General features: G+C 35.9%; 1 protein-coding gene across 5 annotated transcripts; it reads right to left on the bottom strand.

The window, feature by feature from the left end:
- Nucleotides 1–7168: 7168 nt before the first annotated feature.
- On the bottom strand, nt 7169–106058 carry LOC131073788 (uncharacterized). 5 transcript variants are annotated; one of them, XM_058010292.2, is made up of 12 exons: nt 105586–106058; nt 62125–62235; nt 46917–47006; nt 27835–27888; nt 27535–27680; nt 27205–27358; nt 26958–27095; nt 21505–21576; nt 21275–21348; nt 21025–21166; nt 7951–7983; nt 7169–7682 (listed from the first exon to the last, which is right to left on the bottom strand). In XM_058010292.2, the coding sequence occupies exons 1-12, from the start codon at nt 105733–105735 to the stop codon at nt 7599–7601; spliced, it is 1248 nt and encodes a 415-aa protein (XP_057866275.2). In that variant the 5' UTR covers nt 105736–106058; the 3' UTR covers nt 7169–7598. The 5 variants fall into 5 exon arrangements, with proteins under 5 accessions (XP_057866275.2, XP_059073075.1, XP_057866273.2 ...); XM_059217092.1 differs by having other exon boundaries at nt 7169–7713; XM_058010290.2 differs by having other exon boundaries at nt 7905–7983; nt 105586–106057.
- Between the last annotated feature and the right edge of the window lie 38121 nt (nt 106059–144179).

Raw genomic sequence — 144179 nt, forward strand, 5'->3', positions numbered from 1 at the left:
GCCAAAACGATTCATAACATTGCATATTTGTGGCATTTTTAATAAAGAACAACGTGGTTTTTTGGCAAAAATGTGTTTGTTGTTATAAAGCTAAAAACCAGCAATCTTAACCTCCATGTGGCGTGAAAGGTGTTTGAAAATGCATAAAAATAGGGAGAAATCCAAAACGCCTTCTATCTCCCAAAAATTCTCCACAAAAATTTGCTAAAAATCCTCAAAAAAAAAAAACATTTTTCCTTGCAATTCGGGTTTTTTGGAACAAATAGCAAGTTTAAAATGCATGAAACAATGAAAAACGGGTTTTTTAGAAGATATAACAAGTTTAAAATTCACTTTTTCACTTACTAAGCCAAAATCAGGATTTTTTAGACAAATGACAAGTTTAAAATTGTCAAAAATGCACTTACAAGGCAAAATCGGGTTTTTTAGAGAGGAATACAAGTTTTAATTACTTGTAAAAGGGGAAATAAAACCCCTACAGCAAGTTATAACTTACTTGCACATATGTAATAGGGGTTTAAAATCCCTATTACATGTGAAAACCATTAAAGTAGGGGTTTTTAGACCAAATTGCAAGTTTACTTGTAATTGAGCCAAAAAATCCCTATTTTAACTAAACAAGACTAAAAAAACAATAAAAAAGATAAAAACAACAAAGGGGAAATTTAAAACAAATTACAAGTAACATCTTTTAAATAAAAGTGCACATGTAATAAGTCAAAAATTCCCCTACAAAGACCAAAACTATGAATATCATTAAAACTTGCAGTTTGAAGAAAATTCTCCACCTGCAGTCGGGATTTTAAAACCCGAAATTGAAAGAAAGACATAGCAAACGAACCCAGAATTTGACAAAATTCGAAACGTAGTTCGAAGATGGACTGAGGATTAAGCCAGTCCAAGGATTAGTCAAAATTTTGCCTCGATAAGCGTGCCATAGAGAAATTTTTCATTTTTTCACAAAAATTTCATGTAATGGTCCTTCATTTTTTAAAACAAAAATGAGGACAACAATTCACTTTGTTGTGTTTTAGCACTCCACTCAAATTTCTATCATTTAAGGTATCTAATGCAGTAACATCTCAAGGGTCATGCAATCTTGCATTACCCAAAAATATTTCTTTAACTTTTGTTTGTATTTTGAAAACATGATTTATTGCTATCATTGTTCACACAAAGCTACAGTAGTTATTACCATACGTGGTAATAAATATTATTGTTGAAACCTCCAAATTGAAATTGGACCATTGTAATGGGGCTTTAAACATGACAATAGATCCTAGTTTGTATTTTGTAAGCTCTAGTGTGTTCTTATGTAAAATGGGTGCCTATTTTTTACCATGTGTCAAGGTAATTTGAATTCCATGCCAAAATTTAAGGTTCTAACTTTGTTTATTAGTGTCCTTGGGAGCAACATTGGTCATATTAGCACATTTGTATTCAATGCCAATTTATTACATTGAAGTACCCCATAAAATGATATATTAATTGGTGTAAGGGTGCAAAAAATAAGACTGAAGATCAAGTGTTAAAAAGGGGAATGAATCTTAGCATGTACTTGTGAACAAATATATTGTAAATACAATTTTTATAACTTGTGTAATATGTATATACATGTAACTTGATATTCTATACAATCTTGTGGTCTAATTGTTTCTTAAATTAAGCTCATGTTTTATACTCTTACATTAGGCTTCCAATTGATGTAATTGTGGTGCATAAATACATTATTTCTCGTTATATGACATCAATTACACAATACCTCACAAAATTATATAGTATTATGCAACAATATGAAACGTTACAAACTAAAAAAGTATTGTCAATACACTACAATATTATGCATATCTATGCAACTCATTTTAGCCTTGCAATATGTTAACCATTGTTAAACAAAGTTGTGAACTAGTATATAGTGTTGGACAACCCCAACCACATTACATGGTAGTACATAACACCTCAAAATTCAATGTAGTGTTTCATAAAGATATGTAATGCTAGAAACTATAAAGTAGTGTTATGCAATGTATCATAGCATTACACAAGGCTATGCAACACCACACAACCTTACAAAGTGTTAAACAATGCTATATAATGCTAAAAATTACAAAACAATGTTAGTCAATGCGCCACAAGATTATGTAGGGATACAAAATTCCTCATGACCTTGCGAAGTGTTGCCCAATGTTATGAATTATGTAGTTGTAGCATGCAATTCTCTATCACATTAACCAATGTTATGCAATGTCTTGTGGCCTTGTGAAATGTTAAACATTAGTAACGTGCTACAAATTATGAAGTTGTAGCATGCAACACATAATGACATCACACAAGGCTACACAACACCTCATTACCTTGCAAATTGGTGCATGGTGACATAAAATGCTACATACTATAAACCAATGTCACAAAACAAATCACAACTTATATATTATAACATAGCATAAGACAATGGCTCACAATGTTTTTGGTTAGGGGGAAAATAGGTTTTGAAGGGACCAGAAACCCTTTACAACCAAAAAAAGATAGGAACTGTAATCCTCAATAAGAAAGTTGTCTGAATAAAAGGAACAGGAAAGCACTAGACAACCATGGGTAAAAAGGACACCCATAACCAGAAACAACAAAGTTGCAGAAAGAACAACCTGCAACCAACCAAAAACCATCACCTACCCAAGAACTATCAAGGTTTACATTTAGAATTGCTCTTATGGGATCGAAGAGTCATATCAAAAGAAAGCTTAAAAGACTTAGCTTTTTTGACTTTAACAGAAATCCATCCCTCTTCCACTTGTGTTGCCCTGACATGCCAATCCAGTGCACCAAAATCCTGAGATTGAGAGCCAACGGCCGTTGTCTCAACCTCACCAGAACCAACGGACAACAAAGGCAAAACCCCAGCATCACCAATCTACCTCAGTCTGACAGACACAGCCTCACTAGAACCAGCAGATGGCAAGACCCCAACATCAACAGGCAAGACAACAGATTTGGTAAAACAAGAGTACTAGCCAAATCATTATCACCGGAAGAAGCCTCGTGAGTCTCCTTCACACAAGAGACATCAGGAGACACATGCATAGTTTCAGCAACCCCACCAAGAGAGACAACCGGAGGGGATGCCTCAAGATCCTGTGGTTCCAAAGCAACCACCTCAGAAAAACTCCTAGGTTGATCGGTTAACATCAACACTGTATAATGTTGTACCGATGCGCCTTTCCACCATGTAGCCTTAGTTGCCTTATTCTCAAACCCACAATGCTTAGCAACATGCCCAGTTTTAAAACATCTTCTGCAACGAAAAGGAATCCCTTCATAGTCCAAAGATTGGACCCAAGAACCCTTTGAAGAATTAAGTAAAATTTCAACAGGCAACCCATTTGAGGTACCCAGGTCAACAAGTATGCGGATGTGGAGTGGAAAACATCAGAGGATTCAGCATCCACCATCAGAAAATCACCAAAGGTGTCTCCCACTTCCTCTAAAAGAGAATCATTCCATAAATGAAGTAGGAGATTAGGAAGCCGAACCCAAATCGAAATCTTATTAAACATTTCAGTAGAAGGGTTAAAATCAAAGTGCCAAGGCTTAATCATCAACAAAAATTTATCCTCCCAGCTCAAAAAGTGATCACATAAAGTTTTGTCTCTGTCCTGGGCATTATCAAACTTTGCAATGAAAAACCCCTTAGCCATGGGAAAAATATGAACTTTACCTGTGATAAGAGGCTCCCAGTGTTCAAATATCCAAGCATGCAATTGAGGAAGAGAAGGCCTAAACCGCCTACATCGGTAGATCGCACCATGTAAAGAGAGGATAGAAGCATTATAAACAATTTCCTCTAACGTATCATCTTTCAAATTAACAAATATGGCCTTAGTAACCGGAACGAACCCACCAAATGGTCTAGGTCATGGCTTCCGAGTCACACCAGACCGCACACCAGCAGCACTGGGATGGGAGGACACCGGGGAGAAACCCATCACACCCAAAACCCCAATAGGAGCATCCAAGGGCCGAGAGGCATCAGACTCCCCCTGGACATGAGGATCCACACTAGGCGTCATCCGAGCATCGCCCTGCACAACCAACGCAGTAGCAAAGGAGACGAGAGCAGAGGAGGAAGAGTTTGAATTTTTTTGGGTGGGAGACATCACAAACCGTGATGGGGCACTTAGTTTCCCTATACAATACCTCACAATGTTAACTAGTGATGCATAGTTGAGATGCGACCAAATGTCACCTCAATTTTTATTTTGGTGACAAATTTTGACAATTAAAGGTAAAAGCATTGGTGAGATACAGAGCCTAATCACACAAATATTCATATCTAAATAAACAATTAAGTATAACTGAACTGTGAAACTTGCCAATAATTCAAGATTAAAGTCGATCTTGCATTTTGTATTGAGCTTTTCAAATGTTTAAGATTATATTCAATAAAATATAATTAATGTTGAGTCTACCAAAACCCAAAGATATTGTGAAAATGCCTCTATAATTATCAAAAAAACTACTAATTACCAAACTTGTTATGAAAAAACAAATCACGTGCAAATTCACAAAATATGAAATGAATTATTTATAAACTATCTAAGGCCTCTATTTCTAACAAATTCCAACTATACTTAAAGATTTTTAATAAAATGTCTATACTAACATCCTTAGAAGTGACTCGAATAAATAGGACCAGATTTATACAATGATTCTAACAAAGAATTCATACTTGAGTCTTTTAATTGGGACAATTACACCACAATTTTATTGAATTGTTTGTATTTGTAGGGACAATTGCACCACATTTTTCCTAAATTGTTAATAAATGTAAGCATATAGAAGAAAAAATAATCTAAAATGGCAATGTTCAAATCAAAAAATTAGAAAATTTTGCGGGGCTGCTGTAACGGTACTTTCTTCTTACCGCTCTGCCGCAAGGAGCTTGGCAGTCTTTTTCATAGACTTGCGGGACTGCGGTAGCATTTTCCTTTTACCGTTGTACCGCAGATGACTTAGTCATAGCGGTGTTCTGTTTTGTGGGGCTGCAGTAACATTTTCTACTTATCGTTGTACCGCAGGTAGGTTGACCGTGGCGGTGACCCGACTTGCAGGGTTGTGGTAACCACTCCTTCCCGCAGTACCGCAAAAGACTTGGCAACGATAACTTTCCAGCTTGCGGGGCTGCGGTAACCATATTCCACTTACCGCCCTACCACAGGGAACTTGTATAAAGAGAATGGAGTTGGATTCAAAATTGACCCAATAATATGAAGGTAGTTGAACCCAAAAGCATCATTACAATTCAAGACCAATTAAAATATCTCTTGTAGGGAAAATGTATACCAAAGACACTAAAACTCTTAACAAATTTGAATGAAAGGGTCCATGACGAAATTTGTACAATTTACCAGTTTCAAAGAGCCAAAATGTAAAAACTTCCCAAATGACGTGAATGCTAACAATTTTATCACTTATTTTCAATAACACTTTCATTTACATTGCAGTATCATTTACTTACGACGATCAGTTTCCTCAATCGAAATCTCCTTTTTATCAGACTTCTTCAATTTAATTTATTGCCCACAAGTTGCTAGATTGAAACTAAATATTCGCTTTTTTCCACTAAACTCCATCATACACTATCGTCCCAAATTTGGTAACCAAACCAAGATTGGTTAAAATTTAATAATAGATTCAAATGTGAGGGGATGATACTTCAGTCTTGGATTAACTCGTTTAAAATTTAAATGGAAACGTAAAATTGCCAAAACCAGAAACTTAAAATGACATTAAAGAGCTAATACCTTTTATGACCCTCTTTTACTAAATGCCAATAAATAAGTTAGTATCAAATGAAAACTAGAAAAAAAGAAATTAAATAGAAATTCCCACGTTTAGTGCAGCTGAAGATGAGAAATTGAAGTGGGTAGTTTGATACCACTAAAGACGGCTGCCTTCTTTTGAAGTGTCAACTTGTTTCAACAATGTCACTTTACAACACTCTAATCATCTCGTAGGGTTACTCGTCTTTTACAATTTTTCAAAGAATTCTCTCATTTTCTAATTTTAAACCTCGTACTTCCTATTCACAAATAACTTTATAAGAATTACAACAAAATTTAAAAATTAGGTTGGTAGCTTCACATCTCATAGAAAATTACATTTTTTCAATCAAACTTCCATTTACATTGCAGTGCCATTTATTTATTTAAGAGGTTGCAATTAAATTCATGAAACAAAATTAAGAGCTAATTGGCGACCTTAAAAACATGACAATTCAGAGTTTTACAAATGTCGATCTTTTGTATTTAACATGTATGGCTGTCTGACTTCAGAATTCTACAAATGTTCATCCTTCGGATTTACATTCATGGCCGTCTTGTATAAATTTAGTTCTTTACCCCAGTAAATAAATTATCATTTTTAGGAAATCAATAATGTTGTTTTCGAAGCTCCAACCCACTAATATATTGTTTTCTAGTTTCAAGGTTTTTAAAAAACATTGAATTTGCAATTTAGTTGAATTTGGATCAGTTCTAAATATCAGAAATCTATATTACCGATAGAAAAAACAAGATGGTGACCATGGTAATCCCCAGTAAATGGCAAGCCAACAAAACATTTTTAGATACATCTGAGTTCCTACGATGGAAACATTTATAACTAATCGAGAAAAGCCACCAAATTATATGGAATAGTGATCAACAAGGTCCATGGACCTTCTAGGAACCACTCTTTGCCAACAGCTTATTATAGAAGAAAAATATTAGACAACGCATGTCTTGTTAGAGAATATAACCAGGATCGACCAAACTAGTAATAAACCACACTTTGTTCATGCACCGACCTTGCTCATTGCCATAACTGGAAGGACGAAAGTAAAATATTTGTCTTGTTATCAAAAGCAATATGTGATCCTAAATAGTTGTAAATTCTGGAGAGAGCTTTACATAAATCTCAAATTAATACATTTCATTGGGAATTAATTTTCTGCATGTGAGTTTCTTATTAGTATTACTTCTAACTTCAAGATGTAGAACTACAGATTCTCCCTGTAGAACTACTACAAGATGTTTATGATTCCATTTTCATTTAAAAGCAGACACTAATAATGGTGTAAACATCTCTACGAGATCAAAAACTGACAATATTAAAAATATGCTGGCTCAGATTCGGAAAAATGCAGTATTTATACATCAACAATGAATTCGGCATACATCATTTGCTGCAATAACAATAACATCAGATATGTACAAAAAGTACTTTGGACTATTACAGTAATTTGCGTGTCACCTGGATATAAGAGTTGAGCACACATAAAAAACAGAAGGAAGATCTCAACAACCAATCGAACTCTAAATAATACAAGCGTATCATGCTGCTTTGATTAAAGTCTTAAAGTTTATACATGTTGGATGCCCAATGCAGATGTGCGGATTATTTATTTCAGACCTTGCAAATTTTGGTCTTTTGCCTTGAACGGCACAAGACACGTGTAAAGGAAAATGATTCTGTGTGAGGCTCATTTTGAGCTGTAATCAAAACTCACCTAATTTGACTTGCCAATAACTGCTATCCAGAAAATAGTTATTCCAAAGTCTTCAGCAGCCTGAATAACCCTGCTGCTTCTCTGATGCGAGAAAACTCAATACAGAAGGCTTGCACTTCAATAAAAAGATCTTGAACTGCAAAATAATGAAGGTAATAATGATCTCTCTGCCATGTGAAGAAAAAGAAATGATAGCCTTAATATTGATATTCACACAAAGCAAGTAAGCACGCATACCATTAATAAAAAGATCTTGAACTGCAAAATAATGAAGGCAATAATTGTTTCTATGCCATGTGATGAAAGGAAAATGATGCCTTAATATTGATATTCTCAGAAAGCAAGTAAGCATGCATACCATTAATAATTTTATTCCTAATAAGAGACTGCAAGAAGACACATACTAGTCTGACGAGCCTGTTCTGCATATATTTGTCCTGTAAACAAGAAAAGAAAAGATGAGCGAGCTAATTTTACAAATCTATTAAATTCAAATTTAGCATTCAGCACATGATCCTCAAAGAGGAACTATTAGTGTGGAAGAGAGACTATTTGCACTTCAGGGGCTTTTTAATGAGAGCTAGAGTTGAAGAAAGGAAGTGGTGACCCATCGAAGCTAGCTGTGTGCAACTAAGGTAGCTGCATGCAAGCTTAGTAAGTTTTAGTCACTAGTGGAATATTATGCTACTCCTTTATGGGTATGCAGTATAATTGAGATCAATCTGCAAAAGAAAGTGTGATAGAAGAAACGATGAATGGACAAAGGAGAGATGAAAAATAACAGTCAAAAGAAAAAAATTATATTAATGTCCACAAATGGCCAAAGTAAGTCAATGTAGCTCAAAAGGTCAATGAGTTATAGGAGACAAGAACTAAGTAGACCTCTTAGGAAGTCTCAATGCTTGCCCCTGTGAGCATCACCTAGATGCAACTAATGCTAAGTGGACCATTCATGCTCATGAGAGATTGGTTCTTGTGAACCACGTCTCAGATAATATGGGTCGAGGAAATTGACTCAAAAACTACATAGTTGGACCCAAATAAAATATCACATAATTTGACACACTACAAAAAACACTTACTGGATAACAAATGAGTTCAGTAGCTCTATAATGAATAAATCAAAGACATGGCACTAGTTGAAGGTTTTGCAAATGGAATAGTAAGCTACATAGGCTTTATCTTGGGGGAAACTTCATTGTTAAGAGCATAGATGGACTACTCGCCGAAAACTCGCAGAGTTTTTGAGCCTGGCGAGTAGTTACCACTTCTACTCGCCAGAAAACTCGGCGAGTTTTTGGCAAAAACTCTACGAGTCCATGAAAAAAACTCGGCCGCCTGGGTCTTTTACCAGAAAACGTTAAAAAAGTAATGCATTTTTTGTTTTTTGATTGTGCTTTGGGCTGAGAAGGGGGAAGTGGACTTGTAGTGAGTTGCAAAGTGATTTGGAGTGCTTTTTGAGTGATTCCAAGTGGATTTGAAGGGGATTTGAAGGGAAAATCAGATTCCCAGGTAAGTTTTTGCATTTTTTTTCTATGCTTTTTTAAAACAATTTGTTTATTTTTTGTTGCATTTAGATGGATTAGAAATGATTCCTAGGTAATCTAAATCATTTCTAAGTTATTTGCACAAGATTTAACACTAAATTTGACAAGTTTTGTTGAATTTTCACAATTTTTTTGAAGAATCTAGTTTTCAAAAAAAAATTCAAACCCTACTTTTTTTGAAAAAAAACTTTGAATGATGTCTAAATTTATTTAAACTAATGTAGATACTAGATAGTTTGCTAAATTCTTTAACTAAAATGTTAATTTTTTTTTTCACTTTGTATGTGTAAGTTAAGTAAGCATTAATCATGGCAAGGGAGCAATGGTCACTAGATCCATGCCCATCTGGATATATAGGCACCCGTCCTAGAGGTGCTAGAGATGGGGCATGGAGGTATGCCTATGAGGAACCCGATCCTGGGTCAGTTATATGCATAAAATGTGAGAAAATACTTCATGGGGGCATCAATCGCCTCAAATACCACCTTGCAGGAATAGATAGGCATGATGCTAGAGCATGCCCTGCAACCAATGAAGAAATAAAAAGACAAATGAATGCCCTACTTGCAGCTGGGGAAGAAAAAAAATTGCAAAGGGAGAGGGCAAAGCTAGCCATGAGATCAACCATAGCTGAATCTCAAGGTGTTCCTGTTGACCTTGAAGAGGAACAAGAATCACTTGAGGGCATAGTGGGCTCTCGACGTGGCCCACGTATCTGCAAACCCACCATCAGCTCCTGCTCGCCCATTGCTTCTGCTTCCTCTAGTAGAGTACCTGGCACTGCTCCAGTTCCATCACCACGAGCAGGGTCCATAGGTGATTATTTTGTGCCCAGAAACACACCTGGAGCACAACCATCATTAGAGGCCACTGGATGGAATAAGGAGCTACATGAGAAAACTGACATTGCAGTTGCTGATTTTTGGTAGTTCAACAACATTGCATTCAATGTGGTGGAGAATGCTTATTGGCTGAATTTGGTGACTGCTATGACAGTTTCAGGAAAGGGGTACAAGGCCCCTTCTCGCAAGGATTTGAGTGGGAGGTTAGTAAATTACTACATAGTCCACTTGATTTCATTTTTAATTATGTTTTAGATTTCTTGTTTATTAAATCAAAATTGTGTACTAAGACCTAATATCACTTTGCACTTACAGGTTGCTCACAATGGCAGTTGGTAGGGCAAGAGAAGTGATGGAGGATCAAAAAATTGATTGGGCAAATTATGGCTGCACCATTCTTTCTGATGGGTGGACAGATGGCAAGAACCGCACCATCATCAATTTTTTGGTTGCTTGCAAGGACAATGTAGTGTTCTTGAAATCTGTTGATGCCTCCAACAAGGTGAAAAATGCAGAAACATTGGCTGGAATGTTGGAGCATGTCATCATGGAGGTGGGGGTAGAGAATGTGGTGCAAATCATCACAGATAATGCAGCAGCATATGTGTCAGCAGGTAGAATCCTTTTGAATTATCACCTTTAGGCATTAGCAATATTCTCATTTGTTGTGGGCTTTGTTTTACTTGGTTGCATATTTCTTAAGAATAAATTCTTCTTTTGCAGGAAGAATCCTCCAAGAGAGGCACCCCACTCTTTTTTGGACACCTTGTGCAGCACATGTCCTTGACCTTCTTTTGGAGGACATAGGAAAACTTGAGTGGGTGACTCCAGTTGTGGAAGATGCAAGGAGGATCACCAAATATATCTACAATCACCCTTGGGTCCTAAATTTGATGAGACAACACACGCAAGGGAAAGATTTGGTGAGAGCTGGTGTCACAAGGTTTGCAACGATTTTCTTGATGTTGCAAAGCGTTCTTGCTGCATTGACTTCTTTGAAACAAATGTTTGTGAGTGGAGAATGGCTTAACTCACCTTATTCAAAGAAGCCTGAAGGAGAGGCTGGCGCATGCATAGTCTTCGACAACCAATTTGCACAAAGGGCTGCAGAGATTGTGAAGGTTGTTACTTCAAAACTTAAATTTTTAAATTTTAGTTATTCTTGATTCAAGTCTCTCATTACTAATTTGTAACTTCATTATTTAAATTTTGATCTTTTTGTAATTTGTATTTTTCAATTGTAGGTGTCAGAGCCCTTGGTTCGAGTTCTTCGCTTGGTGGATGGAGATAAAACCTCAATGGGATATCTTTATGAGGCCATGGATAGGGCCAAGGAGTCTATCAAAAATTACTACAAGGGGGATAGGCTCAAATTTGATCCCATTTGGGAAATTGTTGATAGGAGGAGGAACAATCAACTCCACCAACCCATTCATGCAGCAGGGTACTTCCTCAACTCTCGTTTTAGGTTTGGGGGTTCTTACTCAGATTCGAATGGAGAAGTCATGGAGGGCCTCAGTACATGCATTGAGAGGATGGTACCTGATGTTGAGGAGAGAGACCTCATTGTGAGTGAGCTTCAAAATTATGAGGGAGGAAGGGGTAACCTATTCTCTTCAGAGCTGGCAAGGAGAGGAAGAACCACTCAAACCCCAGGGATAACATTTGCCATTTGGATTTTGGGATCTAAAGACTAAAATGATTGATAAATTATGTTTTCTCTTTTCTCTTTGCTTTCTAACTTTTCCATTTTATTTATTTTGCAGATGCTTGGTGGCAAAATTGGGGTGGAAACACCCCACATCTCAAAAAATTTGCCCTTAGAGTCTTATGTCAGCCTTGCAGTTCATCCAATTGTGAGCGCAATTGGAGCTTGTTTGAAGCAATCCACATGAAGAAGAGGAGCAAGTTAGCGCAGAAACGGCTCAATGACCTTGTCTACGTGCAATATAATCTTCGATTGCGCGTAAAGAAGGTACAGGAACTAGAAGGTGGTCCAATTGACTTGGATGATATAGATCCTTACAATGATTGGACATCACAGGAGCAGCCTCCATTGTTTTCCGACACTGACATCACTGATTTGGAGAGGTAGGCTATGGAGGAGGGGGGTGGATTTGGTTTCAGGCTGGATGACATTGAGGAGGATGAGGATGAGGATGAGGATTCATTGCCAGTGCCAGAGGCAAGTGGAGACATAGCTTCATCCAGGATGCAGGATGAGTCTCAATCAACCATACCGAGCGAGGAGGCACAGTCACGCCCAGTCCCATAGCAGACTTATACGACTAGACAGTCTAGACCCTCTAGTTCTACCTCTCCCCATGTTTTTGCTAGAGCTGGGAAGAGGAAGTTGTAATTGTAATTTGTAATGATGTATTTACTTTTGTTTTTACAAAAACTATTTAGTAAACTGTAATTTACTATTTTGCTTCAGACTTCCAGCCCTCAGCATTCCTCATGAGGATGCGATTTTGTAGACACTTCGCATTTAAATATATCTAGAATCAGCTTGTTCCTTTTGTGTTATCATTTATTGACTCATTGGATGCATCTTCTCATTAAAAATTGCAAAAAAAAGCATTTTTTACTAAGTTTAAGCGTGTTTTTAAGTTGCCGAGTTTTTCGTTGAGTTTTTCCGAGTTTTTCCTGAGTTTTCGCCGAGTTTTTTTCCTAGGGGCTTGGCGAGTCGAGCCGAGTCGCGAGTAGTTCAACTATGGTTAAGAGTAATTGAGTCAAATTAATACTGAAATGGGTGACCTCTTGGACAGTCCTAATGCACAACACTTGATTAAGGTTTTACAAATGGAGTAGCAAGCTAAGTGGGCTTGATCTTGTGGAAAATCTATGGTTTCCGAGTCAAAGCAGTATTTGGAGGGGTGGCCTCTCTAAAAGTCTCAAATCTTCACCCCTACAAGTAACATAGATGCAATGGGTGCTAAGTGAGCCATTCATGCTCATAAGAGGTGGGTACTTGTGAGCCACTACTCATGTAATATGGGTATATGACTTGAAAAGTACACAATTGAATGCTCATAAAATGTCGCATTATTTGACATGCTATGCAAAACACCACACATTTGATAATGAATGAGTTAAGGAGCTGTATAATGAATGGTTCATAAGGCACAAAACTTGTTGAAGGTTTAGTAAAAGAGGTAGCAAGCTAAATGGGCTTGATCTTGGAGCAAACTCCATGTTAAGCGCAACTAAGTTTAAGTAGTACTGAGATGGCTGAACTCCTAGAAAGTGTCGATGCTCCTCTATGAGAATCAAGTAGATACAATGAGTGCTAAGTGGAGCATTCATGCTCATGAGAGATGGGTTCTTGTGAACCACTACTCAAGTAATATGGGTTAATGGGATTGACTTAAAAACTAAGCAATTGAATCTCGATAAAATATCAAATAATTTGGCATGCTACACAAAACACCACTTGCTTGATAAAGACAACTCTAGGCTATAAAAGTAATTAAACCCAAAAAACTGACAGTAAAAATAAAGAAATAAAGATAGTGCAAGAAGGAACCAACTCAATGAATCATAGAGCCAAGGAAGATCAAAATATGTGACCAAATGATACAACTTTGTCACATGTCTGCAAGAAAGATTGGAACAAAACCAGCACCATCATCATCAACCACTAGGAAATCACCAATGCAAGACCTGTTAATGTCAATCACAAGGTGACCTGGGGCAGTGATCCCATCTAGACAATCCTACGAAGAGTAAGATGCTCCTAACATCCAAGACTGAGGATACCTGGTGGCAAAGAAAAAGCAAAGAGAACTTGGTTGGTATGCAGCCTTCAGAACTTTTAGAGCTTAGTGAACAGAGGGCGATAGAAGGGATCCTGAATGATGTTGAAAGAATATCCTCTAATGCTCAAACCATCAAGGGGAAATGAATGCTAATGTAGAAGCCAACTTGATAAATGAAATTCCGGACAACAAGCTCTGGTAATATGTAGGGAATCTGGCAATCAATATAAAAATCCAAGTCTTACAGAAAACTAGTATTGTAGACCTACAATCAATATAAAAATCCAATCAACCAACCTGAATAAATTTATTTCCTTCTTCTAAGTCTCAGAAAACTAGTATTGTAGACCTACATTTATCTAGTTGTACATTTTACATTATATATCTACATTACCGGATCCACCAAGTTTCATCCACATCCAGTTCAAACCCAGTTCACAGTCCAATTTTGTGTCTCGGCAAATTCTCACAAGGTGCAAGATTTGGAGGGCAAGTTCGTTCTGGGCAGAACGAAGGAGAACCCAGGTGGCATTGTGTCAACCCATCATTTCCAAGCATTGTTTTAATTTCCAAGCATTGTTTTAATTTCTTTTACTTTTTTAAAAAGTTTGACCTTTGACTTGACTAGGACATGCTAAAATTAATTGCTAACCCTAAAAGTGCTTATTGCAACATTTTAAACACCAAAAGTATCTTATTTTAGCTCATTTTGATTGCCAAAAACAAAAATCATTTCAAAAGGCTCAACTTATTCTTGTTTATCATTCAACAAATGGAGTTGAAAATTGATCACTAATAGTTCCAAATCGATTGCATAGTTATTCCTACACATTTAAATGCGTTGATTTGCTGCCAAGAAAGTCATAGAAGACTATTTTTTTTTAAAAGAGAAGTTTTATTTATTATATTTTTATTTTCTCATTTTTCATTTTTGTTTTACAAACTCATTTGCTTTGAGTTCAATTTGTTTTCCTTTCATTTTCTTAGTTTCTATAAATGCTTAAAATACTGAACCACTTAGACTTTATAATTGTTTTGCATTCATTTTCTCCTCTTCTTTTGAAGTATGTGGGTATGATACAACCAGTTCCAAGTGGTGAAGGATAACAAATTATCATGAAAATCAGATTTAGAACTCCTAATCATATCCTTTCTACTATTGACTAACAAGTTTGGCATTCACCTTAAAAAATGGTAACAAAAAATTGATCACCTATTTGCTTATAGTATACACAATTATCTAGTTTATCTCTAACAAATACCAACTCCAAAACATATGCATCAAACTTTGGATACCAAATCCAAAGAGATTGTTTCAAATCATAAAGAGACTCCTTCAACCTGTAAACCAAATCCATAAGGTAAAATGCCAAAAAGTTATCTTAATGCCATGTATTCAACCTTGAGGTCAAATGCCACAGCAAAAACATAATAAAAATATAATGGAAGGTCAATTTTGCAACAAACAAGAAAATTACACTAAAATATATTCCCTCAACCTAGGAATATTCCTTAGAGATCAATCTTATCATCAAATTGAATTTCTTCATGAATCCCAATTTGCATTCAAGAAGTTTCCTACCCTTACTTAAGTAAATCAAGTCCCAAGTTTTGTTTTTCTCTAAAGCTACCTTCTTCCATTCATCGCATTCTTCCCAGACCTCTTATCCTTTGACTCAACTGCCTCCCTCACAATTCTAGGCTTATTATTATTGGTAGAAAAAACAAAGTGCATTCTTCTTCCTCCTCTTAACTCTCATCTAGTTCACCTTCATCTGCAAGTGCCTCCTGAATCTCTAGTTCATCTTCAGATGTAGCTTCCCTAGTTTTTTACACTGATTGCGCATCTTTTTTCTCTTCATTTCTAGGTTACTCAAAAGAAGAAGATTTGATCTCTTTGAAGATCACATTTTAATTGCACACTTTCTTCTCTATCTCAAGATTCCATAGCTTGTACATCATTATAACTAATGACAATACACTTCTCTGTGTTGAAACCCAACTTAGACCTCTTCTCATAGGGTACACTCAAAAACATGCATACAACTAAAAACAGAGAGATGCCAAATAGAGGACTTCTTGCCTTTCCAAATATCCTTAAGGATTTTATCAAAAAAGCGATGACATAGAAGATCTTTGTTAAGGTAGCAAGCAGTGCTAACTGTTTTTATCTAATCATTCTAATCTAAGCCTACACCATTGAGCATATTCCTCACTTTCTCTATTAATGTCTTATTCATTCTTTCTACAACTTCTCTAGCTCTAAAAAAAATTCTTCACCATAGTTCATTCTCAAAAACTTTTTCTTCTCCATTTGAATCTCCACCAAAGCCACTCTCAACATCTTGCAGACTTCAAATTTTTGTTTAAGTAACACCCTTGATTTTCTAGAGAAATCGTTTTTAAATGACACATAATAAAAGGATTTCCTTAGTAATCATCAGATGAACATATATGACTCAACATATGAACTGAAGCAAAAACAAAAAGCTCTTTTTCACCTCACTGCGAAAAAAACTCTGCTTCAAGAAACTCCTTTTCTCAGTGCATATTACAGTTAGCAAAAAGCATACAGAGGATGAATCAGACACCCCGCATTAACCACACTGCCAGCTCGAATATGTCTTCACACACTTTTTAAAAAGACTCACTTAAGCTTATCGCACAGCTCAATTCCCATTTTCATATGCCTCTAGTTCAAACACAAAAACTATGCTCTACCCTTAAGTTTCAGTGCTTGCCCACCAAAAACGATCCCCAAACCTTTTTTCATTTTTCAAACATATCCTTTTTTTTCATCAACACACACTTGTCCATCTCTGATGAAGGAATTGTATTACATATGTTCAATACTGCCTTTCAACTAAAAAAATGAAAATTTCTTGTAATACTTCTGCTAAACTTCCCGTCCTTTGTAGCACCGCTGCTTTTTACAGTGTAAGGAGAAAAAAAATTCGCCTGATTTTGGACCATAAGACGACAACATCACTTCAAAAGAAAAATAGCTCAACTCCAACAGCCGACAAAAACAGACAGAATACGCTTCTTCAGGAAAACTTCCACCAGCTACATAAAAAAAATCTTCTATGTGAAGCGGCAGAAAACAAAGAGTCGACAAGCTATCAAACATATTACTCGCTCTTGATACCCAGTATTTGTAAGAAAAACGATAAGATAAACTCACGAATCTTGTGAATCTGGGCAATAGTAGCAACTGTTTCCTTAAATATACGAGCTCAAAAAAAAACATCTCCTGCAACAACAAGGTTCTGCCATATCTGTTCCTACAAACTTCCATTCAACCAATAACATGCACATATATAAAACATTTTCGAACTTCCATATACGATTATGTGTTCAGAACACACATCTCATCAAATTCATGACATAACTTGAACACAGATGTGTGCCAGCTGTTTGTAAAGAACAGGTTTTGTAAACACAGAAAATCCTTCCAACGTAGCATCTAAAAATATGAACACCACAGAAATGAGCTAAAGTCAAATGATGGAGTGTCAAGCTGATTTGGCCAAACAAGTCAGCAAGCAAGTAGACAGCCAAGTCAAGCAGACAACCAGATAGCTCAACTAGACAGGCAGGAAGCTCAACCAAGCAGGCAAGAAGCTCAAACAAATAGGTAAGCAGCTCAAGCTCACAAATAGGAAGCTCAACACTTAGACATCAATGACAAAACATCCAACACTCTTGTGCCAGTATTGAGTTATTGACTATAATACTTGGGACTCAATGCAAAGGCAAGGAGACACAATGGAGCAATCCTTTTGTTCCATCACTCCACAACGATTTGCTATAGTTCTTTGACGAATGTTTCTTCGAGATATTGCTCTTTTTCATTTATGATGGCATTCATCTTCCCAATCATTGAATCAATGCCATCATATACCTCACATAAACAAGGCATGTCCATGTCAGTATAAAATCATGTTCACTATAGGCTCAGTGAAACTCAAAAGGTACTTAGCACAATCCCACTAAGTGTCACCTAGTATCATTCTCTTAATGTTTGCTGCCTATTTCAATCCTTGATGGGCTTCAACGAGTCCTCTACATGTTTCACCTCTCTGTCCAATAAGGAAGTACACACCTTATTATAACCAAGGCCCTTGAACCTCTTTGGAGCCTAATTAATTGATCTCACCATTTTTTGCCGATAAGGTGAGTGAACAACATTAAATGCCAATACATTACCATAGATACATCTAGATATGTCTTGCTCAGCAATCTCTCTACCCTCATTGTGAAATATTGTTTCCAACGATCCCTTTGCTCTCTTATGTGTCACAGGTTGTTCTTAAGGTACAGACAAGAATGGATGGCCCTCTATAGGTTCAATATTGGAAGATGATGGAGAGGCATTCGATCCTTTCTTAGTCTTTGCCAAAGGATGAGCAACTGTAGATTGTTTCCCTACTGCTTCATCTGCTTTTTCTTGCTCTTAAATATATGCCAATACGTGTGCCTCTACCAAAAGGCCTTTACCTTTTGGCATGCCTAGACAAAATTTGATGCCTTGCAAGGGGTAAAGCACAAATGTACTTTCACTCAACTGTATGAGCTCTTATATCGTGCTTTGCAATGAGAACAAATCCAAACAAAACCTCCTCCACCTAGAAGTTCTTCTACTTCTACCATTTCCACATATTTCCAAAGTGAAGAGTGTGGGTCTGTTTTAAAGTGAGGTTGGCTCACAAAGCTAGCACTTGCCATTTTAATGCCTAACACAAGTAATTATATAAACGGCGTGGATAGGCACAAAGCCACAAACCAAAATGGAAAAATAAAACAAAATTGAAGAGTTCATTTCAATTTGTAAACAAATACAAGGAAAAACTTAAAAAGCAACAAAAAGTTAAAAACCTACCTCTTTTGTTGAAATCTTCCTCTTCAATGTCTTTGAGAACAAATCAAAACTTGCAACCGCATAGGAATGGCACAAGAACCAGCTTCAAGTATACAAAAATCAATCTTCAACTTTCTTTGAGCAACCGCAAGCAAAAAAAAAAGTTCAGCAATGGAGGAAAATGGTTTTGTTTTTCATTCTATTGAGCATAATGAAATACGTTTTACCTTTGATGTTTTTGGTGGTCAAATTAGGGTTGGTGGGTCGAATTGGTTTTTGGCAAAAAAGAAAAAAATAAATTAAAAAATGGCTAAATTCAGCCCAGGTTGGGCCGTACAAGTGTTTGCGGGTGAAAATTCTGTCTAGGTCTGTCCGGGTTCTGCAAATTCAAAGCCCCAGATTGTGGAGTGGACCCTACCTGAACCCGCATCATACTGAAACTGAACCCGTACCCATTTCAAACCAGACCAGGACCCAGTAACATAGCTCTAGTACTAATACTAAATGAAAGGAAATAAATCTAATCTAAAACAAAAGAGTTAAACAAGAGAGTTGCAAAATCTAAAACAATTTTAACAAAATAACAATAGATTTACACAAGATATAGTCTAGACAACCGTTTCAAGAAAGCCCCAACAAACAATAGCACCATTCTATTTATATTCATAGTAAAAGGATTACAATTACATTACAAATGTAGTTTCTATTAAAGAGATCTTCAATTTTGTCTATAGCGGATCCGATAGCATGTGCTTGTCAAAAAAAAAACCATGTTGTACTCCATCCCAAACATCCAACATATGAGTAAAGGAAAACTAGGAAACCACAGATGATTTCCCAAAACCATGGGGTCAAAACCAAGAGCCAATCCATAATCAAATTAGTCCAAGTTGGACCCGTGCTCCTGCCCCATCCACCCCAATGAATTTATCCTCACAACATAGAATGTAACACTCCTAATGGAGAAACTTCACCCCTACAATCAAGGGGATCAACCAATCAACCCAAGCACTCCATGTTGAACCGATAAAACCTCTTATATACATTTTATAAGATGCCTTGCACAACTAAAAATAGTAAGTCAGAGATGCACCACCTAGACTAACCGCAACCCCCAACTTCAATGCTCTCTTAAATCCATCTTAAGATGTATTCCAAGAGGCAAGATGTGCCATAGATGGAATATCATGGAATCCTCGAAGGGTGGTAACCCATTCCATCTTATTACTTGCAATCACTTGGTCAAAACTTGAAAATATCTGTAATTGTCTTGCAATGATTGACAAGTATAGTTACTGTTATAAGACACTTGTAAAGTGGCTTTGGTTACAGTATGTTTAGATGATTTTCTCAAGCTACCATCTTTCCCCACTATGTCTTAGTGGAAAATCTTCTTGAAGCTATTCAATACGGTCTATTCCAAAAGCTGTAAAGAAAGGCATCAAAAAGAGGCTTTATATATATTGAAAGTGTTCACTCATTCGGTTTACTTTTGGGAGAATAATATAACTCTATTGAGATCTCATTTTGACCCCAACAGTACCTATGACAGTCTCAATGTAATTGGCAATTAGAAATAAATCAGAAAAACGTTAAAGTTCATCAGTACATTTTCTTGAGAATGGCAGATTCCCCAATGATAAAGCTGTATGTTTCTAGTAATAGATTTACATGTTCTCTCTTGTAGTGGATATGAGCCTCAACATTGTAAGTAGATCCAGGAAATTGTCCATTCATATTCCAGTCTACCTAGAACATTCAAGTGTCAATAATTGTTCTCACTCTTGAAGAGCAAGAAAAGCCGTTTCACATTGAAGTTGTAGGGTATTCTTGACTTCCAGAACTAACTTTTTACACTACGGATTGCATCACTTTTTTCATCTTGCTTTCAGCATGTAAATATATGTCTCATTGTCTAAAATTTACCAGTTATGAATATCGGTAGATTTTATATATCCAGAACTAACATACACATCACAACTAGAGAAAAGAAATGGCCTATTCAATTGTCCTTTCACTTTGGACCAGACAAGAAAAGAAAGAGAAGCTCTATATGCATAGTAGCAGAAATGGCCTAACTGTTATTCCTTACACTTCTACTAACATAAAATCTTTAAAAAAGTATACCTGTGCAGCATATGTGAAATTGAAGGGAACTTTGGAACACAAATTTATAGGACCCTGTAATTTTAACTGCATATGGACTCATGCTTCTACCAATAAACATACAGAAAACAATCACATGATAATCAAAATTTGCTCAATATAAATATTAAAATCAAGAGAACATAGACAGTGCATAAGCATACATACTCCAGTATTACTAAAATGGCAGATATTTCTCTTAAGGAATCAGAAAAATAGAAGTAACCCTATATTTATACCTTAAATGCCAAAAGGGCATGAACAAAAAAACTGAATAACAGAAAAACTGAAGCATGGAGGTAACCACAAAAAAGGGTCTGACCTTAATGTTTTGACATGATGATATGCAGTTTGAGATATATGTGTGGATAAACTGTGTAGGGAGGTCAACTGCAGTTGTGAGCCTATTAACAACCTCCATCGAATGCAGGCTCATGTCCATATTGACAAGCACTTTGAAATAGCTGATAACAAAATTTTGCATATAAGATAACCTATAAAAATGCATTATTTTCTTGACGGGTATGATATTAGAAACCTTCAAACAATGTAATGTGAAGTATAAAGCATACTCTGCTATTTGAACAGAATTCATTAGCTTCAGAAGTACTTCAACAGCAATTATAGGATTGTTCTCGACCAACTCCTGAAACAGTAAGTACAAAACAGAATTCCAACTTTATTTATAACATAGAACAACAGTTGTCGAGTTAGTTATATGCATCTCTAGTGAATTATAAAAGCATTCAGAATTCATTGCTTGAATTTAACAATTTGACAAAAAAAAAATGTAATTGCTTACCGGAAGACGACGAGGAGATAACCCACAGTGATAAACAAGTTTTGGATCAGCTTCAAGCTCCAAAAGGACTTCCTGTAAAGAAGCATCACAAGTTGGGAAAACTTGGTAAGTATTTTATATTCAAGAAAAATAATTTATGGGTCCATTTACTTGACGTGAATACTACATCCTCCTCTCTACACATCAAGATATAAAAACAAGAAGCATGCTATCAAAGTGTTTAAGATAAATGCATTTTGGGGAATAGACAAAATTTTGTTCATGGATACTGTGAAACAAAAACTGATTGACAATAGGTTACTTGATAATCAAACTCCCCAGAGATATCCAAGGTAGAACACTCTAGATGTGTTGCATGCAGAAGCAATTTTTATAATGATCTAAAACAACAAATAACATTTAGATAATGATGCATAGGACAGATAAAAAGAACTAGAACAGAATAATTTTATTAATCTGTAACTTTAGTACATAAAATGCTCAAGTGGGATGTGTTTGATTGTCTGTCTTCCACTAGCTGTGTCTATCTTCTCATAATTTATGGTATGTTGGCTATCTAGATATTTGTGCATGATACTACAAATCTGCAAATGCTCAAGAACATTTATGAAAGATGAAACAGTTGCTATTACATGTGTGACCCCTCACTCCATGTCAGTTAAGATGAGTCACAACAAAATGGACTGGTCAAACATATCCTACAGGGTACTGCCCCACACTACATGGGGTGCTGTCCCTTGGGTCATATGACAAACACCAACCCTGTAAGGATGAAGGCAGCAACACTGTTGGCACTTTTCTGTACCACACGTTGTGAAGTCACCTTAGCAGTTTGATCTTAAGGTGTCCAAAACCCTGCCAAAGCCAATAATGAAGATTATGTAAGGCTTGGAATACAATTGGATTATGCTACATCTTATTTGCCCATGGTCACCCTGCACTAGTAGAAATGTATGTGCAATATTTGGTAACCTTTGAAGCATAGTTGAAAAACTTGTATTCAACAATAACTTGGCTGACCCAAAAAGATTCAAAAACTCTGATTCAAGCAATAACTCGACAAATTTTCAAAAAAATTAACACATAAATTTGTAAAAAAACCCTTCAAAAACATGCATACAGCTGAATTTCAAGAATATCTTACTAATTTTCTTCATATATAAATCAAAACTAGAGTTCAACAGTAAATACAAATCATAGACCAAAAAACAAATTCAATAAATATCAAGTTTCATAGTTAATTATCTATCAATTTCTTCAACATATAATGCTCAAAAAAGTTTGTCAGTGTGTAGGTGTCCTCAAACGAGATGGTCCTATTGTAGCTTCTTATTGAAGAACAATATCAACCTCAACAAAAGCATGTTGTGAATGCAATAAACCTCCACTGATGTCTCACCTTTTCCCTCCTCACATATTACTATTTGAAATTTCAACTTGCCATGCTACCACATCCCTCTTCCAAATCAGCCATATCATTCTCAGTTATCAACAGTTCCATATTATCAACAATCCACTCAAACTATGGATCAAAGTCATCAAATTCAAACACTTCATGTGTCTCCTAGCCTTGTACCTACTTTGAATGCAACCGAAGGTTGAGATGCACATGAACAGTCATTCAGGCACTGTCGATTCAATTCATTGCACTTTTTAGTATGAATAGTCATGAAAACACTCCAATTGTGCTCACAACTAAAAACACTACAAGGCTGAGACAAAATGCAGATGGCAAGACTTTGAAGATTAAATGTTGTTGCAAGAAAAAGTACAACTTTGAAAGGATTTTAATTTTAGAAAAAGTATAATTTAAGGTAAACAATAAACAGTCATCTTTTTTTACCTGGCTGCAAAGTGGCTGCATCAAGGTGAAGCAAACAAACTCCCCTTCACCCCCTTATAAATTTGTGAGTCATCATGTATGATGTCTCTAAGATTCTTGTCAAGGACCAAGCTCTCCATACACATGTTGAGACCATACATAACCTCCTTGTTTGCTATGAATGAACCAAAGGAGAAAAAATTGGGGTTCAAAGAATAAGCAGTGACATGACTATGTTGATTGAGTTGTGTGTTCCACCTCCAATCAATAATGTATCAAATGGGTCCATATGTGTTTCTACTGGACCCATAAAAATGTTGAATCACCTATTTGGCCCTGTCCCTAGCCTCACATAGATATCCCATGTATATTTTATCCCCATCAACCAACTGTAGAACCCTAACCAATGATTTTGATACCTAAAACAAAAGAGCATATAAAAATGAAAATCAGAAAATTAAACTAAATGAGAAGTTTTTTTTAAAATAAAATCAGTAAATTAAAATATCAGAAATTTACAAAATTAACAAATTGTAACATTATAAAATTTATTAAAAAAGAAATACGATATTTTTATCAAAATCTTAAGTATCCCTACACATATTTGGCATAGATATAATCAAAAATGGTCTTCACAAATCTTTCAACTTCTATATTCCCAAAATAAGGACTCTACAACCACCTTTCACTCAAAAACATGCGCTTGAGGTTGAGCAATACAGTTGGAATAATCATGTGACTCTTAAACATGCAAAGCTCCTTGCCATCAATGTGGTCCCTCGTGAGATTCAAGGCCCATGCATGGTTGTAACTTTGTAAGTGTATTTATCAACATACCTCACATCTTCCACCACTTTCTTCACCCAACTAAGTTTCTCAATATCCTCAAGAAGAAAACAAATGCAGGATGTCTCTTCTTTAGAAGTTTACCAACACATGTAGTTGGATTGTCTGTCTCTATCTAGACAACATTCTCCACTTCCAACTCCTTCACCACCTCATCCAACAAATTGCACAAGGTCTTGATATGCTTTACTCCACTTAAGGCATCAACCAACTTCAAGAAAACTAATAGTCCCCTAAAGCCACAAGGAACTTGATTAAGGTGCCGTTGCAGCCCTTCATTTTCCAATTATTCTTATTCATCTACTAGTAGATTTGTGTTATTGACCACATCCAACAATAATGGCCCACTCAACTCATAATGGCTCAATGCCTTGAACACTTTCTCAACCATAGTCAATGCAATGAGCAATGACCAACTACTCATAATAAGGAATCATCACAACATCAAAAATAGTGTTGTTATAGTACCAAAATTTAGTACATTCCAACTTCACCTCATGCTACAATTCCCTATTCCATGCAATACCTTCAAGGAAAGGTTGCATATTAGGAGTGTTACAAAGGGCAAAAAAAATAGAACTACAACTGCCATTAGAACCTAATCCCCATATTTATGGCCCAATGGAAGAAGTATGAAAAACAACTCGTATACGTGGCCCAATGGGATTTATTATCATACTTATAGATGCCAGTTTCTTTTCAAAAAAGTTAAAAACAAATTCAAGAAGAACAGAAAAAAATTAACCAAACGCTAGAAGCTAACAAAAAACATTTGGAATGAAGGCAAAACAAAAAACTCAAAATGTGTTAAAACCACTTCTACTAAATAGTTTTCAACAAGCTTTTCCAATGTTTCTCATTATTTTTTTGCAATAACTGACCATAGTGTTATTCTGTAAGTTGAGAGCCATTTCAACACACAAGTGGCATGAGTTTTCCACGAGAGCCTGTGAGGGAAGCAAGTTTTGCATCTATATTTGGAAGCCACAAAACTCTAGAAATGGTTTGGGAATACCACAAACAGTAAAAAAGGAATCAGCATTACTGCAGTCCATGAGAATGGGCTTGCTAGTATCACTGGAGTTGTAATTAGAAAATCCACATGGATCATTTGAGATTCTATATTTCTGTATCTTTCACTTACCAAGATGGCTTAATTGTAGCATATCAAATTAAAATCAGACTGAATTTAGAGCTCTCAATTCTTTTGAATTTGGTGTTGAAGATTTGAAAACCTTCCTATATTTAGAATTTAAAAACAAAACAAAAGGAAGAAAAGGGGAACTGGTGTTCAGCATTTATTGGATGGGTTAAAAAGAAAGTCAACTAGGGCTTCCTCTCGTATCAAAGATCAAGGGAATAACAAACTAAGCTATAGTTTACCTAATGCCAGGTGTCATCTTAGTCTAGGTTAGGCTTTTGGTTATGTTACCATGCTTTGTCTGAGGTCTAGATTATTTTCAGGATCATCAAAACCATATCTATCTATATAGATAGGTCCTGTTTGTCTATTGTATGATGTAAGTAATATAATGAAAACAAGCAGGACTACAGGGCAATCTGCTTTCCTTCGTATTTGCCCATTTTTCTATAAAAAAAAATTTGGGGCAATATAATTACCCTTTTCAGGACCCATCGACTAAAAATGATCTAACTTATCAATATATAAGAAAAAAACGTTGCCCATTTTTTTCTGATATATTGATGGTATTTTATATCATGCACCAGAACTGGCATATTCTATTTACAACAAACTGATAATATGACATTCCATTAGAAATTTGATACATTTTTATTTTGCTAATTACTGTATGGCAATACTTGAAAGATATATCCCATACTGGGAGGTAGGTGCACTTGCCCAAATAATGGATGACTTATTGTAAGTGTAAATAAGCTGTTAATCTTTGTAGAAACCTTACATTGAGCACTTCCTTTTCAATGGAAAATAGAATGCTAGACTATGTTGCTTTGTGAAAAATATTTAAAACAATGGTGAAAGCGGAGTACTGTTTGATATTTGAAGCCTGTTCACAATGAAAATGAGGAAAGCAAATAGAAGAGATGTCTATTATCATCAAACAGGTCAAAAATCTGAGTGGAAATTCTTTTTGTTAACAATATTCAATCTTTGATCAGCCAACAGCTTACAGATACGAATGGAAAAAGTTGATACATGAAACCTCCTTGCTTTACAAAGATACTACATACGAAGCAGACACCTATGACTTTCAGAAATACATGCTGAGATGCAAATTTCTTCAACTAGAACTTCCTGACAAAAGACTTGCTATATCTTTAGGGTGCCAGGCTGCAGCATTCAGTATCTAATTTTTGCCTTGTTCGTTCCACAATCCATTAAAGTACATGCCCATATTTTAGTATAAAGTATTAGCATGGAAGGTCCAACTTAGCATGGAAGGTCCATGAATGGCCAGATAAAAGACCAACACTGTATTTCTCATTCCATATATAGCATGCAGACCGTCTCAGCTGTAAGAATGGGATGCCAAAGAACATCAATAATCAATCAAAAAACTGTAGGCCAACTACACTATGCAACTTGAATCAAATAATATTGATTTAAACAGAAATGAGAAAATATAAATTGCAGGAAGATACTGTTGCAATCTCACATTTCTACTTTCTAGTGCCATGGAAATAAACTAAAAATATTCAATCCCCAATTCCAACTTGAATGTAAACTTGCAGCCACTATATTATCTGACTCAAGTAAAACAGTCGTGATGTTCTACAACCTTTAATGAAGCATAAATGCTTCTACCTCTTGCTGTGCAGGTGCAAGTGCTCCCTTTAATGCTCTGATTATCAAATCCCTAACAGCAGCTCCACGACTAGTGTCAGCACACATGCTATAATCCCAGAGCAGTTCGTGGTTGTTCTCAGGTGTCAACCACACTAACTGTATAAAATGATAACCACATAGAAAAGGATCAATCACCTTCCAGGAAAAAGCAAACACCAAGCATTCATTAATCAATTAAAGCTATCAAGTGAATCCAAATTCCTGCCTCTCCATCTTGTTCTGGAAGTATAGGTGGGACTGGTCTGATCCATGGCGGTTCAAATCCTTGAATTGATACATTCTGAACCAGACCAGCTGCAGCTGCATCTCTGTTTCCACCACCTATTCGATGTTCACTTAATGGAGTGGGATCATCAAGCCTGTTAAGTAAGGAGAATTCATTAAATTAAAATTTTCGGACATTGAATTGTGTCAGTCTCTTTATAATAGGAAACATAATCCTAAAGAAAAAATTTAGTCTGCTGATGAACTTGGCTCACACAGAGGAATTTCCTTCAACAAAATATTGTAGTAAGATGTGATAAGAAAAGCATACTCAGGTGCATCAGCATCACAGCCATTTGGTACATCTGGATCTCGGATTACATTTTTGGTGGCTGCACTCTTAAAGTAACTTTTATATGGTTCTCCTGGTAGCTTATCAGAAAAATGTCTAAGCAGTTGTTCATGAGACAAGAATGTCTGCATTAATCAGATAACAATTTAATCACAATTTGAAATATCATTGTCACATATCCTTAAATGCAACAATGTCAACAAACAAGACATGATAACATATTGCACATAACACTTATTCTCCAGATAAAATCATGAGTGATTAGCAAAGCATCTTTACCTGTGAATTTGGATCACAAGTCTTGATGTACTCAGCTGCAGTTTGACTGGAAATCTGTGCACGCAAAGTGTGAAAGTTCAAATATATGACAGATATTGGAACTTTGACTGTTGACAGCAGGTAGTGAAACCTAACTACAAAAAAACATTAAAAAATTGAACCATAGTGGCTACAATGTGATATTTTAATTGAATGTAATGTATATACAAATATGCCCTACTGCTGCAAAAATTTACATCTTTTAAGTTTGTTTTCAAGAATTAAATAGTTCAGTTAGAAAAGAAAACCATTTATGTGCAACTGATCTTTTAGCATGGGATGTGCCCCATTAACTACTGAAAAAGTAGTCATGAAAATAAAACAGTGGTTACCTTTTGAATTATCTAACTCAATCAAATGACAGAATATGAATACATAGACCGGCATGAATCAAAATCAAATTCAACTTAAACCCCAAACACAAACCATGGTTCTTTCAGATGGTGGTGTTTTGGGGCCACATTACAAATGAAAGATTATCAAACATTTTCATCTTTGATGACCAAGACTTCCATACTCGGGTCAAAATTGTGCTGGGGGACGAATACATTAAGGCCGAATTCCAATGCCGCATAAATGCGGATATTGTCTATATGTTCCTTGCTTGGTGCCTCAAGCTGGAGTTGAGGAGCATTGTTAACTGGGTGAACCCACAATAGTGGGTTACACTTTTTTGGACGAAGAAATTGCACTCGTTTGTCCAAAACATAATTTTTACCACTTTTGATTGAATGCCATGTTCGATCAGACCAAAAAAATGATTCGAGCGAACGTATTATTTTAAATACATTCGATCGAATATAAAATTATTAAAAAAGGGGGTTCGATCGAACATAGAACATGGGTTCGATCAAACCCCATGGGATTCAATAGAACATATGTTCTATCGAACCCGCTTGCTAGAGATCTCCCCCCAAACTCTCGTGGTTTCTGCAAATTTTTGGCCTTCGAAGCTCAAATTGGGGGCTCAAATGGATGAATTTTGACAAACCCAAATGCATGATAGTAGTACTCGAAACAAGCTTTCCAATGATTATTATTTTAATACATACTGAGTTTATTAAGATTTATTTTTTTTGGTTAACTAAACATAGGTTTCACACCAAACATCAACTTCTGAGTTCAACACTTATGGAAAAATAGTAAACAAGTGAAAAAAAAATCTGAAAAATATTTACGCACTAGGTATTGAAGTCCTCTTTCCAACCAAAAAAAAAATGATTTTCATTACATATACAACAAGTTATGTGCGACCAAATGGACATATGTCAAAATTACAGTTAACTCAGCTTCAAAACTTAATAAGATATGAAACATTGAAGATAATGTTACAAAACCAATCGCAAACACTAGATGTGGATGTTAAAAAACTAAATTCGAAAGAATCACGTTCATATCTATTATAGAAAAAAAGTTATGCTTGACCAAGTGAGTATCACTCTTTAAAAATGTTGTTTTTTGTTAAAAACTAGTTTTCGAGGGAGATAGAAAAATGGAAGCAAATTGATTCCAAAAATTATCAAAAAAAATATTTTTAGAATCTACACACAAAATGACACAAATCACTAGTTCATATCATCTACAAACTACAGTTTAGCAGTAATAGGTGTCTGAATCTGAAGTTTTTTTCTGAAAATGAATATTGCAGTGTCAAAGTTGGCAAAAAAGTGTAACCCACTATTGTGGGTTCACCCAACTGGATAATCAAGAGTTGTGTAAGAAAAGAATGGTTGCAGGGGCTGGAAAGATTTTTAGGAATGGCATGAGATAAGGAAGGGTTTGTATGTCCAAGAGGAGATTGGATACATGTAAGTGAATTTGCCCCACCCCTAAGGCCGTTTTTACTCTGAAGTGAAAACTACAATAAGGAGGTTCGAAGGGCCTCTACGCAGATTGGTTTGCATGGGGTGAAGGCTTACATCAAATCCTGGAAGGCACAAGAAATCCGGGCTGAACTTGCCAAATGGGTACTGTTGTGACCATTTCACACATCGCCCCATTGCAAATGGGGACCCTTGCTTTTTTTTGCTTTTTAGGGTTTGTTTTTTGGTCTTTTAGGGTTTTGTTAGTTAGCCTTTGCATTTTGAGTGTTGTCGGGGAGATCAATAGGATAGCAGGTCCTGAAAATTTGGCTAAGTCTGAAAGTCCTGATCTTGAAATTTGGCTAAGTCTGGAATGTCCTGAAAATTTGGCTAAGTCTGAAAGTCCTGATCCTGAAATTTGGCTAAGTCTGGAATGTCCTGATCCTGAAATTTGACTAAGTCTGGAAACTGAAAAACCTCAAAAAACTAGATTTTGCTATATAACTCCTGGAGATCTGAAACCACTCTCAAACATCCTGAAAGTATATATGGAATACACTTATACTTAAATGTTATATTCCATTAAAATTGTCCTGATAGAGAGTTCGAAAAGTCAAATTTCGCTCCTGTCCTTCACTGACGATCCAGAGCGAATTTCGCTCCTGTCCCTCTCCAAGGGTCCAAGGCGAATCGCTCATGTCCCTCACCAAGGGTCCAGAGCGAAAAAGCTTAGTGGAGTCATTCCTAACCTTGTTTGGACAAATTGAGACATCAAAGGCATGATGGAGGACAAAATGAATGTGATAGAGCATCCAGACTTGATTAAGGACGATGAAATGATGAAGTATTTGTCTAGAAAGGTAAATTCGCTCCTGTCCCTCACCAAGGGACCAGAGTGATTTTATTCATATACACATTTTTAGACCTTGTTTGGACTCGAACTTTTATTCATGGCGTGTAAAGAGATGATATTTTCCTCAGCGAAGGAAATTTGAAGTGAAAAGTAAAAAGATTTGGCCCTGAGAGCAAAAATCGCTCCTGTCCCTCACTGAAGGACCGGAGCTTGAATTCCAATTTCGCATTATCCTTGCAAGATTTAAGTGGTTTCGCGATTTGAGGAGGTCAAGGGAAGTATGTTTTGCCCGTTGAATATAACTTAAGTACGCCACAATGAAGAAAATCGGCCTAAGTAACAAGTTCGCCCCTGTCCCTCTCCAAGGGACCAAGGTGACTGGCTAGGGCGCTCCTGTCCCTCTCCAAGGGACCAGAGCGATTTTCCCTCAAGACAAGATTCGGGCAAGAGAAAAACAAGTTTTACGTTTGAGGTGGGTGAAGGAAGACGCAATCGATCCATTGAAGATAATTTTCGAAGCTAGCAAAGGACGGATAAGCTTGGATTTGCAAAATAGCTCCTGTCCCTCACCAAGGGACCAAGGCGAAAATGCTTTAAAGTGCACTCATTTCAAAGATCGAATAAATTGAACTCGAAATTCTAAGTAAAAATGCCATCTTGGACGTCAAAAATGAGGTCTTGGACGTAAAAAACAAGAAGTGTGAGGTCTAGAATGAGATCGCTCCTGTCCCTCACCAAGGGACCAGAGCGATCTTGTTAATAGCCATTATTTTTCATGATTGGGCGCCAAATATCCTTCAAATTACATTAAATGCCAGATTCGATAAAAACTTGAAATATTTAATTAAGATGGCATTTAATAATAACGTATGGGCATTTAATAATTAATTTAGGCCTTTAAAAAATCGAAGTTTTTAATTACAAAGGCATTTAATTAATTATTATTAAATTAAATTTAAGAAAGGGAGCGCTTGGGTATTATTTTAATGTTTTTTGTAAGGTCGGCCCCCTCTTCTATTAAATTTTATTTATTTTTTTGGGCCTATTTTCCAAGTCGGCCTAGGGGCAACTATCAAGATGAGCGCCTATATAAGAGAGGTGTGTTGAGCGATTTTAATCCATCATTCACTCATCATTTCAAATGCGATTTGGAAGGGCAAAGAAGAAGTGCGAAATCTAGCTGGAGTGGAGCAAGTTTCTACAAAATGTGGAGACTAAGGAAGGCGAAATTCATCTTGAAGGCCATTAGAGAGGCATATTTCTTGCTAGTTTGGAGGATAATTTCCAAATTTTGAAGACATTTGAAGGCGAATTTCCAGATCTTGAAGAGGCTAGTGGAAGATGGAGTTCTTTTCCAAGCTAAAGGGGGGGCGCATTTTGCTAAAGGGAGTCTTGATCTACATTTTGCCTAGCAAATTCTCCTATTTTTGCATCATTTTTTAGATTTAATTCTCAAGTGGAGGTATGGCGTAATCACCTTGGCACCATTTTTGAAGATTTAAATTTTGCTTTGAAAATCCTAAATTAGGAAATGATAACTCAAGATTTATCATGAAGTTTCCTAACTAAAATCTTGAATCTTCCTTTTAAAGTTTAATTTTTAGATTTCAAGATATATTACTAATTTTGAAATGTTGTGTAGGTATCAAGATGGCGACTCCAAAGCCCGGAGGATCTACAAGTCGGCAGGATCTCATCAAGGACGATCAAGCACGGACAAGGACGACCTTCTTCGATCCAACCTAGCATAGACAAGGACGGCCTTCTTTGGACTAACGTCATCAAGGACGACCTTCTTCAATCCAGCCTAGCATAGACAAGGACGGCCTTCTTTGGACTAACGTCATCAAGGGCGACCTCTTCCAATCCAGCATTCCAAGGCGAGGTACATCATCATCCTGCAAATCAAGGACACAAGAAGTCAAAGCAAAGGGTTACTTGAAGAAGTAGATAGTTCCAGATGAATTAATTAAAGCTAGCTTCTCAACAACATCAATTTGAATATCTACCAAGTTACAAGTGTCAGACGAGGTGGCATCCTAGTCATCACTTCTCCAGTCAGTGTGGTCCACCTCAGCATGTCCAGATTCAATGTACCTAACTCATGGAAGGTGGCGCAAACTCCGATGTACCTACCCCAGCTATTCGTTGGTCGAATTTTCTAGAGAGGACATGTGTCCAGGCAATACAATTTTATCATTGGTCAAGCATTAAATGTTATGTAATGGTTGTAACAAACCCTAATTAGGGTTTTCATTGTAAAATCTTGGCCATTGATCTCGAATTGATCTAAGTCATCGAATTGTATTGAGGGCACTATATAAGCCCTGGCATTTCATTTTGTAAAGGGGATAGTTAGAGTTAGAATATAGTTAGAAGCAGTTGGAAGTATTAGAATAGCAATTAGAGTAGAGTAGAGAGAGAAGGCAAAGATTGTTGCCAAGATGTTGTTGTAAAAGACTTGTAACTTCATTGGAGAAATGGTGAAATTTATGGGTCGATTCAACAATTTGCATGGTCTTTATACTTCTCATGTTTGATTTTATGATTAGATGAGTGGAAGAAATGTGCTTGATTGATGGTGAAATTCGTATATCCATACTACTAGCAGTTTGTTGATTGCAGACTTGCCTTGCGTAGTCAACTGGAATCATTCAGCTTAAGCTTAACTTCAGTTGTCGCTTCTTGATCGATATGCATCAACCTGATGGTGTCTATGCCTGCAGTGATGATTTGAATATCATAAAGCTTTCCTTCAAAGATCGCACTAACCTTGTGGAGATGTTCCTATGATGTCAAAACAAGACTTAGTTAGAATTTCATCAAAGATCATTCATTGCTCTTACATTCTTAGTGTTAGGATTAGATCCTTTCCTCCCCCTCATCTTTTTTCCTTTTTTCAAATCTAAGCTAGTGAAAATCCTGTGTTCCAGCAATATTCAAAGCAAATCAGAAGTTCAGGCATCAAATGTAAGTCCCCTTGTGATTCCAGCAAATCACATCATACCACAGAGAGCTTATCCACACGTAGAGACCCTACATACAAGAACCTTGGAGTCATCTTGATTGATCCTTTTTCGCGATATCTTCAGCAATCAGAGGCTTTATTCAAGAGAGGATAAGCTACCCTTCGGTATTTTATTCTGTGTTTGATAGTGTACAAAATACACGTCAACAGGTACCACGCAGTATATTTCCGGCTATAAAGACGATTGAATCTCCCCCAAAACGCAAGCAGGGTCATGTTGACGTGTATTTTGTACACAGCCTAACACAGAATAAAATACCCAAGGGTACCTTATCCTCTCTTGAATAAAGTTTCCGAATGCTGAAGATATCGCGAAAAGGATCAATCGGAGAAACTTCAAGGTTCTTGTATGTAGGGTCTCTACGTGTGGATAAGCTCCAGTGGTATGATGTGATTTGCTGGAATCACAAGGGGACTTACATTTGATGCCTGAACTTCTGATTTGCTTTGAATATTGCTGGAACACAGGCTCTTGCTAGCTTAGATTTGGAAAAAATGGAAAAAGGATGAGGGCGAAGAGAGGATCTAATCCTAATACTAAGAATGTAGGAGCAATGATTGATCTTTGATGAAACTCTAACTAGGTCTTGTTTTGACATCGCAGGACCATCTCCACAAGGCTAGTGCGATCTTCGAAGGGAAGCTTTATGATGTTCAAATCATCACTGCAGGCATAGACACCATCAGGTTGATGCATATCAATGAAGAAGCGACAATTGAAGTTACGCTTAAGCTGAATGATTCCAATTGACTACACAAGGCAAGTCTGCAATCAACAAACTGCTAGTAGTATGGATATGCGAATTTCACCATCAATCAAGCATATTTCTTCCACTCATCTAATAACATGAAATCAAATATGAGAAGTATAAAGACCATGCAAATTGTCGAATCGACCCATAAATTTCACCATTTCTTCAATGAAGTTACAAGTCTTTTACAACAACATCTTGGCAACAATCTTTGCCTTCTCCCTCTACTCTACTCTAATTGCTATTCTATTTCTATCTTCTAACTATTTTCAACTCTCTAACTATTATCTAACTATTGCTAATTACCTTTACAAAATGAAATGCCAGGGCTTATATAGTGCCCTCAATACAATTCGATGGCTTAGATCAATTCGAGATCAATGGCCAAGATTCAACAATGAAAACCCTAATTAGGGTTTGTTACAACCATTACATAACATTTAATGCTTTGACCAATGATAAAATTGTATTGCTTGGACACATGTCCTCTCTAGAAAATTCGACCAATGAATAGCCGGGGTAGGTACATCGGAGTTTGTGCCACCTTCCGTGAGTTAGGTACATTGAATCTGGACATGCTGAGGTGGACCACACTGACTGGAGAAGTGATGACTAGGATGCCACCTCGTCTGACACTTGTAACTTGGTAAATATTCAACTTGGTGTTGTTGAGAAGCTAGCTTTAATTAATTCATCTGGAACTATCTGCTTCTTCAACGAACCCTTGTTCTAACTTCTTGTGTCCTTGATGTGCAGGACGACTGTTGTACCTTGCCTTGAAACGCTGGATTGGAGGAGGCCGCCCTTGTCCTTGCTTGATCGTCCTTGATCTGGCTTGATTTTCCTTGAGGAGAACCTTCCGACTTGTAAATCCTTTGAGCTTGGGAGTCGCCATCTTGATACCTACACAACATTTCAAAATTAGTAACATGTTTTGCAACGTGGAAATATAAACTAGAAAGACGATTTAAGTTTTAAATTAGGAAACCTCATGATAAATCTTTGAATTATCATTTCCTAAATTTAACTAAATCACTTGAGATTGAAAATTCAAAATTCAAAATTGAGACTAGGAGAATCTCGCCATACCTCCACTTGGGAATTAACTCTAAGAAAAGATGCAAAATTAAGCAAGTTTGCTAGGCAAAATGTGGATCGAAGTCTTCAAAATGTGCTTCTTCTATCAACTTCACCACTTCTAGCCTTCAACGTCTTGAGGAAAATTCGCTCCACCTCTAGCCTTCAACTCGCACTCCTTCTTGGACCAGATTTCGCACTCCTTTATTGCTCCTTCAAAATCGCACTTGGACAAATGATTGAAAGATGGATTAACATGCTCAACACACCCCTCCTATATAGGCGCTCATCTTGATAATTGCCCCTAGGCCAACTTGGAAAATAGGCCCAAAAAAACAAATAAAATTTAATAAAAGAGGGGGCCGACCTTGCAAAACAATACCCCAAGCGCTCCCCTTTTTTTTTTAAATTTAATTTAATAATTAATTAATTTAAATGCCTTTGTAGTTAATAATTTCGATTTTTAAAAGGCTAAATAAATTAATTAAATACCTTATGCGCTATTTTTAAATGCCAATTTAATTTTTTAAAATATCTCAAGGTTTCATCGAAATTGGCATTTAATGTGTCATAGATGATATTGGCGCCTAGGCATGGCAAGATAATGGACATCAACAAAATCGCTCTGGTCCCTGGGAGAGGGACAGGAGCGCCCTTCATTTTGGCCTTGTTTTTCTTGTTTTTCACGTTCAGAGTCATGTCTTAGACGTCCAAAATAGCATTTTAATTGGGAATCTTGAGCTTAATTCGTCCCTTTTGTGGAAGGAGTGCGCTTTAAAGTACTTTCGCCTTGGTCCCTTGGTGAGGGACAGGAGCGAACTTGCCCTTTTCCTTGGGTCTTTGTCTCTTTAATCACCAATTTATATCGCAAGGCAGGTAACAATGTTATCTATTCATTCCATGCATACTTTACTCGTCCTTTACAATGCAAATTTGATATTTGAGTGAATATCGCCCTGGTCCCTTGGTGAGGGACAGGAGCGAATCTTTGTTCCTTGTGCTCATCCTTGTTTATATCAACTTGCAACTGTCTTCACGGTGTAAAATGATGTTCCTTACTCCCTTTTGAACACTTGAAATGTGAGCGGCAACTTAAACTTGGACACACTTGAACATTTCGCTCTGGTCCCTTTGTGAGGGACAGGAGCGAATTTGGGCATTTCCATCACCTTTGCGGTCTTTGATACTTTACTTTCTCTCCGAGGCGTTCCAAACATCATTGCCCCTTTTGTGTCTTAGCTTGGAGTGATTTAAGCTTGGAGGGAATATTAAATAACCTTGAGTTCGCCCTGGTCCCTGGCTGAGGGACAGGAGCGAACTTTCACTTGTAGGCTCAATCATGCTTTGCTAACTTTTAAAACCATCTTCAATGGATCCGCTATGCTTCCCTTCACTCATCCTTGACATGTAATTTGCTTCATCTTGGCGAGAGATTTGTCTAAGGAAGAAATCGCTCTGGTCCCTGGGAGAGGGACAGGAGCGCCTAGGACAATATGGGCTTCACTTGGCGTTTTTGCAATCTTCAAATTATCTTCAACGGACTCGTTACGCCTCCTTCGCTTGCCTCAAACTTAACACTTACTCGATCTTCGCCCAAAACTTGTCTTATAGGGAAAATCGCTCTGGTCCCTGAGAGAGGGACGGGAGCTATCACTTAAATTCGCCCTGGTCCCTGGCAGAGGGACAGGAGCGATTTTGCTTCTAGGGTCGATTTTCCTCATGATTGCGCTTTCAAGTTATATTCAACTGATAAAATGTATCTCCTTTGATCTTCTCAATTCGCGAAATCGTTCAAATCTTTCAAGGACAAGGCAATTTTGGATTTCAAGCTCCGGTCCTTTAGTGAGGGACAGGAGCGATTTTTGTCCTCCAGGCCCAAATGCTTCACTTTTCACCATGAAATGTCTTTGCTAGGGAAGATATCATCCTGCTTCATGCTATGAATAAAAGTTAATGTCCAAACAAGGTCTAAAAATGTGCATATGAATAAAATCGCTCTGGTCCTTCAGTGAGGGACAGGAGCGAATTTGACCTTCTAGGCAAAAACTTCATCATTTCATTGCTTTTGATCAAGTCTGGATGCTCCATCATGCCCATTTTGCCCTTCACCATGCCTTTGATGTCTCAATTCGTCCAAACAAGGTCAGGAATGGCTCAAATAAGTATTATCGCCATGGTCCCTTGGTGAGGGACAGGAGCGCTTTGCCTTGGTCCTCCTGGGAGGGACAGGAGCGAAATTCGCTCTGGATCCTCAGTGAAGGACAGGAGCGAAATTTGACTTTTCGAACTCTCTATCAGGATAACTTTTATGGAATATAACATTTAAGTATAAGAAAGAAGAAACATAGAAGGAAATGTCACTTTAAGTTATATTCCATATATACTTTCAGGATGTTTGAGAGTGGTTTCAGACCTCCAGGAGTTATATTGCAAAATCTAGTTTTTGGAGGTTTTTTCAGTTTCCAGACTTAGTCAAATTCAGGATCAGGACATTCCAGACTTAGCCAAAATTCAGGATCAGGACTTTCAGACTTAGCCAAATTTCAGGATCAGGACGTTCAGACTTAGCCAAATTTTCAGGACATTCCAGACTTAGCCAAATTTCAGGATCAAGACATCACTCAAGCCGGACTTGCTATCCATGTGATCCCCTGGGCGACACTCAAAATGCAAAGGCTAACTAACAAAACCCTAAAAACCTAAAAAAACAAACCCTAAAAAACAAACAACAAAAAAAAAGCAAGGGTCCCCATTTGCAATGGGGCGATGTGTGAAAACGTCACAACAGGTCATCCAATGGGATCGAGTAAAACAAGACGAGTAAGACATTTGTTGCAGGGTGAATCATCTGGGAGAAGGAATGAACCAGAGATCATGAGTTGGGATACTGCACAAGCCGAGGTGATTGAGGGAAAGGGGAAGGCGATAATGGAGGCAAGTTAGGAAGGGTGTTGCCTTTTGCTCTGTTTTGAATTTTGATTTGATCAAATCAATGTTGTATGTAAAGGATAGATAGAATATGATTAGGAACTATGTTTGATAGATAGTCTAGGATAGACTGGTATTTCTGCATATTTCTACATACAGCTGACGAATTTTGGATGTAATTCTCTTTTAATATTAATACATAAAATACAATTTACCAATCAAAAAAAAAAAACATTGTTCTTTTCAACTCCAGCATCCCATTCAAGTAAGAGTCAATTTTACACTTTTGGGCTTAAATACCAACTCAACTGGCTTTGAGGAGTCATAATTGGAAATAGAATATATATAATAGAATGTCTATTCTATCTTTAGCAAGTCTAGGGAAGCAGTGTTTCTTCCTTATTGTCTTCCAGAGAACGGAAGTGCCAATATGGGATGCATTGCTGAACATGCGTACCATTTGCAATTTGGTAAAAAATGAATAAAGAATTGCACTAAAGAGCTGTTTTTGCATATTGTTATGTAGCTTGAATGATTTAACAAAATAATATATGTTGTTGACTTGGTGGTCAGCACCTCCTTCGGGGTTCGCGACATGGCTTAACCGCCTCCCGTGGATCTAGTTAAGTCTAGCGTTCGTAGCGGGCATTGACAACTCGAGCTTTTGGCACTGTGGCAAACATACCTACAATTGGTATCAAAGCAAGTACCTTCTATTAAGGCTTAAAATCTTGAGGGTTGATCTTGTTGGTGTTTGAAGATGAATGCTCTAGAAGGTCTCGCCACGAACATAGCTCCCTTATTCGATGGATCAAACTATGCTTTTTGGTGTGTCAAGATGAAAGCATATCTGATGTCTCTTGGATTTGACGTATGGAACAACATTGTATCAGGCTACACACCTCGGAATCCTCCATCTATTGCTGATTAAAAGAGAACCTTTGAAAGCAATGCAAAGGCTATAAATATTTCTTGTGTGGATTGTCAGAATCTAAGTTTGTGAAAGTTATGCATTGTAGCAATGCTCAAGCTATGTGAGATAAGCTTAAAAATGCCTATGAAGGGGATGAAAAAGTGAAAAAGGCCAAGCTTCAGACTCATAGAACGCAGTTCGAAAGTCTTAAAATGAAAGAAAATGAGAATGTTGCAGTATACTTTCTAAGGGTTGATGAAGTGGTCAATTCACTCAAAGGTTTAGGAGAATCAATTGATGATAAAGTTGTTATACAGAAAATTTTAAGGTCTCTACCTCTAAGGTTTGATGCAAAGATTTCTGCAGTTGAAAAGATGGTTGATCTTGATCAAATGACCACTGAGAACCTCCATGGTATATTGACCGCATATGAGATGAGAACAAATCTTGAACCTTCAAAAAGAGAGACCACCTTCAGAGCTTCGAAGAAAGGGAAACAAGTGGAACAAGCCTCAAGTGATAGTTTGGAGGATGATGTTGATTCAGAAGAAACGTCTGTCATGAGAAAGTCAAGGAAGAACAAGAAGAAGATACCTCTCAAGTGTTTTAACTGTGGAAAAGCTAGACATTTTGCAGCTAAATGTCCATATGAGAATAATGAAGATAGCAGTTATGAAAAGAAGCCTAAGTTTAACAAAAAGAAATACAAAAGAAAAGATAAGAAGATATGGAAATTCAAAAAGAGTCTATATTCAAAAGAAGATAGTGATTTATATAAAGAAAGTGATGAAGAATCTCAAGGGTGATGAGATTTTGTTCATGGCTATGGAAGAAATTCACACAAAAAATCAGGAAGATGAAAGTGATCTTGGAGAAGAAGATGGTGAAGTGGATTTGGAGCAAGAATTGATTAGTGCTCTCAATTAGATCAAATGTCCTAAGAAGAAAAATCTGAATTTGAAGCTGCTGCTCAAAGAAGAAGGTGAAGAAAAATGAAGATATCACAAGCTTTTGAAGATGTAGAGAATCAAATAAACAATCTAAGAATTTAGATTCTTGAGGCTAAGAAACTTGAAGAGGAATTGAGAAATCAGATTAAGGTAAAGGGTGAAAGTTGTGCGAAACTTGAAGCAAAGATTGCTTCTTTTAGGAGGATAGAGATATCATATATGATGTTGAATCAAAAAGAGATAAATTAAAAAAAGTCACTTTCGCTGGACAACTTGTTAGCTTCCCAAAAACAGTCCTCAGACAAGGGTGGTGTTGGCCTTGAAGAAGGTCAAAGCTCAAAGGTAGAACAACAGACTTCTAATGGAGAAAGCTCAAAGAATTCATCATCAAAAGTCAGCAATTATGCTTTCAAGAGGCCTCCTATCTCAAGGCAAGGACATATGAACAGATTCAATAATTCCTTTTTTCATGGTTATTGTTTATCTTGCAACTATTTTGGACACAAAGCCATCAATTGTAAAAGGTTTACAAGAAATGATTTCAGTTTCAGGAGTTGGAATTCTTTTATTTCTCCAAGCAAAAACAATATAGTATGCTATAGATGTAATAATCTTGGTCACAATGCAAAAGTTTGTAAAAATGAAATGGCAGATTTTTCTAAACAGAGCAATAAGGATGAGATTGTGGAAAAGGCAAAGGCGGTTGCTAAGGTTTGGAAGAAGAAAGAGACGGAAGTGCCAGTGGAATCTCTGATTGTGCAAACAGCCCCTCTTGCACCAGATGAAAAAGATATTTGGTACATGGATAGTGGTTGCTCCAAACACATGACTAGAGATGAAAGTAAGCTTTTGACTCTCAAGAAGTTTAATGTAAGCAAGGTAAGGTTTGGAGGTGATTTTTCTGCAAAGGTAGCAAGTAAAGATACACTTTAATTGAATGATGGCAAAATAGAGGTTGAGAATGTGTTATTTGTAAAGGGTCCGAAACAAAATTTGTTGAGTGTCAGTCAGCTATGTGATCAAGGTTATGGTTTAATTTTCAATCTGGAATGTTGTAAGATCAGTAAGGATGGTATACACATTGCAAATGCTAATAGGGCAGCAAACAACTTGTAGATTCTTGACGATATTAAGAGACGGAACTTGGGAGTGTTTCCACTCCATTATTGAGCTGCCTGCTTGGACTCTGGGGGAGTTCTTTCATTGTCACATTCTTTCAGCCCCATTTTTGTTATGCAAAATGGTTTCAGCTTTTGTAGGTTGGTTTTGTCATTGATGTCAAGGGGGAGGAGTAAGTTTGAGGGAACAGTATCTCAGGGGGAGCAGTAATAGCAATATTGTTTTGTTGATTTCAAAAGGTGACAGTTGCAGATGGAGTTGCCATCAATGACAAAGGGGGAGGTTGTCAGACATTTTGTCATTGATGTCAAGTGTTTTTGTGAAGCCTATGTTTTCAAGCTAGAGGTGTGCTCAAAGTATTATTGGACTGAGTTTGAAGTGCTTTTAGAGCTACTGTTTACTCATTAGATTTTCTCGATTTTGCTTGACATTCTTGAGCTGCTTGACGTGCTTGAGCTGCTTGATCTCCTTGCTTGCCTGGTTGAGTTGGCTGGCTGTCTACTTCAACTGCTTATGTGTTAGCCTAAGCAAGGTGTTTGCTTACTTGTCAACAATCAGCAACTTGGTGTAATTGAAGTTGCCACATCATGCTTTGATTTGTCAAACAAGTTGAATCGATATGTAAAGCTTTTGAAAAGCTTTTGTGTGGGACCCGATTCTAATTGGAATAAATTGATGAGGCTAAGCGATAGTAAAGCTTTTGAAAAAAATTTGTGTGGGACCCCTATAAAAGATGTCCAATTTACATTCAATATGCAAGTTATATTCTATTATCTAATTCTATGATTACCTTAATGTATATATCTGAATATCTTCTTATTTGTGGCAGGTGAGAGGAGCATTTTATATTTTCTATGTCCTATCTCACGAATGCCACTTGCTATAAGTATATGACAAACAAGGCACGGTCAAGCAATGCCTTGATCGGTCATGACCGATCAAGACATTACTTGATCGTGTCTTATTTTTAATACTAATAAACTGCATGTTACGTAGATGTTAATCGGTGTGGAGTATAACCGATGATTATCGGTATTTACCAAGCGCTGCCACCCGATAGTATATCAGTGGTTGTCAATGCTAGCAGCCGATAGTTATCGGTGTGTTAGCCTTGACAACCAATAACTATTGGTGTAGACTAACACACCGATAACTATCGGTGACTAACATAATACTAACCGATAACTATGCATTCGATACATATACTATATGCACCCCAATATAATATGCAACCCGGTCTAATGCAATCCGATAATAATATATTAATCGGAGTCATCATTATATTAATCGGAGTCATCATTATATTAGATTGATATTCATCTAGATATAAGATTCATTAAATAGATGAATATGAGGAAGATGCAAAGTATGGTTTAATCAATAGTTTGATCATATACAAATATATAATGACTATCAAGGATGATTCAATTGCTTGATGGTTTTATCATAGTTATCGATATGATAAATGATTGAATGAGAGACTTCATTTATCTCTCATTCAATCATTTATCTTACCAAAGCTATTATGCATTAACAACCCCATTCTAATTGGAATAAATTGAGGCTAGGCGATATCTACACAACGAGACAATTAAAGTCTAGTGTTGCCGTTTTTTTATCGTGGCTTCTTCTTGGCTACCGGGTGGAGTTCGTGGGGAATTAATTTCCCATCAGAATTTTGTGTATGCTGCTGGTATACATTTTCTTTTATGAGTATGAAAGACGTGTCTGCAGAAAGTCTGATTTTCTTTATTCTCTTCTGTGGAATGGATAATCATAATTGAATTTGGCAGGGCTGCTTCAAAAAGTGCAATTCATTTTTTTAAATTAATATTCTTATTAGCCTGAGCTGGAGGTGTATTAAATATGTCTTATCACACGGTATATGGTGGCTGCAGCAGTTTCGGAAATGTTTGCTGGGGATATTCTTTGACTCGATTCTTCTTTATTATAGTTGTTGTGTGTTACCTATGCCAAATAAAAAGTAGTTTTCTGGTAGCTTGAAAGTGTATCTCTGTTTGGAAATCTGTAAGAGACTCTTTTTATGTGAAGGTTGTGGATGTTACCTGTGTGGGTGGAAAACAAGTGCTGGTAGCTACATATATTTTTTTTGTTGAGCAAAATAATGGTCGATTAGACTATTTCTTTTTGGGGGAGCTACTGAGTTTTTGTGCACAGAAAATACAGGCTGTTGCGGAATATAGTTAACTGGAAATATTTGAAAAAGTCTTTGGGCTGCATTTCGACATGGTATTCTGAAGATATATTCACAGTAGATGGTTTTGTTTTGGGAAGCTGAAGATAGAAATTCAGTTTTGAGAATATGTGTGTATTCCGAATTGAAAGCTGCTGATCAGAGAGATGAATGTTTACTACATATGGTGATTGGATTGTTTACAGTATATGGACTCAAGACTGGAAGTAAAGTTTGAGTTGAGGTCATTTTTTTTTATAAAAATTTCATATTGGTTGGGACTGATTTCAGAAGATTGTTGGCACTGTGCATCTTTGCTGAACGTGGTATATGTTCTCGAGAAGTCTGAAGTTCTTTTGTAAATCTGAGTTCATTTTGGGGAGTTGGTGCTCTCTTTCTCATACAGGTTGGTGCCTCATTCTGCCGGTTGTCTGTGAGTTGGTGCTCACTGTTTTGTGTTGGGTTGGTGCCCATTGTGTGTTGGAGCACACTTCTTGTATCTCAGAGTTTTGGCTGCTAATGAAAAAAAAAAATATGCCGTGGCTTTTTACCCGAAAGGGTTTTCCACAAGAAAAATCTGAGTTTTTTTGTGTTATGATTGCATTTTCATATATATATGTTGATTAGTTGCTTGACTTTGTTGAAGTTTTTGAAAAGCTTGAAACACTGATTCACCCCCCCACCCCCTCTCAGTGTTTCCTATGTGTTTCTCAATTGGTATCAGAGCCTTGGGTCAAGGGTTCGAATCCTGGGAGGTCACCTTCATTCCGTCGGTGCTGAGGGGGAGATTGTTGTCTTGGTGGTCAGCACCTCCTTCGGGGTTCGTGACATGGCTTAACCGCCTCCCGTGGATCTGGGTGAGTGGCGTTTGTAGTGGGCATTGATAGCTCGAGCTTTTGGCACAACGGCAAACATACCTACATCTGCCACAAAAGTAAAATGCATCTCATATTGGCACTTCCCTTCTCCAACAGACAATCAGGAAGACTCACTGATTTCCTAGACTTGCTATCATAATTTGGACAGAGAAAATTGCCAAACTTGTGATCAGGAAAAGTTTGCCAAGGATTCCACAAAACATTAAGACAGTTAAAATTGGAAAGAAGGAAAAATTCTCAGGAAAACACCATAGAAACAAACTATGGGATGTGATGAGTATTATCAACCAGTGAGTGGCAGCCTCATTACACTTCTCTTGATGACACTTCTTGATGATGAGTAGAAACCTATTTTGCTATACCAATAATGATATGGGTACCAGGTAGCCCTACCTTTATATCCTGGTCTTGCCCCCATCCCTATCTAGGATTAAGAGGTAAGGCTTTTGTAAATCTGGTTGAGACAAATCAAGACCCAAAACAAATCCCCAAAATTTGCCCATTGGTGCCATTCTGGTGGGAACGGCCACTGGACAAGTGACAGAATATCCCATGAATCTTGACAAAACGGTTAATGCTTACAATGAAATTTTGATTTTACAAATGTCTCACAGGTAGATGGTTTTTCAAACAGAGAAAGATATTCGTTTTTTTTTTTAAAACTCATTTATTTCTATTCTTCTATTCTTTCTATCGTCTTACTCTTCTCCCTCTACCTCTTCCTTTTGTTAATATGCTTCTTAGTGTAAATTAACAGCTTCTTCCTCCTCTATTTCTTTCAAAAAAATCTTGTTATTGTCTCTATTTTTTTTATTGCTTGAAAATATTTCCTGACCCTAGCATTGTTTCTAATCTCTTGGTATTTCAAATTTCATCATGTCTGGCACTACAGAGAAAATACCCTTGCTGGAAACATGGCACTCTGTATGAAAAGAGGGGAGGTGGTTGAAAAAGGTTGTGGTATCATAACTTCTAGAAGTAATAATTGCTTCAAAGTACCACCTTGCTCAAATACCCAACCCTTGTTACAATGTTTATTTTATATACAAATGACAAACCAAAGGTTGTAAGTAGGTTTCAAGCTCATTTAGAGAGCTTGGACTAAAAAGACAAAGAAGCAAAATAAAGCTTGGGTCAATACTTCTCTCCTAATCCTCCTCGCTTCCTTGGATCAAGTGCAACATTACTATTGTGCCTAGAAACAGACATTCAAGGGGCATTAGATTCTCATATCATCTGACAAACTTCTTCTGATTCCAACCATTGCTTGAAGGCACATCCAACAAACTTCTTCTGATTACAACCATTGCTTGAAGGTAAGAGTTGTAATTAAGAGAAACACAAGACAGCAAGAAATGAAGTTGGAGACTTTTAGTTCTTTGGTCACATTCCATTCAATGTGACCAAGTAATCAAACTCTTTTAGTTTCCATTAACATTTTCATTTTCAATTCTAATTTTCATTGTAAATTACTTACCAATCTATGCTTCACTTTTAAGTTCCTCTTAATGCTGACCTTTCAAAGTTAAACTACTCATACATTTTTTTAGTCCCCTTAACGGTAAACATTAGTTGATACATTTAGCAAAGTTGAATTAGATATATTTTTTTGAAGCCATGGATACCAAAATTCATAATCTTTGTACATAGAGATTAAAGTAGCATGTAATCGCTTGGTTTTGCCAGTCTTTTATGTTAGGTTAATGTGGAATGCATATAACAAACATTTCTTCGCTTAGAACTTGCTATTTATATTGCCTTTTACAAAATTGATGAGCTTTTGGCTGAATCTGAGTTCAAGTCCAAATTTGGCATGTTCAATCTGAACCAAATCTGAGTCTTGCTAAGGTTTCCTGATAATCAGATGGGCAGTCCTCAGATAGAATGGAACTAAGTAGACATCATCAAACTAAGTCAAACTCACTAGCATTACCATATCTTTATATGTAAATTGAATGATGTCTTTTAATATTCCTTCTTAATTGTTGCAGTTCAATAATACTAAATAAACTCCTTGTCATCATCAACATCATACAGCATCAAAAGAGCCATCAAACTTGACAACATTGAAGTAATTAATTAAAACCATAAAGGTGGAGAAAGTTAACCTATGTATCCACATTTCCAATTATACCTTTAACAACAGAGGTAAGCTTGTTTGCAGCCTTCACAAAATAAGATTTAAAAACCAACTGTAAGAAATAGTTGCTCACCCCACAAAATGAAATGGTATTGCAATTAGCCAAGAAGTATCTCAAAGTAATGGAGATCAAAGTTACACTAAGAATTATAAAAAGCAATCTTTTCCATTTCTAATAATGAATGCACTTGACCCAAATAAAGTATTGAAGCTTTAATCAAATTCCTAGATATCAAAATTGAACCATCAGAGGAAGGGCTATTGATATAAGTTTGGCTTGCACTAATGTCAAAATTAAAACCGTATTACAGTATATACTGACATTAGCAAAAAAAAAATTGACAAATATGCCCTTAATACTGGACTTAGTGAGCATGATTGCAATAAGAATACTAAAACCATGCCAAACCTCTTTTTTGTTGTTGTTGCTACTAGTAAAACCAAGAAGCTGAAGCACAAATGTTCTTTCCAGATTGTCAGTGGTGTCATCCGCAGCAGCCTAGAACCAAACAGTCAAATTTAATCAGAACTTACAAATTAGAAAAAACACTCACACTTTCAGTAAAGACTATCTTTGAACATCATAAACAATAGATGATGCATAGAGATCGACATTCCTATATCAATTCTCTTCATATTGTCACCAATCTACGTTAAACCTTTAGATAATAAAGTCATGTTCCAAGTAATATATGACTATGTATTACAATCATCCTTGAAGTTATTATGGAAATGAGTGCCTAAAAACAATTCTAATGACCAAAAAGCGCTAAAACGACAACAATAAAATATGTAACTAAAAAGGGAAAAAATATTGTCTAAGACAACTAGCCATGTGAAAGGAAGACCCCATGATGAAGAATCGAACCAATGAAACACATAAGAAAATGGCTTAGGACAAGAGGACCTAGATACATAATCCTAGGAGGAAGCAAGTCATTGGCCTCAGAACCTCTCCTGACATCCATGGTTGACATACCTTTGCCTCAACAATAGGTGAGGATGGCTAGCTAACCCCTTACATCAATAAACAGTTAACATTCCATGTCTCATGCAAAAAAAAGTGAATTAGGGTACCCTATGAGCCACTTGCAAAGAGGAGCATCAGTCCATTCCCATCTTTAAAGGGGGAAACCAATATGACAAAGGAGGAAATCAATATGGCTTGAACACCATCATTTCATTAGTTAATTTCCATCTATGTAGATAGGTGCTATATCAAATGGTTGGAACAGGTTCAAAGTGGGGAATCGACATGGCAAACGAGGAAATCAATAATGGTATCCCTAGAAAACCCCTATAACACTCAACATCTAGATGTGACAATCTATCAAAGGTGAATGGCCAACCACCTCTAATATTGAAACCAACAAATGTAGCTAGGGATGCTCAAGTCTCTACAAATACTGATATATCCCCTAAATCTAAGGGTATACAAGACATTTCCAAATAAAGTGGTATGCAATCTCCACTTCTTGGAAGGAGAAATGGCAACTCATATCACTTCATGCCATACAATGGTCTATCTCAAGTCATAACTAGTAAGAACAAACCCTTAACTAGCAAAGGTGAAAGTCAAAGCCATGTGGTCATTAATGTTAGAGATGATTGCGAAGGATAGTGTTTCCATCAATAATTTGCAAGAAATGCTTTGTCTATAAAGTTATGTTGGGGTTGAGAGCATATGAGAGAGAGATCTATGTGACTTTAATTTACTATCTATATATGTCCTCTCCAAAGACTCTATTGCTCGGTCAAGAAGGATAATGCTGCCATCAATAATTTGTAAGAAATGCTTTGCATGGAAAGCTAACATAGGTTTAAGGGCTTCCAAGAGAGATCCAACTGGCTTAGATTCATTTTCTATATATCCTCTCCATCCATTGATCTCCCTTTGCATAAAAAGGTTGAGAGGCATCTATAAAGTATCTAGAAAAGGCGGCTAATTCATGGAGATGCCCATAGATGGATTGGGACTCTTCAAATATCAACATTATTGTTGTTCAAAAAAACTTGAGGCCTATCTTGGGCAATGAATTGAGTGACCATTCATTTCAGACTACTCACCATCATGTAGTCACCACCAGCTAATTGGACTCTCCTTCACCAAAGTGAAACTGTCTTTTCTTGTTGAACTCTTATAGCCATCAATTTCAATAAATTTGTTCCACGATTAATTTTAATCTTCAGCTTCCTCTTGACTGTACATCTTCTTGAAGGCCTTCACGAGGCCCTGCATATCCTCATTGTCAATTAAGACAACTCTACCCAACGTTTCCATATAACATTTTGGATTCTATACATATACTGTCTTGTTTAAAAGGGTGTTTAAATTTTCCTATCTCCACTAAATGATGATCTGAACATGTTTGTGGTATAACTCCAGGGTGGTGTCTCTCTCATGAATGGCAACCTTCATCTAGCCAATCATACATGTCTAATGACAATGAAACTAGGGATCCAATAAACTTAATGCATCTCACATCTCACCAGAAACCACCACTACTCAGAATCGCCTTCACCTAATCCTCTTGCATGCCACGATCATAAGTTGCAAGGGCTATTGCAACTCAAGCATCCTCTATAATAGAATGAAGTACAAAGAAAATCAAATCTCAAACAATTTGATCAACTCCTTCCTTGAAAAGAACAAAAACAATGCCAATGAGGTGTAGTGGTTGCAAAAGAACATTTGAACCACCCTTGCATCCACCACAACCTTTTTGACCCACTCAATTCTACCAATATCCTAGAATGTATTGTTCATGGAATGCACACCACAAAGTCCCATATATGTTGCATCTATAACCAGTTGCACTGCATTGGAAGGACTCAACCTTGTCAATGGCATCTCTAAGGATTTTAAGTTGAAACTTTGCATCCTTGCATTTTCCTAAGAAGTCAATAACCAAATAAGTAAGGTCCCATTCTTACAGCAAACTATAGTATTTATAACCAAAAGCTAAGGAAGTAAGGTCTCATCCTTACAGAACACTATAGCATTGATGAGAGGGAAATGTCTACCATCTATCCATCCATCCATCCATTAATCTTACTGCAATCATATGACACACATGTTGTCTCCATCTCCTTCAACAAATTCACCTTGTGATATTTTTGTCTAAGATAGTGTTCCTCGATTGTCTCCCCAAAAGCACATAAGACATACCTTTTTTGACTACATTAGCCATGGCCTCCTTTGAAATAAGGTGAGTAAGCAACATAAAATAGAATCCCATTGGCGATGATGAAATTGACAATAACATTATCTACCTCCTCTCAAGCATGTGGATTGAAGATGTCCACAAGTGGATTAAGTGATGAACACATAGCCTTTCTTTTCCCCTTAAGATCCACAACACTCACCTCAAAAGATAGAACTATAGGATGTGTAGAACTATAAACACGCTTAGATATCCTAATAGAACATTGGTACCGAATCAATTTAATAAATTTCACCCTCTCCTCTTGTGTGATCCCCTCACAAACCCCAACCTCTTTGCAATGTATATGAAAAATATGTGTATTCACCTTGGTAATACTCTCCTTCAAATCAAGGAAGCAAATATTACACTTCCAATGTCCACTCTACATTGAATTATGGACTTTACTTGTATCAATGATAGGGGTAAAAGTATCGCAAAGGATTCTACTTGTTAAATGGCTCCTTGAGGAGCGTACTCGTAGGGCCCGCGAACTTAATCTCAAAGTGTGGGGTCTCTCCTCCCTTTCTCCTGATCCACTATCTGCGGGCCACTCCTTTCTTCGTGAGCAGCTCGATATTCCTAACATTACTCTCAACAGAGCCTGGGTTGGGTATGACTCAACGCTATTCCTCTGTTTTGTTACTGTTGCGGATAGGCTTCGTGTTCTTAGACCCGGAGGAAGCTTTTTGCTTTACCCACGAAGATTTTTCTTGATGAAGATCTCACAAAATCTCAGGTTACAGAACTGAAACAATCTAGAGCGCTTGTCGCGGCTGCTCGACGCGATGGCAAATGGGCTATCATTAGGAACCTTAAGGTTGTTATTCGTGACTCCTTCCCCTCGAGGTGGGAGCCCCGAGATGTTGTTGCTGCTACTAAATGACGCCTACGGGCACAGTGGGATGTGGTCGGTCATTTTACCAATAGGACCTCAGTGCTGATCAATTGTTGGAATGGTAATGTGTCCAACTGGTCCTCACTGAGCTTACTGCAAGATGCTATTGGTTCTTCCGACTTCTTATTCCTTACTGAGACTCATGATAGCTCTGCCCGTCCCCTTCCATGTGTGCATGGATTTCATTGGTTATCTGCCTTTAGTTTGGGGGCTCGATCCTCTAGTGGGGTTCGCGGTTCGAGTGGTGTGGCTTGCCTTGTCAGCAACCGGTTTCATTGTCAGACTTCAGTGGTTCTCGCAGATGAGTCAACTAGATTCATGTGGGTTTGGGTTCTCCAGTCTGCCTCCCGCCTAGGGGACATCTTTATCGAGGTCTGCTACTTTCCTCCTACCACCTCTCCATATGTAGTTCATAATGGCCCCGATGATGACCCTTTCACAAATCTCTATGACAACATCTCCCAATTCTCTGTTGAAGGGGATGTTCTCGTTTTGGGTGACTTCAATGCACAGACTCAGGTAGCTCAACCCCCCTTACATGACCATATGGTGGACTTTATGTGCATTGAGGACGCAGATTCCGTTTCTGTGGGGCTTCAGAGATCTTCGAATGACGCTTCAGGACCTCTCACGAAGTACGACCGGCACCTCATTCAGCTTTGCAGGTCTTCTGGCCTTGTGGTTCTCAATGGACTACCCTGCTTTTCGGGTTCTCATTTTTTTACCTATAGGCCTCACGGTGGAGGGGCGAGTGTGGCAGACTATGCCTTGGCCAGCGGTTCCCTCATCCCCTCTATTTCCCGCTTCTTGGTCACCCCTATCCCTTCGGCAGATCATGCTCTCCTCAGCCTCTCCCTTCAGTCCTTTCCCCCTCACCCCCCCAAGCGGCCTGCCCATTCATCCCTCCCCATGCGCACCTCCTTCTGCTTTGACAATGTTGACAGGGACCTCTTTGCCCACCACCTTTGACAGCTCCTCCCCTCGGATCACCTTTTCTTCCCCCTCGGGTCGACTATGGCCAAGTTTGAGCGCCTCTCTGAGTCTATTTGGGAGGCTGCCCTCTTATCCTTCCCCCATTTCACATCTCCCCCACCCCCTTCGTCTAGAAGTCGGTCTTGCCCTATGAACAAATGGTATGACAAGGACTGCAAGTCTCACCACCGCATCATGCGGGAGGCCTTTGTTAACCACCACCCCGACTTTGCACAGCAAAAAATTTCCTACCGCTATCTCCTTCGTAGCAAGAAACACCTCTTCATTTCCCAGCGCAGGAAAGCCCTACGAGCCACTCTCATCCACTCCCCCAAGTCCTTCTAGCGCACCCTTTTTCCTCGTCACTCCCCCCATCCCACAGATCTAGACCATGGCTCTCTTGTTTCCCATACTTCTGTGCTTTATGACATACCCAGCCAGCCCCCCATCCTTGCCGATGCTCCCGCTCATTGCCATCTTTTCACCCACACAAATGTCAGGGAAGCTATTAGGACCTTGAATAGTAGCAAGGCAGCTGATGAGGAGGGTTTCTAGGTCGAGTTCTTCAAAGCCACATCTTGAGCTCTTATTTGGCTGATCTATTCAACCATGTGGTTAGCATGGGAATCCCTCCATCTTGGTCGCATCATATCATTCACCCAATCCACAAGGTGGGCCCGACTTCTGATCCCCATAACTACAAGACTATTATGGTTGGTCACTCCTTCTCCAAACTCTACGCCACAGTTTTTCATGCTATACTCTCCAGAGAGTTGGACCACCACAATATACGTGCATAGGGTTAGGCTAGTTTCAGACCAGATTATCAGACCACAGATCATATTTTGACTCTTAGAGCTATTATTGAGGAGGCTCGCCATCGTTCTTCGAAGGTGTACTGTTGCTTTGTGGATTTCTGCAAAGCCTTTGACTATGTGCCCAGGACGGCCCTATTCCAGAGACTTCGAGACATTGGTATTTCTGAGACTCTTTTGGCTGCCATTATAGGACTTTATGAGTCAATTCGGGGTCCTCTTTTGACCCCCCTTAGCTTCTCCGACTTCATCAAGAGCACCATTGGTGTGAAGCAAGGCTGCCCCCTCTCCCCCACCTTGTTTGGTATCTACATTGATGAGTTGGATGCTTTTCTTTCGGAGTACTCCCTCTCGACTGATGGTTGCCATCTCCACCATGTCCTGGTTTCTATTTTGCTCTTTGTTGATGATGTGGTCCTTTTAGCATCCTCCCCTGAGGGTTTACAAAGACAATTGGATGGCCTTGCAGCTTTTTGTGACCTTAGGATGTTGAAGGTCAACTTGGGGAAAATGAAGGTTATAGTCTTTAACTGCCTCAAGACCTCTCACCTCCACTTTTTCTTCAAAGGGTTGGAGATAGAGATCTCTTCCGCATACACATACCTAGGGATCAAGTTCTCTATCCCCTGTTTCAGTTTGAGGCCTGCCCTTCAACCACGGATCAACAAGGGTTATGGTTCTTTGGCTCTTCTCGAGAGACAATGCTTCAGACATCATTTCCAGGACACCACGTCCAAGATGGCTCTCATGGATATCTTGATTAGGCCTACTATTCTCTGTGGGTCTGTTGTTTGGGGGTCATCCCTCTTGGAGTCTGACTGGGCTTCTGCAGAGCGAGTTTAGGTTCTTCTTTGGCACATCATCAGATGTGAGCAGTCCATACCTCACAATATTATTCTGGCAGAGTTTGGAGCCCACCCCCTCAAGCTTGGAGCCATCTTTGACCTTATTTGGTCTTTGCACTGGCTACGAGGTTATGCTGACACAAGTGAGGGGCGCCTTAGGTACCCCTACCTTGCTTAATGCTCCTTTGAGACCATAGCTACGTCGGTTTCCTCTAGTCGGGCCCGTGGTTTGTTTGCGGAGGCTTCTATTCTTCTTGGTTCTGTTGGGATCGAGATTGATCGTCTTCCTCCCTTCCAGTACTCTATGGGCGCTCCTCACAATCTCCTCCCTTCTAGACAGGAGCTCAATCGGTGTGTCCACAAGGATATTTACAGGCAGTTCATCCACACCACCTGGGTCAACCCACATGGGGGCCTCCGCCCCAAGATGGCCTTTTATGCTGAGCACTTTTTGGGGTTTCATGATGGGCTCATTGTTTGTCCTTCTTACCTATCACATCACTGGGCACATTCTCTCTGGATCCCACTTGGCTCGTTTAGAGTGGGCTCTCATCGTCTCCGTATTGAGACTGATCATCAGTTAGCCAGAGATAGCAAGATCTATCGGTTTTGTTCCATGGATGAGGCCGAGACTGAGGAGCATTTCATTTTTCGCTGCCCTTTATACTATGAGATCAGAGGCAGGATTTTTTGTCTCTTCAGGGAGGCACGGTCCCTCTCCACATTTTTCCGATACACAGACTAGAGGTGCCTTGCTCTTTACATTCAGGAGGTTGTTCGGCTCCGCGACCTATCCTCCCAAGGCCAGCCCAATGACACTATCCAATCGTGCCAACTTATTACTTCCTTCTTTCCTGAGATTCACTCAGATTGTGGCACCAAGCGCCAGCTCAGTTCTCCCTCCAGATCTCATCGATCGGTGGTTCCAAGGAAAACCTCTCTTGAAGCGATGTTCTTCTCCGTCTAGGAAACGTCTTAAGGGCATTGGTTTCCTACCGACCTTTCGGGTGGTAAGTCTATCTTGAGGTTCTTCTCTGCGGTGCAGATTTTGTAGTGGAAGGGACTTGAGGGGGGGGTTTTCCCCCCTCTCTCTTTCCTTCCTTTCTTTCAGCTTTCTCACTTTCTTTGTCTTCGGTTCTTTGTTGCTTTTGTTAGGGCACCGTTTGGTGTCCCTGCTGCGGGCTGCCCTCCTTGTTTGGCTGTGGGCAGTCCCTTTGACCCGTTTTGTGGTCTTTTGTTGGACATTAATAAATTTATCTTATCTTATCTTATCTGACCAACGGTTACAAACCTTAGGGAAATCAAACTTCATGGCATTCAATTGTACTTTCAATTTGTTTTGCCTCTCACCTTTCTCCTCCAACCCCCTCATTTACAATATTTGTTTCATGCATTGTGTTGTAATCCTCATCATTATACCTTGTTGGTATTACAAAATGACAAAAACTGAAAAGTAACATAAACCAAAAAAACAGTAACATATACTCAAAATTAACAAGTTTAGCCCTTTTACAATGCACAATTTTAGGTTCAATCACAAAACAAAATACTAAAAACAGCACTTAGGGCAAGTGCCAAACAGAAAACAACATTTTTAGATTTTCTATAGTGTATTTTTAAAGCTCAATTGCAAAAAAGAAAAACAACACTTAAGGCAAGTACCAAAAACAATACAAAAAAAATTTAACACAGGTATATAAACAAAACAAAAGAAAATATTAACCTTAAAAACATTTCAAAAAATTTGAAAGCAATTTCCTGAGTTCCTTCTCTTTTAAAATTTAAACAGTAAACAAAAAATTCATTTATTCAAAATATTTAACCAACAGAAAATAAAAAAGCCATTGTCCAATGATTCAATGTGTTGAATGATTGAATCACAAAGCAACTTTGAAATCAATAACAAAAATAAAATAAAAAATGCTGGGTTGAGTTAAGCATTAACAAAGGAAAAAATATAAAAAGCTTAATAGTTTAATATCAATCAATGTAATTTCTTTTATCTTTGTTCATGGTTACAAAGAAGACCTTTGTCTCTCTTCTTCTCCTTTCCATTTACATTTACTCTCTTTCGTGTGAATGCAAAATTATAATGGGCCATAGTAGCATAAATCTACAAAAAATTGCAACTACTCATGACTACTCACCACTTGGTTGCACCTGCAATCTGATCTCAAACAGACTGCCAAATTTTTTCGACCATTGGCACAATGTTGAGCTAAAAATTAATGATAAGATAACTTATTAAATATTTTGAATATTCACAATTTAATTGGAAAAAAAAATTAACACACTTCTTTTTCAATCTAGACCTTATTTTCTAAAGCAGATTTGCATTTTGATAAAATAGCATCACTTGAAACCAAGATCAGCTTGCATTGGATCAACAAGGCACACTCCTCCTTCAGATGTTCAGCAAATATAATTTTATTGAGTCATTTTCTTTCTAGTAAGGCCTTAGGGAACTTTTGTCAAGTATTAAAATTATTTTGACCCTAATTGTGAGGGTTATAACACACTAAACCCTAACCATTTAGATTTAGACACTAAGCCCTAAATTATTTTAGTTTAGGGTTATATTTTTGTACTTCACTAATCCTTGTTAAATTTTGAATCAGAATTAAAATTACAGAGATACGGGGCAATATCTCTGATATTACTGTTCTAATTCGGAATTATAACTAAAATATCTGAATATATATATATATTGTGCTTACACCAGATGTCTATATAACTGGTTTCACATGTATGACCACAGCATAATATTCATCAACAGTCAAATGTATATGAACAGATTATAACTCCCCCCAGATGATGCCAAGGTGCTCAGTACCATCTTTACAGATAATACATATATATATGCACCAGAGTCTTCGACAGGTGTTACACGAATATATGTAGTATAATCTACGACAACCCACACAGCAGATAGATATCAATAATATCACACGAATGAGTATAGCAAGCTATGCACGGGGATTTGCAGAATAAGAACAGCCTGTGTCTCCTTTCTATCTATTCTACGAGTATCATATACAGCAGATCCTACATACATATACACCGTCTTCTCTCACCAATCAATATGACCTATGCTCCTTCACGATCAAAGGAATGAAATACCCGATCAGGAGACATGAAGGGTCACAACTCCAATCGGGTGGCATTGCCAAACAAAAGGGTGCGATTATTAACAGCCCCGATAAATAGCTATTAATTATTCGTTTAATAAATGGATGCTAACAAAAGAGAATCATACGTGGAATTGTTAGCAAGTAGTTTAGTAGATAAATAAAGAAATTGTTAGCTGCTACAATAACATCAACACTCCCTCTTAGCTAGGGAGATATCTTTCCAAATATCCATGTCATGGAGTCTCTCAACATGGCACTCATAATGGCTACACCCATTTGAGGAAGAAGGTTCGTCACAGAGATACTCAATGTGATATCATCATGGGGTCACTCAACATGACATCCACCATGGCTACTCTCATGTGTGGAAAAGAATATGTGCACAAGTGCCCATCACGGAGTCACTCAACATGATGTCGTCATGTGATGTCGTCATGAAGTCACTCAACATGACATTCATCAAGGCTACTCCCATGAGTGGAAAAAACACAAGTATAAAGGATACATCACGAAGTCTCTCAACGTGACATCCACCATGGCTACTTCTAGAGGGTGGATAGAACCACATCTCCGTCTCGGAGATGGACAAGGGCTTTCACCTCAAATTTCTTTGTCATAGAAAAAGATGCATTACCAAGGGCTTTCACCACAAATTTCTCCGTCTCAGAGAAAAATGCATTAACAAGGGCTTCCACCTCAAATTTCTCCGTCTCAAAGATAAATGCATTAACAAGGGCTTTCACCTCAAATTTCTCCATCTCAGAGAAAAATGCATTAACAACAGATAACACAAATCATTGATGCTAAGCCTCCCTCTCAGCAAGGGCTTCAACTACTACTATCAACCTCCAGACCTTCTAGTCCAAAATTGCCTCCGTTGGTTTGTCAAACTCCCTCTGAATGTTAATTCCTCCTCTTCGAAGAAACTGATTGACTTTAGAATAAGAAACCTTCTGAGATGTCCCCATGGCAATTTCCGCAATAGAAGCAAGTTGTGTAGGTCTTAATTTACAATCTCGAGCAAAGTGACCATACTTGTCACACCTGAAACACAGAATGTGAGAGAAATCCTTCTTTGGATCTGGGGTAGAATCTGATTCTCTGTCTCTATTCCTTTTTCTTCTTTTGCCTCTTTCTCTAGAAGTAAGTGTCGCAAGAACTTGATTTTCTACATCATGATGGTTTTGCCCAATTCCTCTTGCTGCCAACCTGGACTATTCTTAAATACAATCAGTTCGAAGACGATCAAACTTGGGCAACTTAGATCTCCCACTGATGCTTTGGATGAAGGACTCCCAAGATTGGGGAAGACCATTTAGTGCCAACATAGCAAGATCTTTGTCTGCAATTATGTCCCCAATAGCACTCAATTGATCTCTCAAATCAGCAATCTTCATAAAGAATGAGATGACTGAATCTTCTTTATCCATTTTTACATGGTGAAGTTGTTGTCTCAAAGCAAGGGCTCTACTAGTGTTGTTGATCTCATACATGCCTTTTAGAGTATCAAACATTTCTTCAGCTGTCTTCAACTTGGAGATGATCGGTACTACATGATTCATCATAGAGTCTATCAAGATCTTCCTAGCTTTTGTGCCATTCTTCTTCCAAAGGATTTTCTCAATATCATCGGAAGGCTCGGGCATATTACGTTCCACGAAATGAAGATCATTCTCCACTAATGCAATGAGTACCCTAGGTTTCCAGGAGTTTGAAGTTTGAGGCTCCATCAAGCCTATCTTCTACCTTGACATCGTTCACCATCTTCTTTTTCTCCACAAATTCTCCTTCAAAGATCTGCCCTTAGGTCTGAAATAATTTGTAACCTTAGATCTGCAGTACTATGCCTTCAAGATCTACCCTAGAGAAAGGTTTACTTGACTGCTTAAAACAAGTCTGATATCTTCTCTTAAACCCGCTCTGATACCATGTTAAATTTTGGATCAGAATTAAAATTACAGAGATACAGAGCAATATCTCTGATATTACTGTTCTAATTCAGAATTATAACTAAAATATCTGAATATATATATATATATATATATATTCCTTCATAATATAAATATATGGTTTTATGTTATTCTATTTATAAAATAATGTTTATGACATGTTTATACAAATGTCTCACCATTAGTAACAAGTATTATATCTTTTTGTATTCTTTTTTCTTATTTATCCATTTGTCATCCCCCTCCCATTTTGCTTTGAGCTTCGTGTCATCTCCCCTCTCCTCTAACCCATACCCCGCTGTTTAAGCCAATCCAAGTCCGCGTCTAGTCATTTTATGCCTCTAAGATCTCTTTATATCATGATGATGGATCACAAAGTGTGATCCAAAACATTGATATGAAAAATTACACACAATCAAAACCAAAAACAATTGCAATTAAATTATTTTATTAATTATATAAAAATAATTATATCTACAAATACAACAATACTAGCATGTCCACATTTAGAAAATTTATGTAAGAGACATGAAAGATATCATTATGAAGGCAATTGTCCATTATTCCACTATAAAAATTATTATTACATTATTATAGCCACACCCGTATAATTAAGAAAATAAAATCGAAAAGGTGCATGTCCTGACAACATGGTTGCATAATGATAACTACTTTATTCAACCATCTATATGGCAAGTGTTCTAATTGCTATTATCACTTAGGTTATTGGCAACCCATATTAGCATGGGGACAAAAAATCATTTTACTGGAAGTCACAACAACCATGAAATAGTGTTTTATAACATTTAAAAAAAAAATCCCCTTTCTTAGTCGATCTCAATGTCATTTGATGTGTCTATCAATTTTTTAAGACCCAAATTGCTTTGAGCATGAGTCGACCTTTGGGTGTACTAGCTAAGTCCCTCCCCTCTCCACCTTGAAGTTTTTCTTTCTTGAAGTCTCCTCGACTTGCCACCATTGGCCAAACATTCAATCTTGAGACAAAACAAGCTGTCGTTAATACATAAATAGAGACATGGATTAAATCACTCTTATGTCAGGAGAGGATTTGAGTGAGGTGAACGACATATAAATTGAGAATCAATCTCGAACTACAACGTTCCCACCCAACTACTTATCCCACTTAAAGAGGGGGATTTCTTCATCTTAACTTCTATCTATTCTTGATTTCTCTATGGTTTTTCATTAGCAGCCTTGTCACTCAAATCTTTACCATTTGAGATGGAATTGGCCATTTTGTCACTTTGAGGTGACAATTGCAATATTGAATCTTTTAAGACTTAGCAACCTTTATATCTGAAACTAATTTTGCTTCCTTTTTAGGCTTAGCATCCTTTGTGTCCAAAGATTTCTTGCTGCAAGTTTCTGAGAGAGGTGATCCATCAACAATCACAGGTAACAATTGTAATCTAATATTTAAGGCATTCAAACACTCAGTCTCTAGAGATGATGTATTGGAAGGGGATATTTTTCTCATTTTCTATGTAGAACCATCACCTTGAGATGGAGAACCATCTTCTTTTCCCATAGTGTAGTGATGGGTGGAGACATCTTTCAACCAAGTGGTTTGACAACCTATTTTACACTTCGAACAACTTGCAGCAATGTGACCCATATTATAGCACCTATGAAAACGTAAAGGGAAACCCTCATAGTCCAAAGTTTGGCTCCAAAGATGATTTACAGTTTTGAGGGTGATATTTGTTGGAAGACTATTGGAGATATCAAGATCAACCAAAATGCAAGCATATGTGGTATGAAGGTAGTTGGAAGAGCCTTTGTCTACTCCCAATAAACTCCCAGTATGGTGCCTTTTGCTTCAAAACATTAAACGAACAAGAATTAGAGTGAAAGATTAGAGATACAGAGCAATATCTCTGATATTACTGTTCTAATTCAGAATTATAACTAAAATATCTGTATATATATATATATATTGTTTTTACACCAGATGTCTATATAACTGGTATCAGACGTATAACCACAGCATAATATTCATCAACAGTCACATGTATATGAACAGATTATAACTCCTCCCAGATGATGCGAAGGTGCTCAGTACTATCTTTACGGATAATACATATATATATGCACCAGAGTCTTCGACAGGTGTTACACGGATATATGTAGTATAATCTACGACAACCCACACAGCAGATAGATATCAATAATATCACACGAATGAGTATAGCAAGCTATACGCGATGATTTGCAGAATAAGAACAGCTTGTGTCTCCTTTCTATCTATTCCACGAGTATCATATACAGCAGATCCTACATAAGTATACACCGTCTTCTCTCACTGATCAATCTCACCTATGCTCCTTCACGATCAAAGGAATGAAATACCCGATCAGGAGACATGAAGGGTCGCGACTCCAATCGGGTTGTCAATTCACATCCCCTAGCCATCCAAGGGATGCCAAGGCGTCCCAAAAAGTTTTCTAATAAGGAGAATGTTCCATATTTTGTCAAATCCCCATTCTCACCCGAACAAAATGAAATCCTAGCCCAAAAGCTTTTAACCTATGCTCCACTGAGTTTCGGGGACAGGGACAGCAGGAGGTGTTTCCAGTACGGTGGTACTTTTGTGTCATTTTCAGGGGGACGGCAGGGGATGGCTGTTAAAAAAATAGTTGGGGGGGGGGGGGTGTGGGCAGAAATTTCAAATTTCAAATATGCATTAGACTTGAATTGAGATTTGACAAGAGAATTGAAACATTTTACCAAAATTGTAATGCTTTAATTGATCATTGCCAACATATGTCATAAACATTGTAATAGACATAAAATGATAAATAATAAACATCCATAACTATGAAATGACATAAACTGTAAATAGAAAGTTAAAACATAGAAGTCCATAATCAGTTGTCCATCATAATGTCAAGATAAACTGAGGAAATATATGGCTGTCCATAATCAGCACATGGTAGGTCTAAGACTAAGAGTCTAAATCAAGATCAGAGCTAGAGTCTCTGTCTGAGTCACTATCAATATGAGGGGCTGCATTCCTTAACCAGCTGCTCCTTCTCTTCTTGCTGCTCTTTTCCTATTTTGCAAATGTCAAAATGAGTGTCTTTTTCTTCCTTTTGCTTGTTCTATGCATTAGATTAGGGTTTGTTATATTTTAATGTTTATTTGGGGTCTTGGTGGGCCCAGCCGGACCTCTATTTTAAATTAAAAATGTGTTTTTTTTTAGTTTGGGCACTAAAAAAATGTGGACCGTAGGGGACAGGAAGAAGTCCCCAAGACAGTCAGGGGACGGCTAGGCGTCTCCTGGCTGTCCCAAAGACTTCTTTCTGTCCCCTACAGCCCAAATCTCATCCCGGAAACATCCCTGCGATTTTGCAAAAAACGGGACGCTCATTAAACATCAAAATCCCGTGTCTCCGGTACAGGTACGAGGGAAAAATGCCAAGGAACGTGTCCCCGTGGAACACAGCTTTTATCAATAAGGGGGACATTCCAACTTTTGTCCAAAAAGGGGGAGAGGAAGGAGGAGAGGTGGGCAGACCTCATGTTATGAACCCCCACCTCTGAAATGTCCCAAAAGTGTGCTTTGCCCTCACGGACACATCTGCATGGCCAATGATATTTCTAGTTATACAGTTTTGTTCAATTTATTGAGTTTCCTTCATTCATTAGTCCCAATGTCATTATCAATTGCCAGTGAAAACTTTCACTATCATGTCATCATATAGGATTTCCTTCCTTATAATTCTAAATACAACATGAAAAAGGTTATCTTAGCTAACAATATATGTGATTAGTGATACTTACATCAAGAAGAAAAGACAAAAATGGATTTGCACATAACTGCTCCCTGCAATACACATCGTAGAGAAAGTAGAATGCTACCAACCGCTGGGTCTGTTTCAAGATTCTCCTATCCTACAAATGCATCCAGCAGATTCATTAGCTTACAGCTAAACTTTTATAGTATAACATAAGCAAATGTTCAACATTTTCTGATTTCAGAAATAAAGTAAGCAATTCCCAGCATTACATTTTACTTTTACAACATAGTCCAGACGAGTTATCAAAATGAAATGATACAATATAGCCAAAAAATATTTTTCATGAGCTCCTTCTGTGCTAATGGTAATGCACAAATTCATCAGTTCCTATCATAAGAAAACAACCAAAAGCATAGTTCCATTAGCTTCTTCTATGCCAATGGAAATGAACAGGCACATCAATTCCAATTATCAGAAAACACAAAAAAAATCTACCATTAAATAAACTTTAAATTTCAAATTCATTGGCGATTTTAAGTACCCACTATAAAAACATAACAGAAAAGTTGACTTAACAAAAGAGTTTTATCCGTGGTTTAAATCCAAAAGCATCATAAACGGGGGGAAATTACATGTAGATCACATTTACAGAACACTGGCATGAAGAAAGTTAAAACTTGTCTCAAATGCAGATGTGAATACCTTCTTAAACTTAACACAAGCCATAAAATGGATCATGTAGCAGGAAAAAAACATAAACAAAAAGCTCTACCAAGCAAGAAGCTTAGAAATATTACAGAGGATCAGAAATAGAATGAGAAACCCAAGCATTGTGAGTTAAGAACTCAATCCTAATATCAAACGTCAATAATAAATTTAATAATATTTTAATTACAAATGTTGCAATGTCTATGATTTCGTTCAACGTTACAAGGGTTTGATCATGTCAGGGTATGCATATTACAAGTACAAATCTGGCAATAACAAAATTCTAAGATTGTATTAACTACAAATCTTACAATGTCTTTAATTTTTGTCAAGCTTACAGGTGTTCAAGGTTGCAGGGGTATGCAGGGTAAAAGTATGGACCACCTGATGGAGACCTCAAAATTCTGCTAATAGGTGTTAATCTGTGACGTTTTGTATTCTTTCAAATATACATATAAAAATAATAAGAGCAACTGATAATTAATTTTTAAACAATGAAAATACTTTTAGAGCTTCTGTTTTCTTCTCGAGCTTCTCCTTATATTCCCCCACTGATTCTACTCCCCATGTTTTCCATCGATTAGCACTGCTTCTGTCTCTTTTCAACTGCCTGATTGGCTTGTCTCCTTTTTCTCCTGTGGATTGATCTCCTCTTCTTCAATCTCTTATGCCTGTCAAGCAGGGTAAAATGCTAAGATGCTGTCTGTCACACAATAACTGTGATCTCATATTTTTTCCAAGGATACCATAAAAAGCTTCATGCTGAGTTAAACTTAAGGATAAGTTTATGAAAAGCTGTCTTCATGTTAATAAACTTAGATATTTCTGTCCTGTAACTATAGCAAGATAATAACTTTGTCCTTGTGAAATCGCCATCCAATGCTAAATTTGAAAGAATGGTACATTTCAAACTGCTACAGAGATCATGACCAAGATCTATGGAATCATAAAATTATGAACCCATTTCATCAGCCCAAGAGTATATGATGAATGCCTTTCCTCTAAATTCAAGTTCCATTCACCATTTTTATTTTCACACTTCAATATTCATGATTTTCTACTTCTTAATTTTTCCAATTTTTTGTCACTTTGTGTGCACCTTTAAATTGGCTGAGCATTCCCTCTTTTTGTGGAAACATGCCCCTTAAGAGAGATATGTTCCAGCCATATGCAGGTGATGTATTTACTTTTTACATATTTCCAGCATTCAATAAAATTAAATGCATCTGAAACTGGTAAGTATAGAGATTAATTACATCACAGAACTTTTGCTTATTCTTGAGCAAGATCCATAAAATCATGGTACCATTTTGTTATCTCATCTGTGTCATATATGATGAATCTCTCTACTCTAAGAGACTTGTTCCCTCTTGAATCATATTTAAACACTCCATTGTTCATGTTTTTCTTGATTTTTTATGTTTTTATATATTTTTGTTCCTTTGTTTCTAACTGTATCTTAGCTGTGCATCCTATTTCACAGAAACAGACCCCTTCACAGAGCTATTGTCCCAGCTGCACAAAGGTGGTGTATTTGCATATTTCTAATATTCAATAAAATGAAGTAATGCTTGTCATGCATAGAAAGAGTTCAAATACCAACTGCACAAGGCACATGAGATGAGGTAAATCCTGCAAAACTAGTTGTTACTAGTACAAAGAAAAGGCGAGAATATGTAACCTGCAGAAGCAGATGTTTCATGATTCTTGTAATGGTGAAAGGCAGGACCTGTGTGGTTAGCTAGAACTTAGAAACCAAATTCAAAATGCCATTATGATACATGATTATCAAAACACATTTAACACACCAGTGCTCTTTAGAGCAATGATTTTCACTTTATGAGAATACATTCAAAACAAAAAATAATATTGAGCTGAACAAAACAACTTAAGAATAAGTAGTCCAGTTCTCATTGATAGCCAATGCAAGCAGATTCTCATTAGATGTGCCATTGGAATTGTCTTAAATAAGCCCTTTGTTAATCCAACTCAAAATTAGAAATGACAATTTTATTTTATGACATTTGAAAGCCACTTCATGGCAACACTTGTCAAATTAAAAGGATAAGGTACTTGGTACTGGACATTACAACAGGAAAAACCATTAGGATCGCAATCTCTTATGAAAAAACTTAAAAAGCTCCCACAAAAATTATTAATTCTATTGGTGAATCAGGAGACAATTCTGAACATTGTAACTACAAAACTAATTACGATTTTGCACATTGTTGCCAAATTCTAATGAAATGTTCTTGACATGTATGTCTGAGCTCTTGAATAGAGGTGGGTCAGAACCACAGTTCAGGCAGGCCTCAAAATGGACTATTGGAAAATAGACAACATGATTAATATATTATCTATTATTGAGTATACCAGGCAGAGATCCTTGAAGATCTATTGCTGCTATGGGTACTTAAGAAAGGCCATTTTATTTATCACACTCCCTATATAAGAGACTATGTGACATTGGTATGTTCAAACATCTGCTTACAAATGTCATGAAGCTTCACGAAACACTGATGGCCACTTTCAAACAGATTGAAGCAGTTCTATCCTTCCAGGGTTCATATACTCATCAAATAATGATGCCCAAAGCTTCATTTCTTTGGAATCTATAAGGGACTCCAAATGAGGATAAAAGCAGTATTCAGCATCACGTCTTTCTGAACATGTTCCTTTGCAGATGATGTAATAATTTCATCTTCCTCTCCAAATGGTTTCTAAAAATGGAAATAATCTACACTCTTCTCACACTGGTATGTGCAAGGATGAAAGGAAACTATGTTGAAATGATATTTCAATGTATACAATAGAGACGAAAGGCTCTATTTATAAAAGATTACAAGACGATGTTTCTACAAAGAAACAACCGTAAACAACAGAAACGGAAAGTTACTAAACCAACTAAGATGACCATTATAGAAACATTATAATATTATTTTAATACCCTCGCTTAATGGTCATCATTTTAACTACCCTACAAAAGACTTGTCATAATATGTCACGAATGCATAGAAGGCCATCCCCTTCTCTTCAAAACACTGCTGAGACCCTCCCTGAATCTGCAGAACTTCTGGATCTGACAAAGATTAACCACAATCCTTCCAACCTGATGTTGGGTAACAAAGCTAACCGTCCCTGTAGCCAAAGACACCGAGAGTGGCTTCTCAAATTGAAACCATGGTTTCCAGGAAAAATCGTCAAAAACTTTTCAAAATGAACACTGTTCGCCCCAGTAAAGCTAGATGCGACCCAAAACAACTGCAAGAAACCATGATTTTTGTGGAAAAAATTGTCAAACTCCTGATGTGATGCTGAGATCACACACAATTTTGTGAAAAAAAAGAGCAAAAACCTTAATTTTGGTTCATCAAAAATGGAAAACACTAACAACCATAATATTTAGGTAAATCATGCAAAATCATTTGTGATTTTTATGGGAAAAATCAAAAAACCCACAAATTTGAACTTAAGATTTGATACCATGAAATGATATTTCAATGTATTATCAAAAATGGAAAACACTAACGAGCATGATATTTAGGAAAATCATGCAAAATCCTCCGCAACTTTTATGGAAAAAATCAAAAAACCCTTCCATGATTTTTTGTGGAAGAAAAAAATCAGAAACCCCACGAATTATTTTCCTAAAAAAAATCGCTAAAAAACAACCTAAGCTTTGATTCCATGAAATGATATTTCAATGTATACAATAGAGACGAAAGGCTCTATTTATAAAAGATTACAAGACATTGTTTCTAAAAAAAACAATCATAAACAACAAAAACGGAAAGCTACTAAACCAACTAAAATGACTGTTATAGAAAAACTATAATATTAATTATTTTAATATATGTGACATCGGTATGTTCAAGCATTTGCTTATAAATGTCATGAGGCTTCACGAAACACTGATGGCCACTCCCAAACAGTTTAGAACGCTTCTAATCTTAAAGATTTGGCATTCTTATCAGATTATGGTGTCCACAGATTCAGACTTCATTTGAAATCTACAAAGACCACAAATAAGGATGAAAGTAGCACCCAGCACCATATCTTTCTCAACATGCTCCTTTGCAGATGACCTGATCATATTATCTAGCTCTCCTAATGGTTTGTGAACATGGAAATTATCTACCCTCTTTTGTGATCTATGCCATTTGTGGTTAACCTCACTCTAGAAGTATAGGTATGTTGCTGCCTGAACTTTATATCTCTTTCCAGTATAACAAATTAAGATGATAAATTTTCTACATCTTTTTGTTTATCTTGTAGCCAAATTCTAAATTGAGATTATGTAAGGATATAAACAACAGTCATAGACAAAAATATAACTAAACAAGAAAACAGTATACAGCACAAATCATTTAAAATAGTATACAATTTGTCAGAACATCCTTACTATATTGACACTATCTTGTAGCTGCTTTCCTGGTGAAATTACACTATCTGGTTGCGTCTTCCTCCTCACTTCATGAAATTCTGAAGAGGAAGCCTTGCTTTACAGATTTCTAATCTAACCCTAGAAATAAACCTGATTGACACTTAAATGTGATTCATCAAAATGAAAGCTGAATGTGATCACCAGCTTTGTTCAGCAGTTTACTTTTTCTAATTTCCTAATTTCATAAAAAGGAAAATAACCAATTAATCTAACTTAGAACATACGTATATAACTAAATAACCTAGGTAAGTTGGCTATGTGACCACACTGATACCCCACCTTAAGTGAAACTTACACAGTGCTATACAAAAAATTAGTCTTAAAACTGAAAAACAGGTCTGAACCCCAAGGTGTAATAAGGTGCCCATGTTCAATGAATTCAATGGAGAAGGAAGGAGAGCTTAGGAATTTCCCTTCCCAAGGACAACTTCCTTCAACCCTAGTAAAGATGAGCATACTTAGCTTTAGGGGTGAAGTGAAGATATTTTCAATTTGCAACTATGTGCAATAATAATAAAGATTGATGATGCAACAACAAATCAACTGTCAAATGTGATGCATATACATTTCACTGTGCTTGGTGTCTTGATGTTCCAACTATTTCTAGAGATATTTATAGCACTCTAATTATCACACCAATGTTAAGGAAGATTATATACTCTAGTATAAGCTAATGTGACATTTAGTGGTTAGAAAAAGATTATATACTCAAATGTCAAGCTCGCAACAGTGAAAGCCTTGGGGAGGAATATTCAGAAGAATAATAGGAGAAAAAAAAAACAGTTTCCATAGCAGCAGGAATAGTAAAGCATCCAATGGATGGAAAATAGAAAGATATGGGCTCCTGAACACTATCAAAAAAGAAATTATGAAAGAAATGATACTGAATTTTCGGCACTAAAGGAGAATATTTTTGCAAATACCAAAAAGGAATTTAAAAAAAACAACCCAACCAATAATTAGGAAGGCAGTGCCCACACACTAGACATCAGTCAATGAAATATAGCAGTGTGGCGAAAATCAAAGCAAATTGCAAACAAGGGGAGATGAGACCTGCAATACTGAAAAAATCTAGAAAATAACAGTTTCAATGTTAAGCTACAGCTCATATGGACCAGCTACAACTAGAACCTAAGACCTTCTATTTGCTGCTGGAGTGCTCTACCAACTGAGCCACCAGCCCTCTTTGGCCAACTCATCATCCAAGTGTGGCTTATTTCCAACGCCTCGCTTTAAGCCACACTCCAAGGGCTTGGGGCTCCTAGCCTGGCTTTGATACCACATGTTGAGCGACAACTCATATGGATCAGCTAGGACCCGAAGCTAGGACATTCCATTTGTTGCATAAGTGTTCTACCAACTGAGCTACTGGCCCCTATTTGGCCAGCGCATCGTTGGTCTGGGTGTGGCTTATTACCAACAGTCAAGAATATCAAAATATGCCAGGAATAGGTCTCACAATAAAAGGAAATGCAGATAAGAAAAGGATATTGATCCCTCAGTCAAACAAGATAAAAGAATAACTAGGTGAAAAGAACGAAAATGGAAAAGTGGTTTTGGAAACCCGATTTCTAAAAAAGGAGGGAAAAAGAATAAGGAATGAGCTGCCCTAGAAAATAGAGAAAAGTTCAAACTTTAAAACAAAATCAAAAAAATTGTAAGCTAGAGAAAGAGATGGGGCCACAAGAGTCAAACCAATTGAATCTCAAGAGCAAAAATCATAGGTGCAACACACACCAGAAAAAGACACTACCAAATATGAAGGTAATAGCAGGAATAGGGAGGAAGACCAAAGGAATGAAAAGGAACACAGAAACACGGTTAAAAACAAATAAAGTGAAAGGATACTACATTGGAGGTGAAATTCCAGACAATCCTATCATGCTTCTTCAATAAATCAATAAAATTTAGGATAAAGAGCAAATAAGATATAACTACAAACGGAATGCCCAATGAGAGGTTTGATCATGTACAATTTTGAAAATTTCAAAGGTGTCAAGCACAATTCCAGAATATAATCTAATAAGGATATGCTTCAAAACTTTTAAATTTTATCATCACTTGTATATGGACCAATGCAAAACAATTTTAGAAATAATGAAGAGACATTTGACCAAAGTATGAAGATAAAATTGTAAGGTTGTATAAAAAATCAAAACCAACTGAGAAGCAAAGGAAGAGATAACCTTTTAGGAAAATCTTAAATCTATGACATATTTCAATTCTTTTTGCAATGAACTGAGTGTTTGGGATGTGGAACCCAAAGAACTGCAATTCAATTGGAGCAGTAGCAAACTGGAGAACCAATTTATATCAGACAAGTTAGACAAGTTCCTATAAGTCAAAAATGGTTGGTACTGGGCAAGAAGATAGAATCATATATTCTCATTAAATTAGGATCATACCACTGGCCAATATCTCTCTAAACATTCAAGACAACAAAAAACCAACAAGTACCCATTTAAACTCAAGATAAAGCAAACCCAAGACCCGAATATAGAAGATAAGTAAACAGAATGGTGGAAAGTAAATGGCACAATAGATTGACATGAGAGCTTAAGAATATGATGAAGGCCAGTTAATAGAGAAAAAAAATGGCAATATCTTTTAACAACAATAGTTGAATAAAGTAATGGCAGTAGTTCAGAAGGACATAATGGAGAACAAATAAATGAGACATTCAGCAAAAAGAGAAAAAAATATAGAGAAGCTCCCAAGGGTGTTAAGAATGAAATTAAAATATTAAAAGCATAAGTCAAAAGTAAAATGTTATAAGAAAAATAGTAATACAAAGATTAGAGCAAAGATCATTGATGGCAATAAATAAATCAAAAAAGTGAAATGATAATTCGATGTTGTATTAAACAATGGAGACTAAATGAAACAATCATGAACTAAAGACAAAAAAGGAAACTACGTAAAACAACTAAGATGACTAAGATGACCATTAAAGAAACGTTACAATATTCTAATACCCTCCCTTGATGGTCATCGTTCTAACTACTGAGAGAAAAAAGGAGAAGGCTACCGCCTTCTTCTCAGAATGCTCTGTGATAAGAGCCTACCACTGACTCTCCTAAAATCTGCAAAACTTTTGGTTATCACCACAAATCATCCAACCTGACATTGGGTAACAAAGCTGTCCCTCCCTATAGCCAAAGGCACCAAGAACAGCCACATAAACCAAAACCACAATTTTGAGGAAAAATCGGCTAACCCTCCACTACTTCAAAAAAACAGCCACAAACTTTTGCAAATGAGCACGATGCCCCAAAACAGACTAGAAGAAGCCACGAATTTTGAGGGAAAAATCACCAAACCCAAAAACTGAAGATAACAAAGCATCGTTTTTTCAAACCAAAAAACAAAGTTAAAAACCCTAAGACAGGAACACCTATACCCATGATTTTTGAGGATAAAATTAGGCAAAGCCCAAAATCCCACACAAACATCAAGACTCACAAATGACCAAACACGATTTTTGAGGAGAAAAATTGATCAAAACCGAACACGATTTTTGAGGTGAAAATCAATCAAAACTAACGACACAATCCGAGACACGGATTAAAATACAAAACTTTGTTTTCGAGGAGAAAACAATAAAACCCTTTTTCAAAACGATTTTTAAGGCAAAAAATCACACAAAACCCACAATAATTTTTTAGAAAATTATAAACCAAACTGAATAATTTTTTTAGGATAAAAATTATAAACCCAACAAGTAATTTTTTTTTAAAGCAAAAAAATACAAATAAAAATAAAACCACCAATAATTTTTTGTGGACAAAAAAAATTTAAAACCCGAGAAACCCAAGGTCGTTGGTCACGACTTCACCGAAGGGTTTAAAAACCCTAGCCGCAATGATACTGAAACAAAAAAAACATAGTTTTATCCAAAAACTATAAAAACCATGGTCGTGAAGTTGTTTGTTCGCCCAAAAAATCACGATCAACAAAAAGAGGGCTAGAGGCCACACCACAGAAAGAAGGCACAAAGGTGGTGTTGTGTGCAGAGAACAAAAAACCCAGTCGCGCAAGTCAGGAAACACAAAGATCCGCGTGTGGGTCTTGAAACAAAACCCTCATCGGCGAAAGCACGAAAATGATATTCGCCGAAAAAAAAGTCACAACCCATGCAATCAAACGTGAGAATCACAAAACACCTGCCACCCAAAAACTCAGATGCATGAAAAAAAAATCACACAAGAATAATACAACTTTGCGCTACTCACGCAACCTCAAAACACAAACGCACCATGTGGGAGAAAACATAAACGCCCGAAAATGTCAACGAAACCCCACTGTGAAAAAAAAAACAAGCACGGAAAAAAACGCTAACATGAACAGAAAACCCCGAAAAAACACTGAAAGAAATTGTGCATGGGCCACAAAAACACAAACGTTGGATCTCACGCGAGAAGACACGCGAATTACAGACCCACGAAAACCCTCGAAAATCTACAAATCAAACCACCGGTGATTTTTTTTTCATAAAAAAATAAATCGAAAAAATTCCACGTAACGCCTCCACAAATTTTTATCAAAAAATTTGCCAAATCTTAAAGAATCCCATCGACCCACTCTGATACCATGAAACGATAACTTGACGTTCTATTAAACAATGGAAACAAAGTCTCCTTAAATAGATTTACAAAGACGATGTTTCTAAAGGAAACAATCATGAACTAAAGACAGAAAAGGAAACTACCTAAAACAACTAAGATGACTAAGATGACCATTAAAGAACATTTTAATATTCTAATAAAAAGAAGCTTTGAAGTATTTCAGAAACTTGTTAGTGAAAGGAGAAAAATAACCAACTAGATCAAATGTTGAAATTTTTCAAACAATTCTATCAAAAAAGGATGATGAATTTCTACTATAATAAGTAGATTGAAAAAAACTAAGAAAAGCAATATTCTAATGAAGGGACCAAAAAAACATAAATTGACACAAAAGGCTTACACATATGGCGAAGGTGGTCAAATAATGGAACAAAAAATTAGCAACATCTTTGAAAAAAAGATGTTGAATAAAGAAATGAAAGTAGTTCAAAAAGATGCTGCAATAAAAACAACAAAGAAAATATGAAGATGCTCTGAAGAGTACTAAGAATACAAGAACCATTTTAGAAACAAAATGCCAAGAGTAAAATAGTTGAAACAGGGAGATAAAAACACCAACTCTTTCATTTATCAACAACTGCCTGAGAAAACAAAATACAAAATAAGCAAGCTAAGGACTTTAAAAAAGAAAATTGTAGAAGACAATAAAAAAATTTAAACAGATGAGATATTTCAAAAACATGCTAACTGGAGAAAAGAAACAACCAGAGGAGCAAAATGAAATGCTTGAAAATATTACAACAATTCTATTAGAGGGCAATCCTAAATTTCTAAGACAATAAGTAGATCCAGAATAAGAAAGAAAAGTTGAGGCAAGTCTAGGTGTACAAAAGACCCATATAATCGATATATTACAATGGAGTGAAATAAGAGATTACAAACGATGTTTCTATAAAGGAAACAATCATCAACTTAGCAAATCAAACTAAACTAAAAGAAACAAACAAAGTTATTAAAAACTAACTAAACTTAAATGACCATTATAAGCTAAATATAACAATGTTACTTTAATACCCTCCCTTTATGGTCATTCTAGTAACTAAACCAAGTTTGCCCATGAATTTTACAAATTTGTCCAGACTCAAGGACTTGATAAGAATGTTTGCAGTTTAATCCTTAGTTGGAACATACTACAACACCACTGATCCATCTTCAACAAGTTGTCGTATGAAGTGACATTGAAGCTCAACATGTTTTGTATGCTCGTAGAAGACTAGATTTTTTAAAAGCTTTAGCACAACATGGTTCTCACAAAACAAGGGTGAAGACCTTGCTTGAGACATTTTCAAACAGAAAGCATCCTCCGAAGCCATACTACCTCACATGTTGCTTTGACAAGTCCCTGATACTCTGCTTTTGTTGAGGAAAGAGCTACTGCCTGTTACTTCTTATTGGTCCATGTGACTGCACCCGTACCTTGTACCAAGACTGAAAACATGTCTAGAAGTAAACTTCCCATCATCAACAGAACCTGCCCAATCTAAATCTGTGAAACCAAACAATTGAGGATGTTTGCTTTTGCTATACAAAATACTAAAGTTAGACGTCCCTTTCACATATCTAAGTACTCGCTTCGTTAAAACCCAATGTTCCACCTTAGGGGCTGTCATGAAATGAGAAATGTAACTCATGGCATAACTTAAATCAGGTCTAGTGGCATGAGGCTGCCTGCTAGTTGCCTGAAAGCTAACTCATTGAGCACTGGTGAGTCTGATTTGGCTCAAAGTTTCAACCCTGACCATAGGTGTAGACGATTTGTCATTCTGAACTTGTCTAGCAAACTCCCGGCATATTAAGACTAAAAAATGAAAATACTACCACCTGTTTGCCAAACTTCTACACCTAGACAATAATGCAGGATGCCTAAATCTGTCATAGCAAAAGCCTGACACAAATTCAATTTGATTTGCTCAAGCAAATGTGCCCCACTACCACTAATGATAATATCATCCACATAGCTGACAAGAAGAATGATATCACTACCAGTACTTTTGACATATAAATTGGGATCTGAAAGACTCTCTGAAAGCCCTATGCATCCAAATACTTCTCAATCTTTATGTACCAAGCCTTGGGGGCCTGCTTTAGGCCATAGACTTCACTAGTCTGCATACCTGATGCTCTTATCCTGCAACCTAAAAACCTTGGGACTACGTCATGTATACTTCTTCCTCCAAATTTCCATTGAGGAAGGCATTGTTCACATCCATTTGATGGATGTTCCAACCAAAATGTGCAACAATGGCTAGAACAAGATGGATGGTGCTCATCTTTGTTGTCGAAGCAAAGGTCTCCTCAGTGTATGCTTTCTCTTTGCAAGAATCCTTTAGCTACCAACAATACTTTGTATTTCTCAAGTGTTCCATCAGCTTTGTACATGACTTTGTACACCCATTTGCAGCCAATGGGTTTCCTCCCTTGTGGAAGATCTAAAAGAAACCAAATATTGTTCTTCAAAAAACTATGATGTTTGGATTCCATAGCCTTTTCCCATTCAGGTTTACCCTTCGCCTCTGAACAATCTTGGGGCTCATAAACATTTTGAATGTTGGTCGTAAGAGCAAAGTTAATTGTACTTTGCTTACTCTTGCCTTTGCACGATCTACCCTCAACCAATTCATTATCCCGAACATCACCAATGAGTTTTTCCACCACTTAGGCCACACGGTAGATGCATCTTCTTCCAAATCAGGATGATCACCATGACTTGGGTTGCCTAGAATAAAATCATCTAGATGTTGATCCAAGTTGTCCTAAGGAAAATCTTCTGGAATGGGTACTTACCTAGGAGATTCCACAAGGTCAGGATCGTCCAAATTCCCCCTCTAACTGGAGCTAATGGAAGTCGAACACCCAAACCTTTAGGACTCTTGATGTTGGAAGAGAGTTGAAAAGGCCCACCTTCTTCATCAAATACATCCCTACTGAATGTTAGATGATCAATGTCCACATCTATCATCCGATAGGCCTTATGATTGTCATTGTATCCTATAAGCATCAACTTCTAACTTTTGGAATCCAGATTGGTTCTCTTAGCATATGGAATCCAAACGTATGCAGTAGAACCAAAAGCCTTGAGATGGTTGATTCTTAGTTTCCTCCCAGACCAAGCTTCTTCTGGGGTCATCTTCTTGATAGCCTGTGTGGGAGACTTGTTAAGAAGGTATGTTGTAGTGTAAACTGCCTCAGCCCAGAACTTTTTTGAAACACTCCTATACTCCAACATACATCGATCCATTTCCGTAATAGTACGGCTCCTCCTCTCAACTACACCATTTTATTGAGGGGTATAGGGTGTAGTAAGCTGACGTTCAATACCATGTATAGAACAAAAGTCGAAGAATTCGTTGGAACAGAATTCACCCCAATTATCTAGCCTAAGAGTGATGATTGGACATTCTCATTCTTATTCAACTAATGCTTTAATATTCTGAAATTCATCAAACACATTTGATTTTGCTTTGAGGAAAAACATCCACATTTTCCTACAGAAATCATCAACAAACAAGAGAAAATACCTGGCATGTAATATCCCTCGCCAAATCTGATTGAAAATTTCTGATTTAAATGCTCAAGGAATATTGTCAAACACTTGTCATGAAACATCTGTACTTGCTGATTGTGGTTTCTTTTTGATATTCTGATTTAAGATATGAGAATATGCATTCATTGAACTCAAAAGGACATATATCAAAGTCTGAAGTTAAATGAGAATGCAATGTAACACCTACCACTAACCTTTCAATGACAATGTGTGACTGAAATCGTATGAAATATGCATCTACAGCTGTTAGACATTTCTACGAACATTTGCCATGCATTCTAAGAGACCAAAATGCACTTACAGCAGATTGTAATTAACACAAACACTTGTCATACATACATGTAATTCCCACGTGCCAATGAGTGGTACTAACAGCAATAAATGTAGCCTCCAACAATCTGAAAATCGCTCTTCAAACCCCTTTGAATTTTTGTAGATTAACTCTTCTAAAATGCATTAGTACTGTAGCGATTTACTATTCATGGATACTGTATCGATTTACTATTCACGGATACTGTAGTGTCACTATTCATGAGTACTGTAGCAGCTGATGAAAGCCTGCAATCTGCTCTTTAATGGCTGCCAGGTAGAAGCCACAAGTCTCTAATTGATCAATCTTTAAACCCCTTCAAACTCTTGATAAAATTCTCCAACTTTAAGCACAAATAGAACTCCTGGATGAAGCTCTCCGGAATGCCACAATTCAGTGGATATTTCACCACTTCACAGCAGCTGCCACATTGAAGAGTATCATGTTCTCCAATGGCCTGGAAATTCGAAACCCTTGGCTTCTTCCTCGCTAAAATTCTTCAAGTGTCAAAATGCATAATTCACAATGAGGTTCGAGTTCTTCAAGACAATATATATATTTCCCTCACAAGTTCGATTTCTCCTTTGCTCATTAAATGATATTAAATGATAATAAAATTAGATGCACTTTATCATTTAATAATTACCTTGATTTGAGAGTTCTAATTAATTAATTCCAATGGCCCCAACTTATGATACCTCGACCCTCACTTAAGTTATAATATAAACTTTATATTGTAACTTAATAATATAAGCTCAGAACCATTAATGTTTATTTAAACTAAATAAACATTAATATCTCCATTATTACTCATCCTTTTTGAACGTCGTCTGAACTGGGAGCTGACATGATGAAGCTGCATATGACCATACCCCTTTACTAAAAATAGCAGGGGTCCATTTCTAACATCTCTGACTTACTATAAATAGTAAGCAATGCATACGGAGTCCAAATGAAGCCGAACGAAAGCCAAACCTACAAAACTCTAACCACTGGAGAAGTTGCATTCCTCGAAGGACCCTCTATTCAATCTTATTAGCCTACGAGGGTCAATAATAGGCTAATCCCATTGAATATCTGATGTCAACAAAAAGGGGATATCACATGGCACCAATGACTAATGCAGTATTCATTGGTCCACAAACATTTGCATGAACCAGTTGAAGGACCTTCAATGCTCTCCAAGCTTGTCCTTCTGAAAATGGAGTTCGATGTTTCTTCCCTACTTGGCAAGCTCCACATGCATCGTGTGTCTGCTGCTGAATCTTAAGAAAGCCTATTACCATATTTTCTCGAGCCAACTAAGAGATAAGATAGGTTGAGATCCCCATAACGTTGATGCCAAAGAATACTGATGGAAGATGAACTCTTTGCATCAATTGAATGTTCTTGAGATTCTGTAGTATCAACCAACCGATAAGCTTTGATGCAAGCTGCAATGATTCTCTTGGACTCCTTGTCAACATCATGACACTTATGTGCACTGAAGATGACATCCAACTTGGGATAGCGGCACATAATTTGACTAAGAGCAAATTGAGCTCCATCCCTAGAACATAGTATACATTGAGAAAAACGAGATTTCTCTCACCAGAAGTAATATGAACATTGCCTTTGCCAACAACTATGTACTCTTCACCACCACCAAAGATAACATAATTTGAGCAAGCCTTATACTCTATGAACCAATCTCTCCTCTATGTAAAATGTCAAATGCTCCAAAATCAATCTATCATGCTAAAGACTTTGCATGATCTGCTGGTCGTTTGGCCATGATTGCATAGAAGGCAGACTCTTGCTGTTTTGAATAATCTGCAGCAACATAAGCCCTCTATTGAGACCCTCCCTAGTTGGAAAATTGATCAGCCAACCGCTTTCTGCAATGCTTCTTCAAATGGCCAAGCTCACCACAATACTTATATGTGATATTATTCAAATTCTTGAAAGTATCAAAGTAAAAGCTTGTTCCACACTTACTGTATCACTGTTGCTACCAAACTGCTTCTTCCACCTGTCCTATTGCAAGAGCTTGTTGAACAATTTATCAAACTTCAAATCAACATCAAATCCTTAAATAATCTTCATTAAACAATCTTGCAAAGACATCTTGTCATTCATCATTATCAAGAACAACATATTTTTAAGGAAGAATGCTCTGCCTTTATCCAACGTCTCATGCAAATCCTTCAAGTGAGTCCAAATTACTCCAGCAGTCTTGCCAAATGGCACTTCTGGAAGCATCTCATCGGTGACAAATAACTTGAGCAACATAACTCCTTCATAATTATGCTCATCAAACTTGTCCTAGTCTTTACCTACAATTGTGGGATGAACCAAGAACAATCTAGTCAAGACACTTGTACTTGAAGATAGTGAGCATCCACTATTTCCAGGTGTTATCTTTTTTGTTGTTGAAGCGCTAACTGCCTTCCAAATTGAAGTTGATTAATGACACCATCCCTCCCGCTATTTGAAGTCACAGAAAAAGAGGTAAATTGCAGCTTAACTAAAAATATTAGGAAACAATTTAAAAAACCTTAAACATCTTTGATTCTCAAACAACAAAGCCGGTAAGAACCCTAGGCATTTAGAACCTGCAAAAAAACTTCTGAAAAAAAAAACAGTAGTCGTAGAAGTCATTGTGCAAAAAGTAATCAGAAATCCCATGAAACCCTAGTTGTGGCAAAGAAAGGCCTGCAGTGCCATCGCATGCTGAACCAACGTGAAAAAACCCATGATTTCTTTTCAAAAAACAGTGCTAGCAGAGGTGTCCCAATTTAGCAGAAATGACGCCCACGAAAAAACCAAAAAAAATAAAATCTCGATTTGTAGAGAAATCATGGAATTTTGCCAAAAGAAAAAACCCTCGAATTTAAATCCCACAATTTTTATATTAGAAAATTGTTCAAAAAACTTCCAAAAAGAATTCAGACAATTTTTAGGGAAAAAAAAAAGACTGGAGCCCATTTGTTAAAGAAAGCTTTGTGTGTCGTGGTATTTTACTTGAAAGGGTTTTCCATGAGAAAATTGGTGTCTGTGTTGCAATGTCTACTCTCTCTATGTTTTATGAAGTTTCATGATTTTAAAAGTTTTCAAAATACTAATTCACCACCCCCCCCCCCTCTCAATATTTTTTGTGTGCTCTTCAAGGGTCACCATGCACTTGACGTCATTATCTTTAATACCCTTACATAGAAATCACCTCCCTTGAATGTGCAAAAGTACCTAGTGGTGAGAGGAAATCCTTTTGTATAAAATTGCAGCTATGAAATCCCCCAAAACGGCAAACTAGAGATGGTGTGAGGAAGATTGAGGCTTCAAACCCTACCCATTGCATTAATGGTTGCATAGAAATCTTGATCTTTTTTCATTGTTCGTAGTACAAGTGAATCCACACCCTTGAGATAAACAATTACTTCTGGACACCAAAACCCCTCTAGAGTAGATGCAACATCAAATTTGTCAATAATGACATCCTGGGTCGTGCAAGGAGGTAGATAGGAGTAAACAATGCAAACACGAGTTTCAAAGTTCTAAAGTTCAGAATATTCATGACTCTAGCACCATTGAAGATCAAGGTTCAAAAGTACCAAAGAAATCATCCCTTAAGGTATGCCAATGAAGGGAAGTCTAAACTCACAATACCAATGATATAGGATAGTGGAAAGTGTTAGGGATCAAGGTTCAAGGATGACTCATACCTCATACCAAATTAAGGGTATGCTTGCACCTCCAACTCTGATAGAATGTATGACAGGATTTTATCAAGTGTTGGGGTTTAGGGATGCTCAAGATGAAGTACTTGGGTAAGGGAATGAGAAAAGATCGAATTCCAAAAAGATGTATAAAGGAAGCAACAATATTCAAGCTTAAGTAAAAGCAAGGTCGAAAGTCTAATAAAGTATGTGAAAATATTTAATCAAGGGTTGGGATTCGAGGATGATCCTTATGAGGTACCTAAGTAAGGAGAAGGCCAAAATTCTAGCACCAAAAGAAAACTTACAACAAATGGTTAGGATTTCAAGGAAAAGGCACTATGGGAGGGTAAACTAGGACAAAGAAAATTCCTTAGAAATTTGAACAATAAAACCTTCACACTTAGAATATTTGAGATCTATGGGGTAGGACTTCCTCAAGCTTAGCTCAAAGAAAATAGGAAATGGGCTTTTGGTCCTCAAACACATTTATTGAAAACTAGACGTGACACATTTGGGTTAGTGTATATAGTTGGTTTATATTTGTTTCTTATTTTTGCTATAGTTGGTCAACAAGATTTGTATTAGATTATTACTTAATGGATGCATTTACCAATGGCCTGATTAGTGTTAAGAACTATATAAAGCTCTACATTGCATCTTTGGTTTTTATTTTATATAGTTTTAACATAATTGGAGTGATCCCTATCCCACATTTCACAACAAATCAAAAGAAGCTGAATTGTGTCTCTAGGCACCTATTTTATGTATCACTACCACTAAAAGACCAGTCACCATCTTCCCAAGCACAACTTCTTCATGGGTTTATCACTTGGACCTTGCTCTTCCTCCTTTAGGAATGCAACCAATGTTTTCTATCACTAAAGACTCTACTCTTTCTCTCATGCACACCCTATAGTCATTCCATTTGAAATGTGCCTTTGGTGTCCTAGGTACCCATTTCATTCATCCATGTCACTTAACCTTGTGCTTAGTGCCTCTTTAAGCTACTATTGTCACTTATAAGGTTATGCATCTCAATCTAGGCACCTATATTGCTTGTCCATGTTACTTAAACCTCTCAAACCACTATCTAGTTACTCATGTTACTTTGGAATGTCCCCTAATTGGGATATACCTGATTTTTGCCCAAAGTAATAATTCCACAACATAATTTGCTTACAAATAGTATTCTATAATTTAATCATGTAATAGCTATAGAACTTTTTAAAAGTAAATAAGCATTTAAGTTGAATAAAATCACTTGTTTGGATCTAATCTATTATTTCATTTCCAATAATCAACCATGGTAGGGCATGGTATAACACGCCTTGGCCCAGAAAACATTCGCCACAACTAAGCCCAAGGGCATGGTATAACACCCCTTGGCCCACAAGTGGCAAGAACTCCCGTCCATCCAACATGGGGTGATCTACTTAGATTGGGGAACCCATCTACAACCTATCCCAATCATGTCTCCTTACTAACCCATACATGATTGCTTCTATTCTTTGGTTTCAATTCCAACAACCAACCACCGTATGGATTGGAGAGGAAAGCACGATAGCGTACCCGAAAATTGTTCATCATAATTAAGCCCAAGAGCGTGGTATAACACCCCTTGGCCCGCAAGTGGCAAAAACTACCATCCATCCAACATGGGGTGGTCTACTTATTGTGGGAACCCATCTTACTGCCTTTCCCTAACATGCTTCCTTGCTAATCCATGCAGGATTGTTTGTAGGAAAATAAATAGATTAAATCAATAATTAAAGAGTCTAATTAGATAAGCAATTCCCGTTGATTACTAGATTAAAGATAGATAAGAGATTATATTTTAAATAATATATATATTCAATCACTTTGCATACCAATTACTTGCTAGATCACAAATCAGCTGTTTTCTGAATGCCGGCTATGTATATAAGATCTGATCTGGTTCAGTGCCTTCCTTGAACTACCGATCTGCCTTATATACCCTTCATATAGTAATGAAGAGTTATGTCTCTTTCCACAATCACACCCTTCCCAAAGGTGATGTCTATCATACTTGTTCGTTGCCTCTTCATTAAGGAATTGCTGATTTTTGATGTTTTATTTATGTTAATCATTTAACATGCTAATCGCTGTCTAATATAGACTTTAATTAGAGCATTGCCTGACTTGGGCGATTAGTATTTATATTAATCATGCAAACAGCTGCTTTATACATTAATCCTTTAATCTAAATCACAGAAAATTGCGAAGTCTTATAAATTAGACAATGCTCTGAGCATTGACATTTATCTAGATTCACCTATTATTTTATTTTTTTTCTATGGATGGTATCAGAATGTTTCATGGCAGGGGCATGACATACTTATGAAACATAGTATGCGCATTTGGCATGCTTTTTGTAGTATGTAACTCAAGTGACTTTTATTACGACTCTGATTTAGGCATCTTTGCCACCCAATAGAGTGACATAACCTTCTAGGTGCCCCCTCCGTATATCTTTGTCACTCAATTTTACTTCAAGGCACCCCTTTGGTTTATTCGGCCACTTAAACTCTGCTCTTAAACATTAGGCACCTATTTGGGTTGTATCTACGACAGAAAAGGACATTTTACTCCTATGTATGCATTTCCTATATCTTTTTCACTTATAGTTCTTGTCTTAGCTCCCAAGCACAGTAAGCTGCATCAACCACTAAAATGGTAGGCGTGCTTTTTCTCTAGCCTTATCACTTATAGTTCCTGTCTTACCTCCCAAGAATGCCTCAAAGATCCTTATGTCACTTGAAAAATATACGTTTATTAGTCCAAGTTCACCGCATCACAGTTCTGCCACTTAAAAGTTAAAACTGATCTTTATGCACATAGATGTTTACTCTGATCACTCATCACTTGAATTTGACCCAGCACATTCAGGTGCACCTATATGTTAGAAATTTGTCATTGATGTCAAACTTAAAGAGACATTCCCAAACAGATTCATTGATGATTGAGTTGCAGAACAAACACTTACAAGTGCAGATCGGGTTGGTTTTGAGATGCAGACAAACTTCTCAGAATATGTTGATTGATTTGTAACTCTCAGAATATCATATTGAATTACCACCATAATCCTAGCAATCAAGTATAATTATTAAGCAGTTTGAATCGGACTGTGTATCTGACAGTGTGAATATAATAGAATGTGATTGTTGTTTATTTCAGAAATCAAAATCAGTTATGATGTCGCCATTTGTACATGATAAGTTACCAAAGTTGTGCTTTGTAAGTTTTGTCTTCATTAGTGCCAGTTGTTGAAAACAGCATATGGAATGGAGACAGCAATCTCTAAAGTTCAATAATCAACAAGTTAATTGTTTAGATATTTCAGTTTGTAAATGTATGATTAGTTGATAAATGTGTGATTAGTTCTAACTTGCTTCTAACTGATCATTGCCACCAGATACAACTACAAACTGTAATACATTTCATTGTTATTAGAATCTCTAGACAATGTTGTGTATACTTCTTCAGGCATTACAAATAAGGATTTGTTTTTTATAATAGATTTCAGTTATAACTGCATTGAGTAGTTTTTAAACTACCGTCTCACTGTTCAACTCAAAGCCACTTGTATTTAAGAGGAACAATGGATCAATGAATGTTGATGAGCGATGTTATTACATGGAAAGGAGAACGTATGAATAAATATGTTGAGAATTGAAAAGAGAACGTATGAAATGTATGAGCAGATATACTATGAATAGAAAGGAAAAAATACACGAGTGGATATGCTATGCATTGAAAGAACGTAATGCTGTGGGTATGCAACTGAGAATAGATTGTAAAATGCTGTGAGTATATGTTCCTTAATTGATTCAGACTGTAAAAAAGGTCACAGTGATGTATATACCATATTTTGGTTTGTTGAAATTGTGTTAAGTTGGTGTGAATAGAGCTTTGCTAAAGATTGCAGACAGAATACAAAAGTGTATTTGCAGATTGATCACTTTGTGGAATATAAAACTGATTTATATATCTGAAAACTAATAGTGTTCAGTTTGTAACAATTTGAATATATGCTTTCAATATTGAAATGTTTCAGATTTGAAGTCTGTAGTTCATTTGTTTATGACATTCTTATGGTTGGTGCCTAAAGGATGTTGAGTTGATGCTCAGTTTGTGAAATGGTGAATTTGTAAGAGTTGGTGCTCTAACAAAGAATTTGGTGATTCCTTAGGATTGGTGCCTTAAAACTTTGTATACACTATTATTTGTGAGGCTGGATTAGGACAGTATATCCTAGCAGCACTTCTCAACATTATTTTTCCCATTACGGGTTTTCTATGTATTTCTTGTGTACTGGTCTCTACTTGTTGTTGCATTCTTTTTGGTTCTGATTTGAAGTTGTTCAGTTTAACAAGAATATCTGATTGTTTAAGGATTTCAAAGTTTAATCTACTACTAATTCACCTCCCCCTGCCCCTCTCAGTAGTAGCATTGTGTTCAACAATTGGTAGCAGAATCTGGTACTTGAAAAGGCTTAATCAGCTTAAGTAGATCTTGGATAAAAAACATGTGGCTTGTCAAGAAGGATCCTCCTCAAATAAAGCTCCTTTATTTGATGGTACTAAGTATGCTTTCTAGAGTATTAGAATGGAGAGTCATTTGTCTTCTTTGGGATTTGATGTGTGGATGTCTGCTATAAATGGTTAGACAATGCCTACAACTCTTTTAACTGATCCTAGTGATAAGAGAGAATATGAAAATAATACAAAGGCAAAGAATGCAATTCTTTGTGGTTTATCTAATACTGAGTTTGTTAAAGTGATATATTGTCAGACTGTTAAAAAAAATCTGGGATAAAATGAAGTGTATTTATGAAGGTGATGCCAAAGTAAAGCAAGTGAAGTTACAAACATACAAGGTGAAGTTTGAAGGCTTAAAGATGAAAAAAGAAGAGCAGATTGTTGACTATCTTCTTAGGGTTGATAAGGTCTTGGAGAAGACATAAGAGATCATGTTGTGGTTAAGAAAGTATTAAGATCCTTGCCTTCAAGATATGACTCTAAAACTTCTGCAATTAAGAAAGCCAGAGATCTTACTAAAATTATAGTTGCTGATCCACATGGCATTTTTACAGCATTTGAGATGAGAACGGTTGGTGAAGATACATTCAAAAGAGAAGCTGTGTTTAAGGCTGCAAGGATAGCACAAGAGACAAGATCTTAATTTGATTGTGATACTGAAGAAGAAGTTGCAAATCTTATTAGAGAACTTAAAAAGGGTTTTGGCAAGTATAAAGGGAAACTGCCTTTCAAGTGCTTCAATTGTGGAAAGATTGAGCACTTTGCTAGTAAATGTCCTCGTGGTAGAAATGATAAAGATGATGAAGAAGACTTTAAGAAGAAAAACAAAAATCAGTTTCATCACAAGCAAAGAAATTCAAATTATTAAAGAACAAGAAAAGCTTGTATATCAAAGAAGAAGACATCACCAATTCAAAAGATAGCAATGAGCGTGTATCTGATGCTGAAAAATATGAAACATTGTTCATGATTGTTGGATCAATTGCTGAGGATCAGAGTGATGAAGTTTCCTATGAGATAGAAGACACAGAGATAGATCTTGAAGGTGAATTGTTATGTGCCTTAGACGAGATCAGAAGATTGAAAAGGAAGAATAACAAACAAAAGAACTCTGCATTAGAAGAAACTGAAGCAGTGAAGGAAGACCTTGAAGAGAGTAATCAAATGATTATTACTTTGTAAGCTAAAGTTGAAGAGACCAAGAAAAGAGAAGAGGTAATAAATTCTAAACTTTTGTTGATTATTACTTTGTAAGCTAAAGTTGAAGAGGCCAAGAAAAGAGAAGATGTAATAAATTCTAAACTTTTGTTGAAATCTGAAGAATGTTTGATGTTAGTAAATAAAGAAGTGGCTTTACGAAATGATCTTGAACAATTTCAAAGTGAGTCTAAAAGAGGATTAAAGCGTATGAAGAGTTATGTTAGACGAAATGTTACCCTGTCAAAAGGCAGAGAAAAACAAATCAGGCTTGGGTTTTGATGAAGCTCAAAGCTTTGGCACAAGTAATTCTATCAACAAGAAAGTTAATGATAATGGTTTTGTTAAAATCCAAAGCCAGAAAAGGTATCCAAAATGATTTTCTCCTACAAGAAGAGTTGTAGTTAACAGGTTTTATCCCTATTTTTATGGTTATTGTAACTTCTACAATTATTTTGGTCATAAAGAAGTTGATTGTAGAGTTATGCCAAGAAGGAGAACTAATTTTGTTAGTAGTAAATTTAGAGATAAATCGTCAGTCAAGATTCATGGTAAAGTTACTTTGACCATAAATAGTTCATCAGAAACACATAAAGTTTGGTATGTAGAAGGGTTAAAATATAATTTGTTGATTGGTTGTCAAATGTGTGACAATGGATACATTGTAACTTTTAATGCTCAAGGGTGTGAAATTAGAAAAATCAGTTCACAAAGACTAATTGCTAAAGTGAAAAGAACAAAAAGTAATGTCTATGATCTCAAAGAAATAAAAAGTAAAAGTTGTTTGATGGAGTAAGTTGATGAAAGTCGGGTTTAGCATAGATGGAAGCTCCGGGTTGTGCCTTCTCCGACCTAGTTTTGTCCACGAGCAAGCATCTGCTCAGGGGGAGTATTTTTGTCATGTCCCCTCCTTGATCAATCATTATATATAACCTAAATGAAGTAATTATTATTAATTAACATAATAATTATATTCTTCAAGAAGGAGGTTTGAATGTTTTTATGGAAAGGCTCTGTGGCAAAGACCCTACTGTCACTAAGCATTTCATAAAAAACTGGAAGAATGGTAAGGTTCTTGTTGGCACCCAAATGATGCAAGTGGACGAGGATGTCATTGCAGAAGCTACGGGTATGGTGAAAGAAGGTATGAAATTTTACAAAGATCGAAGTGTGTCTGACAAGGCCGCGGATAGGTTTCCTGTCACGGATGGAGAAAAAAGGAAATTGGTGAAGGCAAATAATCCCTACTATTCCCCTAAGCGTATTTGCAGGCCGTGGAGTTTGTGTTGTTTGCCACCATCAACTACATTACTCTAGATGGGAGATTCACAAGGGCTTATGGGGATCACTTTGTGCTGTTCAACCACTTTCGCCATGGTGATAAGGTTAGTTTGTCTTACTATCTTGCCTGCTCTATGGATCATACTATTCGTGAAATGTAGAAAGATTCTCAAAGAGATCACACCCTTCACCAGGGTTTAATGGTTTTAGTTTATAAGATGTTGAAAGGGAAAATTATTGAGAAACCCATTAGTAAAGGCAAACAAATTAGGGATGATGATACTGAAAGTGAGAATAGTGGATTCAATCTCTATTCTGAAACTGAGTGTGAGCCTGAAGATCTTAGCAACAAGGGGAAGACCAAGGGAAAGAGCAAGGGGACTATTGTGTATTCTAATCTTTCGCACTCTAAGGATGAGTCTTTTGATGATAAAATCATAAAAAGTAAGAAGAGAAAGGGAATGGGTAAGCAAACCCAAAGGATCAAGAAGACCAGTAAAGGGATAAATAAGGTGAAAAGGAAGATTATTATTTCTTCTGATGAGGATTCTGAGTTTGAAAAAACAGACAAGAATAAGGGTAAGGAGGAAGATGAAATGCTAGATGGTGACCATGGGGAGAACCTGAACACACAGAGAATGCAGAATGATGGTCAGGAGAACAACATGGGCAATCAAAATGTATGCCATGGTGACATAGGTAATGACAGCATCAAGGGTTTCTGTGAGGTCATTAGCAAAATGGCGAAAGAGATTGGTGACTTGAAGACTAATCTCAATATGATCAAAAGGCAACTATGGGTGAGAAACCTCTCTCTGAGAACGTCAAAGAATTAATGGTTGCTATTAACAAGGTTGAAGCTATTGAGGCAATGGTTAGTAAAATTCTGGAAACAGAAAAGAAGGTGAAGGAGTTGGAAGGGATCAGAGATGATAAAGGTCTGGAAATTAACTTGAACAACCTGGTCAATAGAGTGGATAAGATGGAGCTTACTGTGAAAAGGAGATCCTTAAGGCCACTGTTGACCATGTTAACATGCTGATAAATAAATTTGAACAGATTAAAGGCAAGGAAGATGAGAAGGATCAGACAGAGAAGACGGGTCATGAAAAAAGAACAAGGGCCAACACTCGGAAACAGATGGGCATCAAGGAAAAAGAGCTTGATGATATGAAAAACTTTTCGGTCAATATGAAGCAGATGGTGGTTCGTGCGGAAAAACTCATAAGAAACATCTAGCTGTCCTTGTCTTTGTGCTGTCTCGGTGCTATCTTTGTGCTGCCCTTAGGCTGTCTTGTGCTGTTCTCTTTGTCTTGTGATCTCTTTTTGTTTTTCTGGGATCTGATCTTTGTATGGGTGTCCAGGCACTGTTATTTCTTGCCTCTTTAATGCTTTATCTTTCTCCTGCTATGTAATCAAGGTTCCGGGTTCCTTTCAAAAACCTGTTTTTAATTAATCAAAACATAATAATTATCAACAAATGATTACTTGGAATCATTAAATATTTATTTATTTATTAAATATTATTATTTAATTGATATTTATTAATTATTCTTGAAATATTTAAATAAAATAAATTAATATTATATTTGAAAATATTATAAATAAATATTACATATTAATAAGATAGTGATATTTAAATGTTTGATCAATAACAATGTGTAACAGTAATTGATCAATAATAAATTGATAAGTAAACATTCATTATCATAACAATGTAATTAGAAACAAATATAATAATAAATAAATTCAGGAAACAAATATTCAATAAAAACAATATATAATAAAATAACATTCATCCTAAACAATAAATAAAGTTAAATATTAAATCAAATACTAAATGGACTGCTGGTGTCAGAGATTGTCCCCTCAACAATACACAGTGATATTCAGCAAGGATAATTGGTAATGAGTATCAGATTTAATCATGAAGGCAGCGATTATTCAATAAAGACTTCTTAGTCAGCGATTTGTCAAAGCAGTGACCAATAGTCAGTATGTTGTGATCATGATAGACAGCGATCAGCATTAGTTGATCAATAAATTATATATTAATCAATTCTCATCTTACTTCAGACAATGATTAAACAAACAGCGGTTTCTGTATGCAAAGACGGCGATCTTCTTGAACAACGAATTCATTAGAAAAGCAGCAAATATATCATGAAGTATAGCAATTAATAGTTAATATAAAGACCCGCAATTACATGCTAAAGAAGCACCCAAGTTAAGATGAATGATAGCGATTAACTACCCTAGTTTAAAGGTAGCGATCAGTGAGGATGACTTATCAATACAGATAACAAGATCAAAAGACACGAAGGCAAAGAACAACACTCTTGCAAACCGTTTCTCATAAGAGGAGTCATGCCTCTTTGCTCGATGAGGGATATAAATAGAGTTTGACCTCCAAGGAATAAAGGGAGAAAAGGGATCCATCACAAAAGATATAAGTTTAAATTAAAGAAGACAAATATAAATTGTCACCTTCGATTAGATCAAAACAGAACTGTACTAAGTTACAGGCAGTGACTATCCTTGTTCTTGGTGGTATGTACGGTGATGTGCTTAATGTTGAGACATGTACCAGCTAGGACTCGAACCTAGGACCTTCCATACGCTGCTGGAGTGCTCTACCACTGAGCTACTGGCCCCTCTTGGACAAGTCCATCGTCGGTCCAGGTGTGGCTTATTTCCAACACCAACACCCCCCCCTTAAGCCACACCTCTAGTGTGCTTGGGGCTCCTAGCCTAAACCTGGCTCTGATACCATTTTGAGACATGGACCAGCAAGGGCTCAAACCTAGGACCTTCCATACACTGCTGGAGTGCTCTACCACTGAGCTACTGGCCCCTCTTGGACCAGTCCATCGTCGGTCCGGGTGTGGCTTATTTCCAATACCAACACTTAATATATGAAGCTCGATAAGAGATAATGTTCTTAAGCAAAACTCAATAATAATAATATAATTATATAATAAATTAATTGATTATATATATATATATATATATATTAATTTAAACGAACAAGTAAACCTACGATTATAGATCAGATTAAATTATCAATACAACATCGGGAAGAAGATTATGTTATCACTGATTGGATTCATGTTCAGATGGTTTTGTCTCCTAATCAATGTACTTTAAGTCATAAGTATCTTGAGATGGATTAATTGTGGTTAAAACTTAAAAGTAAAAAGTCCTAAACCTAATAGGGGACATTATATTCCTTGTCTTATTTCATGTCTCTGGCCCTTTGTCATTGATGTCACAGGAGGAGAAATTGGAATGTTTGCAGATTTATTGTTGTTGCAGATATGTTGTTGTTGATTTTTGCTGATATATTGCTGTTGCAGATACATTTTTTATTGTAAGCTGGAGGTTTCAAATTATTATGTTGCTTTAGATTGATACCGACTTAAAAGGGAATACCTTGTGAGTTGGAAAGGAAGACCGCCAGAGGATAACAGCTGGGAGGCGAAAAAAACCTTTGATTGTAGTTTATTGATTGCAGTTTCTGTGCAGATTGACATTTTTTTGTTATTTGTAGAATGAGGGAGATTGGAGTTTTGCCATCAATGACAACGGGGGAGATTATTAGAAATTTGTCATTGATGTCAAACTTAAACAGACATTCCCAAACAGGTTCATTGATGATTGGGTTGCAGAACAAACACTTACAAGTGCACTTCGGATTGGTGTTGATTTGCAGACAAACTCCTTAGAATATGTTGATCAATTTGTAACTCTCAGAATATCATATTGAATTGCCACTATAATCCTAGCGATCAAGTTTAATTATCAAGTAGTTTGAGTCAGGCTGTGTATCTGACAGTGAATGTTATCGAATGTGATCGCTTTATTTCAGAAATCAAACTCAGTTATGATGTTGCCATTTGTACATGAGAGACCAAAGTTGTGCTTTGTAAGTTTGTCTTCATTAGTGCCAGTTGTTGAAAACAGCATATGGTATGGAGATAGCAATCTCTAAAGTTTGATGATCATCAAGTTAATTGTTTAGATATTTCAGTTTGTAATTGTATGATTACTCGATATCGTGTGATTAGTTATAACTTGCTTCTAACTGATCATTGCCACCCGGATACAGCTACAAACTGTTATACATTTCATTGTTATTACAATCTTGTTGTGACGTTTTCACACATCGCCCCATTGCAAATGGGGACCCCTGTTTTTTGCTTTTTAGGGTTTGTTTTTTTAGGTCTTTTAGGGTTTTGTCAATTGGCTTTTGCATTTTTGAGTGCTATCGGGGAGATCAATAAGATAGCAGGTCCTGCTGGAGTGAAGTCCTGATCCTGAAAATTTGGCTAAGTCTGAAAGTCCTGATCCTGAAATTTGGCTAAGTCTGGAATGTCCTGATCCTGAAATTTGGCTAAGTCTAGAATGTCCTGATCCTGAAATTTGACTAAGTCTGGAAACTGAAAAACCTCAAAAAACTAGATTTTGCAATATAACTCCTGGAGGTCTGAAACCACTCTCAAACATCCTGAAAGTATATATGGAATATAACTTAAAGTATAAGTGACATTCTACTCACTTATACTTAAATGTTATATTCCATAAAAATTATCCTCAAAGAGAGTTCAAAAAGTCAAATTTCGCTCCTGTCCTTCACTGAGGATCCAGAGGGAATTTCACTCCTGTCCCTCTCCAAGGGACCAAGGCAAAGCACTCCTGTCCCTCACCAAGGGTCCAGGGTGAAAAGGCTTATTTGAGTCATTCCTGACCTTATTTGGTCAAATTGAAACATCAAAGGCACGGTGGAGGACGAAATGAACGTGATAGAGCATCCAGATTTGATTAAAAACAATGAAATGATGAAGTTTTTGCCTAGAAGGTCAAAAGTACTCCTGTCCCTCACTAAAGGACCAGAGCGCTTTTCTTTATATGCACAATTTTAGACCTTTTTTGGACATTAACTTTTATTCATAGCATGAAGTAAGGTGAAATCTTCCCTAGCAAAGGAATTTCGAGATGAAAAGTGAAAAGATTTGGCCTAGAGGGCAAAATTCGCTCCTGTCCCTCGCTGAAAGACCGGAGCTTGAATTTCAAAATTTGCATTATCCTTGCAAGATTAAAGTGATTTTACGATTTGAAGAGGTCAAGGGAGGCGTGTTTTGTCCGTTGAATATAACTTGAGTGGACCACAAAGGAGGGAATCAACCCAAAAGACAATAATTGCTCCTGTCCTTCACTGGAGGACCAGGGCGAAAATCTTGGGAGAGCCTATTTTGCCTTGAGGAAACGAGTTAAGCATGCATAGAATGAACAATGGGGATCATTGCTTACCCCCACAACATGAATTGGCAATTTAAAAGATAAAGATCAAGGACAAAAGTAGAAAATCGCTCCTGTCCCTCACCAAGGGACCAAGGCGAAAATGTCCTAAGGCACACTCCTTCTAAAGATCAAGTGAATTAAAAGTTCCAAATAACAATGCCATTTTGGACGCCAAGGATGAGGTTTTGAACGTGAAAGCAAGGAATACAAGGTTTAAAATGCAAGAGCGCTCCTGTCCCTCTCCAAGGGACCAGAGCAAGGTTATTGACATTCGTTATTTTTTACCATGCTTGGGCGTTAATATCCTCCAAATCGCATTAGATGCCAAGTTCGCTAAAAACTTCGAAATATTTTAAAAAAAAAATTTAATTAAATTGGCATTTAATAAAGGTGCATGGGTATTTAATAATTAATTTGAGCCTTAGAAAATCGATTTTTCTTATTAATTGAGGCATTTGAAAATTAAAATTAAAAAAGATTGAGCACTTGAGGTACCATTTTAATATTTTATCAAGTCAGCTTCTTCTTTTATTAATTTTTGTTTATTTTGGGTTCTATTTTACCAAGTCGGCCTATGGAAAATGAAGTGGTAAGCGCCTATATAGTAGGGGTGTTTTGAGCAATTTTTATCAATCATTCATTCATTACTTCAAGTGCGATTCGGAGGGCAAAGAAGCAGTGCGAAAGCTGGCCTATTTGGAGCAAATTTTCCTTAAGTGTTGAAGACTTAAGGTGGTGGAGTTGATGCTTGTGAAGACTAAAGGAGGCGCATTTTGCTAAAGGGAGTCTTGATCTACATTTTGCCTAGCAAATTCACCTTATTTTTGCATCTTTTTTTAGAATTAATTCTCAAGTGGAGGTATGGCGAGATCATCCTAGTCCCAATGTTGAAATTTTGAATTTTGAACTTCAAGTTTTGAAAATTGCGTAGTTAATTAGGAAATGATAACTCAAGATTTATCATGAAGTTTCCTAATTAAAATCTTGAATCTTCCTTTTAAAGTTTAATTTTTAGATTTCAAGATATATTAATAATTTTGAAATGTTGTTTAGGTATCAAGATGGCGACTCCAAAGCCCGGAGGATCTACAAGTCGGCAGGTTCTCATCAAGGACGATCAAGCAAGGACAAGGGCGACCTCCTCCAGCCTAGCATCGACAAGGACGGCCTTCTTTGGACTAACGTCATCAAGGGCGACTTCTCCAATCCAGTATTCCAAGGCGAGGTACATCAATCATCCTGCACATCAAGGACTCGAGAAGTTAGAACAAGGGTTCGTTGAAGAAGCAGATAGTTCCAGATGAATTAATTAAAGCTAGCTTCTCAACAACATCAAGTTGAATATTTACCAAGTTACAAGTGTCAGACGAGGTGGCATCCTAGTCATCACTTCTCCAGTCAGTGTGGTCCACCTCAACATTTCCAGATTCAAGATACCTAACTCATGGAAGGTGGCACAAACTTCGATGTACCTACCCCAGCTATCCATTGGTGGAATTTTCTAGAGAGGACATGTGTCCAAGCAATACAATTTTATCATTGGTCAAGCATTAAATGTTATGTAATGGTTGTAACAAACCCTAATTACGGTTTTCATTGTTGAATCTTGGCCATTGATCTCAAATTGATCTAAGCCATCGAATTGTATTGAATGCACTATATAAGCCCTGGCATTTCATTTTGTAAAGGCAGTTAGAATATAGTTGGAAGCAATTAGAAGACAGATAGAGAGTAGTTAGAAGGTGATTAGCTAGTTGATAGAATAGCAATTAGAGTAGAGTAGAGAGAGAAGGCAAAGATTATTGCCAAGATGTTGTTGTAAAAGACTTGTAACTTCATTGAAGAAATGGTGAAATTTATGGGTCGATTCGACAATTTGCATGGTCTTTATACTTCTCATATTTGATTTCATGTTATTAGATAAGTGGAAGAAATGTGCTTGATTGATGGTGAAATTCGTATATCCATACTACTAGCAGTTTGTTGATTGCAGACTTGCCTTGTGTAGTTAACTGGAATTATTCAGCTTAAGCTTAACTTCAATTGTCGCTTCTTCATGGATATGTATCAACCTGATGGTGTCTATGCCTGCAGTGATGATTTGAACATCATAAAGCTTTCCTTCGAAGATCGCACTAACCTTGTGGAGATGATCCTGGGATGTCAAAACAAGACTTAGTTAGAATTTCATCAAAGATCATTCATTGCTCCTACATTCTTAGTATTAGAATTAGATCCTTTCCTCACCCTCCTCTTTTTTTCCTTTTTTTCAAATCAAAGCTAGTAAGAGCCTGTGTTCCAGCAATATTCAAAGCAGATCAGACGTTCAATCATCAAATTTAAGTCCCCTTGTGATTCCAGCAAATCACATCATACCACAGAGAGCTTATCCACACGTAGAGATCCTACAACGAAGAACCTTGGAGTCATCCTGATTGATCCTTTTTCGCGATATCTTCAGCAATCAGAGGCTTTACTCAAGAGAGGATAAGGTACCTTTAGGTATTTTATTCTGTGTTTGATAGTGTATAAAATACACGCCAACAAATCTCTAGACAGTGTTGTGCATACTTCTTCAGGCATAACAAATAAGAATTTGTTTTTATTATAGATTTCAGTTATAACTGCATTGAATAGTTTTTTAACTGCCACCTCACCGTTCAACTGAGAGCCACTTGTATTTAAGTGGATCGATGAATGTTGATGAGTGATGTTATTACATGGAAAGGAGAACGTATGAATAAATATGCTGAGAATTGAAAAGAGAACATAAGAAATGCATGAGTGGATATACTGTGAATAGAAAGGAAAAAATACGCAAGTGGATATACTGTGGATTGAAAGAACGTAATGTTGTGGGTATGCAACTGAAAATAGATTGTAAAATGCTGTGAATATATGTTCCTTAATTGATTCAGACTGTAAACAAGGTCAGTAGTGATGTATATATCATATTTTGGTTTGTTGAAGTTGTGTTAAGTTGGTGTGAACAGGACTTCACTAAAGATTGCAGACAGAATACAAAAGTGTATTTGCAGATTGATCACTTTGTTGAATATAAAACTGATTTATATATCTGAAAACTTTTAGTGTTAAAGTTTGTAACAATTTAAATGTATGCTTTCAATATTGTAATGTTTCAGATTTGAAGTCTTTGATTCATTTGTTTATGACATTCTTATGGTTGGTGCCTAAAGAACGTTGAGTTAGTGCTCAGTTTGTGAAGTGGTGAATTTGTTAGAGTTGGTGCTCTAACAAGGAATTTGGTGATTCCTTAGAGTTGATGCCCTAAAACTTTGTATGCACTATTGATTTGTGCAGCTGGCCTAGGAGATCCTAGCAGCACTTCTCACCATGCTTTTTCCCATGTTGGGTTTTCCACGTATTTCTTTTCAGTTCTGATTTTAAGTTGTTCAGTTTATCAAGAATATCTAATTGTTTAAAGATTTGAAAGTTTAATCTACTACTGATTCAAACCCTCCCCCTCTCTCAGTAGTAGCATTGTGTTCTAAACATATGGAATTATTGTCACTTCAAGTTGGACTGTCCTCGTGTTCAAGCACCTATTTTCTTCAGTCCTGCCACTTGATAATGTCTTCACACCCAAGCACACCAAAACAGTCCCTGCAACTTAAGTTTTCTTCTCAACCTTAGGTGCACCCCACACCCACTGCTGTCACTAAAAACCTTGTTTTACTGTTCCAGGCATGGCATTCAAGCATAATAGCCAATTAAATGTCTCACAGATGCATCTTCATGTCAAGCTGGTCACTAAAGACACGTCTCAGCTCACCAGGCACTTCTACACATATGAAACACCATTCAGTGGCACTTCCAGTTCATGTTTGTCATGTTCTTGTCACCAAAGGCTTACCAGACCTCTCCCTTTCCGTTGAAACTTAACAACTTCCTGCAGGCAGTCTACAATGACTATTTCCACCTTTACAAACTACTAGCCAAGCTTTTTCCTTTTCCTTGAATTATCCTTCAACCTTTTCTGTTTCTGCATGTCCCTATCAATGGATTAAACAACTCTGAAGACAAGCAACCTTGCCAGAATGGAGCAAGCAACAAAACAAACCATGGATAAAGTCGTGATGTATGCCTTCTATATGCAGCACTTCAACAGATGGTCACGAAAAAACATATACAAAAGGGATTATTATTGGAAATTTTGGAGAAGTGCAACAGAAGAGAAAAATTAATAGAAGAATCTACAAGGATATATATCAGTAGTTCATCCAATTAACCAGATTCGGTCCTCAGCTTCTCAATCCCAAGCTCCTTTTGCAAAAAAATATTCCAAAGTTTCTTGCATGTTAATTACCTTATCGCCCATCCAAATCATCTATGGTTACATTAGTTACTCATTCCTTCATTCCCTCTTAGCTGTATTCTAGTCAAGATATAACAAAGGTAATCTCTTCTGTTGAACCACCAGGTTGTACCTTGATAGTGTTCTTTTTTTCTCTTTCTCAATCCTATGTCCCATAAGTAAAAAAGGCAACTTTATCACTCTCCATACATGTAATGCAGATACAATGTTTTTGTAGGTGTTACATATAGTCTAAATCATTCTATCTTCGCTCGACTAAAATATTCAATGAAAATATTATATACCTTGGTCTCATTCCAGTTAATTACCTAAAAATATTCCGAAGCTTCTTGCAGATTGTTAATTACCTATCTTTGAAACCTGTGACCCAAGTATAGAATCTTTGTGAGCCCGAATTCACATTTGGACATCTTAGCATACAAAGACTGTGATTCCATAATGCTCAACACCTCATCTAAGTGCCTCAAATGTTCCTCCCATGATCTGCTGTAAATCAAGATATCATCAAAGAATACTAAAAAAATTTACGTGGATGCTTATTAAATATGTGGTTCATGCATGACTGAAATGTAGCAAGGGAATTCGTGAGACCAAAAGGCATCACTAAGAACTCATAGTGACTGTAATGGCACCTGAAAGCTGTTTTGTGGATGTCTAACTCACGCACCTTAATCTGATGACACCCCGAATGAAGATCAATCTTTGAGAAACAAACTGTGCCATGTAGCTCATCCAGTAGCTCATCAATGCGTGGAATGGGATACCAGTTCTTAATGGTTTTCTTGATGAGTGCATGATAGTCAATACACATGCAAAGGGTCCCATCCTCCTTCTTCACCAGCACTACTGAAGAAGCAAATGGACCAGAACTCGGTCTAATAAATCCCATATCCAGTAGTTCTAATGCAGGAGCATCTCCGATTCATAGCAATCTTGCATCAACCAAAAACATTTTCCTTTCTGTTTGCAGTTTCAGCTTTTCTTTCTATGTCCCGGTTTTGGCTTACCGGATCTTGTGGAGTTGGATTCTACTTGAAGACTTGATCATCTTTCTTATTTCCAGACCGCATCAAATTTGGATCATTTTCCGGCAAGATATCGCTATCAATTTTGTTGACAGATTCCTATTACTGGTTGACAGTTCTTGTTACTGGTTGCCTGGACCTATTTTGGTGATCTACCAGAACCCCTTCCGAAGCTTGCGGAGCCTTGGGCATTGACTCCGATGTTCCTTGGTGTGTGGCCGACCTTTTCCCACGATCTACATTTCATCCTTTGGATTTTCCGAAGGAATCTCTTAGCGGACGCCGACCTTGTTTATTTTACACGTTAGGTGAGGTCTTGTTTTTCGGGTTTTGATCCCTTGGGCCAATTGGATCCTTTGAATCGATATATATAATTGTAATTGCGCATTAGAATGTAATGAATCGAAGAATCAGGTAGCGAGACAGTGCATAGAAGATAGATCTTAAGATTCAAGCTCCCGGTTGTGACCTATTTTGTATGTTCTACCAAGCCTATGAGTCAGTTATGTTGTAACTCGATTGTTACCGGTTGGTTGTAATCAATGTTCATGAAATAAAACAATTTGTTCTGCATTACCTCCATCATATCTTTGTGTTTCCGTTGTGTTTACTCTTGCTGACCGGTCTGGATTGATCTCTTTGAGGTCCCTCCATGTCTGTGACTGCTTCAAGTGGTATCAGAGCGAAGTTTCGTTCCGAAGGTTGTGTGTCCTAAAATTTTGTTGTAGGGTGGCAGATTGCGGATCCGACCTACAGCTATAGAGGACTGGCGTGAATAAAGGCGCGAAGAGGAGCTAGGAATGGTGGAGCACGTGGGAATGCAGACCCCGCTGTGATGGAGATGTTGCGAGGTATAGTAGCCCGTTTGGAAGCTATGGAGACAGCCCAGAGAAGAGGCCGACATATCGAAGATGTAAGTGAAGATGAAGGAGAAGAAGCCCTGGCAAAACAAGCAAACCCACCAGCGGTTGATCTGGATGAGGAAAGGTTTTTGAGGGTTTTGAGTAGGGCGATTACTAAACCTCATTTTACCCCACCGGAATATGATGGGAAGTTAGATTTGGATGAATTGATGGATTGGATCTCGGAGATGGAGAAGTATTTCGATTTTGAAAACACTGCAGAAGAGAGGAAGGTGAAATATGCCTGTACCCGATTGAATGGCCATGCATCTCTTTGGTGGGAGCATTTGCAAGTTGATAGACAGAGAAGAGGTAAAGAGAAGATTAAGACATGGGATCGGATGATTGCTAAGTTGAAGTTGAAGTTTATGCCAATTGATTATCAAGTGAATCTGTTCTGGAAGTTGCAGAATTTGAGATAGAAGGAATCTAGTGTGAAGGAGTACACCGAAGCATTTTACAAGTTGAACATCAAATCCAAACATGTTGATGATGAAGTTGAACAAGTTGCGAGATATTTGAATGGATTGTGGATGTCTATACAAGATGAATTGAGTTTGATCAAATTGGAGAGTGTTGAAGAGGCTTACCAGTATGCCCTAAAGGCAGAAGAGAAGTTAAACAAAAGACAAGAGCAGAGGCAGAGAGGCAGAGGTGGAAGGTTTACCAGAGGAAGATTTCAAGGAGGAAGAGGATATACCAGAGGAAGAGGAAACAAAAGACAAGAGCAGAGGCAGAGAGGCAGAGGTGGAAAGTTTACCGGAGGAAGATTTCAAGGAGGAAGAGGAACCAATACAGATCAGAACAAGGACAAGGAAGTGAACAAAGAAGGTAATTCATACCGGAAGGATGGTACAAATTTGTATAGGAGGAGAGAACCGGATGGCTACCGGAATGAGAATTTTGGAAGAAAAGGCAAGAAAACATTTAGAGGAACTTGCTATAAGTGTGGAGGAGAAGGACATCGTCCATTCGAGTGTAAGAAGACAGAGAATACCGGAAGAGTAGCAGTGGTGGAAGAAAACCCCACCGGATAAGACAATAAACCGGAAGATGGAGAACTGTTGGTGATGAGGAGAGCTTTGTGTCATACTAGAGGAGATGAAGAGCCTTTGCCGACGAAAAATCTGTTCAAGACTAGATGTAAGGTATCCGGTAAGTGTTGTAAAGTTGTTATTGATAGTGGTAGTTCAGATAATCTTGTTTCAGAAGAGATGGTGAATAAGTTGAATTTGGAAAGACTGAATCACCTTAAACCTTATCAAATAGCATGGATTCAGGATGCACATAAGTTGTTACTAAGTGAGCAATGTTTGGTGAAATTGAAAATTGGGAATTATCATGATGAAGTCTTGTGTGATATTATGCCTATGGATATTTGTCATCTTTTGCTGGGTAGACCTTGGCATTTTGATAGATAGGCAGTACATGGTGGGAGGAAGAATACATACACTATTTTGGCCAATGGGATGAAGCAAACCTTGTTGCCTTTGGAGGAACCTTTGAAGAATGAAGTTTGTACGAATGCTAGAATCTGTTTGGTAGATGGAAAGAAATTCCTGGATGGATTGAGACATGAGAATGTGTGTTTTGCCTTAATTCCTAAGAAGACTAAAAAAACTGGAACCGGAAGAGATAAAAGATTTGTTGACAGAATATGAAGACATCATTTCAGATAATGTACCTGATGGATTGCCACCTGTGAGAAGTATTAGTCATTGCATGGACTTGGTTCCTAGCGCTAGTTTGCCTAACAAAGTTGCACACCGGTTGACACCGGCAAAGAATGAAGAACTGAATAGACAAGTGCAGGAGTTGTCGAAGAAAGGTTTGATCAAGGAAAGTCTGAGCCCTTGTGCAGTACCAACAGTATTAGCACCTAAGAAGAATGGAGTGGAGAATGTGTACCGATTCCAAAGCAATAAACAAGATCACAGTGAAATATCGGTTTCCTTTGCCTAGGATGGATGACATAATGGACTGTTTGAGTGGAGCAAAATACTTTACAAAGATAGATTCGAAGAGTGGATATCATCAGATCAAGATCAGAGAAGGTGATGAGTGGAAGACAGCATTTAAGACAAATGAAGGACTATATGAATGGTTGGTGATGCCTTTTGGGTTAACTAATGCACCGAGTACTTTCATGAGGTTGATGAATGAGGTATTGAAGAAATTCTTGGGTAAGTTTGTTATTGTGTATTTGGATGACATTCTGATTTTCGGTAAGACAAAAGAGGAACATTTGTTGCAGTTGAGACAAGTTTTGCAGAGGTTGAGAGAAGAAAAGTTGCTGATAAATATCAAGAAGTGTACTTTCATGAAGGATGAGTTAGTCTATTTGGGATTTGTGATATCTGAGGATGCTTTGAAGATGGACCCCGAGAAAGTGAAAGCAATTGTTGAGTGGCCTACATCGGAAAGCATTGGAGAGGTAAGATCATTTCATGGATTGGCTAGTTTTTATCGGAAGTTTATCAGAAATTTCAGTTCAGTTTGTAACCCTATGACTGAGACCATGAGAGGAGATCGGAAGAAATTCAAGTGGACCACCGGAGCAAACAGAAGTTTTGAACTGTTGAAGCAAAAAGAGACTAAGCAGCCTATGTTAGCTTTACCAGATTTCAATAAAATATTTCAAGTGGATTGTGATGCAAGTGGAACAGCAATAGGAACAGCCTTGAGTCAAGAAGGGAGAGCAGTAGCCTATTTCAGTGAGAAATTGAATGATGCCTGAAGGAGATATTCAGTGTATGAGCAGGAGTTTTATGCCATAGTTCAAGCCTTGAAGAAGTGGAGACATTACCTGTTGCCTAAGGAGTTTGTGTTGTATATAGATCATCAAGCTTTGCAGTATTTGAACAGTCAGAGTAAGTTGAATCAGAGACATGTGAGATGGGTAGAATTCTTGCAGAGTTACACCTTTGTGTTGAAACATAGAAGTGGGAAATCTAACAAAGTTGCTGATGCATTGAGTAGGAGAAGGAATTTGCTGACAAAGATGAGAGTGACAGTATTAGGATTTGAAGATTTGAAGACCTTGTATGATGATGACCCGGATTTTGCAAAACCTTGGAAAGCATGTAGAGAACCGGTTATGGTAGATAGAAGCGGGTGGTTGGATTACTTCATTCAGAATGGGATGTTATTCAGAGGAGTTCAGTTGTGCATATCTAAGAGTTCTATGAGGGAGAATCTGATAAAGGAGAAACACAGTGGAGGTTTAGCTGGACATTTTGGCATTGACAAAACAGTAGCATTGGTGAGTGAGAAGTACTTTTGAGCCCAGATTCATAAGGATGTTAAGAGATATGTGCAGAGTTGTAGAGTTTGTCAAGTTGCAAAGGGTAGTAGTCAGAATGTGGGATTGTATAAACCTTTGGCAGTACCGGTAAGACCTTGGAAGGATATAAGCATGGATTTTGTACTTGGATTGCCTAAGGCACCGAAAGGGAATGATTCTATATTTGTGGTAGTGGATAGATTCTCAAAGATGGCTCATTTCATACATTGTAAGAAGACATCGAATGCATTACATGTAGCAGACCTATTTTTCAAGGAAGTGGTGAGATTGCATGGATTACCTAAGAGCATAGTTTCAGACAGAGATACTAAGTTTGTTGGCTATTTTTGGAGAACACTTCGGAAGAAGATGAAGGCAGATTTGAAGTTCAGTTATACTTTCCATCCACAGACTGATGGACAGACAGAAGTAGTTAACAGGAGTTTGGGAAATTTGTTGAGATGTTTAGTGGGAGATAAAACCAGAAGTTCGGATTTGATCCTTGCACAAGCAGAGTTTGCCTACAACAATTCAGTGAACAGGAGTACCGGAAGAGCATCTTTTGAGATTGTTACCAGAGTGCATCCTAGGGGTATATCAGAATTGAGAGATATTAGCAATGAAGATCGAAGAAGTTCAGAAGCAGAAGACTTTGCAGATCACATGGCAGCCTTGCATATTCAGGTTAAGCAGCATTTGGAGGACATGAACAAAAAGTATAAGGAGAAAGCAGATGAGAAGAGGAGACATAAGGAATTTGAAGTTAGCGATGAAGTGATGGTATATCTGAGAAAAGAGAGATTCCCAGTTGGAACTTACAACAAATTGCAGATTTGGACTTTGCAGGATTTTGAGGAAGTTCAGTTCTGGAAATCCATATGAAGTGGAGTTACCGAATAGTCTAACTATTTCACCTGTGTTTAACATTGCAGATCTTCATGAGTATCATGAACCAGAATTCAGTGAGGACAGTGTTGCAAACTTGGAGAAACAGTTGCCCCGGAAAGAACCAGATCAAATTGAAGAAATTTTGGACAGTAGGATTGGGCGTAGTACCCGGAGCAGTCAATATAAGGAGAATCTTGTGAAGTGGAACGAGAGATCAGTTGAAGATTCATCTTGGATTTCTCAAGCAGAGGTAGACCACCTTGGTTTTCCTCTGACCCCAGCAAAGTGAGAGGCTCACTTTTTCAATAACCCCGAATGCCTGATGCAGGAGCATCCCCGGTTCATAGCAATCTTGCATCAACCAAAAACATTTTCCTTTCTATTTGCTTTCTGTTTGCAGTTTCAGCTTTTCTTTATGTGTGACCCAGTTTTGGCTCACCGGATCTTGTGGAGTTGGATTCTACTTGAAGACTTGATCATCTTTCTTATTTCTAGACCGCATCACATTTGGATCATTTTCCGGCAAGATGTCACTATCGGTTTCCTTGACAGTTTCCTATTACCGGTTGACATTTTTTGTTAACGGTTGCTTGGACCTATTTTGGTGATCTACCAGAACCCCTTCCGAAGCTTGTGGAGCCTTGGTGGGTGTTGATTCTGATGTTCCTTTGCGTGTGGCCGACCTTTTCCCACGATCTACATTTCATCCTTTGGATTTTCCAGAGGAATCTCTTGGCGGAGGCTGACCTTGTTTATTTTACATGTTAGGTCTTGTTCTTTGGGTTTTAATCCCTTTTTGGGCTGACTGGATCCTTTGGATCGATATATAATTGTAATTGTGCATTAGAATGTAATGAATCGACAAATCAGGTAGCGAGACTGTGCGTAGAAGACAGATCTTAAGATTCAAGCTCCCGGTTGTGACCTATTTTGTATGTTCTACCAGGCCTGTGAGTCGGTTATGCTGTAACCTGATTGTTACCGGTTGGTTGTAATCAATGTTCATGAAATAAAACAATCTGTTTTGCGTTACCTCCATCATATCTTTGTGTTTCCGTTGTGTTTACTCTTGCTGACCAGTCCAGATTGATCTCTTTGAGGTCCCTCCTTGCCCGTGACTACTTCAAGTTCTTTGATAGTCTTCTCTATCTTGTCTTTGTAGGCCTTGGGATGGTGGTATGGAGTGGTCATGACAGCTTTTCTCCGTCTTCTAGCTCTATCATATGCTCAAAGCCTTTCTCAGGCGGTACTCCAAGTGGTATAACACCAAACACCACCCCATGCTTATCTAAAATCTGTTGGATATCTACATGATAAGTTTTGCCATCTTGAGATGTAGGTGCCTTAGATGAGATAAAGCACTGTGTAGCCCAAAGAATGTCTCGGTGCCTGATAATAGTCTCCATCCTGCGAGAAGAAACCTCCTTGGGGCCTCCATCTAACAATGCCCTCATATTCTCTTTGAACTACTAAATACCTAAAAATATCAGCTTGATAGCCTCTACAGCTGTTTATGTTTTCGACATACTCAATACTGTTATGTAGCTATTAATTATCAATTTATCAACAGCAATGAGTGGTTAATAAGAAACAAAGAAATTATATTATTGAAAATTGATTAAAGTGAGTGAATGAAACTCAATATATATGAAGTTATAATAAGTATTCAGGAGTGTAAAAGGAACAACAAATAAAAATAAAGTATTTAAGTAAGAGCTATTGAGAAGCAGAATCAAGTAAGCAGGGACAAACTGTAAACAGATCATTATATACAAATATCCTATAATACAAAGAAATCTCATGGAGGAAGATCTCTATTCAAAAGAAACCATCAACACACCCCAGAGAAGAGTCTCAATAGAGAAGAAGTCTCTAGTCAACATCAGATTCAGGTGCATAAAGAGGGCCAGCATCCTTGACCATCTCCACAAAACGACCAACATAGAGTCTGATATGATTATGTTATCAGGGGATTGGTCTGGCCTAACCGACCCAGTCAAAAAAATCTGGAGGTGTAACACTGCCTCTCCTAACATCTAGGCAACCGTCCCTCAGACATAGAATATTGGCAATGCACATCTATCCCTGTAGTATACATGTGCCCAGGGCATAGCTGACCTTCTAAGGAGAATGAAAATCAAGGAAAGATGGTGGGGCTTAATGAATATTTAAGCTTTGGAAACATCTTAAACAAATAAAGAGAACATTGAGAATTTCAATCATAATATAGGTTTCAAAATTGTATAATTATAAGCTAAGTTGTAAGTTACACAGATGCCGCAAAAGTCACAAAGCATTCTTTCTTTTTCATAGTTTCCAAGATATAAGGAATAAACGGTACAGAAGTAGCAATGCATGCATTTATAGCTAAGCTACTACATTTCTATTCAAGCACCAAAGTGAAGAAATAAAGCATTGACACTATAGTGGACTCAAAGCAAGGTTGCCTTCTTCAATTCTATGGGGGCAAACAGGCCTCAGTATAAGTTTCCTATTTTTTCCTTGTTCCCTGATGAATGCAAGATATATTTGTTCAATTATTAATTCATTATGACATAAATTTTGAATAGTATTCCATCTAAAGACTAATAACTGTGACAAAATTTCCTGCTGCAAATATAGCCTTGTGTACAAATATGTTTCTGTGACCTGTAGTATATCACCTAACCTAAAATTTCGAACAACTCACCCAAAATTATCAAAGGTCAATTAAAAGCCCCAGAAAGTCTTTCCCCGTCTAAGCGGCAAATTTTGTGTAAGGTTTTGGGCAACTCTTATGGCAGTGTGGAGTAGAAACTTGAGCAGGTTGAAACACAAACTCACACTTTGAACCAGAATAACAGAGCACCTTCTACTCAACGCACTGCAATTCTAACATGTTTTTAGATAGGGAAAATTCCATTCGAGGGGCAGCCTTCAGCTTAAATTACGGGAATAAAGAATTGATTTAGCACATTCTCCTCATGGAACGGCCTCCAAATTAGATGCAAGGACAGAGGGATATTGCATGCAACAAGTTGAATGTGAGAACTAAGTAAATATTTAAAGACATTATTCTCCATGGGATTTAAGCTTCTATTACATCTTGAAATTTGTCCATTTGAAATGACAACTTGACCCTCTATCACTAAAAATGTATGCCATTAATCGAATATTTGAACGTCCCCATGATCATTACACCACAAACCACTTGAACAATTTGCTCTCTAATCGTTTCATTAAAAAAATAATAATATCCCAAACCCTGCCCAGCCATGGTATTCACATCTAGCCGTTAACCGGAGGTTATAAAATTACCTACTCATGTTAAACATATTTCCATAAAAACCCCTTCCATTGTTTGCTCGAAATAAAAATAACACGAGCATCGAACATCAGCACAGGCTTCTAGCGAACATCGTACCTCCAATAACATGACAAGGTTGCAGCAAACATTGAAATGAATGTGACGCTCAAATTTGGAAGAGAATTCATGGAAGACGAAGTCCAAGGTTCGATCCTCGCCAAGTAATGACAAAAGGTTCGCCGTTTGTGTCACGCTCAGCATCTTCATAAATCTCCTATTTCTTCTAAAAAATCGATCCTCTGATCAATGCGTTCTCTGTACTAATGACGTATGTTCTGTGTTGCCATACATATGCAGACTTGGACGTTTAGATTGCAAGCCCTAAGCCGAAGAAAGCTGACCCAGGAAGTTCAAAGGCTCAGTTCGCAAATATAAATGAATATAGGATGGAGTGCAATAGTGTCAATATGTTAAATAAATTATTAAAGAATTGATGCATAAAAATATAAGACTAGCAATTGCATGGTTTGCATGCAACCAGGCATTCGGAAGGGGGAATTTAATGGAGATGTAGAAGACTGTAGGCAAAAGGGTTCGAGTGGACATGGTAAGGGAGGGTGTGGTTTTGTAATTTTTCAAGGGTTGGAGCATATAAAATGTACTTGCATTTAATTCATATTATTAAACGATGTAAAATGTGTGGGATGTTGTTATTTTTGTATTGTTGTGGGGTTTTTTTGAGTTTGGTGTATGTGTGAAGCGTTTCATTTGTTTTGTTACATTTTTTTTATTTTTTTTTTGGTCAAGCAAAGATGTTTAACGAGGTATTGTATTTCTTTTGGTGTGGGGTGGTTTTTTTTGGTGTTGTAATGGAAGTGGAATATTAAATACTTCGTGATAATAGTATGTGTATTGTCTTTTGTTTTTTTGACAATATAGATTTGGGGATTTCTTGCTATGCATGTTATGTACAAGTGATGCATGCTATGTACAAGTATTGAATGAGTGTAGGGAATTTGGAACAAAGTAAACAATCATAGTATGGTACTATTATAAATGGTGAGAGCATATATTTGTTGTAGAAAAAAAACTACAAATTGGAAAAAGTGAGAAGGGGCAAAGTTGAAAAGAAAAGCAATAGGGAAGTAACAACTTTGAGTGTAGGGAATTTGGAACAAAGTAAACAATCATAGTATAGTACTATTATAGATGGTGAGAGCATATATTTGTTGTAGAAAAAAAACTACAAATTGGAAAAAGTGAGAAGGGGCAAAGTTGAAAAGAAAAGCAATAGGGAAGTAACAACTTTGAGTGTAGGGAATTTGGAACAAAGTAAACAATCATAGTATAGTACTATTATAGATGGTGAGAGCATATATTTGTTGTAGAAAAAAAACTACAAATTGGAAAAAGTGAGAAAGTGAGAAGGGGCAAAGTTGAAAAGAAAAGCAATAGGGAAGTAACAACTTTAAATGTTTTGTTTTTTAAAGATGGTAGCAATGCAAGCAAAATCATAATTTATGTGTGCAACTTTTTTTATTGTTTTTATCAGGGTGTATTTTTTTGTTATGTATTGTACTTTGTTTTGAGAAAAGTGTTTGCTATGAAGTGTGTGATGTTTCAAAATTTAGATGAGTGAATTTTTTGTGATATCTGGATGAGTGAAGTCTTTTGTGATATCTGGTTTGCAACAGTTTTTTTAGCCAGACGATGTAATTTGGAAGGGTGCAAGGCAACCAAGAAAGAGGCATAATTGGGTTTGGTATTGGTGTCTCGAAGTGTCTGACAATGGAATGAAAGCTAGCTATGGCTTTTTAACATAAGGGAGCATGCACACCTCTTATGAGACTCTAGTAAATGAAGGATGCATTCTTTGTGTGGAAGTGGAAGTAAACTTTAATTTGTTATAAAGGTATAGGTACATGAATGATATTTTATGAAATGCAAAGACAAATTTTAAATTGAATGAGAATAGAGTGAAGGGTTGTAGTTTATGTTAGGTGGACTTGATTTTACGCGAGACAAATTCATAAACTTTGCAAAATAAAGACAAATACGAGTTACTTTTTTGTGCATGAAATTATTAATGTGTGCAAACAATATAGCAATATGTGTTATTTGTATTAGTTAGTTGTGTTGAATCTTTAATCCAAGCTAAGATAATTCTAAGTTTAGTTGTTTGTTTGAAAATTGACTGTACAAAGTATTTTGTGTATTGTTAAATAGTATTGTATTAGTTATAAAGAAATGAGGGAATGAGGAAAATATGCACCATTAGCAATCAGAGAACAAGGTGAAGGGTTGTAATTTATGTTAGGGAGATTTAATTTTATTCAAAGTAAATCAATAAACTTTGCAAAGTAAAGACAACTATGAGTTACTTTTGTGTGTAGAATTATTAATATGTGGAAACAGTATAATAATATGTGTTATTTATATGAGTTAGTTGTGTTGAATGTTTAATCCAAGAAAAGATAATTCTAAGTTTAGTTTTATTTGTTTGAAAGTTGAGTGCACAATGATTTTTTGAATTGTTAGATAGTGTTGTTTGACTTTTTAAGAAATGACAAAAGGACATAAATACTTAGCATTAAGAGTTTATTTATTTCAAACTACAAATAATAGAAAAGAAACACAATCAATATGATAAAATGTGATTAGTGGGAGTGAAGTAGTCAAAAGTGGTTATTAAATAACATTGTGGGCAGTTTAATGCATCATACAAACAAGTTATATATACTTGCAATATTTGAGGGAAAAAAAATTAGGTCAACAACATACAAAAATGATTCATATATATTCATTATGTGTAGATTGTTGTTGTACATAGTACGAAAGGGAAGATGTACAACTATGTGAATCTTGAAATCTACACATAGATCTGAAAGATAAATAACATTTGAATTTTGAATACGTGCAGGAAAGAGGTATCTTATATTTTCTTGTAAAATTTATGTACAACTATATGATTAAATTAGGCCACCACAGTCATTATGAACTACATAAGGCATAGGGAAGTTCTTTTGAAGAGCTTCAATTGCAATAAACTCGAGACTAGCTTTAAGGAATGTATCCTCAACAGAGCCACCAAATTTGCATTGCCTATGTTTGCAATGACAAAGTGTAAGTCTTTTTTTTTTTGTAATGAGAGGAGCAAAAGAAATCATTTTCAAAAAGAGCATAAAGTAGAACTTACCAAAAGAGTGATCATTGTTAGGATGGAAGAAACAAATGTGGTAGACACATTGATCGTGATGATATTTGGTTGCAATGGTTGAGCAACTAGACCTTAGTATATGGAGATAAGAAATTGTGTAAGGCCTAGAACAAATGGAATTCACAATAAAAGGAAAGCACAGAAGCAAACGAAAAATGGTCAGTACATATTTTTTGTTGTGTCGCATCAACAAGAGAAGAAAGCAAAGGAAGGTCAAGAAGCAATGTCGTGCAATCTTTGCAAAAGGCTATATCAACAATCAAGCCAAAGAGAATGATCAGTCCAAAGGGAAATACGACAAAATATGCATTGTTTGGAAAGAATAAATCTAAATGGAAAATGAATTTGCACAGTGATATGATTTAATAGGGGTGGAGAATATCTGGAGGATGCATTGGATGAAGATGGTGTATACTTGTGATTGAATCAAGGCAATGTATGAGTTCTTTGGTGGAGACATGGAATCAATATTATCTGCTATTGTAGTGACAAAGTGCAAACGTTAGTTATGATAGAATAGATGGGAAAAAAGATTAACCTAAGTGCAAGAGGCAAAGTTATAGTGCTTGACTGAAAGAAATGAAAAGAAACTGACAAGAGAAAATGTATGTCAATATAGTTGTTAATTGCACCAAAGGAGTTGGCTACATGCAAAAGCAAACAATGAATAGAAAGACAAATCAAAGTAAATAACATATGTAGATCAATAACACCGAGAAAAGAGAAACATTGGAGAAATGGAAGATTTAACAATACTTGTAGTAGATGGGGTCATTGTGATATGACTTGTAAACATGTTGTGCAAATTGTTCGAAAGAGGATTTTTTGATATGATTGTTGCAAGCAAGATTGTAATTGTGGAGGAACAAACCTACAAAATACAAATGGATGTTTAATACAAAACAGGTAAATGCATAGAGGCATCAATAAAACGGAATAGTAATTATATATCCATTTTTTTTTTTTCAAAATGACAAAGCAGATAAGAATAATGAAAATAACAAGTAGTTTGAAAAGAACTACAATAGAATGTAGGAAAAGCTTCTATACAAAATAGAAGGATTCAAAAATGTCATACCTTCATTGCAGGCAAGGGGCAATGGAAATGCAATGTATGTGAGAATGAAAGAATGAAATGTATGATTGTAGTGGGTAAGTGTTGCAAAAGCAAAGAACCTTTAAAGTTGAGTTTCCTGAAAAGTGAAAAAAAAACAATAAACTCAAAAACATAAAACAATGCTATAAATAAATGTCACAAAGACAATAATTAATTTACCTTTGGATGAGCTTCATGTCGTTCGATTTGTGTGTTGTGGGGGCAAATAATGATTGGATGGCCACCTAGAGCTATATGCAATGAGTTGGAAAAGGAATCAATTGGAATTGTATATGGCAAACAATTGAACTAGAGAAACGTTGAAAGAAATAAAAGGTGAATATCTAAAAAACTCACAGGTGTAAGAGTTATGTGAAATGGCCAGTAGCGGTGCAAAGAAAAGTGCATAGAAAAATATTTGCGAAACAAAGGAAATATATCAGCAGGTTGAACAACAAAGCCGCTAAAGTCGAAGTTTTGTAGTATGAACAATACATAGTTTAAAAAAAACAAATTGATTGTACACAAAGAAATGTTTGCATAATTTTGTACCTTGCTTGGAAATAGATTATAATTGAATGATGAATGGGCATGATGCAAAGGGGAGAATGCATGATTATGTTCATTGTGTGGCATGAAGGTAAACAAGTATGCTAAATTTAAAGCTAAAGGAAAGTGTCATAGATTAATCGCTTAGACACAACAAATCATTCACTTGTGGTAGAACATGATGTTGACTGGTCTATGCAATGTGAAGATTAACAACAGTCGAATATGATTTCCAAGCTGCAAGTTGTAGTGGAAAAGAAAGGTGTCAATAGCACCAATAAAACAAAGAGGAAAGAAGTCAATACTCTACGTATATGCAAAACTTAACTTGCATAAAAAATGAAGCATGTAGTGGGTAGATATGCACTTGCAACAAGAGGGAAAAAAAATTTTGAAAAAACAATTGAATTTTCTTTTTAAGAAGTGGAAAGGTTGTTTGAAAAGGAACAAGGTAAAACAATAATAAGAACCTGGAACTAAAACAATGATATATGTACATACATCCACCAATGCACTTTGTGCGCATAACCCATGCATGAAAGTTGCTAAATTGTTTGATGAGTTGGCATTTGCATTCAATTTGTAACATGAAAGGATTAGAATGCATGTGTAAGGTAGAAAACTTGAGAGACGTAGATAATCTGAGAGGATGTGCAATTGCAAGATATTACCACGGATAGCAGGAAGAAGTTATATGAGGACAAATCATAGATGTAGAACTTATAGCTATAGGAGCAATTTTAGATGAGAGGTGAAAGAAGCCATCAAAACATTGAATAGTGACAATGAATGACAAATCTGTGAAAGATGTTTTGTTGTGGATTCACTGTGATAAATATGTAAATGTATGGCATTGTAGTGAACAATATAATCAAAGTCAAGATCACTAGAATATAGAAAAGTCACAAAGACTATGAATGCATGTAGACAAAATTTTATTTGAATTACGACAAAAGGATGCATATTTGTGTGGCTAGTAAAAGAAGAGGAATACAATTCATGATTTAGATTGTGCAAATAGTCAATTCACAATGGTAACATTGTTCTATGTTTTGTTGTAGTGACTATAGTGAAACAAAAAAGGATAATAAACTTTGATTTTGTGAAATAAAGTATGTTTCTTTTTTGTTGTTCAGTAATTGTATTGTATTAACATTATACATGCAAAAACATTAATTAGGTGCTCAAGTATTGTGTAGATACCATAGTTTCTAAGTATCGTAAGTATTAGATAGTTTAACAAATAGAACATCCTAAATAGTCATGTTTTCTCAAGAGTTTAACAAAAAAAACATCTCTAAGAGCAATGAACTAGTAGAGGTAAGTAAATAGCATAGCATGATGACGTAGACTATCCTACGAGCATATGGAAATAATAGTATGTTATAATTCCTTTGGAAATGTGACTGTGAATGGACTTTGTATCCAGATATATGTGAAGAAGTAACTCGAGAAAGTGTTGTTTTAAATGATTTACCTCTCATCTAGAAAGGAAAGATATGGACCTGGAAAGCTCTTTTACCATGGTTTTCAAATACAAAAACATCTTGTTCTTTCAATTTGTTTTCATAAATAAATTTTCTCCAACCTACAGAAAAGATCAGTGTCCTATTATCAATAATGCATTTGACATTCCAGGAACGACCATCACAAGTGAAGAGGGTGAGTTGTGTTTGGTGACGAGGGAGGTGTAGCGCACGTGATGATTGTTTTGGAAATTTTTGCAACCGGGCAATTAAAAAAGAACCAAATGGCAATAGATGTGAATACATGGTTAAAAGAGATGGATAAAGCAACTGTAGAAATGTCAATTTTGCACATTGAATTCAGGCACGTTTATATAAATTGCAATGTGACAAAATAAACAATATTTGATTCCTTACCATAAGGAAAGGACCACCGATATTCCATCACTTTATAACCACTGCAGTAAAAGGTTTCTCTGAAATAAAGTGGGTTGCAGTTGGAAGCATTTTGTTTGTAGGGTATTTCCTTTGCTTGTTGAGTTGACTGAGAGACAATAGAAAACAAGGAAAAATTAGTTAGCTGCAAATTTCAAATGGAAAATGGCAAAGCTAGTAAGAAAATCACAATCCTTATTTTTTGCAGAAAGGAGACAGGAAGCTATACTAACGACGAATAACAATGGTGGATGCATTTTTTTTTTGTTGTTGATGTTGCTAGATGCATTGGCATTGTCATGGCTGTAGACAAGATCATTAAATGATATAGGTTGAATTTTTGCAACGGAGGTATGTTTCAAGGGTGGATGGGTGTGGTGGTAATCAACAAGGAAGTTTTTTTGACAGCCAACTCTACTAAAGATGATAACTTTGAAATAGGAGTGTCGTATATATTTGAAAAGTAGGAAGTCATTGTGCTCTAGGTTATGGTCAATTAGAAATTTATGTCATCCAAGGTCAAAGTGAACTTTGTTTTCTATGACAACAAGGTGAATATCTCATTCATTGCTTGTCGGTCCTTGAAATATGATATATGTATTGAATACATTGGATACAAAAGGAACAGACGCTGGTGGGATTCTCTACAAAAGGGAAAGCCAGTAAGTCAATTTATCTATAAACAACATTAATGAGTTGCACAAGAGGGCTACTTGTTAAAGGAGTCCAGAGTTTACCAATATCTCGAAGTGGGCTTCTAGCATAACCTTTAAAAAAGATGGAAAGCTCCCATGTTTCACAAAATACTTATAGCTACAAGTTGTACATGGGGCCATAGCCATATGTGCTTGTTCTTTTATCTTTGATTAATTGAAAGTATGTTAAATATTTGTGTATCTAATTGAGCTATATAGTTGTGCATAGATGTACACACATTTCAATTAATAACAACACATAGCAAATAGGCATTCATGAGCACATGTAGACAATCATTGGTTCAAGGCAGATTAAAACAAAGACAAAGTACAAATAAAAAATAGTGATAGACATAGAGACAAAGTACAATAAAAAAAATAGCAATACACATGTCTATATACTTGTTCATGGCAATAGATGTTCAAAAGTCTGAGCATAAGTTAAAAAAGATCTTGTGTATAACATATAAAGATGAGAACTTGTATTAGCAAATGTCTATACATATTGAGATAACCATACATGAACCATAAACTATGAAGAGGCATGAAAACATAAATGTACATCCATTTATTCATAAAAACATGTAAATATAAGATAAAAATGGTGGATACAAACCATAAAAATGAACGTTAGGAAAGATGTTGCCACGAATCTATTGAATGTTGGGACCACAGTAAAGACACATAGTTGTCTTGATGAGTTGTTGTTGTTGTCTGTCACTATGTATGAAACTATGGATTTGTGGAAATGCACCGCATACACATACATGTGCAACTAGATATGTAAATGGAGAGACATGGTTATTGCTTGCAATTGAATGCGTTTATCTATATTGCTCTGGCAATTAATTCTAGATCAAGGTTCTCATTGTGTGTGTTCTCATTTTGTGTCCCCTTTACAAAATGTTGATTGGAAAGGGTATATGTATACAAGCATAGGCACGCACAACCAAAAAGGGTGTGTGTATGCAAGAATGCATTAATATGGGAGAATGCTTATTTATTTTCATGGATAGATACATGCATGCAAACATATACATGTGCATGTGTATATCTAGACATATAGCCCAGAAGGCACTAAGCACACAAATAATATATTTTTTTGCTTCTTTCAGCAAAGTTAAGATGTATATATATGATGTGTGCATTATAGCTCATTGCAATGATATCAAGAATTTGTCTCTGAAAGTTCCCTTGGTCGAAACAAAGTTCATAATTAATTTTGGGTTTTCATTGTCTGCATTTTTTTTGTGCCTATCAAAAAGGGCATATCTATCTATCTATCTATCTATATGTGCACACACACACACACACACACACACATATCTATATATATGTGTGTGTATACATATATATACATATACATATACATATACATATATGTATATATACATATACATATATGTATGTATATATATGTATATGTATATGTATATATATGTATATGTATATGTATATATATGTATATGTATATGTATATATATATATATATGTATATGTATATATATATATATACATGTATATGTATATATATATATATACATAAACATATACATATACAAATATACATATATGTGTATATACATATATGTATCTATATACATATACATATATATGTATATATAAATGTGTATATATATACATATGTATACATGTATACATATGTATATATACATATGTACATACATGTATACATACATATGTATGTATATGTATATGTGTATATATACATGTGTATATATACAAATATACATATATACATGTGTATATACATATATATACATATATTTATATACACATACATATATATGTGTGTGTGTGCGTGTACATATATACATACATATGTATGTATATATGTATATACATGTATATACATATGTATGTATATATGTACACACACACACATATATATATGTGTGTGTGTGTGTACATATATACATACATATGTATATACATGTATATACATATATACATACATATGTATGTATATATGTACACGCACACACACACATATATATGTATGTGTATATAAATATATGTATATATACACACATATATGTATGTGTATGTGTATATATACACATATATATACATATATGTGTGTATATACAGATATATGTATGTATATGTGTATATATACATATGTACATACATACATACATACATACATACATACATATACATATATATATGTGTGTGTGTGTGTGTGTGTGTGTGTGTGTGTGTGTGTGTGTACACACACACACACACACACACACACAAGATGCACAAAGTTGAATGGTATCTTTTTTAACACCCACAATGTATGCATCTTTAACTATATAAAAAACAACTTGCATATAAACAAACACATATGCAAACAGCCAAGGATATGGACATATCCATAGAACAACTATAGCCATATAAAGACTTATGTGTGCACTTCTCTATACCAAGGATATATATATACAAACAAGAATGGATGCAATTACATATTGTCAGCCTTCCAGTGATTGTTTGTTTTCTGGCAACTTTCAGGCCAAGATTTGTTTCCTAGGCGAAGACAAGACAACTTGAACCATGTCGTCTATTGATGCATTCAAGTGTGACGTGGAAGTGAGGTGATATACCACCTACCGCGACCTATGTGGATGACTTCAACAGTGATGTGAAGAGCCTGCATTAAATGCGTCCAAAGATTTGGCTGCTCTAAGGCATATTTTGTGGCTTTGGCCAGTATGTCTGTCACTTCGATCATACATGCACATAGGGAAGAACCCACAATAGTGGGTTACACTTTTTTGGACAAAGAAATTGCACTTGTTTGTCCAAAACATAAATTTTACCCCTTTTTTCAATGGTTTTTTTTTAAATGAACATGGTTGTTAAAAAACTTTATGTTGACCATGTTTGATAGAACATGGATTCGATCAAACCCATTTTGATAGAATATATGTTCTATCGAACCCACCTGCTAGAGATCTCCCCCCCAAACTCTCCTAGTGTCTACAAATTTTTGGCCTTTGAATCTCAAAGTGGGGGCTCAAATGGAACAATCTTGACAAACCCAAATGCATGATAGTAGTACTTGAAACAAGCATTCCAATGATTATTATTTTAATATACATTGAATTTATTATGATTTTTTTTAGATTTACTAACATAGGTTTCTCACAAACATCAACTCTTGTGTTCAATGCTTATAGAGAAATAGTAAACAATTGAAAAAAAAATCTGAAAAATATATAAACCTATGCACACATAACCATGAACAGCTATAGATATTTCCTCAATAAAGAACATGCAAAATAATTATGCACACAAACAAATGGTCCAATAGAAGCATATAGAGTGATAGTTAATTATTCAGGAGAAATTCATATTAAAGGTAAATAATAGTCAACTGCTAAACTTGTAGGGAGGTGCAATCTTGTGAACAAAAGAATTCCAACAAACATTGCCATACATAAATATTATGACAAGTAAATAATTTGAAAGCAAAAGGAAGGTAAAATGGCAAACAAAGATAACAATAGCAGAGGCTTGGGTATGACAAGTTATGAAGGTAAGGTTCCACATAGAATGCTAATATATTTTAGCTACACATAATGCAAAGCAATGATCTATATAACATATTCAAACTCAGTGAGGACACAAAACATAACAAGCATGATGGTAACAACAGATTGTCAAGTTTAGAAATGTTCAAGCTATATTTCAGTCCATGTATATTTCCATAGGAAAAGCGAAAAATCAAGTGTGAAAGGTGGCAATAAAGTTTAGTCAATGAAACACAAGAAATCAAACCATTAACTCACCTCTGTTAATGTCTTAACTATCAAGGAAATGCAAGAAACTATGAAAGTTATAAAAGTATTATGTAGATCTAGAGATTTTAGCGATCTTCGAAAGCAACAACTCTAACTCAGCCTTGAAATCAACCTTTGAAGCTCTAGTAATTGTTGTTTTCAACCCGTTCTATGAGTTGTATGTTTCAATTTTGATGTGAAGGGTGAAGACATAACAATTCCAACGAACAACATTGATCGGAGTCACAATTGTTGTAGCAGTGTCAATGTCATACCAAAGCATGTAAAGTTATTTCGTAGGGATTTGCCACATTTTTCTTCCTACTTCATCAAAAGCAACAACCCACGTGATGTTAGTATTATTGTGAATCTTCACTTGCAACAAATAGTGATAAGTGCATTATGGTATTTGCACTTTACATTTAGGGCATAACCATTCATTGGCATTTTATTGAACACACATTTTCTTACATTCTTTGCCATTCACTTTCAATGGACAAGCAGGGTAGCAAAAAGCATCGGGTTTGATAAACTTAATAGTTTCTCTAACAGTCGTTTCCACAACTTCTGTCATAATATTGGACCACTCCAAAATAGAGGTAAGTGTCATTCTGCTATATTGCATATTAATTTGTCCAAAGATTGAGGACAATAACACTACATCAGATGTTAGTTACCCTCTCGCCATAATCGCCTATGTTTTAGATATGGAAGGATCACACTCAATATTGTTGTAGCAATGTTGTCAATGACCTTCCCATTAAAGTAACCCACATGACCATTTATGACCGAAATGACAACCAGATCTCCAGAAGAATGGATTTTTTCCAACTCCTCACCTATAGTTTGCCATGTGTCACCCCATAAATTCACATCAATAAAAAAGTTTGATATGACATTAATCTTTAGATTTTTACGCATAACCTTCCTTCCATATTTTCTTTGCACTATTGTATTGTTTCCAATATCAACTAAAATGCTAATTATGCTAACCAAAGTGTAGTTACCGTAATTTGCAATTTCACCTATTGTTGTAAAGCTTGAAACTTTTCCAAGAGATGTGTTGTTGTCATCACAACATTTCAAAATTAAAGGCTGGTCCAAAGTTATTTCCAAATGACTATTTGGTTTATTAAACTTTGTGTTTTCCTCTTTAATTAAGCCTTTGGAGACATAATAGGATGCTCCCACCTCAACTCTATCATGATGCAACTCGACAACGTGATTAAAGCAAGTAATTATGATCTCAGTGCCATCACTGTCAATCATGTCAAAGCTAAAAACTTGACCATTACCCTTCGCTAAACTGAACTGACGTATGTTTTTTTTGTTTGTGACACACCCTTTAATAGTCCACTTACTCTGGTAAGGGTTAAGCCCTTTTATAGGAATAGTCATTTTATATTTGTTATCTTGTGCCTGAAGCAAGTGTATTCCAAATTTAAGGGCTCATTTAGATGGAGGTGTGCTAGACCCCATCATTTGATCTTCTTGGTCTTTGAAAAGGTACTTAGGGCTTCCAAGCATTTGGCATTGTGCAATTCTAACATCAAGGCCGAAAACTATTATAGTCATGTGGCATGAGGAAGAAACAAATATTGAACATGTAGTTTTGTATGAGTGTAATAGTACAAAATTGTCAATGAAAGAAGCAGAGAGGATGCAGATGAAGCTACCTTGATGCACACACAAAGCTTGTTAGTGAGACTATCAAACCTACTTTGAGTGTATCTAAATTGAACAATTCTCTTTACCTGGGTGGGATTATACCTAGTTGCATATGGGTCCCATTAGAGAGGACCACTTTGTAATGTTCATCCTCATCTTGATCAACATGCAATTTTGTGATGGACAAAAGTTGAAGGACTGTGGATGATACTTCATCTCCGGTGTTCATGGAATGTATTGCATGTGTAGTCAATTCTGGCTACATATGTGCATCCTACACATATGGTAGAAAGGACAATAGATTTTATTCCCATATGAAAATCTATAGAGTTGTGTAAGTATATATATGACTTGCACATTCCTATGTATACATATGATAGTTTTTTCTTATTTTTTCAATCCATATATCAGCACATATATGTGTGCATATATGTGAATCTCTATGTAGATGTACATGCTCTAGATCTCACAAAGACAAAGCATGACATCTGATTTATCACTTTATTGCACCAAAGGACATACATGATGATATACACATGGATGTGCATATGTTTCACATATAAAAGCTTATCTTGTTATCCCTACTTTGACACATGCATGATTTTGGCTTCCATTTGTATCTCTATTTGTATGTCTACGTCAATGGAAACAATGGGATATATTCAACTTTCACATTAAACAATAGTGGAATAAATTATAAATGGGGGACACGACATGATTTCCAGTTTTGGCTGGTGCATTCACAACCATAAATGGCCATGTGTAGATCCATTTATATCTATTCTAGCAATGCAGATGTGAGGGTAGCTATTCATTATGTCAATTGAGCACATATGACAGCCTCCACGACTATTTGTTTGTGTATTCTTGTGCCTACACATATGGGGAATTTTTCATGGTCACAACTAAAAGAACAAAGCACAACACTCTCAATATACTTGATCACAATTATTGAAAGCATACAAGTGCAAGCATGCTCTGCTTTTTTGTTTGCATCTACCTACAACCATGAATATTTCTCTCTACATATGAAAATGTTGTGCATGTAGGAAGATAAAAACAAATAGGCAGAATCACATACATATAGGTAGGCATACATACACACGTCAACACCAAGGTGAATGTTTTTACAATACAAGCATCTATGCGTGTGTTTGAAGGACTAGATAAATGAATAGATTGAACATAAGAGACACACAAATATAAACACACATGTTCCAGATGCTTACAACTTGTTTTTTTCAAGAAGCAATGAAAGACAATATTTGAACATACAAAATCATGTGGAGAAGCCTGCACTAAGGTTTTTTCAAAGCTTGGGCTGGTTGACATAGCAATAACTATTTTCTAAATCACGACAATTTATTCTTGTATGTCAATTGCAAGGATGCAACCTCTATTTGCACAATAACAAAGCGCATTATTATTTTTTTCATTTTTTTAATCATAAAACTATCAACAAGAAGCCATTAACAAAAGTTATATTAGTGGACCATTAAAGAAATCAATAAGGTCGATATCACTATGTCAATTTCTAGCAAAGTATTTCCATCTGGGTAGACAAGACAATTCTCTTTAAATTGACATGGTGGTGTCTATACCGAACATCAAGATTATTCACATTAGATTCCAACGGCTCACAAAAACATTCACAACGAAATAACCAAAGACCCCACCACATCAAAATCTCAATAACAAAAGTCCACAAAAATAGATAGATGTGCACATATACAGATATAGGCATAGGCATGTACCTATGCCTGCCCACATGTATACATATTTGCACAAATTAAAATACACACACACACACACATATACATACATTGTGATATCCCCCATATTGTGAAATAATAATTCATATCTTAATTATTTAATTATGAGTTCATTGATATGAATGAACAGGTCATGCCATCCTATAATATAAGTATAGCAGTTAAATCACTGTTAAATTATTAATTAATAAATAACTTAATATTTATTTGAAATTGAAATGAATTTAACAATAAAAAATTAATTATTTAATTATATTTATGTATTATTATTAATTAATTAATATTAATTATATTTATTAATAAATATTATTATTAAATAATTAATATTAATTATATTTATTAATGAGTGATATTATCCACAACAATTAATGACCAGCGATTTATTAACCAACGATGATGCAACATTTGATCATAGAACAATACATACATGACAACGATCCACAATATACACGTCATAGTCTCATGTGATGTCCCCATCCTTGGCCTACACCAATCAACAAATGATATCGAACCATTGGGTTACTCAATGGGAACAATTGATTACACCCATATCAAACATGATATCAAGTAGACCATCGATACATCATAATCAATTTAATAACAAAGCAATATCCTCAAGATAACTATGGTATCGAAGGTAGCCAAGCATATTTTGGCACTAATGAACGACGGATACAACCTTGGTGTTACAGTTTCGATCATTCATTGAGAAGAACTTGGCGGGCAATATGAAAGATACAGTGATCTTTGAAGTATGAAGACATCCAAACTCGTCAATGTTATGTGTCCCACCATACTAAGAATTAGTGATGAAGAAGCAAACTATATATTAAGTGATCATTATGACCACTCTATTATCAACAACAAGGATTGAGACTAATGAATACTAAAGACAAGACGTAATCATGAAAGAACATCGATTTCCAATATCACCCAACGAGAGAATAATAGTCGATGCTTGCTATGAGGAAATGATTAATGGATTAGCATTGAGACAAGTATATGCTACGATTAATGAAAGGATGCCTTAGATATTATTGATCTAATTAGGAACTATTACGAAGAGTGGCGATTTCCAAAGGATGAGACATGTCTTATGAACTCATCATTCAAGAGCACAAATTATATAAGAGGACGTTCCCATCATTATGGAAAAGGAGGGAGGGAACGATGGTTTAAAAAAACAATGTTTTATAAGTAATACGTATGATTTAATAATGTGCAACAAAGGTATTTCATAATGCACAGTGAATAGAGAAGACTTTGGGGAAATTTGGTGAGAATCTAAATAAAAGAGGAATATGTATATTCTGACAGTCATCGTAGGTTACAAACAGGAACATTTATGTTCTAGGTGGTATGCATGGGGATGTGCTTAATATATGAAGTCTGACAATGTTCTTATGCAGAATTCAATGAATAAAATATTAACAAATTATAATAAATAACGATTGATAATAATATAATAATTATAATAAATAAATAAATATTGATAATTTTATAATAATTATTATTATAATATTAACTGAGAAATGCTCTATGGATGAATATAATAATAATAGTATATAAATATATAATTATATATATCAATATATATAAATATATAAAATAATGTTTTGATTAGACAAATAAATATTATAATATAAATTAGAAGAACTCTTAAGTTAATATTAGGAAGAAGAATATGTTTTCTGTTATGATTGTTTGTGTTTAAGAAGTTGGGAAAGGAGATGTTCCTAATAAGGGACATTACAATTAGTTTGATACTTACATTAAGAATGTGTATGTATATATACATATGTATGTATATATACATATACATACATACATATGTATGTATATATACATACATATGTACACACACACACACATATACATATGCATACATATACATACATGTATGTATATATACATATATACATATACATACATATATGTATGTATATGTATATATGTCTATATGTATGTATGTATGTATGTACATACATATCTATATACATACATGTATATCTATATATATACATACATATACATATGACATATATACATACACACATACATATATATGTATACGTATGTATGTATACATCTACACACACACACACACACACACACACACACACACACATATAGACACGTGCGCGCACACACACGTGTGTGTGTGTATACATATACATACATATCAAATCGTAAATTTCATTCAATGCATAATAATCAATCAGCTTATCCTTTACAATACCAATTTGCAAATATAACGAATATATACATATATGTATACACACACACACACACACACACACACACACACACACACATATATATGTATGTATGTATGTATATATACATATACATATGTATACGTGTATGTATGTATATATATAGGTAGAGAGAGAGATACATACATATATGTATGTATATGTATGTATGTATGTATATATATGTATGTATGTATGTATGTATGTATATATATGTATGTATGTATATATACATATACATACATACATACATACATACATACATATATACATAGATACATACACACACACACACATATATACATACATATACATATACATACATGTACATGTACATGTACATATATACATATACATATACACATACATATAAATATACATGATGCTCTGCAAAATGAACAAATGTTTACACAAAAGCTTGTGGTCATATAACACAAAACACAAGAAACAAAGGCAAACGTTAGTGTTAATTAACCAAAAATTAATCTAAGCAGGCATATCAAAAGAGACACTAAAAACATGGTAAAATATTTAACTATAGAAGTAAATACAACAAGACATCTCCAAATGCCTTTTAACATGCTCTTAGCTCCTTCTCCCTTGTTCTTCTCCTCTCCAAGTTCCAAATTAGTGTAGCTCTCAACAGCTTTTGCACTATGGATGCCTTATGGAGGTTCAAGATGGTAGATGATTATGAAAAGTATGCAAATGCAACCTTAATAACCAAAGAAAGATGAGTTATCTAAATGTTATTTGTTAATTTTAACCAAAAGAGTGAATATGACTAAAATATGCTAAATGCTTTCTAAAATTCTCTATAACTTAGATGCATACAAGTTTTTCAGGATCTGGATTATGAAGAAATGGGCTCTATTTATAGGAAAAATGGAGTAATGGATGGTTGAGATTGAGTAATCTCAACAAGGGTCAAGATTAAATGATATTCAATCCATGTGGGGGCTTTCAACCCAATCCCAGGATGACAAGTGTCAACATGAGATGGGTTGAGAGGAGAGGGAAGAAGCATTAAATGCTTGACATGACCTGAGGGTTAACTTGGGAGTTGAGGTCAAGGTTGGGTTGAGTGAATAAATTTATTATCCAAAGGATAATGCTTTTATCCAAAGGATAAACTCTTGTGCAAAGGTTAAAGGGATAACCATGGTCAAAGCAATAAATGCTTGAGGAGACACATGAATCACATGAGGGTTGAGTTAGGGGTTAACCATAAATGGTCATGTAAGAGCCATAAGTGGTTTGGAAGACTTTAGAGGTTAATTTGTTGAATACACAAAGCATTTAATATTTTTCAAAGACTTTGAAGTCTTTGAGAAGTGACTCCAAGTTGCTTAGGAATGTGACAATAATTAGGGGATGGATTAGGCTAATTAGGAAGGGTTTAGAAGAATCTAGAAGAGGGTTAGGATTGCAAGTGGGTTTGGTGGGTGAGGGAAAATAGGATTTTAATTAAAATAAAATTAATTTATTTCAACTTGTGGTTGCAACTTGCATTTGTAGGAAAATGCAAGTGGGGGGGGGGGGAATAAATGATTTAAATAAATATTTTATTTAATTTATTTAAAAGAGGAAAAGGGTTAAATAGAATAAATAGGATTTATTCATTTAATTGATTGTGAATTTGGTTTAAAGAATTAATTAAAATAAATTGAATAATTTATTTGATTAATAGAAGAATGTTTGAAGATGAATTAATTAAATATTAATTTAATTAATTGATGGCTAGTGGATTTTTAATCAAATAAATAGCAAATATTCATTTAATTAAAATGGACAGATTTATGTGACTACAATACATATGCATGTACATATGTATATATGTACATGTGTACATATATACATATGTATATATGTACACATGTACATATATACATATGTACATGTATATGTATGTATGCATATACATATACATACATACATATACATGTACATATGTATATATGTACATGTATACATATGTATATGTATATATATACATATGTATACATATATACATATATACATATGTATGTGTGTATATGTATATAAATACACACACACACATATATGTATATATGTATATATGTATATGTATATGTATATGTATATGCACATACATATATGTATACATATACATATACATATATGCATATATACATATACATATACATACATATACGTATACACATATGTATGTATATGTATATATACATACATATATATATATATACATATATATGTATGTATACATATACATGTATATGTATATATACATATATATACATATACATATACATATACATATATACATATACATACATATATATATGTGTGTGTGTGTGTGTGTGTGTGTGTGTGTGTGTGTGTGTGCGTGTGCACGCGCATGTGTGTATACACACACACACACATGTGTGTGTGTGTGTGTGTGTGTTCATTGATATATATCCATCATGTATCTTTTTCCTCACCTATGTATACATATACACATTTACAAAAAGTATGTCAAGCATAAAAGTATGTAAATTGCAACCTTCCTTTCCATACTTTATCTATGTAAAGGTACTCACTGTGAGGAAACAGTGAACAAAGTTGGACACTGGGCAATAAATTCCATTCAATGCATAATAATCAATGAACTTGCTCTCCATAAAATGAGCTTGCAAACACTGCCAAATTACAATTATACATATACATATGCTTCACACCTGAAAATAATTATAGGACACAACCTATACATGGATTGAAAACACCATGCTTGACACCTAAAAAGAAAAAGGATCCCATCACATAATACTTTTATGAATATGAAGATGTTAACATGAACAATGATAATAAATATACCATGGGCATACATTTTTGCATTTCAGATGCAAGAATGGTGTTCTCAATCCATCTAAAGGTTCTAACATCGAGCAATAAATTCTATTCAATGCATAATAATCAATCAACTTGCTCTCAATAAAATTAGTTTACAAACACAACAAATGCATATCAAACACCAAGAATTGACTTGCCATCATAACCCAACACAAAGTACTGAGTGGTAAATGCTATTGTTTTTGCTTGTGGGTAGTCACATGGTGTGTTGCACGTTCTGGGATCCATTATGGATGCAAGGGTAAAAAAATAAACATTTCAAAGTGTCACATGATACCTACTTAAAATGTCCAATAACCATGCACTTAAATTTGCCAATACTAATGCACAAATACCCTAATAGTCGTGCATTATGGGTTCCAATAAATGGGCCAATTATGGTCCAATTTTTTTAAAATGGGTGTGTTGGCCTATTGTCATTGTTGTCAATGATATAATGGATGTCATTTTTGATCTGGCATATATGTATGTGATTCAGCTCGAAAGTTTGCTTTAACTATGAAATATTTCTTTCTTATGCAATGTATGTACATGTACAACTTCGAGGTCTGGTATTGACTCTTACCAGAAGTTGTTTATGGGTCTAGTCCCATCTTGACAAGATGAGAGAAAATTCTTCAAGATGTTTTAGATCCAATCCTATCTGAATATGCTGGAAGCATGTTCTACTAGTTGTTTAATGATTCAAGCTGGAAGTTGATATCGCATGAAGATATTTTAGTTGTTGTAGTGTGTCGATAAGTCTAGTCTCACCCTTTCCGGCTGAGCTAACTCATCAGAATAATTGTTACAAGTATATATTGCCATTCATATTACATGTTAGAAGCATGGTTTTTGAAAAATAACTATTTTGTGTACTATGTGTATATGCAAAAAGAATGTGGATGTAAATGTTAATGTGTGAATTAAGTATAGTGAATGTATGAGACAACTTGTGTACTCCAAAGGAAATGTAACTTATGCATATGACAAATGCAACTATAATAATTCAAATTTTGTATATTCCATTATTCGGTAGTAAACCCATTTTGTATTCAGGCAGTGATCCCAAACCGACACTGAGCCAAATCGATAGTGAGCCACCCCTTATATTGTGTAACCAATTACATATTGCATCATTCCTGAGAGAACTCTCTCTCAATGGTTTTCCCAATATTGAGTTTTCCATGTATAAAATCTGATATTATGTTGTGTGTCAATTTTATTTATTGTCTTTAAATTATGTTATGTGATTGGTTAGTTAGAGGTTTTAATAAGTTCAAGGGAATACTGATTCACCCTTCCCCTCTTAGTATTTTGGATATTCAACAATTGGTATCAAAGCTAAGTCCTTTGGAAGAGTTTAACCACTTGAAGGATTTGAAAAGTTGAACTTATGGATTTAAATGAAGATCTAAGAAATTCTCTTGAAGATCTTGAGGTAGTAAAATCTGAAAAAACAAAGATCTAAAAGAAAATGTCCAACTAGCTAATGAATGCAATAAGAAGCTAAGAGAGAAAATCCGAAAGTTTAAGATGAGGCACAAAGAAGTTAGTGAAGAGCTCAAACAAGCTAACAACACTATTACAGATCTAAGAATAAAAAAATGAGGACAATGAGAAGACTACATAATACTTGAACAAAAAGATGAAATGCAAATCAGAAGAATGTGAGAAGCTTAAGAAAGAAGTAACATCTTTAAAGGTAGATCTAGGGAAAGCAAAGAAATAAGAGAGCAATATTGAATCAGGTAAACCTGACATGATGACAAATACAAAGGAAGTTTTGGAAACCAAGAAGGAAACAAAGGATGAATCTGGTGAATGTTCATAATCAAAAGCTAATCACAAAGAAGATTCACCTCTAGTAAAAGTAGGAGCTACCAAGGAAGAAAAAGGTAAGTCTCTGGTCGAGTAGCAGGTAAGTATGAAAAAAACCTCCTTTAGTGGTTCTTGTTATAAATGTAATAGAGCAGGACATAAGGCAGTAGAGTGCAGAAGTACCATAAATCAAACTTCTAATTCATTCTCTAGTAGATGTTACACATGAAATAAATATGGTCATAAAGCTAATCAATGTATAAATCCAATTATGAATTAGAATATATATAATTACTTTAGAGGCAGATGTTATACATGCAATATTTTTGGACACAAAGCTAACTAATGCAGGTCAAGACAAAATCCGACGAGCATCAGATGTTACAAATGCAACAAATTCAGACATATGGCAAGACAATGCAGAAGAAATGAGATTCATAATACAATCAAACCGACAAAGAAGATTAATGTGGAGGATGTAAAAGCTAAAATGAAGAATATTTGGAGAAAGGAGATAGTAGTTGCATCAACACTCAGGTCTAGTGCAAGCACCTCATCTTAAAATTAGAAAGTCTGAGTCTCTGGCCTAGGGGGGAGTAATCTGAAAGCATATCCTTATCCTCTACCAAAGTAGTATAAGGTCGCAATAATGACAGAGCAGAGTTTGAAGAAGTCTGGTTATCAATGTCATAACTTATCACAGGATCTGACAGGTTATTACAAAAATCAAAAAGTGGAAGACAACTCATACACATTTTATGCAAAGCACTACATGAAGGAATGTAAAGACATTTCTTCGACAAACTTCATTTCACTTCAAAGTAAAGAAGCAATTAAGAATATTGAAGACAGTCAAGGCGATTAGAGAGCTTAGGGTTTCTCCGACAAGTTTGATCAGGGTTAACAGTTTGTAAAGTTAGAGATCATGGACACTCCTACCATAGTTGATGTTGCCTCTGAGCCTCAACCTGTATTCACGAAGAGACCATACAAAGTGATAGAGACTGATCTGATTGGAGCCTTTTCAAACATACCCATTGGGCTTGTTTTGGCTGAGGATGTTAGGTCCTACATCCATGTCAAGCTAGAAGAATTTAGCCATCACAAAAAGATGTTGAATTTATGGCCTGAAAAGATGATTAATGAGCATGACTAGGTAAGGCCTAAATTTGCTAACATAGCCAAGAAGAATTTGGACACATGGAATAATATTCTCGATTTCTGCTATTACAAAAAATGGGTTAAGCTAGCCATGAGCAAGTTTCATGATGGATTTATTTGGTTAGATCAAACTCACCTCATAAACAAGGATGTAATGAAATCCATTACTGGTTAGAGTGACTCCGGTGAGATTCCCAGACTAAAATCTGCCAAGAACAAGACTGTTATGGACTTAACCAGTGCAACTTTTGACAAGCACTCCCTAGCAATCAATAATGTCTAGAATTTGATGATTAATTTATATCTATTGATGATGGTAGAAATAAAATTTATTTCACAAACAGGTAAAACTCTATTTCTGCCATGATAATTCATATGGCATATGAGATGGTGGAGCTGAACAAGGATTTCGACCTCTGTGAAATCCTGCAACAACAGTTTCTGGAGAAATATGTCCAATGTTAGAAGAATAAACACTCTTTCAAGTTCTTAACCCTAGCCCTATGTATTTTATTCTATTTCTTGCAAGATTTACCTTGTTGAGATAGGGTTATTCTGGTCTTCAGACACTCTAGTAGCCCATCAGATTGTGGACAAGCTTCAAGGGTTCATCAATGACAAGGAAAGAGATGAAGCATTTGCAACCTTCTTCACTATTTTCTAGGTGAATATGCAGAGCAGGGACAAAATCTCGAAGGAGATTGTTGTTAAGTATAAGAACAATATCACATTTGTGCTCATGACTGACAAATGCTATATGGAAGCGATGGTGCCAAGAAAAGTTTGGGTCCCTCTGTTTGGATATGAGGCAACTTTTGAAATTCTTGAAGGTACAACCAAAGTTCTTCTACAAAGTCCAATTGATGAGTCAAGTAAGAACGTTTTGGGACTATGGATGAAAAGTCTTTGCAGGTCCGTCTAGAGTACTCCAAGAAGGGTCATGAAAAGGAAGTGAAAAAAGTAATTCAAAAATCCATGGACAAAGTGAAGCTGAATAAGGAGGAAATTACTAAAGTTACATGTTTCAGAAGGCTTGGTGCATCTAGAGAATCCAAAGTTTCTTAGAAGGAGCTTCCCTCGTCGAGTTCTTTGAAGAAGAAAGTTGAAACCAAAAGGAAGACCATAGTTTTTGAATCTGAAGAAGAGGAGGATGTGGAACAATATCAGATACATGTCTGGAAATCCAAAGGAAAGACAGTCAAGAAACTACTTAATGTAGAAAGTTTATGTGAATCCCTTGCACAAGGTTCAAGCCTAAAAGAGGTAGGTGGTCTTTATTTTGAAGCTAGCGTTGAGGATCAAAACAATATCATTAAAGCTTTTCTACTTTACTGTGTCAAGTATGATGCTACGGTTGATCAGTTTAGAAATATTAGTCCAAATGAATTGTATGGTGAATTCATGAGGATAAGGAAAATAGCTAGGGATTAGGAAAAACTCATTACGGATCATATATTTGATTTAATTGGTTCCACTCTCTCACATGATAATAAGGATACTCTTATTGAGGCATACAAGAATGAATCGACAACAAAGAAGCCTCTAGATAGTCTTATGCTAGGAGAAGCCAATGCCAAATAAAAACTCAAGAATGAGATCAAGGAAACTATAATGATAGTGGCCAAGAACCTTAGTTTATTCCCTTATGTTGATTTTGGTACTTCTACCGTATGCCTGAGTATGTACTAGTCAATCCTGTTGATGCCCCTGATGTTAATCCTACTGATAATTTTGTTAATAACCCAATTGATGATGTATTTTCCATGGACAATGCTATGGATAATGTTATGGACAGTATTATTGATATTCCTGTAACCTTTGAGGTTCCTCTAGTTGATTTTGAGTCTGGTAAAGGTAAAGAGATTGGAGATTCTATTGTTAATCAAGTGTCCGATAAGTCTAAAAGGGATGAACCTGAATCCAATATTCTTTCAAAAGATAGAACAAATAAACCAACAAAAGAATCTAGTGTGTAGGTATCTATAAATGATGCAAGTTCTAGTACATCTGAAGATGCTTGGAAGAAAATATTTTCTACTTCCTTAATTATTCCTCCTATCACTTCATTTATGCAATCAATTGATTTTTCTAATGTTGATTTAGTTCAAAATATTGAGATTGGAGAAGCATTTATCTCATTTGCAAGGCAGGACTTTCAGAAAAAGGACATTATTGTTGAGGATTTGTTGGTAGCACTCCATGCTGTAATGCCTGAGTGTCAAATAAATCTGAACACTCACAGTGCTGAGAAATGCAAAATGTTAATCAGTTCCTTGAGTAGTTACATAGAGAAAATAAGAGAAAAGTATGAAAAGGATAAAGTTGATGACAAAGAAAAGCTCTTGCATGAATTCAAAGATAAATGTGAATCGACACATCTCCAACTTTCACAACTTGTTTCTCAAGGCTAGTCCTCTTTGGAAAATAGTGACATACTCTTTGATTTCAGTCTTCAGTGGCTAGATGCCACCAAAAGCATCAAAGATGAAATGAACATTATTGAAGATAAGATCTGGCAAGCACATGCTAATTTCAAACTATCTAATTGTCACAATTTATAATACCTATCATGGAGTTCCTCAATCTTGGATCTTTCCTTCATGAATAGATCCCTCACCCGAGAAACTCAATTCACATACTGTATTCCTGGTTCCATTCAAGAGGTAGAGTAGTTGCATGCATCCCCATTGGTACACATGAGTTTCTATCAGAAGCTATTTCTCATTGGGATAAGCACAAGGACGTTTAGACTGCTCATTCTAAAAACCTTAAACAGTCCTTTGGATGACAATGGTTTTCCCCTTTAAAAGGAGTTTCAGTTTGATTTATTTTTGCACTGTTTCTAACTCTTTTTTACCCTTTATCATTGTTGTCAAAGGGGGAGTAGTGCTAGGTGTTGTTAATCTTTATTTTATTTCATTCAAACTCTTAGATAGTTGGTATTTCAGTTATTATTTCAGCAAACTTATATTGTATAACCTTATATTGCCATTAATGACAAAGCGGGAGATTGTTGGCCCATTGTCATTATTGTCATTGACGTCATTTTTGATATGGCATATATGTATGTGATTTAGCCTGAAAGTTTGCTTCAAGTATGCAATATTTATTTGTTATGAAATGTATGTATGCACAACTTCAAGGTATAGTATTTATCATAAGTTGTTTTTGGGTCCATTCCCATCCCAACACAATGAGAGCATATTCTGCAAGTTGTTTTAGATCTGGTCCTATCCGAATATGCAAAAATCGTGTTCTACTAGTTATTAAAAATTCAAGCTAGAAGTGATCAATAAGACTCAAGGGTGGATGGAAATTCAGAAAAAACACACTTCAACATGGACAATTAACTCAAACTTGCAATGGACTTTCATGGCCAACTTCTTATGCATCATAGGAACATGACAACTATGCCACAAGGGTCAATGTGAGGATCCACCAACACACACAAGGAACTCATTGTCTTTAGAGAATTATGAGCATCAAATATCCTCAAAAAAACTATCCTAACAATTGAAATTAATTAGAAACCACCAACAAGGGTACCTCCTCCACACAAGGCTTCTCAACCTACTAGGGCTCCCTGACTAGTTTTTTGACTTTAACTTACCAACCCTTGACCATGGGAACAAAAAAAAAACATTTTAAGATACCCTTTTCAGAGCTACATAAAATATTAAAAAACCCCTATAGGTTACCTTAAGACATTAGGGTCAAATTCAGACTGTTGCAAGTTTGAGGGATCACAATTAGCCCTATTTTACAAAGAAACTACCTCTCAAATGCACATAAACCCTCAACCAATGGTTATAAAATGTGTAATGTATCACCAAACCACTAAAACAACTAGTTTTGGATTCCCAAACTCACTAGTTTGCAACAAGTTCACACATTACTTCACTTTATCACTATTTTCTAAGCCTGTCACATAAAGATGTCAGGCTAGGGCTTCTTCAAAATTGCACCATAATTGATCTATTTAATTTTAAAAAAAAATTAACATTTAAAGGACATCTAAACCCACCATTACAACAAGTATTATAAATTTCCCATGGTGGAATGGAGAGTTATTAGCATGTTTGTGTCAAAGCCCTAAATTGTGAGGGTTTCTGGGTAGTTTTTGGAAAAACTTCTACAAAATACTAAAAAAATTATATAATTGTATGAAATTTATGCCAAATTAAATTTAATTCACCCCTCTTTAAAATGAGTCCATCCTTCAGCCTTAACTCTTCCGTACCAATTCAAAATAAACTCTGCAATAGGACTGTTATTGTAAAAATCTGGAAATGGCAGTCATTAATATGATCATAAATACTTCAATACTGAATGAAATTTAATGCAAAAACTCCAAAATGAAGGTAGTTCACTATTATAACACGTCCAATTAGTTTTCGATCTAAACATGATGAATTTAATACTGAAAATGAAGAGAATAAGACTGCTACGCCAAAAAATGCATAAAAAACTCCAACTTTCATTAACAAAATCTCCAAAATTCCACCAACCAACCTTGGATGGGATTCCAAGGGTTTATATATATACCCAACCAAGTGTATTACATCCTAAAACCACCATAAGCTAACTTTCAACCACATTTCAAAAAGTTGCTTTCAAAAGTTGCAAAAATTGTCATAACAATAATGACAACTTTTTGTAACTTTTACATTTTAAACCATATGGACCCCAAAATTTCCAAATTGGGTCTCAATACATCAAAATGGCTTCAAATGGTCTTATTTTCATAAAATAACACAAAAAAAACATAAAATTCAAAATTTGACCTTTTGGACCAAAACTAGGTCCCTAAGGTGCTCCTGCACCAGGAAGCCAACACGTCATGAAGATATTTCGATTGCTATAGCGTGTGGATAAGTGCGGTGTCACCTTTTCTGAATGAGCTGACTCATCAAAATAATTTTTATGGGTATATATTTCCATTGGTACTACATGTTAGAAGCATGGTTGTTGCAAAACAACTATTTTGTGTACTATGTGTATATGCGAAAAGAATGCGGATGTAAATGTTGATGTGCGAATTAAGTACAATGAATGTATGAGATAACTTGTGCACTCCAAAGGAACTGTAACTTATGCATATGAAAGATGCAACTATAACAGTTCAAATTTTGTATATTCCATTATCCGATAGTAAGCCCATTTTATATTCGGGCAGTGAGCCCAAACCGACAGTGACCCACCCCTTGTACTATGTAACTGGTTACATATTGCATCATTCCTAAGAGAACTCTCTCTCTATTTGTTTTTTCCCATATTGGGTTTTCCACGTATCAAATCTGGTGTTATGTGTTGTGTGCCAATTCAATTACCGTCTTTAAATTATGTTATGTGATTGGAAAGTTAAAGGTTTTAATAAGTTCAAGGGAATATTGATTCACCCCTCTCCTCTCAGTACTTTGGATATTCAACTGGGTGGCTATTGGTACATGTGAAATTTATTAATGGACTTTTATTATTTTTTTCCATAGTTTCTTTAAAGTTAGTGATTGGGGGGTTGGGTGTGCAAGGAGTGAATAGTTATTGGAACATGAACGATAACTTGGTGTCCTTCCCCTAGTTATTGTGTTCTCAGATAATAGAATTAATTTTTTTTTCCTGACACCAGTCTGTGGTCATTTTTAATATTTCACAGTTCTTTTTCCAAATTGAAAATCGCATGGCAGTGAAGACAAAACATAACAGATAATCAATAACAAGACAATTTGATAGTCAATTAAAAAATATTATTATAATAATAATCATAAACATGATTGTATTTTTATATTATTATTAATAACTATAATTATTATATGTTATTTTTGTATTATATGATATTAATAAAGTATAATTATGAATATATAATATATTATTAATAGCCTATTAATGGGCTTGGAAGTGTTGATCCTTTCTCAGATGTGTCTAAGAAAGTGAAATGGGAGAAACCAGACAAAGGATGGATCAAAATTAATTTCGATGGAGCATCAAAATGGAATCTAGGAGTTTCAGGAGCAAGATGTGTGGCACAAAATGATTATAGTGTGATTATGGCAATCAAAGCTCAAAAGTTGAAGGACAAAATAAATAATGAGGCAAAAGCACAAGCAACCCTGTGAGCAATCAAACCTGCAGCTCGATTATCTATCTCAAAACTACATTTAATGGGAGACTACCAAATTATTGTCCATGCAATTACGGTGGGGGAGGCTCAAAATTGGAAGTTAAAACAAATGGATTAAACTAATCACAAGGCACATGCATGGATTTTCAAAATTTAAATTATTGCATATTAGACGAGATGGTAATGTTTTGGTGGACAAGGTGTCGAATTGGGGTTGCTCTCTCACTGATGATCAATCACCTTGGTGGGATGATGTGATACAAGTCTACTTTGAAATTAGAGATGAACACGTAGTAGGGTAAGGAATGTGATGGGATAAAGGAAGTTCATAGAAAGAATGTAAGGTGAGGAAGCCACCATACTTACACACCGCCGATTCCCCACATCATTTGCTTCAAATTCAAAAATATTGAAGAGTATGCACAGAGGATAAGGAAATTATAATTTTTCTCTATTGTCTTTCCCAGGCAGAAGTTGCAGGGGTTCGAACATAAGCAAGCCGTGGAAGGCGTATCGAGTAGAAGACTATCTTTGTTATCTTTCTCAGTTAGAATTTGTGGGGGTGTAGGTATTAGAAACATTGGAAGGCATGTCAAGTAGAAGACTGCTTGTTTGGGTGTAGGAAAATGGAGGCAAACTTCTCTTTGGGGGTTGCCAAGCAACAAGGTGTGTTCAAAGGAGTGATTTTAGAGGAAATGATGAGACATGTTTTCAAAATAAAAGACCCCAGGTTCCTAAGAATGGTGGATGTCTTTTTCTGGGAAGCGTATATGAATTCCTCCTTCAAGTTTCATACTAATATTGATATTGCATCCATCTTTCTGGCTTGGTGTCTTGAGCTTGGCACAAAGGAGGATGCTAAATGGGTGATGAGAGAATGTGTGAAAGAAGAATGGAAGGAGGGATTGAATTCTTTTTTACCAATGGCAAGACTTGGAGAGGGATTCATAAACATTAGAGGTGAATGGATTCATGTTGCAGAAGTTACACCCCCTCTATGCCCTTTCTTGGTGTGGGGGACTGATGATGAATGTGAGGCCAAAAGAGCAGAAGTGCAGGATGGGTGGAGAAGGATAAAAGAATATTTGAGAGAAAGGGAAGGAGAAACACAAGAGCACAAAGGGGACACAATGTAAAAGAAGAAAAATAACCCATATTTTAGGAAAGAGGACTATTGCGTGAGCCATGGAATGTAAAAGGGGGAATCCTCCAATTAGTAGGAGGAGCTTGAATCTAAAAAGGGGATTTTTTTTGTATGGCTCGGTCTCTTGTTATTACTGTTCAAGGGATAATGCTTGTAGTTAGTCTAGATTCATGTAGATGCCAAGTATAGGAGTAATTTTCGAATGCAATTATATAAATAGTGTTGGTTTTGGTGTTGCAACACATTTTGTATCTCATATGTAATATTTTGATATATCTATTAACACAAATATAACTTTTACCAATCATATTATTATATTATCATTATACTTAGAGGCATATTATAGTCACAAAAAGATGAAAAAACTTCTGTCAATAAAAACAAAAAGAAAAAAACTTATGGGCATTTTTGTTATTACATTTTCTAAAGATAATGTTTTTGTTTTAAAAACAAAAAAAAATAGAAATTATATTACATTTTATAAAGTCAATGTTTTTTGTTTTAAAAATAAAAAAATAGAAAATATATCGACTATATAGTAAAACTCATTGTGAACGCAATGTTGTTTTTTGTTACCTGTTAATGGGTCTCAAAGGGTTAATACTTGTAAACCACTAGAATGGTCTTCTCAATGGATCCCTCCAGAGCCAGGTTGGATGAAAGTAAACTTCGATGGTGTGGTACGTGGAAATCCAGGACCTTCTAGTGTTGGATGTGTGATCAAGGGTAGTAATGGAATAATTTATTGCTAGGTGTAAGCAACAACTTACCACAAGGATTAATAATGAAGCCAACACAAAGACGGATCTATTGGCAATTCAACTGACTAAAAGGATAAATGTGGTATCTAGAATGAGATTCTCAAATTATAACACAATCCATTATTAGGGGTGAAGCTCACATTTGGAAAATTGAAAGAGATATCAAATGTATTAAAAATAATCTCAACTCATTTCACAACTTCAAAGTGTCTCATGTGTTGCGTGAAGGGAACAAGGATGCCGATTTGTGTGCCAACCAAACTTTTGAACTGCAGGTTGGCGAGTTAACACTAGATACTTACCTTCCCGATGGTAATACCTTAGCGTGGTTTGAAGCTAGCCTCGGTCATCACACTGGGTGACATAGTCTAACAATAAAGTGGAGATGATCTAGATGAAAGCAAACAAATACAAACCTTTAATGCTTGTCAATACGTCGACAGTCTGCTATGGGCGCGAGAAGAATGTAAATCTCCCTCAAATCTCTCGGGTGAGTTGGAATTAATAAATGAGGGTGCATGATTGAGTAAGCAAACGATGATTCTTTGTGCAGATTGGAATGCATAGGGTCAAAGAGTATTCGTTGGCATGGGAGCAATAGGATCGCTTAGACGAGAATTAGAGAAATGGGGACCGAATGAAATGAAATCTTCAAGCTTAGGTGGAGCTTCTTCATCCAGACGAAAACGTGGTTGCCCGAGGTTCGAAGAAGAAGAGGCAACGATGAACTCTATGGATTGGATTCTCATTAGAAGATAATGATGACATTGATGAGCCTGAGGAACCGTTGGATGGAGGCTGGGATGCAAATGAGAAAGGCAAGGAAATTGTAGTCACAAAGTAAACTAGATTGTTTTTATTTTGCTTATTCCATACTGTGATAAATATTTTGTATTGTAATGGTGCAATATTGTAAACATTTCACTAGCATTTAGTGGATGGGGTAGTTGACATTTTGGTTTGTATGTCAGAGGAGGAGGGTTTCATATGAATGGCATAAAAAAATGTTTTTTTATAAGCTAGAAATATAATTTTGATATTATTAATAAAAATACCATTAGCTGATTTTAAAAAATATTGTTTTTTTGTTTAAAAAGAGAAATCTATTCTCAATCTGAGAAGAGTTTGATTAGTGGAAGAATGAGGTGTTAAGAATCTAAAGAATTCATTAGGTATGTTATGATTATCCTAATCGATGAATAATTTGCCACCTCTATTATGTCATCAAATTAATTTTGAGTATGGATTGAATTTGTTATTTTGAAATCGAAAGATTTAGTCATCCATGTTATACATGGTTGCATAATGAGTGACATACATTGGTTGGAGTGTAAGTGTTTTTCATTGGATGGATTTAAATCAAGAAAAGTAGGGAATAGTTAAAAAGTCAAAACTTTGTGTTGTGTTCATATGTATGGGTTTTACTCATGTTTGCTCTATTTATTTATTTATTTTTTGTTATGTTTCAAGATTTGTTTTCACCATTTTTTGTTTGGTTCGATTGGTTTGCTAAATGGAATGTCTGAATGCCAGGGTAAACAAACTAGGATGGGATTATGCTTTTATTGCTTATTCTTACATAGGAATTCAATTTAGTTTCAGAGCATTATGGGGCAATAAGGTGATTGGAAATGTCAATTATGACATATCTTATCCTATAGATATGGTCAAGTATGATATTCTCTCTTTTGGACTTCCAAAATAAATAAAAAATATTGACTTTAGTCAAAACAAGAAATCAAATGTCATAGGAACCCCAATTGAAGATTAATGTATTGAACATGGCTAATAATAAAATGGTGCATATATGTAATTTGTACGATATAGTAATGGAAGAAGATGCATATGCAACTTCTATTGCTTGTATATTGTATGATATAAGCCTACATGTGATATTAGCTCGTAGATAGGTTTTAAAAGGATTGTAGAGGGTGAGATACAACTAGAATCATTGTAAAAGGACCAATTGTGATCAATGAAGTAAATTATATTACCTTTGTCTAAGGAATTATAAGCAACAAGCATATTTGTTGATAGAAATTGTGGATGGAAATTGTGTATATATAATTTTTATTGTAATTGGAAATAAAATGAATTAGACATCCGTGGAAAAATTCTCTTCCTATCTAGAACCAAATTAATGAGATAGAAAATAAATGCTTGACATTTGAAATTTATTTTATGATTGAAATGAATAATTTTCTCATCAGTTCAATCCCTATGTCATAAATCATAGAAGATCTTGTTACAATTTTTATCTTCAACTGCTTGGCTTGTTAAAGCGAAGACACAACCAATTGTCTAGTTATGTTAGTTAACCATTATAGATTAGATTGAGTTTTTGATAACTTAGTCTCAAGTACCTTGATTGGGAGTCGTTAGTTGCTAACTTGTTGGTCTAGGTTAATGACTAATCAGACTCATTGATTGATCAACCAAACTGAGTGTAATTCCACAAAGTTGGAAGTTAAACTTAAAGAATTACTTGACACCTTTCAGTTAGATTATTAGTGCACTTTGTCTATTTGAAGTGCTCATATTTTGGCATTCTCTAATATATGAGTTTTGAGCTATTGGAATTTTACTTGACACTCTTTGGTATATTCTTAGTGTACTTGTCTATTTATAGTGCACACTTTGAGTAGTATTTGTTTGTAGATCGACATATTCAAAGATTATTATTTTTATTGAAGTTTTTATGTTTTACCTAGTTTTAGGATTAAATTTTATGAGGAAAGAATTTGTTTACCATGGTATAAAAATCAACATGGTATCAAAATGTATAGTGTGAAAATTTTGGGTCCTTGTATGGAGACGGTTGCTACTTACGAAAAGGAACTATTGGAGGATTTCAATGGTGTGATACCTATTCTGATGTGATTGAAGCGATCTCACCTATGAGAGTTTGTAGGATGGGATTCCTAAAGTGCCCCAATAATTGGAGTATTGATGAATACTTGTAAGATGCTAATTGAGTTATTTCTGGTAGAGCCGTTTGGTTTTAGCATAAATTTATTACACTAAAACTCTTTATTTATGAATATTATATAGTTTCAATTTTGATAGATCTCTTGGCTAATTTTACATACAAAATTTAAAATAAAGGTACGCTAGTATATAAATTATATATAATTATTAATAATATATAAATAATATATTGCCATGTTACTGGGTCTCATTGGGCTGATGCAATGTATAATTTGGATGGAGAAGTGGTGTGAGAAAGGTTAGATAAAGGGTGGACCAAGATAAAATTTGATGGTGCCTCTAAAGGCAACCTAGGTTTTCCAAGTGTTGGATATGTGGTTAGGGATGATAGGGGCAATATTCTTGCAGTCAGTGTGCAAAAGCTTGAAGATGGAACAAACAATGAGGCATAAGCACAAGCGAAAATCTTTGCAATCAACTTAGCTTCCCGACTTTTTGTAACCCACCTCCACCTTGAAGGTGACTCCCAAGTGATAGTAAACTCAATTGTCAAAGGCATAACACAATCTTGGAAGCTGGACAAGTATGTTAAAGTCATTGGATTCAAATCAAGGAAATTTTTAAAATTTTAAAATCTCCCATATTAAGAGAGAAGGAAATTGGAGGTGGATGTCTTGTCGAATTGGGGTGTTGTGAAAGAGATGGTGACTAGAAGGTGTGATGGGATGATTTCCAAAACCTACTTGTTTTTGAAGAGACGATTTGATGTGATGGTTGGATGGGATGGGGGTCATTCATAAAGATATTTGAAAGTCTAAAATGGTAACGAGTGGTGGTTTAAAGGTGGTATGCAACCGATTGGGCTCATCGAGGGAAACTGCCATTATGAAGTTGGTAGTGATTCATGAGATGCAAGGGTGAGAATTAATTTACCTTCTCACCAATTCAATCCCTAGCTCCATTATTATCCATTGTGTTTAGTAGAAAGGTGTGCAAAGATTGAAGTGGAGGGCAAAAGGTGAGATGGTGTTTGTTGTTCGGTGTGCTATGAAAGCTAATTTATCACTAGGGATAGACAATCAACAATTTTCCTTCATGGGCAAGGTGTCAGAGGAGTGAATGAGAAACATTTTAAAAATCGAAGATCCTCACTTCTTGATGATGGTGGACAAATTATTTAGTGAAGATTACATGTGCTCTGAGTTTTAATATTGAACAAATGTGGATGTGCCTTCCATGTTTCTTACTTGGTGTTTGGAGGTAGGTTCTAAAGAGGATGTGAAGTGGGTCATGAGGGAGTGTGTTATAGAGGAGTGGAAATGACGCATCTCAATGAGGGCTTTATCGCTAAAGTTGGAGAATAGATTCAAGATACTAAATCCATTCCACCCTTGAGGCTATTTTTGGTTTGGAGTACAAATGGTGATAAAGATAAGAGGAGGGAAAAAGCTTAAGAGGGGTATTTGCTCATCAAAGAATACCTATGTGGTCATGGACAAATGGAGCAAGCAATGGGAGGAGATGACCCTAAGAAGGACAAGCTAAAACCTATCTTCAGTAAAGAAGACTACTAGATTGGCGGTGGAAGCTTGAAGGAGAAGGAGTCGAAGCAGTGAATAACTTTTTTTTCAGTTGGTGTAATATTTTTTTTTTTGTCATATGCTCATAGGACATTATATTTGTTGTGTAGTGTGTAAATACCCGAGTCTCTATAGCAAAGGGTTTTTTATTGATGGTTGGACTCTTTGGTTTTGTATATTCTATGCATTTTGAATGAAACCCGTATTGTAATATCTCATGGATATGGTCATTCTTTGGTGTTACTATAGGATGGTTGGGGTAGTAGATTGTTGACAATTATAATATGATGGGAGGTTTCAAGAGTAAGGTTGCTTTAGAAGTTACCAATGTTTCAGAGATATGCAATATAAATCTTTTTTAATATTAATATGAAACTGTATTTAATCAATCAAAAAATATATATAAATAATATATTATTAACAATTATAAATAATATAATACAATATATTATTTTATAATGTTATTTAATAATATATAATATATTATTAATAGTCAATTCATCTTTCTATTCATGTTACAATTGTTTATTAGTAATTATATTTTTGATACATATTTTATTAATATTTAAATTTTAATAAAATAAAAAATATTTTTTATTTAATTGTTTATTAAAATAATAATTTATTATTTATTTTTAATTGTTTTTTTTTGGTCGGTAACATAGCATTTTTATTAATAATATTTTAAAAATGTACAATAAAGTATATTTATCTTGGCTTCATACCGACTCTGTGAAGGAAAAAATCAAATCCATAACCTACCATCTACCTCGCCTATCCAATGTACCCTATACAATGCAAATATCAGACAAAACAAAAGACCCCCTAGATCATACAACAATGGCCTTAAGCCCTTATCCACAATCCAACCCTTGACCCTCGCTACAAAATTTGTCACATAAGTGACATCCATATAGACTAGCCCCATTACATACTCGACGAAAAAAAGATGGAGCTCCATTTGCAGATGCCATATCCTAGCTAAAAAAGGAAAGTCACAACCCAACCAGAGGAAAACATGCAAAAAGGCACCTTGTCATGCCATCCCCTGCACCACCCATCGCTCAATGCCTTCTCAGCTTCCTTCCTCGTCACTTCCTCTTCCATATCTTACTATTACCACCACCCTCGCCATCCATAACCACCAATGCACCACCGCCAACAACCTCCCTCTGCCTAAGGAGATTCTTCAAAGAATCCCAATCAATGAGGGCATCAACACATCTTTCATCGCGATTAAAACCAGTCGGCCACCTCATGAGGGGAATGAATTCGTGTAATTTTGCCATCACAGGGTCCTCAAAACTCTCATTCACATCAAAGCCTGCACCAGGAAAATCCCATTCAAGCACAAAGTTTAAATCCACCAACCATTCATCATCAATAATCAACCTCACCACTCATAACATATTGCCTATGGTATCCCCCAATTCCAGTCCCCACGCTATTACCATAGTAACAATGTCCATGTTAATTTGATATCTATGCTTTGCATCCACCTCCCCCAACAATATTTCCATCAAATGAATGAATTCGCCATCCCCCAGCTTGAAAAGCCACTTCATTCTTTGTGGCATAACTAGCCCAAAGAAAGCAACTTGGGGCTTAAATGTAATTAGGGGGAAATTCGCCTCCATGATGACTCTGCCACCCAAGATTGCTATAGAAAGCACAGAGAATAACATGGCTGAGCCTCAAACCGTCATTCTATTGCCACCACCATATGCCAAGTCCCATCAATTAGTCACCATCTTTATGCCTTATAAATGTCATTATCATTAAACCTAGTGCTAAAACATTTACTAATCAAAGGGAATGTTGCAAAAATCTTCGAGTCATTCTTCCCCGATTGCCTCAAAATTAACTGCCCATTTTGACAGGGTGTCAACCACATCATTCGCCGAATGTCTCCCATGTTTGACTTGATAGCACCGTACCAATGCCAACTCACTTTGAATTACTAATACAGACTTCTGCAAATATCATGCCTGAGTTTCACCTAAGATGATAGCATTGACGATTATTAGTGAATCCCCCTCCAAGTAAATTTTAGTAATACCCAATCTCTTGCCAAATCGGATTGCATTCAAAGCCGCTAACACCTTCGCTACATTATCCATCCCATCATTGATTCTTTGAGCTCTAATTGCCATCACATTCCCTCTCCAATCCCACACCACAAAATTGGTTCTTGATGGCCCAAGATTGCCTTTTGACGCATCATTGAAGTTTATTTTCACCCATCCTTCCTCTAGACTACACCAAACACCCCTCATTAATCTATCAACATTCAGATTTACCCGATGAAGCCCATGCATGGGCATTTATTTTTAATTTTTTTTTTATTAACATTTAGAGTTTTACATATTTTGACTTTGCATTTTATTTACTTTATTTTAATTTTTAATTTAGATTTAGATTTAAAATTAATTTTAATTATATATGTTTCTTAAAAATATAATAATTATAAATAAAAGCTATAGAAACAATTCAATTTATAATTATTTATGTCTTAATTTTAATTATTGTAAAATCATAATCACATTAAACATCTTATCTTTTGGGCAACCTTCATGTTTTATTTTTATATTTACATCATTTATAATAATTAGTATGGAAAGATTAAAACCTTGTTTGCAAAAGGGTTATTTAAGGATGGGTTAATGAATTTTTTTAAGTTAATTTTATTAAAAGGTTCCATTATTTGTATAAAAATGGTTTAATGATTTATTTGAAATTTCACATTATATTATGACATTATAAGTAATAATTAATATTTTAAAAAAATATCCATAATCTAAGAAACAAAATTAATTAAATAACTTTAAATATAATCAATACAAAAATTCAAACTCTATATCTCAAATCATTGTTAAAATAATTAAAGTTTACAATTTACGATATTAGTATGCATTATTTTTACATTTGATTGTGAGTTTTGTCTATCAATATTTCTGATCAAACTATATGATTCATCATTACAAATAGAAAGCAAGAGAAGAGAAATGACACATCATGAAACTTTATCTCAAATGTCTAGAAAAAAATTTAAATATTTCCATCATGATGATAGAAGTACAATCCCCAAAATACGGTATATTACATCAGGTTGAGTCTAAATCTTTACCTAGCTAATACATGAGATGTTTAAAGACATTTAAATATTAAACAATTTTAATGACCCTTTAAATACTACTCCTATCATAGATTTATGAAGGGAAAAGGAGAACATGACCAGTCCGCATGAACAAGGAAGCGAGAATGAAGATGGAGTAGGCAAGAAGGATGTTGAGGGACTTTAGCCATTCTCAAATTCTGCTTTGGGGTCTCGTCAAAATGGAGAAGGCACCTTCATTCATGGGCATATAAGGAAATCTATTTTCAAGATGGTGATTAGTAATGTG

Source organism: Cryptomeria japonica, chromosome 1 (genome assembly GCF_030272615.1).
Source record: "Cryptomeria japonica chromosome 1, Sugi_1.0, whole genome shotgun sequence".
Classification (NCBI taxonomy): domain Eukaryota; kingdom Viridiplantae; phylum Streptophyta; class Pinopsida; order Cupressales; family Cupressaceae; genus Cryptomeria; species Cryptomeria japonica.

Excerpts from the sequence above, each read along its gene's own strand:
- LOC131073788 (XM_058010290.2), bottom strand. The coding sequence starts at position 105,735 with ATGAAGATGCTGAGCGTGACACAAACGGCGAACCTTTTGTCATTACTT. Across the intron at positions 27,889-46,916 it reads GCAACAACAACAAAAAAGAG|ATTTCCAGTCAAACTGCAGC; the intron begins GTTTGGCATGGT and ends TTGCGTGCACAG. Across the intron at positions 21,577-26,957 it reads TTGCACCTGCACAGCAAGAG|GAAGTCCTTTTGGAGCTTGA; the intron begins GTAGAAGCATTT and ends GCTTCTTTACAG.